The 132815-nt window shown below is 43.5% G+C and overlaps 1 protein-coding gene and 1 long non-coding RNA gene across 11 annotated transcripts; one reads left to right on the top strand and one right to left on the bottom strand.

The window, feature by feature from the left end:
* Positions 1-3548: 3548 nt before the first annotated feature.
* LOC127582015 (retinoic acid receptor RXR-alpha-A) lies at positions 3549-108149 on the bottom strand. Of its 10 annotated transcripts, XM_052036931.1 has the most exons (13): positions 108066-108147; positions 94615-94780; positions 57619-57701; positions 49535-49616; positions 47524-47789; positions 25082-25232; positions 23516-23716; positions 14937-15106; positions 13158-13287; positions 10029-10161; positions 9584-9675; positions 7154-7259; positions 3549-6474 (listed from the first exon to the last, which is right to left on the bottom strand). In XM_052036931.1, the coding sequence occupies exons 5-13, from the start codon at positions 47761-47763 to the stop codon at positions 6327-6329; spliced, it is 1371 nt and encodes a 456-aa protein (XP_051892891.1). In that variant the 5' UTR covers positions 47764-47789; positions 49535-49616; positions 57619-57701; positions 94615-94780; positions 108066-108147; the 3' UTR covers positions 3549-6326. The 10 variants fall into 10 exon arrangements, with proteins under 10 accessions (XP_051892891.1, XP_051892899.1, XP_051892896.1 ...); XM_052036939.1 differs by lacking the exon at positions 57619-57701 and having other exon boundaries at positions 23537-23716; positions 108066-108149; XM_052036936.1 differs by lacking the exon at positions 57619-57701 and having other exon boundaries at positions 108066-108149.
* LOC127582016 (uncharacterized) lies at positions 78065-80214 on the top strand. The gene is made up of 2 exons (XR_007958049.1): positions 78065-78139; positions 79977-80214. It is a non-coding gene; the product is annotated as an uncharacterized LOC127582016 (long non-coding RNA).
* Positions 108150-132815: the final 24666 nt, after the last annotated feature.

Here is a 132815-nt window from a genome sequence, read left to right on the forward strand (position 1 = left end):
CATGCCAGCGGCTCTACTTTGTTAGGAGTTTGAGGAGATTTGGTATGTCACCAAAGACTCTTACAAATTTCTATAGATGTACGGTGGAGAGCATTCTGACTGGTCGCATCACAGCCTGGTACGGAGGTTCCAATGCACAGGATCGCAAGAGGCTGCAGAGGGTCATAGACTCAGCCAGCTCCATCACGGGCACAACCCTCCCTACCATCGAGGACATCTTCAAGAGGCGGTGCCTCAAGACAACAACATCCATCACTAAGGACCCTCACCATCCAGGACATGCCCTTTTCTCGTTACTATCACCGGGGAGGAGGTTCAGGACCCTGAAGACCCACACTCAATGTTTCAGGAACAGCTTCTTCCCCTCCACCATCAGATTTTTGAATGGTCCAAGAACTCAAATACTATCTCGTTTTTCCTTTTTGTTTGCACTAATTATGTATTTATGTAATTTATAGTAATTCTTATGTCTTTGCACTGTACTGCTGCTGCAAAACAATACATTTCATGTCATAAGTCAGTGATAATAAATCTGATTCTGATTACATAACGGTTAAAGCACAGAAGTCCACTTGGCACATTGAGTTCATACAGGCTTTATACAAGAGCTTGTCCCAATCCCCATATCCCTGGAAAATCTTTCCTTTCAGACACATTTTGGATGCTATGATGGAATTTGCAATAATTCCCCTGACAGTGCACTCCAAACCCTAACCACTTACTGTGAGAAGTTCTTACCTCGTATTAATTTTGCTCATTTTACCACTCATCATCACTCTGTGCCCCCTCATTCTTGGCCCTTCCACCAAAGAAAGTTTCTCTGTCTAATACATTTCATAATTTTAAATATCCCTATCAGATTTCATCACAGCTCTGCTCAAAGAACAATTCCATCTTCTCTAGTCTATTCCTGTAAACCTCTGCAGCACCCACTCCAGAGCCTTTATATCTTTCTTAAAGTATTTTCACCCAGAACTGGGCACCCTGCTCAATTGTGGCAAAACTAGTGTTTTTACAAAGGTTCACTACGACTTCCCTGCTCTTGTACTTTTTTTTATTTACAGCATGGTAACAGGCCCCTTCCGGCCCAACAAGTCCACGCCGCCCATTTTAAACACATATTAACCTACCCGTACATCTTTGGAATTTCTGTACTTCTATAAATAAAGTGCGCAATCCTGTATATTTTTATTTTAAACTTTGATCTCCCTGCTGCTTGCAATACATATACGTATACCCCCAGAACGCTGGAGTTGACCATTTTAGAATTGTGCCCTTTAATCCATATTGAACCTCCTCATTTTTCAATCCAAAATGTTACATTTCCGGTCTCTCAGTGTTAAATTCCATCTGCCACCTATCTGCCTACACCATAAGCCTGTCTACACCTCTTCAAAGTCTATTACTATAGCCTGCACAGTTTACTGTGACTCTATGCTTTATGACATCTACAGGTGTAGAAATTGTACCCTGTACTCCCAAGTGCAAGTCACTGACATATATTCGGTCAAGCTCCACTGTATAGTTGCCTCTGGTCTTAAAAAATACCTTTCACTCTATTTTCTGCTACTTAGCTAATTTCCCGCTACTTAGCTAATTTCCTGCTACTTAGCTAATTTCCTATCAGTGTTGCTTCAGCCCCTTTTATTACATGCCTTTCTATCTTCATCTCAAGCTGTTATGTCGCACCTAATCAAATGCCCTTTGGAATCCTATTTATATAACATCAACTACATTTCCCTCATCGACCCTCAGTATCCTCTGGCATTTTCCAGTTCTTACTTCAGATTTCCAGCATCTGTAATGTTTTTTGCTTTTCTCTTATCAATCCTGTTACTTCAAAACAAAGCTATAAAGTTTGTTTAGACTCAATTTGCCTTTACAGATCAACACTAGCTTTCTCAATCAATCCACAAGGTAATTGTAAGTCTTCTCCATGTGGTCCATGTCTTGCACACATGGAGACAGCCTTTTTCGTTATTTGGGGAGCTGCTGAGGGACAGAACACAATGAAATCTCAAGCAAAAATCAATAGTTCCAACCCACAATGGAGGATTATTGAATCAGCTGTCGGTGGTTGATTCTAGGACACGGCCCCAAGGCTCCTGCAACACTGTCCAGGGGACTTGACCAAACACAACCGTCTTCCTTTGCACTGACACATCTCCAGCCAATGGGGGTTCCTGATTGCCGCTGAAAGGAGTTTTACTGCAGCTTCCTGGTGCTGTGGTCAAATGCTACTTTCATGTTGCTGAACGTCGGAGAATGTCACGTCCACTCTGGAATTCGGATTGTTTGCTCTGTGCGACCTGGAGTCAAGTGGTCCTGGTGGAACCCAGAATGAGTGCCAGTCGGCAGGCTCTGGGTGACTGAAGATCGATGGCATCGGCTCCTTTGCCCCATGGATGGAACTGGAATTGTCCCGCTTTTCGACATAAGACATGCCAGGGCAATTCCAGGCAAGAGAAAGGATCTCAAAGAAAATGGGAGCGAAAGCAGGTGGCGGAGTATCTGAGTGAGAGGGTTATCTGTAAATGAGGGCTTGGACATTTTTAGTGAAAGGGAGGCAGGGAGGAGAGATGGTTCAAGGAATGATGCCCAGGGTGGAACAAGCTGTCGACTGGCACCTTGTGCTCAGTGAAGTCAACCACCTCACCCCCTGACCACCAAGGTAACGAGCTGAATTTCACTAAAGGACGCAGCTTTGAAAACAAAACTGGGCCAAGTATTCCTTGTGAGAGGGCCACAGATGTCAACCACTGGCCAATAACTCACCCAATCCTTACCAAATCTACTATGTTAAACCACAGAAGCACACAGCATAGGAGGCCACTCAGTCCACTTTGCCTGTGCTAGCTCTTTGGTAAAGCTGCTGAATTAATTCAGTTCCCCTTGTCTTTACTGGTAGTCCTGCAGATCTTATTCCTTCAATGATTTACCAATTTCTACTTGAAAGCTGCCACTGAATCTAGTTTTACCACTCTCACAAAACAGAAGGAGCGGCAGCCAACAGCCCCTCCAGCCCACTCTAACATTTTATAAGATCACATCTGACTCCTTGGTTCAAGATCACTACCTCACCCGATTCCCATATCCCCAATTCTGTAAGCAGCTAAAAGTCTATCTCACCTTTGAACATGCTCAACATCTGGGCAGCCCAAGGTAGAGTTCAAAGATCTTCATTCTCAGCTCCAAATGGTCAAACCTTCACTCTGAGATGACAACCCCTCATTCTGGACCCTACAACTGGAGGGGACAGACTGTTGGCATCTACCCTGTCAATTCCTCCCAGAGTCTTGTGTGTGTCAATGAGAGTACCCCTTGTCCTTCAGAACTCCAGTATATTCAGCCAGACCCAAACCAGTGGTTATTGTTATTGTTTTTACCTGTACTACATCAATGCACTCTGTACTGACTCAATGTAACTGCACCGTGTAATGAATTGACCTGTACGATCGGTTTGTAAGACAAGCTTTTCACTGTACCTCGGTACAAGTGACAATAATAAACCAATACCAATAAAAACATGACAAAAGCTGAACACAGGGTAGGGTACAGGGAACATTTTATTACATTGAACACAGAAACAAATTTAAATTGAAATGGTTGCAATCACAGGGCGCCCTGATCTGAGTGAGGGCCTGAGAGACCCTGCCCCATAAACTGCTGTCTGTCTGGATCAGGACAGGATATTACCTGCACTGTTTACACCGACACCTCCAGGGACCAATCTGAAAACCCCCAGAGTTTCTCCTCTCAGCAACAAAAGCCCAGCAGCTCAGAGCAGAAACTCCTGGGAAATCAGACATGAGTCAGTAACCAGAGTGAATTATATTGTGGTAGAATGCGAAGACTGGCATTCGGACAATACTGGAACACGATGGATATTCAGATGCCACTGATTGAAAATTAAAAGCAAATCTGTCAAATTACACAGGGAACAATTCAGCTCAAAGTCCCGAATGGTCCCAGGAACACTTGCTTCCACCCTGCAGACTATTAAAGTATTAACATTTACATTAATTCAGTGAAATTCAATCTAACAAAAGGGATAAAGTTTCATTTATACAAAAATAGATTTCTGTAGACATTTTTCTTCTCTTTTTTTTGTTTTTCAGCAAGTGTTCGTAGTGTCAACACAGACTGATCACCATCACATCTCAAAACTGACTGACCACAAGAATGGGCACACCCATCAGTACAGCTCTGATCACCAGGGAGGGGAGAAGGCTGAGAGGACAAGTGAGACCAAGACTCGTATTGTGGGGGTGAAGAGAGATGAACAAACATACAGATGGATAGAGACTAGGAGAAAAATGGTGAAGGAAAGATACTTACACACAGAAGCAAAAAGTGTGCAACACGCGCGCGCGCACACACACATATAAAGGGACTGAAAAACGAACAAGAGAGAAAGGCAGATAGAAAGATAAAGGGAGACAATGAGAGATGGGGAGAACTGTAAAGATGACTATAAACTTTGATATGATTGACAAAATGAGATTAAACAAAGTGATACACAGTACGGATGACGAAATGAGGAAAGGGAAGAGATGAGCTGAAGAGAATGTCTGTATCCTGAGTAAATTCTCCAGGAACAGAGACTCCTGGCAAGCTCCCCTTCCACTGTGCTCCTGCCCTGTGGCTGTGTTTCGAGAGTGGTCTGGTGTGAGCGCCTCCATTTATTGCATAACTTTCTGTGCTTGCAACAGTTTAAAATGCAATTTTTAACTTTTTTTTACAAAATTGCTGTACTTAAAATATTTATATTTCAGGTTAAAATTCAGATTTGAAGTAAAATAAAGAACACAAAGACCAAATCAGGACAGCACTGGAGAGAACCCGTGTACAAAGATGAATACCACAACCCACAAGGAACGTGGGCAGAACGGAGGAGAGTGAGGAGCTGAAGACAGGGATATAGTTAAATGAGGTTTAAACTCCAGTTATCCATGGTTTGGAAAAATAGTCAGGAGCTGATCAAGGCCAATCCGCGTGAACCTCTGATAGGTAAAACTCTTCTCCGACCCCTAGACTCTGAGGAGAAAGGAAGGGGAGGGCTGGAGAGTACAAAGCAGGGAGGAGAGGGAGGTGAGGAATAGAGAGGTGAGAAAGAGGGCAGCGAGGAAGGGGGGGAACGGAGGAGGAGAGGGAGGATTAGTATTAGTGTGGAGGACAAGAGGCATGTGCTTGGGAAGAGTGGCACTGATCAGTTTAAGTGCAGATTGAACATTTGAGCTCCTTAATTTTTAAAACCAAACTCCTTTTACCCGGTCACGTTGTATTCAGGCTTGACCTTTACTCATTATTTGAATGTTTTCCTTAGCAGCAAAGAATCTTCAGGATGCAAAAGCCCCAAACCCACCCAATATTCACAGACTGGACTGGGTAGAATGGGCAACAAGACATCCCGAATGCACCAATCCATTCTTGGCAGCTCAGGAGGAGGGTGCTGATGAGGCCGTGTAACTCAATCATGCATTGTAGACGATTATTTCACTGATGTCATAACCGGCTTGAAGCACGGAGTTTTGTGCTGAATATCCGCCTGCCATACGGCCGAGATCATATTGGAGCAAGGTTGTTTTGTTCTGATTAATCCAAAAATTAACAAAGGCCATAAAGTATTCCATGAGACATTCAGTCGGCAGACCAAGTGCGAGATTGAGAACTGCTCTGGGTTCTACACGGATATGGAACGTGTAAACATGCTCTGTTTATTAGCCACATCGCTCCAGCCAGCTCAGTGAGAAAGCAGAGACGGAAACAATCAGTGTGCAGCTTGCGAGAGCCCAGTTGGGAGAATTTGCAACTAAACTAGTGAGAGGGCAGATTCAGAGGAGGCCAAATTCCATCTTGCTTCACACCTTCACCAGAGAACTTCATATTGGGAATGGAGGCCACCCAGAGTTCTTCGAAGTCCAACTTCCAGCGCTGACAAATCCGTGTAGATGTCGACAAGACCAATCCCTTGAGACTACCTCACATGCCAACACAAACCAGGAACGAGATCCAAGTTAAATGAAGCCTCTGCTGCACTTAGGGAAGAGTCAGGGTGCGTGCGGACACATGTACACACAGATACCGTAGATCATCTCAACAAGCAATTCGTCACAGACCCAGAGATTGATGCAGAGTGTATATAAAAAGAAAATTATTCCTTTCTCATCTCATTAATGAGGAATTACAGTTGAGGGTGGGATGCAAGGGATGGGGGCGGGGGCTGTAAATGCAGAGGGGAGGCCAAGGATTTTTGCACCGAGCCTGTACAAAAAGGATGGCAAATCTGTTCCTGGGCTGCAGTTTTCTGTCTGCCCACAGCCCACTTAGGTCATCTGATGAGGAGCTTCCAGCATCTCCATGAGGAAAGTGTCAATGGGCGTGTCGCCAATCAGCTTGAAGAAGAAAAGGTGCTCCAGGCATTTCAGTCCGATAGAACGGAGAGCCGGTAACCGCAGAAGGAGCTTGGCAAACCTGTCCGGCAACAAAGGATGGTTTCAGAATTGGTGCAGAGGCATGGCAAGCACTAGCACACAAAACACAGTGCAGAGCTGGTGATGCCGGCTCAGCTGTGCCTCAGTTCCTCAGCGTTGAAGCGTCCGAGCAACAGAACTGCATAGAACATAGTGGCCCCAGTGCCAACTCCAGTTTAAGACCATGTAATTCAGGCCCCCCCCCCCCCACCTCCCAACACCAACCCCCCCCTCACCAGAATGGCAAGAAATGGCTAATGTTGGCCTCAGTGTCAGTACACAGGGGTTGGGTGGTGGTGGGGGGGCGGGGGTTACAACTGTAGCCATGGTCCCAGTTCCCAATCAGCAGCAAATAAGTCAAATGAGGTGAACCAATGATTGATCACAGTGGTACTATCCTCCATGAAACAACAGTAGAGGAACAAAGTCCAGCAATGGACAGAGAAGCCCATACTCTAGGGAAATTGAGCAGACATGGTATCTACACCCCAGTGTGTGTGGGACCCGTCCCCCAGGGAGGGCCGGCGTGTGTGGGACCCGTCCCCCAGGGAGGGCATGAATTCTCAAAAACTGTAGTAATATGATCAGAACCAATGTAAATAAAAGGTAAGACCACACACAGTATCAGGATTTGACACAAACCATTTCAGCAGTACTGTACAGTGCTCCACACAAATTACCTGCCAGGCTGTTCTGGGTATTTCTGTTTGCAGTATCCTTCCAGGGATGCATACACTTTCTCACGGAGGGCCTCCACTTCCCCAGGATTGGACAGGCCTTTGGCATCTGCAAGAAATGGAGGGTCACATAATTACCCCCAAGTGCTTTTTCATTGCAGCTTGTGGGAACTGAAATGGGCGACAAGCAGTTCTGTGCCATCAGAAGGTCCGGAGAGAGATACAGACACCTGTCATCACTGTGAATGCACAAGTCTAAACAACTGCAACGTCATGCTGTGTGCACTTGGTGCCCAGTTACACCCAACTTTATTGAATTCATATTGCTGGCTGAACATTGTATATGTGAATAATTTTTAAGTGACTCTAACAACTACTTAATTGATTGGAAAGGCAGCAATAGCTGGGGCCAAAGTGTGGAAAAGTCTTAAGAAAGTTTTCAAGTTTATTTCTCAGGTCAGCACATTTTCAGTGCGAGAGCAATTCATTTAGTTCTGGGAAACAAATGCGGCAAAGGCCTTGTGAGAGAATAGATGAGTGAAGAAATATTCACCACAGTACAGTGGGACTCAACATGTGAAGATAAAAGGATAGCAACATTAACTGCTCATTAAGGCAAAATTGTGTGAAATAATCAGGGATTTAGGAAAATTCATGGGCTCAGATGTTAGCAAGCAGTCCAGCATTGAAATCCTTCCCTATAAGCCAGGGAGAAATAAATAGGAAAAGGAATGTATGAACAAATGTGCATAAATAAGAAGAATCGTGCACTAACATTTAATGAGAGACTTGCAATCAAGTTAGAGCCAAAAAAAACTTGAAAATCAGAATGAGAGTGATCCAACAAGAAGCACCATTTGTTTCATCATGCTCATGTCGGCTTTTGACACAGCTATCCAATTAATCAGATTTACCTCCTGTTCTTTACCCCTAATTCTAAAAACAAGTCCCCTTTGAGCATATTGTCAAAAGTTACTATTGATTCTGCTTCTGTTCCCCTTAAGCAACATACTCTAGGTTACAACAATTCAGTGTTTTTTCCCCCTTAATTTCCCACTTGATTCTTTTGCAAACACTGTTAATTCTGTGTCCTTTGATATAATTCATCATTAGTCAACCAAAGATGCAGGAGAGAGGTGAGAAGTTAGAGAAGGAAATGGAAAAAAATCTGGTAAGGAAATAGATGGGGCTTTTATAAATATAAAAAGGTAGTATTAAGTCACAGGAATGAAGGAGAAATTAGAGTAAATAGACAAAAGAGAGCCTAGATGAATATTTTTACAAATGGCAGTGTTAATGACAATATCAATGAACAAGGGAGGAAGAACAATTTAAGAGGTTAATCAGAGTAAAGGAATTGGTTTGGATAATGTTAGTCGAACAGTCAGAATGGGCAGACCCATGGCAGATACAATTCATTGCAACAAATTGAATTCAACAATATTAGATGATCAGTCATTTTAACCGTGTACCTTACATTTTGACATTCAGTTTCTCTCCCTTCAGCTCCTGAGGTATTTCAGAACTTCAGATTTGTTTTATCTCTCTCCATTTAGATCTCCACCAAAACACTGTTGTTCACTAACCTTTACCACCCACCTTCAACTGACAAGACCACAATATGTCATCCAACATTCTCTTGGTTTCCACTCTGAGACAGACCTGTCATTGTGTTCTCTCCACCATGCTTCCCTTTGTCTGCACCTTAAAACACTTATTATTTTTAAACTTTCTTGTTTTAATGCAATGTCACTGAAATGTTTATTCCACTTCTCTTTATATAGATGCTGCATCACATGCTTCATCAGCCCATCTGATTCATCAGTCCCATTCCCGTTCCTGTTCCTTCTATAGCCCTGCAACTTATTCTCCCTCATGTTTATCAAACACCCCTCCTTGGTTCTTTTGCCATTTAGCTACACTAAGGAGTAACTTACAATGGCAAATCCTACCACACCACCTTTGGGATGAAATCAGCAGAAACCCACATAGTCACAGGGAAATGTGTAAACTCCACACAGCCAGCACACAAGGTCAGCCTGAATAACTCTAGCAAATTTATTTTTATTTCAATATTCTCTCAGTACTTTACTGCAGAATTTCAGTCTGGATTAGGTTCACCCTGGGGATGGGCTTAAATCTGCAGCCTTCTGACTCAGAGGCAAGAGCCATAGCTGAGTATTCATGGAAAGATAGAGTGCAACTAACACAGCCATAAGGGGTTCAAATTCACATTTCTCTGAAAGTACAAGTTAAAGTATTTAATTTTTGTTTTACTATTTTAGAATATAGTAAAGTAATAATAATGTCAATAAAATAAAGACTAGGCTACAAGGTTGTTCAGGCAGCCCCTTGTAGAAGGGAGGTTAAATCCAGAGTGCAGACACCCCAGGAGAAGAGCAACAACGGGACTTGTATATTGTTGACCCTTACCTGGGTTGAAGAGCACGATAGCTCGCAGACAGCCCAGCTCTGTCTTGTCCATTTGCATATCTCGCATTTTAGAAACAAGCTCTGTCAGAACCCTGGAAAAAAAAGGCATTACAGGTTGGATAAAAGACAGAGATGGCTTCATCCAGTCATTTCAACACCAGCCTGAGGAATCCAATTGCTCAATAACTCCACTTTGAGACTCTCCAAAACAGAATAAATAACTTTCAAATTGCACATCTCAATATTACAGACACATTCTGCTTCTTCGCTTCCAGTCCTCTCCCTACATCCTCCTCCGGCCCAATTTCCACTCTCCAATCTCCTACCCTACCAACTGCAGATAATTTTAAAAGCCCTTTCCCTATGTTCATACTAAGGGCCACCTCTGACCCTGCAAGACTGCAACAGCCACCACCCTCCCAGGTCAGGTGACTGAAGTGCTCACCTGTCAAAGATGGCTCCCACTCCCGCACTGTGTGCACTGTTCCGATGGACATGGAGACCAGTCGCCAGCAGGATCCCATCTTTCACGGCGATGGAACGATGAGAGAATGAAGCGATGAGCAGCTCATTCCAGCCTGCAGGCATAATAGCAGGAATCCATTAAATAATGAAGGTAGATTGCAGACCTTCCGCACTGCAGGCAGCTTTTCACAAAAACTCCTACAGATAAGAGAAGCTAAAGGCTGGATATCCTGAAGTGACTCCCAAAGCTTTCCATCATTTCCAAGGCACAAGAACACAATGGAATAGTCCCCACCTTTCTGAACGAGTGCTGCTCCAACAACAGTCTGGGATCTCAACGCCATCCAGGACAAAGCTGCCTACGTGACACCCCATTCAGCATCATCCACCACTGTCACCATGGTTGCGTTGCCTACTCGTAGTTAGTGCCATAGCCTACTTTGACTGCACTACTCAAAACTAGCAAACTCTACCAGTGAGTAGGGAGTTCCAGGGTATAGGTTCGATGACAGTGAAGGACCGGTGATGTACTTCCAAATTGGGATAGTATGCTACTCAAAGGAGAATCTACAGGCAATGCTGTTCCCATGCACCTGCTGCCCTTGGCCTTTTTACCAAGAGCACTATGGGAGTACCTCCACCAGAAGGACTGCAGCAGTTCAAGGTTTAAACTCACCATCTCCCTTTCAAGGGGAATTAGGGACAGACCAGAGAAGGGCAGTAAGTACCACCCACATCCCGAAAAATGAATAAATACTGAAAAGGATCCTCACCTCTGTTACTCAACTTGTTTAGTCTGCACAATACAAAGCCCCTGAATGACTACCTGCTGATATCTTATCACATCATTTTTAGCATTCTAGGTGTCCACCTACTCAGCCTTGGGGGTCCGACTGCACCAATCCCAGATGCTGTCCCGCTTCCCCACCGAGGCTGGCTCACCTCAAAAGAGACAGTTTAAGTCTTTTCCTTCAACAAATAGCATTGAACTTAGAGGTACTGGTAATATAAAACAGAGTCACAATTTACTCCGATCTTGGGTCACAGGACAGAGTCCTTGCACTGTGAGCAAGTGAATGGAGGGAAAGAGGGTCCCATTCTGGTCTTTGAACATTTCCTACCCATACAATGAAGTGCAGTTAAACTTCCTCATTGAATCATATCCAAAATATTGGTCTTCAAGTAAGACCAATACCTGGAATGGGCAGATTGTTTTATGAAGAAAGGATGGATAAGCTTGGCTTGTAACCATTGGAGTCTGGAAGACTGGGGGGGACTTGACCAAAACATACAAGCTCCTGGCAAGGTGGATATGAAGGAGATCTTGCCTCTTATGGGAGAATCTAGAACTAGGAAGTCACTGTTTAAAAATAAGAGATTACCCTTTTAAGACAGAAAAGGTGATTTTATTTTTGCTCTCAGAGGGTGGCGAGTCTTTGGAATCCTCTTCCAAAAAGGCCAGTAGAAGCATACTCATTACATATTTTTAAGGCAGGAGGAAGGAGGTATTTGATAGGGGAGTGAAAGGTAACTATAGGCCAATGGGAATGCAAATTTGAGCTTACTGCCAGATTAGCCACGATGTTATTAAATGGCAACACAGGCTTACTCATGCTACCGATTCATAGATTTGTATTCATATGGCACTTTCAATCTTGCTGGAAGGTATGAAATTCCCCAATGAATCTCATCTCCTCCATAAGGCATCTTATAACACACCTCTACAAAAAAGCTTTCAGTCATCTGTCCTAATATTTCCTAATGTCACTCAGTATCAAATGTTGTCAATTATTTGTACAGCATTATTAAAGTCATAAGATACCTCAGGACAACTTACAGAAGAATTAACAAACAACTGAGAGAAATCTGGAGGCAAGAATGAGAACTTTAAAATTGGGAAGCCAGATAACACTTCTGCAAAGTGCCCCAAGGATGTTTTAATCACTTAAAGGGTGCTACATTAATGCAAGTTGATATCTTCTTTTACATTAAGTATAATTCAGACTTTAATCTTTCATTTAGAAACATAGAGAAATTACTCTCCAACTCCCGTAATCAACACAAACTCCAGGGGGAAATTATTTGAATTCAACAAGGAGCAGCCTAGCTTTCTGCTCTCATTTGTTTAATCAAGATCCATGCTGAGAACAATGATGACCCAACCAAGATCTTTTAAAATTATATAACCCTTCATATATAGAGTGGCTATAGAGAGGATGCTTCAACTTGTAGGGAACAATCTAATCAGATGTCACTGCTATAAGATAGCCACCAAGAAATCCAAAAGGGAATACAGATGAAAATTCTTTTGCTTAAGGACTGGAACTTGCTTTCCAAAAGGAACTGAATAGTATAGGTACATTTAAGAGAATGGACAATCATTTAAGAGAAAAGGGAGAAGAGATTTAGGTGAGGAAACACAGGAAGTGGCTCACGTGGAGCATGGACTGGCTGGACTGAAAGTGTATGCGGTATAGAAACAGCCCTGTGTAAGCAATGAACAATATTTCAAGCAGGAGAAGAGCTATTCAGCACAATACATGTGAAAAAGAGTTGCAAGTTTTGCAGCAATATCTGGTTACTGTGATAATCAATGAACAAAAGATAATGGGTGGGGCTCTTAAGGATTCATTTCTTAGACTATGGATTCTATGACCGTGAAACACATTATCCTCCAGCAGTATCCTCTGGTCACATGCATTCTTCAAAACATGATAATGATAGTCCAGGCCATGAGTAACAAGCCAGGAAAGATGCTTGGTCTTTCAATGAATGTGACAGCACAGCAACAGTACTAGACAGCTGGACAGCACAACACGTGCTGGTACACTCAATGGTATAACATAGAATGAATCTGTACATTAGTGATACATGGTGTGTGTGTGCGTGTTGGGGGGGGGGGGGGGGGGGGGCGGCGGTGGTGGTAATATGGTACACTTGAAGGAGTAATATGGTGGGGATGTGACTTGGGCTCATGTGCTCAGGGTAATAGATTCCAGAGAATGGGTTGGTGGTTATTATGTTTATCGAGTTACAGGATTGGTGAGCTAGGGTGGATTGGTACAATCAATGGGATAACAGCACTGGACAAAGAAGAAATGCTCATTACCTGCCCTCAAAAGGATAACCTGGTCGTCCAATGGGAGCTCCGAGAAGTGTGGAATCCGTTTGGCCCACTCGACCAGCGTGAAAAGCTGCTTGTCTGCTGCTTGACAGATGTTGGTAACTGGGTCATTCGGCTGGCCAGGAAAGAGAAAAGAAGATCATGATAACACACAAGCTTTGGTTGGAATGCCTGAAAGTGCAGGACCAAGAGCACTCAAAATAAATGATAAAGAAAAAAAAAGTTGTACTTTTGTAATTGCCTTTCACTTTCCAGGGAGGAACAGAAAAAGACCATTCATCCTCTCCGGCCTTTTCTGACTTTCAACCAATACATGGCAAAGCTACTCAATTTGGTCTTCAATAACAAAACAGAAGTTGGCTGGAAATATTCAGTAAATCAAGCAGTTTTGGTGAAAAGAGAAACAGAGGCAATTTTTCAGGTCGAGGACCCTTGCTATTGATCACTGATTGCGTGCAGTATACAGGGCAGAAACCGGTCCATGTCGGCATTCATACAGCAATGGATGAAGGGTTTTCCATTAATTCTCTTTCCACTGATGCTACATGACCCACTGAGTGTCTATCAGGCATTGTCTGTTTGTTATTTCATATTTCCAGCATTTGCAGATTTTTTGATTTTCATTTACCATCTAGGTGGCCCATTTGATTGGCACTTTATTCACCAACTTAAGCATTTGTTCTCACCACAACCAATGCACCATGCAGGGCAATGAAAGAAATACTGGGAGGGAAAGTATCTAATCTAAGGTTTTGAATACCTTGACTAGATCACCTCTCAACTTCCTTGTTCTCTATTGTATGAAGGAACCACATAACCACTTTATGTGCAGTCAGGTTCTATAAATAGCAATGACCAGCAATAATCCATTTTAGCAATGCTGATTGAGGAATATGTATTTGCCTGGAAGAACATCCTTGCTCTTCTTGGAACAATGCATGGTATGTTTAACTTCCTCCTGAGAGGGCAGATGGGGCTCTGATTTAATGCTCCATCTGGTACAATACAATATCACAAAATCACTGGCATCATTGACAGAGTGTTGTTTAGTAATGGGGTAGATATGGTGCAGAAACTGGGATTTATTGTAATGCAAGTGCAGGGATTTGCTAGCATCCCATGTCAGTGGTGAGGGACCAGTATTTGTTTACTTGCAGCCTAAGCACTGAAGTTTATCCTGCAATGTAGACACAGAAATTAATTGCTTTGTCATGTAAAGTGGAAAGTGGAATTTATTACCATAGTGTTCTACCCACTAGGGACTAGAACTTGAAGCAAAAAAAACAAATTGCTGGAGGAACTCAGCGGGTTGAGCAGCATACATGGGGAAAAGGGAACTGTCGGTGTTTTGGATCAAGACCCGCTGCTCCTCCAGCAGTTTGTTTGTTGCTCCAGATCCCAGCATCTGCGGTCTCTTGTGTCTCCAGGAACTAGAACTTATTGCTGTGTTGCTGCGACACTGGAATTTATTTCCTTTAGATGCAGTCACTGGAATTTATTAGCACACCTCCCCTGTAGTGGGATTACTGTTGCTGTGTGTAGACCCTAGAATTTATTCTGACATCATAGCAGCGCAATAGTGCAGGAGGAGACCATCGAGTCTATGCCATTGCCACATCACACAGGCTCTGGTTTTGAAATTTATTAAATTCTCATTCAGTACTGGAATTTTTTTTTTGCTGCTGTGCCTATAGGACCCAGGATTTACTGGGGTGCAGTATGATGCGGGGACTATGATATGTGCTGTGCAATGCGTGTACTCACTGAGCTGCTGCCCATTCCAAGGTTGGAATCGATGTAAGTCTCAGTCTTGGGCTCTACAGCCAGTTCCGCCTCCACTATCTTCTCCACTGGCATGTCCTCATTGGCACTGCTCGTTGATTCCACCTCATTCTCATTCCTGTCCTTACCCCGCTGTCTCTCCTCTTGTACAGCTGCAGGCAGAAGGGGGATAACTGTTGAGGGTCCCACTCAACATCACTCAACAGAACTCCTCTTGACTGCGAAAACAACTTACATATAGAAATGACATTTCAGAAACCCCACCCTCGGTCACCTGCCTTACACCCCAGGCTGTTGTTTTGTTTCTGTCAAAGCAGTTTTCCTTTTATCTTGCCATATTCTCCCCCTTGCAGGAACTGCCTGGTGCTGAGCTATGGGTTCCACATTTGCCAGGCAGCCTTCAGTGAGCATATTCAACTCACGAAAGTGAGGTAGAATCACCCAGCCCAATTTTGCCCTCAACCCCCAGGTCTATTAACAGGAGTTACTGGACAGCGATCAGGGTGAGGAACCCAGACCACTTCTCACTTCCCTCACCCAGGGGAAGTAACAACAAGCAGGCACTGAGGGTTGAATTTTAGAGGTGAGATAAGAGCGACTGCCCTTAATATCAGGGCAGCATTTGACCAAGTGTAGCATCAAGGTGCCTTGGTAAAAACAAGTGAGTGTTGAATGGGACAGTTGGCAATGTTCTGAGAGCCAACATAGACTCAATAGACCAAATGGCCTCCGTCTATGTTATAAGGAAATATGAGACATATGGTCATAAGTGGGGATGTTTGCAGATGAATGAACAATGTTCAATTCCATTCACAACTTCTCAGAAATGAAACAACCCATATGAGGCAAGCCTGCACAACATCCACAACACAGGGCAATGACCATCTCCTACAAGACAGAGTCTAACCACCTACCCTTGACATTCAAAAGCAATACCATTGCCAAGTTTCCCACCATCCACGTCCTGGAGGTCACCAATACCAGGAACTCAGCTGCACCTGCCACATAAATACTGTGGCTATATGAGCAGGTCTGAAGCTCGGTATTCTGTGGCCAAGTGACTCACCCCCTGGCATGCCAAGGCCTTTCCACCAGCAACATACAAGGCACAAGCTAGGAACGTGATGGAACACTCTCCCCTTGCCTGAATTTGTGCAGTGCCAACAGCTCTCAAGAAGCCTGGCACTATCCAGGACAAAGCAACCCACTTGATCAGTACCCATCTATCACCCTGAACTTTCATCCCCTCTACCAGTGCACAGTGGCTACCGTGTGTACCATCTACAAAAGGCACTGAGTAAAAGGCACTCTAATCTACCACAATCGCATCACCCAAACCCACAGCCTCTACTGCCAAGGACGAGGAAACACCACCACCTACAGGTTCCACTCCAAGTCACATAGATCCCAACCTGGAAATACATGGTCAGCCCTTCATCATCCCGGGATCTACATTCTGGTACTCCCCATTCAACAGCACAGTGGGAATACATTCACCAGAAGAACTGCAGCAGTTCAAGGTGGCAGCTCTCCACAATCGTCTCAAAAGCACGCAAGGATGGTCAACATTTGTTGGCCTTGCCAGCAAATCCCAGAACTCAAAAATGAAAATAATAATAAAAAATGTAGTGCTCCTCTCACTATCCCTGTTGAAGGCTTTAATCAAATGGATCTGACCCTTATCTAACCCTCAGTATGCACTGCAAGGAAAAACCACTGCATTCTCTGTTGGCAGGAAATGTAATGTTAACAATGCACATTTCTGCAATGGCAGCCATTCCAGTTAGATAATTCAATTTTAAAAAGGGGTGCAAAAAAAAACAGAACCCTGGAAGCAAACACTCAAAATTCAGAATCTGTTAAGAAGGTGAAGGATCCTTAAACTCTAGACAGAGACAAGATAGAAAAGCAAAAAATGCTTTAGATCCTCATTTGTTCTGGTCAGGCCTCCACTGAAGTATATTATCTGATTCTAAATACCACAATTTGGGAAGGATATCAAGGCCTTGGAAACTGCACAGAAGATTTGCTACAACACAACCAGGGATCAGGGATTTCAAATATGTGTGGAAACTGGAGACATCAGGATTGCTTTCCTTACAGCAGAGAAGGTCATGGGGAAATTTAACAGAGTGGTCCAACTGATCACAGTTTAGAATCTGTAAATAAGTTACTGCTTCCACTGGCAAGAGGAACTGCAACCAGAGGACAAAGATTTAGCATCATTGATAAAAGAGGTTGAGGGGAGATGAAGAGTTGTTTTGAGAGCAGTGAGTTATGATTTGGAATGCACTGCTTAAAATGGCAGTGCAAGCAGATTCAGTGGCAATTTTCAAAATGGAATTGGAAAAATACTTCTAAGAAAAGATGTGAAGGGCTAGCGCAAAAGAGCAGGGAAGTAGAGCTAATTACTCTTTCCAAGATCTGGCACAACAGATCACATGGCCTCCTTCTGTGCAATAAGATCCAAAAGCAGAATCAAGGAGGAAGTCTGCAAATTTATGCAAAGCAGACAGATTCCAAACACAAATTCCAAGTAGATTTATAAGCAACAGCTGTGGGATATAAGGGTTCCACTGGTGGGATCTCGTATCTTTTTTAGTGTGCAAGGACCAAAACATCACAGCATGGGTCACACTTTAATCACTACTGTACTAGATGAGATATTCAGGTTACCTCAACAGAGATGACTATTCACCATTTAATTCCAAAGCTACCTCTGCCCTTTTTTTGTGCCAAACTGTGTAGGCAGTATGTCTAGTGTGGAAAGGTGCACCTCTACCCAATTCATTGCCAGAACACCACCCAAAACAAGTGCCAAGACTGGATCCTCAGTCTTATGCAGTTTTCAATCTGTAACTACCAGTACTGCACTCCAATGTTATTTAGTACTAGATCCACACCCAGTATTACAATTCATCATTGTTATACAATGACGGTTAGGTCCCCATCAGGATTTACCTACCAGAAATCTGCCTCAATTTCATACAGCCAGACTTGTACGCACCAGTAATGAAATAAATGCTATTCCTTTCCTTAATGTTGTCCGTAGGTTTGTGTGAAAAGCAATAAGAAGCAATGATTGGAATAACATTGACGTAAATCCTCTTCATGTTGAACATCTTTTGACACACATTTAGGTAAAGTTCCAGACAACAGGAGAAAACTGTGAAACTGCAACATGGTGAAGATCTGTTCCTGCAGAACTTGCTCAAACAGCAACATCTTATAAAAAGGGGAGTGAAGAATAAATTAAGGGAGTGAAGCTCAGAGCTTGAAACCGAGGCAGATGATGGCACCAATGGTAGAGCAACAAGAGTCAAGAAAAGGCAAGCGTTCAGAAACAAAGAATGTAGAAATCTCAGAGAATTGCAGAGGTGAAGAAGATTACAGAAAAGGAAGATATGAAGCCTTGCATAATTTGAGTACAAAGATGAAAATTTTAAAATTAAAATGAAAACTCCCGAGAGAATTGAATACATGTTTGAAACGAAGATATTTGTGGGGAAAAGATCAAGGGATTGGTTTTAATTGGATAGCCCTTACTAAAGGTCAGTATAGGTACGATAGGCTGAATAGCTTTCATGTGGTTTAAGATTCAATGCATAGCCTGATTTCCCTAGTCGACTATATTAAACTTCACTTCGAATGAGACTATGGTATTTGGTAAAGGATGTATGGGGCCCACGAAGAATTCAACAGAGATTTGAAATTTGAAAAGTAGTGTGCAAGACGATTAGCATGTACCAAAAACTGCCAGCACAGGTGTGGCAATAGGAAGTTCCTACGGGGCTCTACCGAGGAAGTAGACAAGTTCCTCTATCTAAATTGATCCCTGGTTATAAATAATATAAAGCTAAATACGAGTCTCCTGACCCATCCACAAAAGCCTAGCCACTCCCTTATCCTGATCTAATTTTTCACTCTCCATTACTCTGCATCAATCACCACTATGCCCTGGCAATTCGTTGATTACCACTTAAATTTATCACTCATTTAGTTATCACCCAGCACAGAGTGAAGCTGCTGTGATTGTATTCTCTCAATAGGGAGCAGCCAGGTTGCTCCAAATAAAGATTTTTAGCATATTTAAAGTTAAAAATTTGTACAAAGGGAGGTTACCAGACAAAATCTCTCACCAAACCAGATGAAAAGACTTGAGCTAGATGTCTAAAAGTTTAACCAAAGGTGGGTTGTGGTACAGCCTTAAAGCAGAAGGAATATAATGAAGGAATTTTAGCTTTGCTTCTAGGCAGCTGAAGGCACAACCACCATTAAGGAAGCAATTAAAACTGGGTTATTGGCAAGGGCCCGCAATTAAAGGAGTGCAAAGATCATAGTGGATTACAGGGCTGGAGGAGATTGCATGAGAGGCAAGGTCATGCATAGATTTGAAAACAAGAAAGAGAATTTACAATTCAAATGAAGCAGGACAGAGAAAAGATGAAGGCAACAAGCCAGATGGCCCATTTCTGTGCTTCCTGATTCTATGACATTGGTGTGATGGGTGAACGGAACCCTGTATAAATCAGGGGAGATGTGCTTTGAAAGAACTGAAGAGAACCTTGGAATTATCGAATCCTAGGTTATCATATTTAACATATATACAAAACCACCAAATAAAGATAATCATGAATAACACACTCATCTCCCATCACTGCCAGCATTCTCTCTACCCACGAATACCTCCCCATCACTGCCACCTTTCCCCCATCCCTGTGGTTACCGATACCTCTCCATTGCTGCCAGCTTTCTCCCTCCCAGCCAAAACCCTATGGCTGTCAGCTTTCTCTCTCCCCATCTATACATAGTATCCAGTTCCTACAACATTCCCAAAACATAAACAAACTGCCCAGTATCCTCCTTCCCATCCACACCACTATTCTCTCTGTTAATACACTTCTCTTCTCCCCACTCCCCGCATCCTCTTCCCAAACAATGCTGGGCTGCCAGAGGTCTTACTCTTCAATAAGGTCATAATCCTGAGCCTCTCCTCTCTGTTCCTGTAACTAAGAACAACATTATGCTGTTGGAACAGCCAGAGCGCGTTCTGGCCAATACACCACCCTGAAAGAACAACACAGGAATTGATTCAGTTATCTGTGCTTAAAATAGCTGCTGGATTTCATTGCCTCATTATTATTGTATAAATTAATTCTACATGAAGTATTTTGAAACATCACAAGACAAGATATATTTGCAAACATTGGCTGTCAGATGATCAGGAGTGACACAGCTGATGCCACATACAAAGCACTCCCACATTACAGGCCACTCACTATCCCTGTTTCTATCTTAGGGCTCTCTGCCAAAAGCCTCCCTCTGCAGCAGTATTTCTGGTCCCTCTGTTGGGAATTCCTCGGTGGCTCCCACTGCTCCCCTGCGCTAGCTGCCTTCTAGTTTCCTGTGTTGATTGCTGGTACGTGCTGGTTGGCACAAGGCAGTCTGATACAGGAAGCTGCTTCTGGCCCAGGCGTCAGCCGACTGCTCTTTCTCACCAGGCTGCCAGAAACTGGCAGCAACAAACGTCTCCACTGCAGCTTGCTGCTCCTTCATCAACATCTGACAAAATGTCATCCCACAAACTGTGAAACTAGCTGCAGCCTTCTAATAAGGCGATCCGGCCCACATGCCGGCCACACTGCCCCGCTCACTGGCCTTGCATTCTTGGCCCATGCCGTGGTTCCATTGCCTGGGTTCAAGTTCTGGCCCCCAATCCCACGCTCATCAACTGTGTAACTCGCTTCAGATTTTAGACCTTGGCCCCAAGCCAGCAAGTACTGACTTTCATTAAATAACAGACACAAATTGTTCTAATGAAACTCTGACCAACTTCCTGAGGCATGTCACAATTTGATTAGGAATGGCTGTTTTTTCCTCTATTTGGTTCCTTAATTAATCCATTCTGCCAATTAATCTCAATTATAAAATTCAAAGCATTTTCATCAGTTGCATACAGCCTCTATATCAATCTGTCCAAGTCTCATTCTCTCCCCGTTTTTCCTTCTGCATTGCTCAATGTTATCTGTTAATCCCAATCTGGGGTATTTGATGGAAAGTTTGTGAAATTCTCCCCATCATTGTACCACTTTCAGCACAATTTTCACTGCAAACTGGACATCTAAATGTGAGCCAATGAGAGTTGTCAGGCTGTTTAACCATGGAAGCCATCACATCTTCAAAGGGTCTGATGGATCTATCACACCAAAATATTAACCAATGCTATACTACTGAAGTAGCGTGTAATAGTGTAAGGTGGTGCTAACAAGGAATTATTGTTAAATCTTTACAAACCACCAGTGAGGCCTCAATTCTGTGCACACACCTTAGGATGTCAAAGCATTGGAGAGGGTGCGGAGGAGGAGGAAGAGAAGAAATGTGGATGAGAATAATTGGCTACTTAATGCAATTGGAGATGCTGGAATTTTTTTTCTTCAAGCACAGAAAGTTAGTGGGAGACACATCAGAAGCATTCAAAATTACAAGAGCTTTAGGGAAAATTTGCTGTGTCTGGAGAATGAATCAGTCACCAAAGTCATGGATTTAAGAAATGCCGAACAACTAAAGGAGAAGATGAGAAGCTGTTTCTTCAACGGTTGTTATTAAAATCCAGAATGGACCACCTGAAAGGATGATAGAATCAGATCCAAGAAGAACCTTCAAAAACATCTGCATATGTACATGTATTCAAAGAGAGCTCATCTGCAGGAATATGAAGAAAAACTAAAAGGACAACAGCTCCTTTAAAACACCAACATAGCCACAATAGGCCAAACAGTCCTCCACTGTGCTGTATCACTGCAGAACTCTAAACTGTTTCACCGGAAGGAGGATCAGTAACCAAAGTGTAAAAATTGTATCAATTGATCAAGTGTCAAGATGAAGAAAATTAATTTCTTTATAATATATATTTTAGGAGCTGGAATCAACTGTCTGAAAGGGTAATGGAAGATTTATTAGCAATTTTCAGAAGGGATTTGGATAAATGCTTGAAAATTTCAGGACCTTGAGCAAATAGCCTGGGAATAGATCTACATGGAAGGCTCTTCAAAGAGCCAGCACAGGCATGCTGGGCCAAATGACCTCCTCTCATGCTTTAAAATTCAATTCATCACATATTTGATTGATTAAGTGACTTTTCAGTGACCTAACATTACAAGGTTCATTGCTAGAACAACATGTGCTCTCCACTGGCAGGTCATGAAGCAGTAAGGTCATGCTGTCACTGAAAGCTTTCCCCTTACAGCCAGGTTGTCACGCTTTGCATATCCAGCAGTGGGAGGCAAGTACAGAAAATGAAATTTCTGCGCCTCTGGAATGGACCAGCAGCCAATGTGAAACCTGCAAATCTTTGTTGTAAGCATGTTACCAGACATTGAAGGGTTAACAATCAATTAAATCAGGCCTCTAAGGCACAAGCTGTGAAAGTCAATAACTTCACCCACTGAAAGAGAGCTATGATTAGAGTCTCAATATTCACCTTTGACAGTGACATCTCCATAACTTGGTACCGGAGCCTGTCCTGTGCATCAGCAATGGGAACAGCAGCTGGATTACCGAATGTATTCACTGTCAGTAAACCACACAAGGGGCACCAACAGAGTGCCAGTGATACCTCCCTTCTCAGCCCAGACTCCAAACAGTGACAGATTTTGCACTTATCTTCTGACTATTTAGCATTATTAGACTTATGATATTTGAGGATTTTTTTTAAATCATAGAATTCAGAATCACTTCTGCATTGATTAAAGGCGGAGTTTAGAGATAATACTTGGGAGTCATTCTCCATTACTTGTGCATGCATATTGCCCAAGGAGGAGACCCCCATTCTGGAGTTGGAAGTCAAGGAAAACCCCTCAAATGGCAAAGAGCTGGAGGCCAGAAATGATTAGATGGAACAAAGGATAAGACAAATCCTCAGATTAGTCAGAATTCGGGCCAGGGCCCTTTTCCAACAGCAGGAAGAAAATAATTTAAGAGAACAAAGAAAGCAAATAAATAACTAACTGGGTAAATGTAGAGAACGAGCCCTACATCACACAGAAAGGTATCATTCTTGACCAATGAGGATTTGGCTGATCTCAGTCAAGGCGATATCGGTAATGCTCTTTGCCTGAGAATGAGTGGAAATGTCAACCAGAGTTTCTGCTCTTGATCACCGGCTTTTAATCCCCAGGCCCGAGAGTGGGAAATCAGCCGGGGTTCCAGCCGCTGATCACAATCCTGTGATTCCTGCTGAAATTTGGGTGAAGTCAAGATCAAGCTAAGTTTTGATATCAACATCCCACCCATGTTCTGATTTTATTGCAGACCCTTACTGACATCAAGACATCATTGGTCTTGTTTCTATTCTTTAAATCACATCCTACCCCCAGGATAACCCAGAGCAAGGGTCTCGTAGTGGGCATAGAGGAGAATGAAAGAACAAAACTACACACCAGGTGGCACCTTGGAGCTGCATAAGTGGTTTCAGTGTTGATTATTCTGCAATAAAGCTGCACGTCACCAAGAGCCTCCGCAGAACGAGCCCTGCACACATCCCTTAGCCTAACTAGACACACCTCTGAAGTCTGCGCCCATACCTTCCCGCTTCATCCCCATGGCAAGACATTTCTGGTAACGGCAGTACTGGCACCGGTTACGCTGACGCTTGTCAATTATACAGTCCTTGTTATCACGGCAATTGTAGGTAAGGTCTTTGCGCACTGTGCGTTTGAAGAAACCTTTGCAACCTTCACAACTGTAAACGCCGTAATGTTTGCCTGAAAGAATGAGAGGGAATATTGTTAAAATTGTGTACGAAATTATGTAACATAAATGCAACATGATCAACTCAACCTACAGAGAGAGATGCTTAGTACAAACAGGTGATCAGTAACTTTGGGAGCACTTTACTCTGTTCACTTTTTAACCAAGATCAAGAAATCCCACAGCACACTGATCATACTTTTCCACACTAGAAAATGGATAAATACTTGAATGGAAATATTTGTAGGTTTAAGACAAAAAAAAAATCAGGCAAGTAGGGCTAATTAGTTAGCTCTTTCAAAGATAATACAGGCTCAACAAGTCAATTGGCCTCCTATGCACTGTATTGTTCTATTATTTTACAGGGATTCTACTATCTGCTTTTTATAACATGCTGAAGCAAATTAAGGTTTACCAGAGGCTGTCCCTGATTCCATGATGAGTGCTTCTCTTGCAAGATAGCATTATGAACATGTGTCTCCAGCTTCATACTTTACACAAGGTGTTCTAATCCAGCATTGGCACACAAGATAGACTGACAATCTAAATCCCTTGAGAACTACTCATGTAAAGAAAGAAATGGTGAACTTTGAGACAGTCTCCCCATTGTCAATTCTGGCTGCATTCCAGCAATGGAATCCTCATGGAATCCAGTGGCAGAGTGCCATCATTTGGCAGTTTCTTTGCAGTTACTCCATTCATTTTGACAGAGTGGAATGGCTCTGAGGGAAAGAGGTTGCACTTTCTGAACCATGTTACTTTAAATATATTTAATTGTCAAACATATTAAAAATGCAATCATTTCAAATGTTTGACTGTTGTTTTAATTACTTCTAATTTTTTTAATAAAACTAATATATTTTATTAAATAGCGTGATTGATTTTTTTTTAACAGTTTATGAGTATTTTTCAATGCGGTGAATGTGCAGATATTCAAAGCCTTTTGAAAGCTTGATCACCAGTAAGCCTGAGGGCAAGGCTTAATCAGCTGTCAAGGCACTTCTGTGGGATAGGTTGGCACTTCCAACAGGCCTATGGATCAAGAGCCAGCTTTGGAGACCAATTTGCCACAATGGCAAGGGCAGTAAAAAAGGTGGTGAACACAGTTCACCAGCCACTGGGGCAGACTGGACCCAACCATTCCACAGCCTGTCCATTGTGCATCACTAACTCAGGTATCAGCAGAACCTTTCCAACGCTAAGCATTGTATGATGTTGGACAAAAAGATAACTGGACAGAGAACTAACTCCAAGCTGAGCCCCTTTAAGAGGAAAATTTAAGATGAGAACAAGCAAATCTGTCGAGTGGTAATGACCGAACTAACGTGATATTGGTGCAGAGCAATTGAATGCCAGAGTGACTAGAAACATCCACACACCTGAAGACCTGTCCCCACAAATGGCACAGATGTGTTTGGTGAGCGAAACTGGACAGTTTGAGGAGTGAGATGGCATCTTAAGCACGCCATTGATTCCTAAAGGTGGTTTCACATCCTCTGTGCTGCTTACTGAATTCATAGGCGAGTTTACCTGCAACAGAAGAGTAAAATAAGAAATTGAACAGTTTCTTATATAGACTAAAAGGACCCCTTCTAACCACGTTATACAGGCTGAGTTATTCTGCTCTTCCCCAAGTGAAACAGATATATGTGGAAACCAGGTGATAAATACTAAGCATCAATAGCATCCTTTAATCAGTAGGCAAGGATAGAGATCAGCATTTTAGGACTACATTGATGTTCCTTTTTCATTCCAAAGAAATTCCATTTTTTTCATAATGCTACCACATAACATCAGATTCACTGCTCCTCCTGTTTACTCCTTAAGTACAGGACCTCAGGGAACCAACTCAAAAGGGGGCTCGTGAACTTGGGAGGCTGCCTCAAGTGGAGGTGTGAAGACCCTCGCACAGAGGATGGGACCTGGGGAATCTAATCATGCGGGCTGGAGGACCCATGAGAATCCTTTTCTTGGAAGCTCCGGACTCAGGGAGCTCCTCTCATGCAAACTGGGACCTAGGGAATCCATTTTAATGGGAAAGTGGGACCCAAGGAAATCCTGATGGCCGAGGGTGCAGGATCTAACCGAACTATTTTCATATGGGCATGGGACTTCAAGGTATTAACTATCTGCTAGCTTAGCAGAAAGCTGCTGAAATACAATTCTGCCATGCCCAGTTACACAGAGAAGCAGGGATTACTGGATAGCAATTAGGAGAAGGGTGCTTTGCTCCTGCTCCACTGTCTGTCTTATTTAGGGAAACTAAACTGGTGTCAATTCCCTATCAGCACAGTTCCCTTGAGCAAAAGGCCATTGCATACAGTTCTGGAATGTAGTGCACTCAGCAAAGACCAAGGAATGTAGCGGTTTTGTTTTGCTCTGTACAAAGCGCACAGCAAGCTTAACTAACAGCAATTAAAGCAAGTTCAAACGCTGAGGATCACAATATTAAAAAGAACCACAAACCATACACAGCACAAGCTTTCATCAGCACCTTTCCAAGGGACTATGTTATGTGCATCACTGACTGCTATATGTCAATGGCAGCTTGCCACACCAAACCATCTCATTACACAGTTGTGTACTTACAGCAAGTCCTTGAAAGTACTAAGGGCTTTAGAGAATGTTGTAATTAATTTGCGCTCCCTTGAACAAACAGTACTTTGCATACAATTCTGGAATGTTACCCAACCTACCTTGAATGGAAAAGCCAATGCAAGCTCAGTCTGTACACAACATTGCATCACCAATGTAATGAATCTCACCTCTGCATAAAAGGTAATTTCACAGATTCTGAGACATTCAAAGCGAAACTTAGAACATCCCACTCTGACAAACATCCTGTATGCATCTACAATGGCAGCATTTGATGACACAACATAAAGGGAGCTCTCCTCCATCTCCAATTCCTCTCGTAAACCCTCATCATCTCTTAAATCTCTTTTCTCATATCCAGCATTCTAGGGGTTTCCTTCTCACATCAGGTTAATGCTCCTGCAGTGGTACTGAAACATGCCCTAACAAAATGACACATTAAATTCTCTGTGACTATAGCCACTGGGCTTTTCTCCCTCTCATCTTCTCAGCAGATTTTGGTACTTGACATCACCAGTCAGTCCATATTAAATAATCTTAAATAACATACTTTTGCCTTGTTCCATTCTTACCTATTCAACACTCATCTGGGTATAATAAGATCTTTATTACTGTTAACAGTCCAAAAAACTTTGGATGCTGGAAATCTAATGAAGGATCTTCAACCTGAAACATTAATTCTGTTTCCCTTTCCACAGATGCCGCCTAACCTGTTGTTTCTGTTTTTGTTCCTTATTACTATGGATCCATACATGTTCTCTGATTTGACCCCACAACTTTTTGGGTGCCTATATATTCTTGATTGTGTTACATTAATTATTACAGCAATAACCCAGGGCGTTGTACACCCCTACACTATATTACAGCAAATGGCCTTCGTCTCCACTTCCCTTTTTATAAGATATCTTTATTGGTCACAAGTACATCAAAACACACACCAACATACATCTTTTGCATAGAATGTTCTGAGGGCAGCTCACAAGTGTTGACATGCTTCCAGCGCCAACATAGCATGCCCACAACTTCCTAACACATACGTCTTTGGAATGTGGGAGGAAACTGAAACACCCGGAGGAAACCCACGCAAACACAGGGAGAACGTACAAACTCCTTACAGACAGCGGCGGGAATGGAACCTGGATTGCTGCTGCTGTAATAGTGTTACGCTAACTGCTACACTACCGTGCCTGCCCTGAATTATGTACATGAAAAAGAACAAGTCTGTATACCTCTGGGTAATGTTACATCAATGACCTAGGGTGTATGCACACCCAGATTACATTAATCTCACATTTGGGGTCGCACAGTGACGCAGCTAGTAGAAGTGCTACCTTACAGCTTCAGTGACCCAGGTTCAATACAGATCTCTGGCACTGTCTGTGTGGAGTTTGCATGTTCTTCTTGTGACTGCATGGGTTTCCTCTGGATGTTCTAGCTTCTCTGCCCATGCCCCAAAAACATGCAGGTTGCAGTTGGCCACTGTAAATTGGTGTAAATAAGCAGTAGAATCTGTGGGGTGGTGGGGTAGTTGATGGGAATATAGGGAGAATCAAATGAGTTAGAGTAGGACTAGTGTAAATAAAAATGAGTGCTTGATGTTGGATTGGAATTGGTGGGCCAAAGGACCTGTTTTCTTGTGGGATTTCTCCACAACTCACTTCTGGAGGCACCAATCTGGTTAAGTGCAGTTCTGATCATCCATGTATTCTCATCCAGTTCTTAAATCTCTTCTCTCATAAGAGAACACGGTCATACCTCAACTAAGTGTTTTCATCAAATAAAAACAATTCAGTGAGAGTCTGTGCCCAGAAGTGACAAGACTGTTGTGAGCGGGATGAAATTTCTCACAGCAGAATTTAAATGCCCGAGTGATTCTTTAGAGTAATGACTGGTGCAGTCCTACCTTGAGGCTTTTCATTAAATCAAAATTAATCAAACTGAATTATCCCCCTACGCCTCCAATTAACACCACTGCCACAATGACCCTGAGAGACAGAACATAATCTCAGAATCAGGAGGGCAGATTTTGATGTTAGTAATTAGATTATTTTTATTCTATTTAAGTATTAACTATCTTGCCCATCTGGATAATTCTAAACCTTGAACATTCTGGACAGTTTGGTCAAACCCATAGTGAACATACACAAAGAAGTTAATGGAGATGTTGGAAAGCTGAAATAAGAGCAAAAGATGTTGGAACAACTCAGCACACCAGGCAGTATTTCAGTAGATATAAAAAAAAGTTAGCACTTCAGACTGATGACTTTTCTGATGACTTGAAACGTTAACTCTTTCCTCTCCAGTAACACTCCCTAACCTACTTTGCACTTCCAAGCATTTTGTTTTATTTCACATTTTCAGCCTTGCAATATTTTGCTTTAGGACCTGAAATATTGACTTTGTTTTTCTGTCCCTAAAAGTGCTGCCTGACATGTTGACATCAGGTCAACATCCTGATCCCTGCCCTTTGATCTGGTGAGACCCAAGAGGAAGCCAAGATGGACCATCCACTTGGCATTTTGGGTTGAAGATGGCTGAAAATGCTTCAGTTTGTTTTCTAAAGGAAGGAGTCACTGGGCAGTGATCAAGAGCAGGAATATCCCATCTCTAACCTGGGAAGGGAATAAATTCATTGGACAGTGATTAGGGGCAGAAACCTAATCCAACTTCTTTTCTCCATTTAGTGGGGAGTAACCAGGCAATCATCTGGAGTAGGAACCCCTGCAGGGATCGCTGGACATTAGCAGGAGAACTCATTTTTGTCTAACCCAGGGGATCACTATATAAGGTCAAGAGTAAGAACAATGGCTGCTTCCCATTCTGGTACAGGAGTAACCAGTCTTCATAAGCAAGGACCCTGACCATCCATTCTCTTGCTAAATTCTGGAAATGCCACAACTTCTACTACGTCTTTCCTGAAAGGTGGTCCCCAGACTTTCCAACATTTCATATTCACATATTCTCTTTCAGCAAAGGAGAAGGCCATTTAGCCCACCAAGTTTATGCTGACTCTCAGAGCAATCCCTTCAGTTCCATTCCCCCCCACTTATTTCCCTGTAACCGATGTCTCGTATGCACATTAACTCCGTCCTGATTCTCCTTCCACCTACCTACACCAAGGGTAATTTCTGGTAGACTATTAACCCACTAATAAGCACATCTTTGAGGGGAAACCAGAGCACCAGGGGAACCACACGATCCAGGACGAATGTGTAAACTCCATGTGGCACCGTTAAGTTAGGTTTGGACCGGGGTCACTGGAGCTGTGATGTAGCAGCACTAATCATTGAGCTACCATGCCACTCTCCACAATACTCCACTTAAGGCCTAGATAATCATTTATAAAGTTTGAACAAGATCTCTTTCATTTTAAGTTTCATGCCTTTATTTACACATGCAAGCCATGTGTTACTTTAACCACATTATCAATGTCCTGCCTCCAGCAAGGATTCATTTCCCCAAAGTTTATCTGCTCATCTACACTTTTCAAAATGGTGCCATTTTATAGTAAGATAAAAATGTAGAAGAATCTCAGAGCAAAACAAGGTGAAAACCAGGGTAACTTGGTTCTGTGCCCAGAAAAAGACTTACAACTCAAGCCAAAACGATCAAATTCCTGACGGAATTTAATGGCTCAGAAATGAATTCTTCACAATAACTAAATTGCAGCAATTGAAACCGTCAATTCAACAAAGAGCTTCAGTGATTTAGTATGAAGAAATCAATTTTTAGCAAGGACAGGAGGAGGATGAGCTAAAGCTGATGCAGGAGTGAGACAATCTAGATATGATAGGTGGGGAGAAGATGTGGGATGGGGGTGTGGCGGGGGGGTGGGGAGGCGAAAAAAGAAGATAGCCCTGGCAGGGAGGGGTTTGAGGGGAGTGTAGAGGGTAAGTAACACAAAGGAATGGAAGTGAAAAGGTAACAACCCAGGAAGAAATTGTCCAGGGAAGAAATCCCAGACAGGGTGACAGTGAGTCAGCAGAGAATAGGAGGCAGCCATGTGCATCTTCCTTAACTATTTGCAGTGCAGTACGATTTTAAGAGAGACAAACATGACGGGAGGAGAGATCATTCTGCTATGAATAATGGGAGTCATAAAATGTGATAGCGTTGGGATACAAGGAAGTCAAACTGAAATCAACCAGAGGGGGCAGTGGGGACACACGAATGTGATTCAGTTGGAAGACAGAGGGCCTGATCACCTCAGTAACGGATTGAATTAGCAGCTTGAAATTTCATTCACCCTATGCCAAAACTGAAAGCTGCTGAGAGATGCACAAACAAAAGACAGGATGCACCATTTCAGGTAATGCACAAACTTACAAACAAAGTTAAAATAAGCAGGCACAATAAGGGATGATTTAATTACAACTCTGCAACTGTCTGAGTACTCATGCCTAGGCTTGACCATATCCTGCTTAATCCTCTGTAACCCTGAAATAAAGACAAGGCAAGATGAGAAACAAAGGCCAAGCCTGCCTGTTAACTTCAGATATGCAATAAAGAAAATTGCTGTGCTGTTTGATACACACTGACCTGTTTCAAATATATAACATTTCATAGGTAACCTCTGCTAAACGCTAGCAAATTATCTGCAGCCCTAAATATTGCGTGCTGTTGGTGATCACAGCAGATGGGGTGGAGTTTAAAGGAGCTGAAGTTGTAATGGGTGGAAGGCAGAGGGAAAAAATGAGAGATTCTGCAGTGTGGAACAAAAACGAGTTCAGAGTTTTTGCTTGTCAACGAGATGAATGACTTTACAATTATATGAATTCATGAGACGATACTGACATAGAAGATCCACTAGACTCTTTAAACAGGACATGGAAGAAATGGAAAGGAGGTTGTTACAAGTCAGAAAGAAAGGTTTACAAAACATCACTGTCCTTGCCAGTTCACCTCAGCCAATTACTGGTACAGATGCAATGTAGAATACAAGATTGTCACCAATAAATTGAATGGGAATTTAAAAGGAACTTCTTTACCCAGAGAGTGTTGTGAACATGGAAATCACAAGCAAGTGGAGTGTTTGAAGCAAATAGCATAGATCCTTTTAAGGGGAAAACAAATATGGGACAAAGAACATGCTGTTGAGATAAAGATTTGAATGTGCAGAAATGTAAGGCTGCAGAGAGTAGTGGACTCTACCCAATACATCACAGGCACATCCCTCCCCACGAATAGTAATATCTACAGGAGGTGCTGCCTCAAGATGGCAACATCCATCATCAAAGATCCCCAGCACCTTTTCACAGCTACCACTGGGCAGGAGGTACAGAAGCCTGAAGTCCCACACCACCAGGTTCAATAACAGCTACTTCCCTTCAACCATTCAGTTCTTGAACCAACCTGAAAAACCTTAATCACTACAGTTTAGCAACACTATGACCACTTTGATCAATTTGCACTAAAATGGACTCTGTATTTTTTTTGTTCTAATTGTGTTCTTTCTTGTAAAAATTGTGTATAATTTATGTTTATATTTTTCTTGTGAATGCTGCTTATATGATGTTATGTGCAAGTAAGTTTTTCATTGCACTTATGTGTACATGTACTTGTGCATATGACAATAAACTCGACTTTGAAAACTTTGAAAGAGGGAAAGAAGCTCATGTAGATCACAAGCTCCAATATGCACCCATTAGGCAAAATGGCCTGCTTCTGAATTGTAAATTCTGTGTAAATAAACACAATATGTGATCTTCAAGACTTTACCACTGGCTTATGAAGAGCAACCACTGGAGCTCAGTCAGGAGATGAAGGCTTTCCCAGCTGGGGTTTATGTATTTCAGTTTATGTGGACAGTAACAATGACCACCTGAATTACAGGGAAAATGCTTCAGCTCACAATCTGTCTTCAAACTCTGCCTGTTCCTCATTGATATTTCCAGAGCAGCAAAATGCTGAGGAAAAATTTGTTCTGTGTCAGATATTGTATTAATAAGAGTCAGTTGAGTGAAAGAGGAATGAATTTGGGAAGTAGAAGGCAAGTAGTCTGGCAAGCCCTCCCCCAGGAGGATGATCGTCAAGGGTTTCTCCAACAGGCAGGTAATCTTCAACTTAACAGCATTTGTTTTTTGATGAAGGATGTCAATGGAACACTTCATAGCAGCATCCAACACTCCTGATCAGAATTACAGAGAAAAACTCACTATATACTGTAACCCTGATATGGTGAAGGACAAAGTACACTGATCCATCATTCATGCACAACACAGGAATAGCAGAAATTAGATGGAGACGACTACAGCATCTAAACTATCCCTCAAACAAACCCAGGGCAGATCAAACACAGTTCTGATGCAAATGACACTTCTAGCATTTCCCTCTGCATCACTTTGGGGAAAGAGAAGTAGATGCAAAATCAAAAATTTTACACTACCGATGGCTGTCTAGGAACACCTTGCATGGCCCTGATTGCGTGCACGTGTCCACACATGCACTTCAGCCAAGTCTCTGACTGGGTGATACAGGGTCACCTAATGGCCTAATCAATACTCAAAATTCACACATTATAAATGAGGAATGAGGTATCAAAAGACACCTAGTGCTTCAGAGCCCTCCACCAGGAAGTCACCACTCTTGTGCTCACTGACCTACAATGGTTCCCAATCCAGAAAATCATCACCCTGATTTTCAAATCCCTCACTCCTTACAATCTCTAATCTCCAGCCCCTCAAGTGAGATCTCTGCACTTCTCCACTCCTGATTTTCATTGTTCCATCATTGTCAGTCTTAATTCAGCTGCCTAGACCCTAAAACTCTCAAATTCCCTCCCTAAACTTATTTGTTTCTCTGCCTTTAAAATGAACCTAAAAGCCTATCGCTTAGACCAGGTTTATCACCTTATGCGATTCATTGTTACATTTTGTGTGATAATATTCCCGTAAATTCCTTCGAAAGTTTTGCTGTTTTAAAGGTACTCCACAAATGCAAGTTGCAACTGATCTAGCTAAGTGGGCAAGGAAACAGCAGATGGAATATGATGTGGAAAAATGACAGGTCATCTGCTTCAGTACACAAAACAGAAGAGCAGAGTATTTTTTTATATAACAGTGACAGACTGAAAAATATTGACATTCAAAGGAGACCAAGTCTCCCAGTCACTTAAAGCCAACACGTAGGTGTGGCAGGAAATTAGGAAGGCAAATGGTATGTTTAGCTTTATTACGAGAAGAGTTGAGTACAAAGAGCAAAGGTGAGACTTGGAGTTTTGCATACGGCTTTGATCTTCTTACCCAAAAAGGGTTCTTTGAGATTGGAGTGCAAGAAAGATTCATCAAACTGGTGCAACACACAAAATGCTGGGAGAATTCAGCGGGTCAGGCAGCACCTATGGCGTGAAATGGACAGTCGATGTTTCGGGTTGAGACCCTTCATCAGGACCAGAAAGAAAGAGGAGAGATAGCTAGTATAAAAAAGAGGGAGGAGGGGGTGGAGCAAGAGCTGGCAAGTGATAGGTGAATCCAGGTGAGAGGGAAATATTAGACAGGTGGAGGAGGGCGAGAGTGGGAATGATGCAAGAAGCTGGGAGGTGATGGGTGGAAGTAACAAAGGGCTGAAGAAGATGGAATCTGAGAGGGGAGGACAGTGAACCATAGAATAAAGGGAAGGTGAGGGGGGAAACCAGAGAGAGGATGTGTGGGTGATGGGCAGATCAAGAGGGAGGGGGAGGGGAAAGAGACAGGGCGATGGGGCCGGTGGGATAAGGGAAAACAAAGGTGGGGACAGAGGGGAATGGTTACTGAAAATTAAAGAAATCGATGTTGATGTCATCAGGTTGGATACTACCAAGGTAGAATATGAGGCGCTGTTCCTCTAATCTGGGTCTAGCCTCAACTTGGCAGTAGAGGAGGCCGTGGACAGACATGTCGGTGTGGGAAATGGGAAGTGGAATTAAAACGGGTTGCCACTGGGAGATCCTGGACAGAGTGAAGGTGCTCGACAAAGTGATCCCCCAATCTGTGTCGGGTCTCACCAATGTAGAAGAGACTGCACCGGGAGCACCAGATGCAATAAATGACACCAATGCATTCACACGTGAAGGACTGCCTCACTTGGAAGGACTGTTTAGGGCCCCGAATGGAGGCGAGGAAGGAGGTGTACAGGCAGGTGTAACACTTAGCACAGTTGCAGGGATAAGTGGGGAGGGATGAGTGGACAAGGAAGTCAGAGAGCGATCACTGCGGAAAGTGGAGAGGGGAGGGGAGGGGAAGATGTGCCTGGTGGTGGGATCCTGTTGGAGATGGCGTAAGTTGCAAAGAATGATATGTTGGATGCAGAAGCTTGTGGGATGGTAGGTGAGGACAAGGGGAACTCTATCCCTGTTACGTTTAGGGAAGGGATGGGGTGAGGGCAGACGTGCATGAAATAGAAGAGATGCAGGTGAGGGTTGCATCGATAGCAGTGGGGATAAACTCTGCTTTCTGAAATAAAAGAGGACATCTTGGATGTCCTGGAGTGGAAAGCCTCATCATGAGAACAGCTACTCCAGAGACAGAGGAACTGAGAGAACAGGATGGCATCCTTGCAAGTGACAGGGTGGGAAGAGGTGTAGTCAAGGTAACTGTAGATGTCGGTGGATAATCTGTCTCCTGAGATGGAGACAGAGGTCAATAAAGGGGAGAGAGGTGTCAGAGACGAACCAAATGAATTTGAGGACGGGTGGTGGGGGGGGGGGGAGTCGATAGTGAAGTCGATGAGACTGATGAGCTCCACACGGGTGCAGGAAGACACACCAACGCAGTCGTCAATGTAGTGGAGAAAGAGTTGGGGAGCGTTTGGAACATGGATTGCACCATAAAGCCAGCTGGTTCCTAGAATGGCTTTACAGGTAGAAATCAAGTAGGCTAAACACTCAAGAACAGAGGTCTAGATGAATGAGACCTGCTCATTGGTTTAATTTAAGGCTCAACCGGGTGACAACAAGGAGAATGATATCCCCCCCCCAGCTGATTATTCTGGAACCAGGGGTCACATTCTCAGAATGAGGAGTAGTCCATTTAGGACTGAAATGAAGAATAATTTCTTCACTCAGAGGGTGGTCAACCTCTGGAATTCTCTTTCCCGGAGATGTGAATTCTCAAAAATTAACATTTAAAAATCTATTTTAACTCAAAGGAATCAAGCGATATGGGGCAAGTGCAAGAAAATGATGCTGAGGTAGAAGACCAGTCATGTCCTTCATGAACTGCTGAGCAGGCTCGAAAGACCAGATGGCCTATTCCTACTCATAATTCTAATTATGTACGACCCAATTTTACTATAGTCCTATTAAATGCAAGTCAAAAAGATCTCTAGATGCATCCCATTTGGATGGACAGAATTTAGAAGTGCTTACAGTTCAGGGGAGGAGAAGCAGGGTTGGAAAATTTTATGTGGTGTATAACTTCACAAACTAGAGCGAAATCTCACGGATCACAATGAATGAAATAAAGCAGGAACAAATTATTGATGCCATTCAAGTTCTCAGATTATGCAATTAGTCAAGCATGTCTGAGAGGAGAGACTGGGGGAAAAAACAAGATAGTTAAAGCAGAAAACTACTGGACAATTTCCTGAAAGTCCTGCAAATCGTCTACTTTATTTAATGAGGATTGTGAGCACTCTGGAAATTCAGACACTAATAAAAGAGGGAGACAGCTGAGTGTGGGGGCTGAGATTATGAGCTAAGGAGCATGAGCAACACCTGCAGGCAATAAAACTCAGAGAGAAACAGGAAGCCCAGGCCAGGCCTGCCTGGGAGGAGGCGCTGGTGACGCCAGCCAATTCATCTTTCTGGTGATTAGTAGGAGGCCTTCGTTGGGACAGGCTCCTACCTCGCAGGCATACAGGAAGACAGCTAATGAAATCCATAAGGGAGCTGTCTGAATCAGCCGTGGAGAATGGTATTCTTGGCACAGGCACTGCTCTGTGTTTATCCTGCTGACCTCATGCAAGCTTCCATACACAGTCTCATGACTCTGTCATTTTGAATGTAACAGTTCAAGGGTGCCAGGGAATCGAGGCCACAACAGGGGTGGAGGAAGGACAAGATTCTTGGCAATTTTTACCCAGCCTGGAGTTACTCTCTGGCGTTATCAAAGGCTTTACTTGTGAACGAGCATTATTCAGTGCTGTTGTGGGGGTGGGTGCAGTCACAGAAAGAAGATCACCCCAAGAACCTACCTAAACACAATCTCACTTCTGCGCAACACCTCAGCTCAGCTGCCCAGGACAACCTTGGCAACACCTCAGCTCAGCTGCCCAGGACTCCATTCACTTCAGCTCAGAAACATGGCAGAGAGCCAAGGAAAAAATTCTAAATGTGGATCAGCTTATGAACTTGGCACATCACAGCTCAACTCAGGGTCAGGATGGTAACCCAGGCAGCTCCTCAGCCTGGGTCAGGAAAGGTTCAGACACAAGGAACCCACTTGCCTTGGATCATGGTAGAAACCAGGAGATATTGTAACGCAAACCAATTCAAAAAAAACACAGCATTTATTCCAGGAACCTTCCATCTCCAGCTCAAGTGAGGAACCAGGTGGCCCGTGTCCTTGGGTCACTACAGAAACCCAGGCAGTCCTCACCATAGCACAGGGACACTGCAGGAACATGCCCAAACACTCAATCCAACTCTCTAAAGAGACCCAGCAACTCTGTCACCCTGGGTCACTGTCGGATCCCAAGCACCCACCCAGCTCACTGCATGAACCCAGGCATCACTTGCCACAGCAAACCAGTCAGCCTTCGCTGCAGGTCAATGCACCAGTCCAGTCACCCCTCTCCCCAGCTCAATGCACCAACCCAGTCACCCCTCTCCCCAGCTCAATGCACCAACCCGGTCAAAACCTCTCCCCAGCTCAATGCACCAACCCAACTGCCCCTCTCCTCTCAGCTCACTGCTAAATCTGGGTATCCCTCTCCCCAATTCAAAGCAGGAACCCAGGCACCCGCCTTACCTTCAGCTCACAGCAGGAACACAGGTACCCCTCTCCCTAATTCAATGCAGGATTTCATGCAGCTTTCTCCTCAGCTCACTGCAGGAACCCAAGCACTCCAGTCTCCAGCTCACTGCATCAACTTGGGTACACGTCTGCCGAGATCAGTGGAGTTACCTAGGTAACCCTCTCTTTAGGTCACTGCAACAATCCAGCCATCGCTCTCGCACAACTCTTTGCAACAATCTGGGTACCCCTCTCCCCAGCTCACCACAGCATCCTAATCACCCCTCTCCCCAGATCACTATAGCCACATAAACACTCCTCTTCCTAGCTTAGCAAAGGGCTTCTCTAGGATGCAAAACTCAGGAATTTGGTGATTAAGGGAATTAGGCAGAGAAGGAAGAGAGGTGCTGCTTTGTGTTTCTAGTATACGGTGGTCTATAACAGCTTAAGGCAGGATGAATTTAAATTTTATCTGATGCTTATTGTGAATTATGATGTTTAAGCTAAATAATAAACACTGAAAAGGTTAGATTAGACTTTTAATGTCCGTTAGGTAACAAATCAAAAAATCAAGTAAATAGAAATTTAAGCTAATTACTTATATAAATCAAGACCTGATAGAGTTAGTGGAACAGGTTATAGCTGCAACATGTGGGAGTTAGTGGTCCCTGCAAACTGCAATTGAAGCAAATGTCTGTGGTTTGAGGAACTTCGCTGAGGTTTTTGAGTTGGAGTCTGAGTTGCAGACATTCTGCTGCATCAAGGAAGAGTTCCAAGGATGATTTTATAAAGGAGTTAATCACCCTCTTTTGTTTATGTAGAATCCTGATTATGGGCAGTGCTCAGGTCCAGAAGGAAGCATCTTCAAGTCAGGGGACCCAAAATGCTGTGCTGCAGAAGCCTCAACCTTTGACTTTGCCTATCAAGTACAGAGTACATACTCTCTGTTCAGACATGTGGGGAGGAGGAGTACAGAAGACCATTCAGAAGGAGATCACGAAAAAGAATGTGCCAGTTGTAGAGTGCAGTGTAGCCAGGGAGAAAGGATCTGTTCTTTGTAGCCATGATCATGAGAACCGAGGGTTGTGTTGTCTACCTGATGCCTGCATTAAGGACATATTCTTGGAGATTGGAAGGGAACTTGGAGCAGGAAGAAGAGGATCCATTTCTCATTGTTCACATAGCTCTATCAACGACATTGGTTCCTAAGGTTTCTGCAGAGAATGAAGAACAATAGGAACAGGAGTAGGCCATCTGGCAGTCAAGCCTGCCCTGCAGTTCAATATAATCACGGGTGATCTGTCCCAGACCTCAACTTCCCTCTGTGTCAGTTCCTCATAGCCCTCAATTCATAAAATTTATCTCCTCCAGTTTAAATATCTACAATGATCTAGCTTCTAAAACCCTCCACAGAAGAGGACTGCAGAGATTCACCACCATCTGCAAGAAATTCCTATGTACCTCAGTCTTTAAATGACTGCTCTGTTATCTTGTAACTGGATACCCTCATTCATGATCCTCCCATTAGTGGATGTAACCCTGTCATGCCCTCTTTGGATTTTTATATGGTTTAATAAGATTCTTCTCAACTCCAAAGAATGCAGATCCAACTTCTTTAACTGCTTATGATAGGTCAACCCTCTCATCCCTGGAATTAGCCTAGTGAATCTCTTCTCCTATCTAAGTGCACAGCCTCACACTTTCCCACATTAAACTTGATTTGCCAACTTTTTTACGCTCATTTACTCAACCTAACTATGTGCTGTTGCAGAGTCCAAGTAACCTCATCGCAACATGCCCTTCCACCTATTTTCATGTCCTCAGCAAACTTGGATATCTTGCATGCTGCCCAACCTCCAAGTCATTAATATAGATAGTAAATAATTGAGGACCAAGGACTGATCCTTGGGGATGACCATTATGAAATTGCTGCTCATTCACTGATCTATCCCTTAGCCCATATATTCAGTCCACTCTAGACAACTCCAGCTTCATAACCAGCTTTATTTAAGTTGAGGATACTGGTTTTGGACCTGGGATGTTCACCCTCAAACTGTATCTGGAATGATGTAGTCACCACTTCTTTGAGGATCCTTAACCACAAAATCTCTTATTAATCCTACCTCATTACACCAGACTATGCTTAAAGATAGGCTGTACATCCTGTACAAATTACTCCAAAAACAATCCTTGGCAAACTCCACAAATTCACTACCTTTCAATTCCTCTTTTGCACTATTTATTTTTGTAACTTATAGTAATTTTTAAGTCTTGTACTGCACTGCTGCCGCAAAACAACAAATTTCATGACGTATGTCAGTGATAATAAACATGATTCTGATCTTCCTTGATACTCTTGCCAGTTTAATCAGTCCAATCAATATACAGATTAAAATCACCCATAGTAATTGCAGTTTCCTTCTTAGATACATTTTCGTATTTATGCCTCGTCTTATCCAGAGGCAACATATTGGGCCCTATAGATTATTCCTTCCCATGTCTTCTTTCTTCTGCTATTCATTCTATCCAAACCAGTTCCACATCACTACCCAGTGCACCTACGTCACTAATCAACACCGTGCTCCCACCTTCTTTGATTAAAGCTGCCACCCCACCTTCTTTCCCTTTTTGCTTGTTTTTTTGGAACACTGAATAACCTGGAATATTAGTTTCTGATCTCAGTCACCTTACAACCACACCTCTAAAATACCTATCAGATCAAACTCATTTTTTCCCCACAATTTGAGCTGCTGGCTCACCTTGTTACAAATGCTACTTACATTCAGATAAAGAGCCTTAAGCATTATCTTTTCACAATTTTTAATTACTCCAGATTCACTGTCTGTCACACTTTTTTTTGCTAATATTTTCTGTTCCTTCCTGTCTTCCTTGGATTTTCATTCTTCCCCTCGTTATCCTCTCACACATTTTTTTTTATTTATTATACTTCCCCTCACTAGAATCTTCTCCCAATCTAATTAATTTAAAGAGGAGCTAGTATCAAAATTAATAAGTAGAATCACAAAAGGTAGCAAACATTGGATTACTGCCCGAGCACATGCATTGGCATAGGGTCCAGCAGACAGGCTCAGAAAGTTGGGTCAGGAAATTCATGGGGCGTTGACTCTCGAGAGAGGAATTTATTCTGTTGAAAAGAGCTTCGTTTGCATTGGACTGAATTGAAGACTAGCAGTAACTGGGAAAATAGAAAAGGTTTTAAACTATATAGTGGAATAGCAAAAAGGGCAAAGGAGATCTGAGGGGTATGTTTCTCACACAGAAGGCGGTGAATATTTGGAGTGAGGTGGTAGTGGAGGTAGATACTTCTACAACATTTAAAATGCATTTGGATAGGTACATGGTTAGGAAAGTAGAGGGAAATGGGCCTAATGCAGGCAAATGGGATTAATGTACATAGGCATCATGTTCAGCACGGTTGGGGTAGCCTGTAAGGGCCTGTTTCTGTACTGTAAGTTTCTATGATTCTATGAGGTCAGGTGAGGGAATTTAAAAAGCAAGCACAAGGTTATAGTACAGGGCATCAATATTGTTGATATACAAGCACGGAACAACAGCAAGGGACAGAGCATCAAGAAAGAATGCAATAACAAAAAGGATCAAATTTAGGAAAAATGGTAAGAAGTCAAAGTTATCCAAATGCATGAAAGATTTGTAACAAGATAGATGAATTGATGACACAAGTAGCGGTAACTGGATAGAATCTAATAGCCAGTACAGATGTAGTTGCAATGTAGTAAGGCTGGAAACTGAATATTGCAGGTTATTTTTATGGAAGTATAAGCAGAAAGGGGAAAAAAAGGTGAGGTCACTGATACTGAAGGAGGATGTTAGGATAGCAGTGAGAAATAAAGGACGTAGAATTTGTTTGTGTGGAGATGAATAATAACAAGGGAAAGAAATCACTGGTGACAGTAGTCTGTAGGCTAAACAATCAGAGACTCAATTATGAAATAAGGGGATTTGTAGGAAGGGTATTTCAATTAAGAATGGTGAATTTAATCTTCATGTGAGTTGAGCAAATTATATTGAAGACAAGGCACTTCACTGCATTCAAAACAGTTTCCTAGAACAGATTGTGCATCTAGTCAGAGAACAGACTATTTTGGATCTGGTCATGTGAAAAGGTATACTCTCAGTGATCTGAGAGTAAAGGATGCTCTGGGAAGACTGATCATAACATGACACAATTTCACATTCAGTTTGGTAATATCTTGTGTAGATGCAAGTTAAGGCTGTAAACTTAAATAAATACAATCACATAGGTTTGAAGGTAGAGCTGGAAGTGGTTTGGGATATTAGACTAAAAGCTACAAATGTTAGGTGAGCTATGGCAGCGTTTAAAACAAAATGTTTCATAATTTTCAAAAGCACAATATCCTTGGGGAATAAAAACTACAGCAAAGGAGATTCATCTATACCCAATAAAAGAAAAGAATTGTATTAGATTCAAAGAAAAAAACTTATGAAGACAATGAAGCGGTAGCAATACGATTGGGTAAAATTTTAGAAATCAGCAAATGAAGACTAAAATTAGTGAAGTATGAGAGTAAACGAGCAAGGAATATCAAACAGATTATCGGAGTTGCTACAAGTACATAATAAAGAGGGCAAAGTTAAACATTAACACCTAGAAGTCAAGACAAAAGAATTATCAAAGAGGGAGGGGAAAATAGGGAAATGGGAGAGACATTAAACAAATATTTTGCATGCATTATTATTACAGTTTATTACATTAAAAGTGTACAATGATAGAAAATAAAAGGCCAAAAAGGGAGAAATAAGCAGCCTGCTTATTATGACAAAGGAAGCAGCCACGGCAGCTCCCATTTGTCCCATTCCCACTTGCTTTATTCCTCTGTCACCCTGCAATATATTCTCCCTTACATGCACACCAACTACCCCTTTATTATTCTTTTGCCACTTACCACTAAGGGGCAATTTACAGCAGTCAATTTAGCCAACTGGTAAGAGTTTGGAATGTGGGAAGAAACCCACACAGTCACAGGGAGAACATGCAAACTCCACACAGGCAACATCAGATGTCAGAATCAAACCTGGGTTCCAGGAGTTGTGAGGGAGGAGTGCTAATTGCTGTGCCACCATGGCACCCCAGGTACACTAATGGACTAAAAGCTGACCCATTGCAATTCGCCTATCGCCGAAACAGGTCTACAGCGGATGCCATCTCCCTGGCCCTACACTCGGGTCTGGAGCATCTGGACAGTAAAGACACCTACGTTAGACTATTGTTTATTGACTACAGCTCTGCCTTCAATACAATAATCCCAAACAAGCTTGTCACCAAACTCCGAGACCTAGGACTCAACATCTCCCTCTGTAACTGGATCCTTGAGGATAGGCAGCAATACCTCCGGCACGATTATTCTCACACTGGTGCCCCACAAGGCTGCGTCCTCAGCTCTCCACTCTACTCCACTCCCTATACGCTCATGACTGTGTGGCCAGATTCTGCTCTAACTCCATCTACAAGTTTGCAGATGATACCACCGTTGTAGGCCATATCTCAAACAGCGATGAGTCGGAGTACAGGAAGGAGATAGAGAGCTTAGTGGAATGGTGTCATGACAACAACCTTGCCCTCAATGTCAACAAAACAAAAGAGCTGGTCATTGACTTCAGGAAAGGGGGTGGTGTACATGCAACTGTCTACATCAATGGTGCTGAGGTCGAGAGGGTTGAGAGCTTCAAGTTCCAGGGAGTGAACATCACCAACCGCCTGTCCTGGTCAAATCACGTAGCTTTATTGCCACGGCCAAGAAAGCTCACCAGTGCCTCTACTTCCTCAGGAGGCTAAAGAAATTTGGTTTGTCCCCTTTGACTCTCACCAACTTTTACCGATGCACCATAGAAAGCATCCTATCTGGATGTATCACAGCTTGGTACAGCAACTGCTCTGCCCAGGACCGCAAGAAACTGCAGAGAGTTGTGGACACAGCCTAGCGCATCACGGACACCAGCCTCCCTTCCTTGGACTCTATCTTTACCTCCTGTTGTCTTGGTGAAGCAGCCAGCATAATCAAAGACCCCACCGACCCGGGACATTCTCTCTTCTCTCCTCTTCCATCGGGTAGAAGATACAGGTGCCTGAGGGCATGTACCACCAGGCTTAAGGACAGCTTCTACCCCAGTGATAAGACTATTGAACAGTTCCTTTATCAATGAGAGGGACTATGACCTCACGATCTACCTTGTTGTGCCCTTGCACCTTATTGCACTGCACTTTCTCTGCAGCTGTGACACTTTACTCTGTACTGTTACTGTTTTTACCTGTACTACATCAATGCACTTTATACTAACTCAATGTAACTGCACTGTGTAAATGAATTGACCTGTACGATCGGTTTGTAAGACAAGCTTTTCACTGTACCTTGGTACAAGTCACAATAATAAACCAATACCTAATGGCCTGCATCCCAGGCTTCTAAACAAAATGGGACAGATATAGACCAAGCAATGGTTGTGATCTTTCGATATTCCCTATATGCTGGAAAGTTCCCAGTGAATTGGAACATTGCAAATGTGACACCATGATACAAGAAAGGAGGGAAAGAAAATGCAGAGAACAATGGGCCAGTTAGGTAAACATCTGTCACAAGGAAGATAACAATGGCATCCATTATTAAGAAAGCAATGACAAGACTCTTAGAAAATCACACTACAATTACAGAAAATAGTTTTATAAAAGGGAAATTACATTTGACTAACTTAATTGGAATTGTTTGAGGATGTAATAGCAGAGTAGATGAAGGGGAGCCAGTAGTTGTAGTGTATCTGAATTTCTAAAAGCTTTTGAAAAGCTGACATATAAAATGTTACTTAACAAGAGGAGACCTCATGGTACTGAAAGTATTGTACCAGCACATATAGAGGATGGTTTACCTGACAGACTAGGAACAAATGGGTCATTTTCAGGCTGGCAACCTGTACAGGACCTCCCCAGGTTACCAACCTCTGACTTATGCACAGCCCATTCATAGGAATGAGCATTCGGGAGACCGTTGGGATGGATTTGCCGGCTGCTGCAGAGCTGAAGGCATCTGGGTGGGACTGGGAATGGGGCATTTCCTTATGCTTTCTCTTAAAGTTTTGGTCTCCTTATTCAAGGAAGGATTATACTTGTCTTTGAGGCACGGAAAAGGCTCACCAGATTGACTCCCAAGATGAAAGAGTTGTCTTAATAAAAAAAGATCCTATGCCTTTTGCAGTTAAGAAGAAATGAAAGTGAAGCACACTTCTCCCAAGAGCAAAAAACAAAATGCTGGAGGAACTCAGTAGGTCAGACAGCATCCATGGAGGGAAATGGACAGTCAGCGTTTCAAGTCGAGACCCTGCATCACGTTGGCTGTCCATTTCCCTCCACGGATACTGCCCGAGTTGCTGAGTTCCTCCAGCATTTTGGTTTTTGCTCCGGATACCAGCATCTGCATTTTCTTACGTCTTCATTCTTTTCCCAAGACTTGTGAATCTTTGGAATTCTATACCCCAGAGAGCTTCATTATGTATATTCAAGGCAGAGGCAGACTTTTAGACTTCAGGAGAAACAATGACAATGGGAATCAGACAGGAAAGGGTTGAGATCAATGATCAGACCAGCCATGATGTGACTAAATGGCGCAGTAGAATTGAGGGGCCACATAGCCTCCTCCTGTTATGAATGTTACAATCTCAAAGCAGGAAGACGAGTACTCCTCGCCCCAACTTACTGCTGGAAGCTGGGTGTCCCTTACTCAGTGCCTTAAGTTGTATTTACAGAAGGATTAGAAAAATACCCTGAGCAATACACCACACATATATCAGTCCTGTTTAAACAAGTTAAGACACAAATTAATTATCTCACTGAAATGTTTGCTGTCTGAAACCATCCTGCTGAACTTTGCAGTTTGTTTTATGTTGAGTTTAATGCCCTTTCACCTCCCAAGCACAAGCTCATTTAAAAGCACAACTAAATGAAAGAGATTAATTAGTTTACAAGAATATGTAAAACAAAAGAATCTAGCAGCAAGGGGAATGTCAAATAGAGGGCAGCAAAATATTCACAGAAGAAGAGGAAATCAAAAAAATTGTCTAAAAATTGGGGTGTGTGAAGCTAAAAAAAAAACAACCACTGATTCTCATTCACCAAACACCAGTGAACAAGTGAAGAGGAATCATAAAATGATCCACAGACCTACAGAGGCCATTCAGCTCATTATGTCAGCTCTTTGAAATTTCCACTACCCTGCTACGTTCTCCAGAGTTCTGCATTTTCTTTCCTTTTCATTTATTTACTTAAATCCTCTTTGAATGCGAAAGATGGATCTCCCTCCACAACTCTTTCAGGCAACGTACTGCAGAACAATTCAAGTGAGCTATTAGCTCACTTTGTAGAAAAAGATTTTCTTCACAATGCTAGTACATCAATTAACCCAAATCCCTGGACCACCAACCCTTCTGGCAATGGAAAAGTAATATCCACTGATATTTCTTCAGTTTCCCCTCACTGACGTACGGTCAGACAGATGTACAGAAAGACCACTGCATTGTCAGAGGGAAAATACTGAAGTGCAATGTGCTGTCAGAGATGCCAGGAGACCTAAAACCCAGGAGGAAACACTAAACCTGGGCTGCAGCTACTCATTCAAAGTTGATGCACAAGATCGCACAGTGCTAAGGATGTAGAAAAGGAAAGTCTGGCTTCCTGGTCACTAGTTATCCCTCAACTAACATCACTTAAAAAGGCTACATGATCACTATCATATTGCTGATTGGAGGCAAGTTAGTTGCCAGATTTTCTACATTATAAAAATGAGTATAATTGATTGGCTCTAAAGCACCTTGGGATATGCAGAGGTCACAATTGTAACTATACCAATTCTACTGCTTCTTTCCCCCACATGGGACTAGATAGCTTCCCAAATGCTGCATAAATTTAGATTTCCATTGTTTATTTATGGAGACTATCTACTGCCATCCTGCTGGGACTCCAAGAAAATAATGGTACAATGAAAACGTAGGCTCCTGTGGAAGAGGCTGCCCATGCACACTGCATTAGCATGGCCTACAATAGATGCCATCCTTACATCATAAGCAAAGCAAGTACACATTAATACCCAAATGCCTTGCCAGTGCTATTCCCAGATGTTATAGAGACAAGCAACTACCCACCAGTATCAGCCCTCAGCATTATACAGTTCGGACATATTTTAGAAGGAATTAATCAAAATCTGTGCTTTATGCTCAGTTTGAAAAGACACAGTGAATGTTTGCCTCTTCTGTCACACTGCACTGAAATGCCAATCACAGGGCCAACAGGAAGAGGAAGTCAGGCCTACAACTAGGGAGGTGGATGCTCCCCAGACAGGAAGTGGCTCTTGCCAAGTATTTCCTGCATGTTCAGGAAGTACTGTTGCTCTAACGCCCCCTGCACCTTTGGGCCAGGAAATTACACACATAGCTAAACAGCGGGGGAATAGGTCAAAATAAGTGACAGTCTCATACTCAGGAAGCTCCTTCAACGAGAACACCCTGTTCACTGTTGTATTATTAGTTTGCAAGGCAGCTATAAAACCTGATAAGTTAATTTTCTCTTTGAAATTAGTTTCTTCATAAAAAGAGCACCCAACTCCCATTCAGTCACTGAAAGGCTGATTCAGAGAAACTGATGTACATGGGAATTAAAATTTAAAATTTCACCTTAAACAGTGGACAAATCTACACTGTGACTTGATCAGACCTGAGGCGAGGAGGAGAAGGAATTGCCCTCTCATGTTCTACAGATTAGGAATTTAAAAAGTTAGCTAAAATCCCTCCCCTGATTCATCTCATCTGGTCATTAACTAGAAGCTGTTCATGTGAAATGAAATTACTATGAAATGATTCACCCACTGCAGTTCCATGATCTATCTCCTGGTGGATGCATTGTACACTTGGAAGTGCATACAGGTTGAGGAACACTCTACCCTGGTGCTTGGATACCCCTAACCCCTAACCCCAGTACCCACACTCAATGGCTCTGATCATCTTGCCCTGTGCCCATAAATCCAACAGTCATATATCACTTTTCGATAAATTATTCAATTCCTTTCTGAAAGTTACTAATGAATCTGTTGCTGCCATCCTTTCAAGCAAGGTATTCTGGACTCCTGCAAATCACTGCAGTTCTCTGTCTTGGTTTTGTTGCTAGTATTTTTCAGTTTCCCAGAGTAAGTGTTTGTGGATTCATTACTCTCACATTACAAGTATCTCTACTGGTTGCTGCCTATTTATAGACATACCTGCGGACTGTGGCCTCCATACCCCATGCTGTGAGATGACGGGATGGATAGTGTGTGTGGACCCAATGGCGAGCTGATAACTGAGAAGGGAGAGCCCAGTCCATTCATTGGAGAGTTCAAAGTGCTAATAGGTGAATGAAGCTGCCCTGGGGAGCTGATCGAGGGGCTGACCCCAGACCCCATCATCTGAGGGTGAAGAGAAGGTGCATTCATGGCTGCTCCAGAGGAATCGCAATTCATGGACACATTCACTTGTGTTCGAGAGTCTGTAAGAAGATCAAATATTTTAAAATGCTGAAATAAAACATAACACTACCTTCATTATATAACTCAGCTACACATTCCTCAACATCCCATAACACATGACAGAAACACACAAAACAGGAATTAGTTACAGTGACACAAGTCTCAGCATTCCTTAATTCAAGAAGGTCATTTTGCTACTGAAGTGATTTGTCAGATTGAAGCAAGATTGCCAGAAACAGGATGATTGGTGTTCAATGTGCCACATGACCCAAAAGGAGCTGATCATCATATCCAGCCTACAAAAAGGACAAGTGAATTGTGTGCAAGCACAGAAACTGGTGTGGGTTATCTCAAACATTTTGCATTAATATAAATGGGACATCCTATACCAGGATATTCAATATAAAAGGCACATTTTGTGCACAGCACATTAAAGTTAACTCAAGTTAAAAAGTGAGGACGTCACCCAAAATTATAGTTGCTCCTGAAATATGTAGATACTCATGAAATTATCAACAGCAAACCTAAAGAGAGGGAGAGATTAATAAAGCAGGCACCAAGCCACAGCTCCAGACAGTAAACGGATGCCAGATAGCATAAGTCTACAGCGGAGTGAGAGAGAGCAAGCAATATACTAAATGGCAGGGATCAGGGAATCAAAGAATCAAAGACAGACAACTAGTTTGTTTTTTTGTGCTTCTTAAATTCCCTGGTCATCCCAAAGTGTTTCACAGGCAATTAACTTCTGCAATTATTATGTGACTATATGACACAAGTGCAATGAGATGCATATTTCTGGTACACAAGTTTATGGAGGAATATTGCCCAAGATGCCAAGAAAACTTCCCTGCTCTTCTTCGAATCATGCCTGTGGGATCGTTAAAATCCACCTAGACAAGCAGATAGTTCCTCAGTTTAATATCTTGTCTTAAAGATGGCACTCACTCAAGATTTCCCCTCCAACAATTCACCATTCCCTCAGTACTACCCATCTGACAATGTGCCAGTCCCACAATACTGCTTCACAATATTTATCCCTTTGATGACCATTAAATAGAACTGGTGATTATCTCGCTGGTGTTTGTGGGACTTACCCATATGTTAACTCATTGTGATACTTTAGACACCACAGCAGGGACAACATTTCAAAAGTACTAAATGTAGTACTCATGATATACCAGAGTTCTTTAGAGATTGGCTCTAAAGAACTCTGGTAGATAATGAGTTCTGACCAGTTATTTATCTATGTAGCTATCCAGTTGATTTCAGCAAGCCACGCTACAGCGGCACCAGATGCAAAGTGCCACCAGCATGCCACTTATTGTCATGCTGAATGCTCTTACCACCCCCAAAAATTGTGTTCTTTCGATCAGTGAGGAAGCTGTGATTGAGTGGTGCTACTAAAAAGTGAAAGGCAGACTCAGATCCCACAGCCAATGCAATGTAGTCAGGTTAGACTTCATATCCAAGAATACTGCACATTTATGCCAGACATCCAGCAAACAAGTAGGAAAAAAAGCATACATTTCAATATGCAGTCAACAACACCAGAGAATGCGTCACAGTTATTAATGAACATCTGCCCTATTCACTGATTTAATGCAAGTGAAAGTTAGTGTTGGTCAATACCAACACCAAACACTTCCAGAGCAGGTTAGAGAGCAAAATTCCCTCCATGCTGAAGTTGGAAACCCAACCAAAGAAAAGGGATGAAAAGAGTGCGCAGGTCAGACTACGACTGGAACAAGAACACCAGTGAACCTACCTGGTATGGACCTTTGGTTAGATCAGTTTCAATGAAGGGTCCACAGCTGAATTTCTCCACAGATGTTGTCTGACCCAAGTTTCTGTAACCACAGCAAAAGGTTTTAATTACTTCTCCTTGCCTGGTCCTTGCCATGACCTTCTCTGCACAACCCACCCGTGCCTAGCACCAGACCATTCGTGGAACATCATGCCAAATTCCTGCCTGTCCTGTGTCAGCAGCTTAAGGGCCATGTAAACCATATTCCTCTGTACTTCCTTTTTTTTCCCCAAACCATTTTTGTTCTCTCAAGATATTCTCCCACTCTCACTGCAATTTCCTGCATTCCCTTCTATAACCCATTTCATTTACTTACACAAAAACAAAATACTGTGGATGCTGATAAAAATAGATGTTGGGAGGTTAAGCAGCATCTGTTGAGACAGAAACTGAGTGATTTCTTCAGGTCAAAGAAGAAACATTACATTGTTTTCTCTCTACACAAATGGTCTATGACTTGCCAAATAGTTCCCACATCTCATTTTCCTTTTATCAATTGTGTATGATCATTGTGTTGCTATTCAGCCTTTTGGTTTGATTCACTTTGACTGCAATATTGCTGATTATTTAACCTGTTCAATAACTGACTAACATTACACTCATTCCAACAAACATGTTGTATTGTTTCATCAGTATAAAAACAAAGCTCACATGAATGTTTGTCCCTTCTTTCCATACAAGGCATAAAAATTTAAACCAACTAAATTATGTTTGCAGATTTTGATTTTGTGGCTCTGCAGTGAGATCGAGTGGGGAGTCAGAAATCATTAGTTCAATACACTATTGGGGGAGCGACGCATTTACAGGTACTATTCATCAAAGATTAAGCATCAGACAAAGAACTCTACCCAGGCACCATCAGAAAGAGAGAGGCAAATGTTCCCAGTTTTCTGTTCGAACTTTCTCATTAATTGCCCATTAACTCATTTATGGGATTTTGCAGGGTAGAAAATGGCTGTTGCATTTACTGAGAAAAAGCAAAAATTATTGAAATTAATTTATGAAGGGGAAGAGGAACGCCAACTCACTTTTTTTTTAATATGAAACAAGGGTTCAGGAGTGAGAGCTTCCACTGAAGGAACTGGACATCCCATCCAGAAGCCTGGCTGTACAAGAAATAAACTAGGAGGGGATTTTTAACATTACCTGTTGCCTGTAACCTGACTGGCCTGTGTCAAACAGGCAAGGAATTCCATATAATGTGGCCTGGGCCAGATTACCCAATGGAATTTTTCTAGCTATTTTTGAGGTACTCCACAGAACAATTCATCTGAAGAGATTATAGTCACCTCCAGCAGAGAGGCCAAGAATATCAGATTACATAGCTCCAGACAGGCTCCAAAACCGCCCACGCTGCCAGGCATCAGCACAGAAACAAGAGAGGAATTGTTGACATAAATTTGGCAGGACCGGCAACTCCAGGACCACTGAGAACTGTAGGGGGTTGTTTGGAGGGGGTGCTGAGGACTTCCAAGGCATTCAACTGTGAACGAACATTGCACCGCACCAACACGCAGAAAGCAGCCTCAGGATTTAAACAGAAAATCCCCATCCAATCCTAATCCTTCTCGGGGCAGAGAGACAAGAGGAGCTTTGTAAAATCAGTCTTCTGTGGCAACGCACGACTGCAGCTGACAGGTGACAAGAAGATTAAAGTGCTGAAGGCAGCCAACAATTCAGATTCTGATGAGTTTGATAGATTCTCAACAAGCCTACGGGGACCTCCTCAAACCCTGTTTTATCCAAGTAATCTTGGAACCCAGCTGGGACTGTTTTGCAAGGGAGCAGTCATGGAAACTGCAGAACTAATATTTAATAATTGACACAAGCTTTTGCGATTAGACTAACTGTTAATAAGCATCAAATCATAAGGGAGGGCAGGATACTGAGGGGTACCAGAATTGCAAGCAATGTGAGACAACATCAAAAAAAGGCAAATATGCTCATCTTAAATATGTCACTTAGTGGCATTGAGACTGCATTTATTTCGAAAAGGTCATGTGCAGATGGTGAATATAACCCTGCTCAGAGAACTTTCTGTACAAAACACTGAGTACAATCCCAACTTTTATGTCCTTATTTTCATCTCTCTGTTCTGAAATCACCCAATGATACAGGATACATGGCCACCAAGGTGCCTCACAGTGTGATCATTCACCAAGGTAGTCCCAAACAGTCCACAAATTGCTCTACTATAGCTTCCATAAGAACCAAACACAAAAGTCCATTAACACCCTGCATTTACATCACACCTTTAACACAGTGTAAAGTTAAAAGGTACTTCGTAGCAGCACGGTGTAACAAAAGACAAGGCAAATAAAAACTTAGTCAAAGAGGAAGCTTTAAGGAGGCATTCTGGGAACTTTAGGCTTTGTAGCTGAATGCACAACTAGCAATGCAAAGCAATGGAAATGGGCAATGTGTGGAGACCAGACCTGTGAAATATCTTGGGACAGTTTACATACAATGTTAATGCAAATCACTGCAATATGCACAAGGCTTCAGAATTTAAAAATCTGCTCCAGTGAGTCATCTCTGTATCATGTTCACTGGCCAAATTGAACACCCTTTTTTCCTGATGATAGTTAAACTGCAAGGCCAAGAGCTAAAGCTAGGTGGAAAATGCTACCCAGGCTGTCGCAGGCAAAGACCTTTCCTGAGGTTAAGTACTGAATTTGCTAATTCAGAAGCCTCCCCCAAGAGCTGCTTGCCCTCCTGTCAATTGTCAAACTGCAAATGGGGTGATCTCATCAAAATGAATTATATCTGTACTCCATGTCTGGGGCTTCATTAGGTCAACTCATTCAGAAGCTATCAATCTGAGTGTTTGAAAATCTCTTTAGACTTGCAACGAAGAATTGATAAAGAAATACATTTGATAAATATCATCACATCACCATTAAAAAGCTCAATGGAAAAATAATAGAGTAGCATTTTATTTTGAATATTTGTCCCTATTAATTTAGTTACAAAATTCAAGACTTTCTCCAACCTTCAGAGAAGAGAGAAATTATTTTATTTTTCCAAAAAAACAAGCCAATCCTTGAGAAGGTTCAGCAGCTGCCAACCACTCTGAACTTTCCATAAACAAAGGGCTTGTGAAAGCTCAGGCTCAGTGAACCTGAGATTCAAAGTAATGAAAGACGTCTGTGGAATCTGTCCCCTCTGGCAAAGCATAACAGCCAAAGGGCCCCTCTTCCCTTCCCTCTTCTTCCTTATGATCCTATTCTGATCTCAGAAACAGTATACATGACTACTAGGAAGTGCCCATATGCAACAGGAAGATATATATTGGAAAGTTCAAAAAAGCAGGGTATGAGGTAAGTGAGGAACAAAGAGTGAGAGAAAGAGGCCTGGAGATAAAGAAGGAAGTGGGGAGGAGAGAGAAAAAAATTACCACTTTAATGTATCCTGTAATATTTTAGTTAAGTAATACAGGTATTAATTGATATCTCAGTTTAATAACTCAGAAACGAATACTTTCAACAAATACTTCCTCAAAAGTGTTCTCCAAAACCACAAAGCTCCCTCAGTAGAGCATCCTATACCATTCCCACCATTCCCTCTTCCCTACCACTGTTTCCTTAGCACTGCTCCTGACAGTACACTACAAATGTCAGCCTTGATCACGAGCTCGGCATGTGGAGTAGCACTGTAACCCAAGACCTCCTGACTCAAAGATAAGTATTTTCACTACAAAACCTGAAACCTAGTCTTGAGTCCACATTTTCTGGTTCATCACCTGGCAGGTTTGCATTGTGAGCTCTGCTCCAGATCCCTGAAGATGCCATTATTGCCCTGGAAGAGCTGGTCTGTAAACAACTCGAATGCAGCTCCAACAACAATAGTAACATCTTGTGGATGCTGACTCCAGGAACATCACTCCCAACCACAACATATTATACAGCTCTATTGCCATATTCAAGGGGTCTAGGGCAGGAGGTCAAGACTCTCAAGTTCAGCAAACTGAGGTTTCCTGGTTCTCAAAGTCCCAGAGCACCACAGTGCAAAGCAGCCACTTTCAACTTACCAGACTGCAATCAGAAACAACTTCTACTTTCAAGCACCTTTCACCATCCCAAAGCACTTTACAGCCAGTGAAGTACATTTTGATGTCACAATTGAAACATAGGAAAACTGCAAGGACTAACAAAAAATGGTCTGAGTGCTTAGAAGTCCCCTGGTCTTCTTCAAATGGCATGAGGGGAATTTTGCTGCCCACCAAGATGACAGACAGATTCCAGCACCTGCAGTCTCTTTTGTCTTCTTTGTCTCAGGAGCATTATTCATTATTACTGGAAATAGTTAATAATTTAAACTATCAACAATACTTTATTCATCAAACCTATTAATGGATGACAATATTACATGAACCATTATTAACCACCATTATATACAAGACATATTGTACCTCTCTTAATATTTAATCCAAATAACTGTTCAGTCGCTATGCTTCACAAAGTCCTCAGGATACTCGATTCAATGGACCCTGGTCTCCTCATTCATTCTTGGCTAGTAAATACTTTGGTTCTGTTGAAGGGGTCCTGGGGCTGAAACCTTAGCTATTTCCCATTCCACAGATGCTGCTTGACCTGATGAGTCTTTCCAACTTTTTTTAGTTCAGATTTCCAGCAGTTGGCGTTTCTTGATTTTCAGATACTTTCTCTTGCTCAGTGGAGGTAACCATTCACTTCCAGATGTAAGGAGTAGACTTATTTCATGTCATTCTTTTGTAGTTTGGTAATAATTATCCTCAAGTGCCTAGTTCATCTCTCAAAGTTATGACTTAAGATTCACTCTCAGACTGTCTCTTTCTATACTTTCAAAATCTCTTGCTTCAGATATTGCATCATATCATCTTGTCTGGTAGCATCCTCAGTCTCCAACAACGGGTGTGAGATTGGAGTACATCTTGCCGTGTTGTCTCAGGGTCAATATCCTGGGCATTTTGTTTCCTGTGATAGTGTTGGCTTAGCATGTGGGCTACACTTGTGTCTTTGCCCAATCAATAATGAATCTTTACAGCTTAAGTGATTGCTTGCATTGAATCAATCTTCATGAGCCTGTCATGATATATCCTTATCAGACCCACCTCCTGTACTGCATGTCATCCAAGCATTGGTGTAACATCTTTCTGATGAAATCCATGATGAAATCAGCCCTCAATTCTTTCATTTACCGCCTTCAGGAAGAACTTCCCAAGCAGCTGCAGTATAGTCTCATTGTACATAGACAACACATCTTGCTGGTTTCAATTGATGATTTGCTTCAGAAGGACATTACATGTTGCTCCAGAGTCAAGTTGAAGTGTCATTGGCTTCCCTTCACCTCCTGGTAAAGATACATCTCAAAGGTGTCCCTTCCACAGAATTAATTAATGTCATTTGGCATCAAGTACATTGTTTTTAACTGGTTCCCTGAATCTGACCTGCATAACTCAGAAAGGCCTCGACATGGACCATATAGGTCCTTTTCATTGTGCATTGTGGAAATGATACTTAAATACAATATTTCAACATCTAAGCCAACTCAGCCTGACTTTCCCTGATCCACCTTCCCTGCATATCCTTTCTTCCATCAGCCACCCAATATTCCTTGTCCAGCTTTGGCTAGCCCCACAACTTCACATTACTTATATAAACTTGAAAGCCAACTGCATCTCACTTAGTAGCCGTCCACTCTAGCTGGACTTGTGGATTTCACAAATAACATAATCTCTGATGGACGAGTCCTTCAAATTTGCAAAACTGCAATTATCTGCTAAAGTATCAAAGGAGGCTTCCTCCTCTTGGATAAAATATATGTCAACTGTTTCATTGCAAGTGATGTATCCTTTAGTGGCTCACTTGAGAACTTTGTGACATAATATATTTCTCTCCCCTTGTTATCAATGAGGGTAGCATAGCAGCGCAGCAAGTAGAGGTAGCTTCAATCTTGACCTATTCAGTGTTGCCTGTGTGGAGTTTACACATTCTCCCGATGACCATGCATGTTTGCTCTGGATGCTTTGGTTTTCTCCCACATGCCAAAGATGTGTGGGTTGCTAGGTTAATTGCCCCCAATGTTGGTGGGTGGTAGAATCTGGAGGAACAATGATGGGATTGTGCAGAACATAGGTCACACAGAAAATCAGTAGGGGATTGGGACTACTCTGTGAATTGGCATGGACAATGAGCCAAATGTCTGCCTTCCATATTGTAAGGAAGTACAGGCCGTTCCCAGGTTACAAATGCCCAACTTATGAACACATGTAGATACAAAATGAGCTCCCATAATATTATTAAATTCAAAAGTCTAATGTACATACATGCAGTACATTTGTTCCTACGAACAGCAGAACTAGTTCCCTCTCTTTCTCTCTCCACTTTTAGTCATTGTCCTTTCTTATCAGTCTTATGTTTTTGATGCCATTCATTAGAGTACTGAGGAGGTATGGTTACCATAATGAGTGATTTTTGTGTATTTTCCAACTTTTGGACCTGTAGAAATGGATCCCCAAACTATTTTGGTTTATCTACCATAACCAGCTCAATATCAATTGTAAACCTTTCCACTCTCTCCATTCTTGGTGCAGATTATTAACCTGGAAATTCAGAAGCTTGGGGACTTTATTTATTCCATCAAGTATAAAGTCAATTGAATCAAGTAGCTTAGTGCCTCTCTACACAAATCCACGTTATCTCCATTGTGAGAAATCACACCTAGTTTTTGGTATTCCAGTTCATGTACTATGTCTAAATTTCATAATTCCATTAACCAGTACTTATGACATTTCTCTTCATTATTCATTCCCTAAGGTACTGAAAGCAGTTGGCAATTTAAACTGTCAAAAGTAGTTACATTATCAATCATCTGACCGAGAAGATTTTTCACAGTTGCTTTCTTTCAAATGGCCCCTTTCTGCAATTTGTCCCCAGACACTGTTGCAACACCAGTCTGCAGATAGATACACACTATAATCTTTTAAAGGGTGACATTAAAGGAACAATTACTGATGACAGATAGATATCACGTAAAGTATATGCTACAAACATGCCCTCAGTTCGATACATCATCAAGACGATGGTACCTCCAACAACACTGCACTCTGTCAGTACTGCTTCTCCAATAGCACAAAACTTACAGCTGTATTGGCAGTGTTGTCTTGGATCGTGGGTGAGAGACTTTGGGGCTCGAATCAACAACCCTCTAACTCAGGGGTGCACGAAAATTGCACAGTGCTAATGATGACTCTCATTTACAAATGCTGATTTTGTTGATCAACCTGGCTGATGTGTTGCAAAGATTCCTGACCAAATTCACCTGCCAAACCGCACAGCAAACAGAAAAATGTCTCCACACAAAAGGAAGCTGAACATCCAATCCTCTGCAAACTAATCTTTAGTCTCAAAATCCACTCTGTTGGAGGTGGAGTAAATTATCAGGAGGTGCATACCAATCTCAAATTCATTATATCAAAAAGAGCTGGCACCTTGATTGTCAGTCCTATTAAACAACAGATGGCATCTCAGATTACCTCAAAGCCGCCCTCACCCAAACTCCACACGCAAATATTTCTTCAGCAAACTCAAGATAGAAACCAGGGGCAGAAACTCCATTCCACATCCCCAACATGTGGGTGCTGGTGGTACACTGCAATAACTTGTTGCTGGCACTGGCTTACAGAGTCGTCAGAAAGACTGTAGATCTGTGGATTTTGCTTTTGCAGCACATGCAGTGCTCACTCCAAGAGAATGAATTTTATTTAGTAAGAGGCTGTCTACAAGTCTTCTAGTGAATTAAGTAGCCAGCTACAACTAGTTAACTGAAGTTACTATCAGCTGACTCAGAACTTGTGGTTGGTGGGAGTATATACCTCTGGGTTCTGCTAAAACACAATGGGTTTTAGCACAGCATGCAGTGCCCTCTGAGAGCAGCGTACAAGGAGAGTGGACTTTGGCTATTATTGCAGTGTACCACCAGCACCCACATGTTGGCTATTAGAGACATCAACAAGGCAAAAGTGTAACTTTATACTTAAAGACAAAACAATAGCATTAAGATACCTTGTGAGCAGGACCCTTAAAGATGCACAGTTGTATACTGTGGGGGTGTGGGAACCAGAGTGGCAGGGCAGCAAGTGGAGAGGCTGTGGGAAAAGTAGATGTTAAGACTACAGGCAAAGATGGAAACTGAAAAGTTGAGCATGGTGGAACTAATGTTCTAAGCTGTATCTATTTCAATGCAAGGAGCATTGTAGGCAAGGCAGATGAACTTGGAGTGTGGATCTGTATGTGGAATCATGATGATGTAGCCATTAGTGAGACTTGGTTGCAGGAGGAGCAGGGCTGACAGCTCAGTGTCCTGGGTTTTTGTTGTTTTAGACATGATAGAGGAAGAGGGGTGGCATTACTCATCGGGAAAGTGTCACAGCAGTGCCTAGAGGACATACTGGAGGGCTTGCCTACTGAGGCAATTTAGGTGGAACAGAGGAATAAAAAAAGGATGACTCTATGACCTTCTATTTTGATTCAGTAAATTAATCTGATGTAAAACCTGAAATAACTTGGCTATGAGATGATGGTTTTCTTTTCTCAATCAAACAGGTTTACTCTAAATTATAATCCACTGTGCACACATTTAACTAAAACATTGTCTTGAAACTAGATTAACAACTAAAGTTGTAATTAACCAGGATATATAGCTTGCTAATGAATTATTAACTAAATGCATTAAGTAAGACAGACATGGCAGCACAAGTGATGTGTTGCAGCTGCAAAATATAGAAGCTGATGGAAACTACCAACATCCATGGCAATCACATCTGCATGAAGTACCTGCAGCTTGACAAAATCTGGCTCAGAATTAATAATGTAGAATCCAAAATTCAGACACTACAATTAACTTGGAGGGAAAAGTTACCCGACCACACTATTGCGAAAGACAGACACTATCTAAATTAAGTACTGCAGAGGGACAGGAAAATATGACTAAAAGTGAGGCAGGGATGAGGATCCAGAGATAGTGGTGAAAGAGCCCAGCCCTTGCACTTATTCAACAGATATGAAACTCTTACAGCCCATATGGATGAGAGCAGAAAACAAAAGGAAGATGAGCAAACTAACCACAGCACCAATGGTGCGGGGGGCGGGGGGGGGGGGGGGGGTCATTCAAGCTGAGGGAGTGAAAAGGAATTCAGTACTGATGGGGAATAATACTGTTCTGTGCAGACCCAAGAGCAAGTTTTGATGGCTGTGTTGCCTGCCCAATACCAGGATCAAAAAGATCAGGGTGCTAAATGCATGGCTTAAGGATTGCTGTGGGGGAAAAAAAGATTTCAATTATTGGCACACTGCCATGAATTGGCAAAAGGCAGCTATTCCATTGAGATAGGCTTCATTCAAAATGAACTGGGACCAGTGTCTTAGCAATTCACATAACTATGGTTGTAAATAGGGCTTCAAACAAAAGCTGGGTGGAAGGGAGGTCTCAGGAGAGAGGAAATTAAGCAAAGTGAATAGAAAGGACAAGGCAGGATAGTAAAATGAACACTGATGACCAAAGTGTCAAAAGGATATGTCATACAAATAAGAGTATACTTTAAATTAGTCAAAACAGCATTAAAATGGTATGAAGACTTTGCATGTCAAGTGCATTCAGATAGAAAGGCATATAAGGCTGCAGAACAAGTGGTATTCATAGACTAACAGCAGAGAAACAAGCCCTTTGGCACACCAGGTTCATGCTGATCATCAAGTACCCATTTACACTCCTCCTAATTACCAGCACTTGGAGCTTAGCCTTCTATGCCTTCACGATTCAAGGGCTCACTTAGATACTACTAAAATGTTGAGGGAGTATGTGTCCACCACCCACTTAGGCAGTGCTTTCCAGATTCTAACCACCCTCTGGTTTTAAAAGAAAAGTTCTTCTTCAGATCCCCTACAAACCTTTTATTACTTAAACTCGTATCATCAAGCTTTGCTATGCTATGCAGAAGAATTTCCAACTATCTACCCTATGCCTGTCATAATTGTTTTAGCTTTTATCAGGTTCCCTCCTCAGACTTGTGTGTTCCAAAGAAAGCAAACCCAGCCTATCTAGTCTCTCAACCAAAACTATCCAACCCAGGCAAGATCTTGGTAAATATCTCCAGTGCAATCATGTTCTTCCTCTAGTGTGGAACCAGAATTGTACAGAGTATCCCAGCTGGGGCCTAACCAATGTTTCATAAAGTTGTACCATAATCTCCCTGCTTTTGTATTCCATACCCCAGCTAACGAAGGAACATATCCCATATGTACTCTTTACCATCTTATCTATTTGTGCTGCCACCTTGAAGGATACTTGGACTTGTACACTGGAGGTTGTTCTGTTCCTCTATACTCACTTGACTGCTACATTCACTGTATATGTGCTCATCTTGCACTTAGAGATTAAATTCTATCTCCCCATTTTACCAACCGATCAATATCACCCTGTAGCATAAGACTATCAACCTCACTATCAACAACACTAAGCACTTTCATATCATCTGCAAATTTACTAATTGTACTTCTACATTCATATCCAAATCATTGATGTATACAACATTAAGGGTAAACAGTGAGGGCTCAGGCACTGATCCCTGTGGGGAATCACAATTACAACGTAGCCCACTATTACCACCTTCTTCTCCTATTACCAAGCCAATTTTGAAACCAATCTGCCAACTTGCCATGGATCCCACAAACATTAACCTTTTGGAACAGTGTCCCTTAAAGTTTATCAAAGGCCTTACTGAAGTTCATGTGGACTACATTAACTATGTTGCTCTCATCAATACATACTGTTACTCTTTGAAAAATTCGATTAAATTGGTCAGATTGGATATTCCCCCTAACAAAACCATGCCAATTTATTTGATTAATCCCTGCATTTCCAAGTGCAGATTAATCCTGTCCCTCAGAATATTTCCAATAACTTCCCTGCCAATGAAATTAGGTTTGCAGGAAATGTAAGAGACTGCAGTTGCTGGAATCTGGAGCAACAATCAATCTGCTGGAGGAACTCAGCAGGTCAAGCAGCATCTGTGAGAAGAAAGGAATTGCTGATGTTTCAGGTTAAAATGCTGCATCAGGAAGTTAGACCTGCAGGCCTGAAATTCCCTGGCTTATCCTTGCCGCCCTCCTTGAATAAGGAGGGAATGAAGATTTTAAAATCTCAGGATCCCAGCAATTTCCTCAATTGCCTCCAAGAGCAGTCTGGGTTACATCTCATGAGGCCCTGGGGATTTATCCACTTTTAAGCCTACTGAGACATCCAATACCTCCTCCCTTTCAATGATATGTTCTAGAATTTCACCATCTTTCCACCCACCCCCTGAATTCTCCAATTACAACATCCTTCTCCTTAGTGAATACATATGAGAAGTATTCATTTAAGACCTTGTGTACGTCCTCTGGCCCCACAGATTGCCACTTTGGTCCCAAATGGGCACTATTCATTACTCTTACCCTTAATATACTTATAAAATGCTTCTGGGATTTTCCTTAATCTTGTCTGCCAGTGATACTTCATACCTGCTCCTCACTGTCCTAATTTGTTTCCCTGTTCATTATAATGTGGATGAATTGATGGTACAAATAGATGTTTATGTTCTGGTAGACATTACAGTGATGTGGTTGCAAAGCAAATTAAATATACCAGTACACTTAACATTTGAAAGAGATAAGCAAAATGAAAAGAGAAGGGGCAGTCATGATATTAAAGGTTGGGATAAAAGCAGTAGAATGACTCAGAAAACCAGAGAATCATTTTGGGTGGAGACAAGGAACAGCATGGGGCAGAAAATATTTGTGGAAATTGTCTAAAAACCCCTAAACAGTAGTGGTGACGCATGGTTATAAATCAGGAAATTAGTGGTCTGGGTAGCAAAGCTAACACAATAATCATGGGAGATATTAATTCACGTATAAACCGGACAAACCAAATTTGCAGTAATTGTGTGCAAGAATTCATGAAGTTGTCCTTCGTACAATTACTGCTAATTTGGTTTTCTAATTAGTGTTTAGGAACTAACAAAGAAATGATCCATCTTAGATCTAGTATCCCGCAAAGAGAAAGAATTAATTAATTAATCTAGCACCAAGGAGAAATGTGAAATTATCCATTTTGGCAAGAAAAATAAGGTGCATTATCTAAATGGTAATAGAGCTTTAAGATGCACAGGAATCTATGTGTCCAACTGCATGATTCCAGTTCCCAAAAGGCTGCTATGCAGGTATAGCAAGTAATTAAGAAAGCTACAGAACGTTATCATTTATTGCCATGGGAATACAAAAGTGGGGACGTTATACTTCAGTTATATACGGCATCAGCGAGACCAGTAAATACTGTTGGTCTTATTATTTAAGGAAGGATGGGACTGAGTGGGTTGCGTTTTGAGGAAAGATGTACTCCTGGAGTCTGGAAGCAGGAGATGGGACTTGATTGAAACATACAATATCCTGGGAGGTCTTGACCTGGTGAATGTGGAGAGGATGCTTCATCTTCTGGAAGAAACAAATCTTGCCATTTAAGAATAAGAGAGTGCCCTTTTAAGACCAAGACAAGGTACATTTTCTCAGAGAATCAGAAGTCCTTAATTCTACTCCTTGAAGGACAATGGAAGCAGTCTTAAGGCACAAGTAAAATTTTTTTTTAAATTTTACTTACAGCGTGGTAACAGGCCCTTCCGGCCCAACGAGTCCGCGCCGGCCATTTTAAACCCCCAAATTAACCTACCCGTACATCTTTAGAATGTGGGAAGAAACCGGAGCACCCGGAGGAAACCCACGCAGACACGGGAGAACGCACTAACTCCTTACAGACAGCGATGGGAATCGAACCCCGATTGCTGGCGCTGTAATAGCGTTGCGCTAACCACTACGCTACCGTGATAAACAAAGGGGTTAAAGGTTACCACAGGTAACTGGGAATACAAAATTGAGATTACAATCAGATCAGCCATGATAATGAAAGGCTGAACAGGCTTGGGTAAAGTGACCTACTCCTGCTCTTAATTCAGATATGCACATCATAGATTTTTACAACAAAATTGAAAGTAATTTAGTACATTCCAAAACAATAGTCTTGCATCTAAACCACAAAGGAAAAGGTGAGTTTGGCTTGGAATATTGGGAAATACATTAAGAAGGTACAACAATGGGCAAGCAATGGCTAACAGTTAATATATGAATAAGCAAATTCACATGAAGTGCAAAATCCCAATAGGAAAATTGATCCAACCATGGCTAACAAGACATGTTAAAGATAGTATTAGACTAAAAGAAAAGGCTTATGTTGCAAAAAAAAGTAGGAAGCCTCTGTAGTATGAACATTTCACAATGAAGCAAAGGAGGACTAAGACATTGACTAAAAAGGAAAGCAAAACACATTTAATTAGTAAGAAACATAAACGTACAGTAAAACACTTTGGAGGTGCATAAAAAGGAAAACATTGCCAAAAGTTAATGTTGATCCCTTGCAGACTAAGATGAGAGAAATTGTATTAGAAAATAAGGAAATATCAGAGAAACTAAACAAATTGTCTATCTTCATAGAAGACAACAATAAAAACCACCTGGGAATACAGAAGAACAACAGGCCTAAAGAATTTATGGGATTGAAAGAAATTAGCAATAGTAAGAAAGTGTGGAAAAAAATTAGTGGACCAAAAGTCGATAAATCCTCAGGAGCAATGAACTGAATCCAAAGTTTTCAAAGAGATGGTGATGGAGTCAGTGGATGTCATCTTTCAAATTCCATAGATTCTAGAATGGTTCTAGAATTATAACACCAAGATTCAAAAGGAGGGAGAAAAAGCTGGGAACTACAGACCTGATGGCATGACATCAGTAATAGGGAAATTGATAAAATCTGTTATGCACGCTTTGAAAGGGAGAATAACACTACACCTATGCAAATCCCCACAGCATCTGGCAACCCTGTGACCTCTGTCTTAGAGGCTGATGTCAGAACTTCCTTCAAGAGGGTGAACCCTCACAAGGTGTCAGGCTCTGATGGTGTATCTGGCAGGGTACTGACGATCTGTGCCAACCAACTGGCTAGAGTGTTCAAGGAAATCTTCAACCTCTGCTGCAGTCAGAGGTTCCCACCTGCTTCAAAAAGGCAGCAATCATACTGGTGCCCAAGAAGAGCAGGACGAGCTGCCTCAACAAGCATTGTCCGGTAGCACTCGTGTCTACTGTGATGAAGTACTTTGAGGGGTTGGTCATGGCTAGAATTAATTCCTGCCTGAGCAAGGACCTGGACCTACCTGCTGCAATTTGCCTACTGCCACAACAGGACTACAGCGGATACAATCTCACTAGTTCTTTACTCAGCTTTGGATCACCGAGATAACAGCAAAACATATGTCAGGCTACTGTTTATCAATTACAGCTCAGCGTTCAACACCATCCTCTCAGTACTCATCAACAAACTTCAAAACCTGGGCCTCTGTACCTCCCTCTGCGACTGGATCCTTGACTTCCTTATCGGGAGACGACAGTCAGTGCAGATTGGTAATAACATCTCCTTGCTGACAATCACAGGCGCACCTCAAGGATGCATGCTTAGCCCACTGCTCTACTCTCTACATGTGACTGTGTGGCTAGGTACAGCTCAAATGCCATCTATAAATTTGCCAATGACACCACTGTTGGCAGGATCTCAAGTGGCAATGAAGCGGTGTACAGGAGTGAGATCAGCAGGTTGAGTGGTGCCACAACAACAACCTTGCACTCAATGTCAGAAAGACCAAGGAATTGATTGTGGACTTCAGGAAGGGGAAGTCAGGAGAACACACACCAGTCTCATTGATGGGTCAGCAGTGGAAAGGGTGAGCAACTTCAAGTTCCTGGGCGTCAACATCTCAGAGGATCTATCCTGGGCCCAACACATTGTTGCAAACACAAGGAAGACATGCCAGTGGCTCTACTGCATTAGTAGTGTGAGGAAATTTGGTATGTCACCAAAGACTCTTTTGCAAATTTCTACAGATGTACAGTGGAGAGTATTCTGACTGGTTGCTTCACTGCCTGGTATGGAGGCAGGATTGAAAGAAGCTGCAGAGGGTCGTAGACTCGGCCAGCTCCATCATGGGCACAACCCTCTCCACCATTGAGGACATCTTCAAGAGGTGGTGCCTCAAGAGGGCCTTCACCATCCAGGACATGCCCTCTTATTACTACCATCAGAGAGGTGGTACAGGAGCCTGAAGATCCACACTCAATGTTTTAGGAACAGCTTCTTCCCCTTTGCCATCAGATTTCTGAACGGTCCATGAACCCTACCTCATTATTCCTCTTTTGCACTATTTATTTATTTTTTTGGTAACTTATGGTAATTTGTCTTGCACTGTGCTGCTGCCACAAAACAACAAATTTCACGACATATGTCAGTGACAATAAACCTGATTCTGTAGTGATAAAATGGCACTTATAAAATAATGGGGAGAGTCAACAAGGATTTATGAAGGGGAAATCATGTTTGACAAATGTTACAGTATGTTGGTGGTTTACCTGGATATTCTGAATGCCTTGGAAAAGGTAACACACAAAACTTATTCAACAAAATTGGGAACGTGGAACTAGGGATAACAGATGGGCATGGGCTGAAGATTGGTTAACAGAGAAAATAAAATGTTGGAATAACATTTTCAGGTTGGGAGGAGCCAACTAATGAGGTGCTGTAGGGAGCCTCTCTCAATCTGTCAATGACTGGATGAGGGGAATCGTGCAATATATCCAAGTTTGGAGATGATACAAAACTGGGTGGCAGAGAGAGGGGAATGAAGGGAAGCTTCAAGGGAACAAAGTCAGGTTAAGTGAATAGTGAGGGCATTGCAGATGATAGTGATAGGTGGTGTTCACAGGAACCTGGATGTTCTTCTACACTGAATGTTCATGTGCAGGCACATGAACAAATTAGGGGAACAAATATGTTGGCCTTAATTTCAAAATGATTTGAGTACAATAATAAGAAACTTCTTACTGAACTTATGTAGCACCCCGATGAGCCCACACCTAGAATATGGAGTATAGGTCTGATCTTCCCAAGGAAAGATGTGTTTGCAACAGAAGAAATCAATGACCACACACCAGTGGGAGATTATCCAATGAGAAGAGTTAAACAGACTGGGCCTAAACTTGCTTATTTAGCAAAATGAAACGTGATGAAAATCTGAAATAAAACCAGAAAATGCTGAAAAGCCTGTTTGGCAGCATCTGTGGAAAGCAAACCAGCGCTAATGTTTCAGATCAGCAATCTTTCATTTGCAGGTACACTTAAGCTATTCAGTGTTTCTCGAATCTCTCGTTGCACTGAGATCTATGCTTAATGCCAATGGCACATTCATACTCTTGCCTCCCTCTCCAACAACACCTACTCACAACCGCAAAGGCATTTTGGTCCACATTCTATTTAATCCTTCATCACACTTGGTGCTTCAGCAGGACTTTTAAGCATCAAAGATCACAAACTACAACAATCCTTGAATCCTAAAACTCCTTCGGATCTTTCTCCCACTTCACTTTCCTATGACTCCACCTCTGCCCCATCTTACCCCTTGCTGTGCTTTCACTATCCCATCTGATCCTGAATGATCAGCCCTCAGCAGAAGCCTTAAAACATTAAACTGGCTCTCTCCAGAGATGCTACTTGACCTGCTGGATAGTTCAAGCATTTTCTGCTTTTTTTCCTCAAAACAAGGGGACGCCCATTCAGGGGACAAATGAGATGAATTTACTTCACCCAGGTAGTGAATCTTTGGTATTCTCTACCCAAGAGTATTGTGGAAATTCAGTTGCTGTGTATATAATCAAATCTCATTAAAAGATGGTATTTTTCCTGGCTAAAATGTCTAAAATTAGGGAAGGTGGTTATTCTATTCAAGAAAAAGATCTATTGATTTTCTGATATTAGGGAAACCAAGAAATTTGGATTAGGAAATGGGGAAGTGGCATCAAATGGAACAGCAGGCACAAGCGACCAAATGCACTACATCTGCCTTTATTTCTTTTGTTCATATGTTAAATCCACAAGCTGGGAGGGAGGGCATCAGCCTTGGTTCAGTATCTCATTGGGCCACAATAGCATTTGGAAACACAAGCTTTTACTGTTCTTTTCTAGTTTGCTTGAACTGAGTGACTTGCTTTGCCTCTTCAGAGAGCAACTAACTCTTAACAATATTAATGTGGCTTGCTACTTAGTCCAAAATGGTTAAGGAGAGCAGAATTCCTTCCTTAAATTTAGCTCAACTTTTCTAAATAATCCAGAGCTTCACATTCATTTCTACTCAGCTTTTTTAAAAAAAATCCATAAATGTAAATAAAGTCCAAACTCATTCTTAAACTGTCTATTCCAAACTCTCATTCCCTGAATTATAGTCCAGGTGTCCAACAATGTGTTGGGTTCAGGTTAATTAAGATCTCAAAAAAAATGTGGTGTCCTCAAATTCAGGTTGAATCAACTGAGGCCCAGCACTTCATAAATAATCAGAATCAAAACCAGATTTATTATCACTGACTTATATGATATGAAATTTGTTTTTACAGCAGCAGTACAGTGCAAAGTAAATGCACCAACGCTCGGTACCATGGATCGTGATAGGGAAGACTACCCAGAAATTGCCAGAAGAGTGCAGACAACACAGGAAGCATTCTCAGTAAGATCCTACATAAGACAATTTAAAAAAATTAGAGCACACAGTATTGGGATCAATATACCGTGTGGATCAACAATATCTTAACTGGCAGAAAAGAGTAGAAATATATAGGTGATTTATGGGTTGGGAGACTGAGTGGGGGCCTAGCTGCTCACAGCCAAAATCAAATCCTTTAGATAAGGAGAATCAAGTGTAAATCACATGCAATCTATATAAATTTACTAATGACCATGAATTTATATAGATTACACTTGAATCTCCTCAAGCTGGCTAATAGTGTAGACTGTGAGAAGGCTGCAGACAGGCTTCATGAGGATGTCGACAGGCTATGTGAATGGGTGAAGACTTGGCAGATGTAATGTGGAAAATGTGAAGGTATACACTTTTGTAGAAAAAACAGTAACAGTATTTTTTTTAAATGGAGAGTGATTGAAAGGTTTCGGTGTTCAGAGGTACCCAGGTATCCTGCATACAAATTGTAAGTTAACAGACAGCAATTAGGAAAGTCCTTGCTGCAAGAGAATTTGGGTATAGAGTAAAGACATCTTACTGGAATTACATAGAGCCCTGGTGAGACCCAAAATATTGTGTACAGATCTGGTCTTAGTACCCAAGGAAAAATATAATTTTGATGGAGGGGGTGCAGTGAAGATTCACTATACGTGGTATGATTGGTTTGTCATATGAAGAGAGATTGAACACTCAATATTAGAAGAATGGGAGATGCTTAGAATATAGAACAGTACAGCACAGGAACAGGCCCTTCGGCCCACCATGTCTCTGCCAACCATGATGCCATTCTAAACTAATCCCATCTGCCTGTAAGTGGTCCGTCTCCCTCTATTTGCTGCCTGTTCATGTCTCTGTCTAAAAAGCCTCTTAAACACTGCTAATGTATCTACTTCTACCACCTTCCCTGGCAGTGAGTCCCAGGCACCTACCACCATCTGTATGGAAGAACTTGCCTTGCAAATCTCCTTTAAATTTTCCAGCTCTCACGTCAAAGCTATGCATTCCAGTATTTGACATTTCCACCCTGGGTAAAAGACTCCATCTACCCTGTCTATGCCTCTTATAATTTTATATACTTCTATGAGGTTGCCCCTCAGCCTCTGGTGCTCCTGAGAAAACAATCCAAGTTTGTCCAACCTCCCCTTGGAGCGAACACTCTCTAATCCTGTCAACACCCTGGTGAACCTCTTCTGCACCCTCTTGAAAACCTCCACATCCTCCCTATCATGACCAGAACTACACACATTACTCCAAATGTGGCCTAACTAAAGTTTTATAAAGCTGCAACATGACTTTGCAAACTTTGTATTCAATAATCCAACCAATGAAGGCAAGCATGCCGTACACCTTCTTTAGCACCCTATTCACTCGTGTTGCCACTTTCAGGGAGATAGGGCTTGTAAAAGAATAGACACTACTTGAAATTAGCAGAGGACTGGGTAATAGAGAGATGTGGGCCAAATGCGGGCAGATGGGACGAGCCAGCTGGCCAACACAGTCGGCATGGACGAGTTGGGCTGAAGGGCCTGTTTCCATGCTGTATGACTCCATATCAGAGCTTTTCCAAATGAACAACACTTCGAATTTATTTCTTAAGATGATTTAATTCTCCTGATATACAGAGGTAGGAGATGCTGGTGTGATATGCATTACGTGAAATAACTCAGACATTGTTCTCATTATAGATCCCAGCCTATCGTTATGCATCCACTTTAGTGATACAGCATCTGGCACAAGGGAGATCTTGTGCAGAGAACCTATTATGTTCTTTTTATTGGGTGGATATCACACTAATAACACCTACATGTTTGACAAGATAGATGTGTGGTGACTAGTTAAAGTGCATGAAACTAAGGTCAAGGGTCTAAAATAAAGGGTCTATGACAGAGCTCAGATTAGAGCTTTTGTTTTAGAAATCTGATGTCAGGCATGTGACTGATAGAAGCTGATACGGACACCACTACATGTGATTAAGGCAATAATGCTGGAGAAGTCAGCTTGCCTATCCTGCCAAAGGATTTGGAATATTTTGTGGAGACAGTTGGTTTCTTTCCAGTACCTTAAGGTGCTTGCCATAGGTAGTCCAAATCTGAAGCATGTGTGCAGCAAATCAAGAGATTTGAGATCTTGATCTTCAGATACTCATTTCCTCATATGGAAAAGGCTATGCTGTCACAGAAAAGCCATCATCAATGTCTACCTTTGTTGGTGAGTGGCTCCAGAGATATGGGAAGTGATCCATGATCTCCAGGCTTCATGGCACAGCTGGGTTAACCAACCTGACCATACTCATCAGGTTCAGCCTGGTCAAGTCTCAGAATAATTGCTAAAACCTATGAAGTGCTGAATGGAAAGTTTAGCACAGTGTACGTCAACCACATGCTGCCAGTTAAAATTTCAAAACAAAACAAGCCACACAGATCACATCAAAATGGTGGCCTTCACCAAGATAGCTACCCTCCTCCATCCTGTCGTACTGTTTACCAGCAATATCATAGTTGAATTGGCTCTCTGCCACATGGCAAAAAATTAAAAGCTACCCCACTTTAGAATCCATTTCCAGCATAGGAGCAGCTACTAGGACTGCTCCCACTTTCTTCTCTTTATTGAAGCAAAGTCTGTTTTCAATTAGGTAAATATAATTGCATTTATAATTGTGTTGGAATACTGCAGCCTAGATCTCCCTGGAGAGGGGGGCAGGGTGGGCACTTCCCCAAAGCAGAGCCCAGATCATCATTCAACTACTTGAATGTTGAATGGCGGGGAAGGTGGTAGATACAAGGGATGTGGTGAAGGTCGGAGGTGTCAAGCTAAGTGGGTGAAGGGAGGGGGCCCTGATAGAGGGAGGACAAAGAGCAGTTTGGGATATCCTCCAACTACAATTAATAGCTGTTTCCTGATGCAGATCTAAGAATTCAGAGAGACATTCCCTTCATGTGGCACCCCATGCCTCTTTCCAGTCCAAATTTCCCTAGCAATGAAAGCAGCGTAACAAGCAAAGCAGCCTCCTGCACGCAAGAAAATACCCAAATCGCTGGCACCAGTGATCCAGCAGCTGAACAAGGCTCAGTTCAGAGGCAGAATCTGCTATTCACATTTTGGACGAGGCTGATTTCTGCAGTATAGCACGTGATCCACTGTCTGAACAATGCAGCACGCTGCAAAAAAACTTGCAATCTACACTTTGCCTCTCAAATTCACCAGGATGTCCCAAGGCTGATAGTTATTCCCCAAGCAACATGAAGAAAAATAACCTGGTCATTTATAAATTGTTGTTCTAGGATCGTATGCATAAATTGATTACCATGCTTCCTGCACTTCAATGGTTACTATTTCAAAAGGTACTCCATTGGAACATCCAAGGTCTTAAAAGACATTATAGAAAGTGCAAGCCTCTCTTTAAATTTCCTCTTCAGCAGCAATCCAGACACAAACATAGATGAAAAATATGACGTGGATCCAAGCAATTAGATTCATTGTCCAATTGGGTGCAGTCAGTCACCAGTGAAGCCTCAGAGTGCACTTTCATTCACCCAGATCAGGCTATGTCTCTGAACTCAAGTTTTGCTGCACCAGCTTTCCCTCCATGCCAACAGGAAACAGAGGTCACACATCCTGTGCTCAGAGTCTGCCACTGTCAGCATGTGTAATTTGAGACGCAAATGAGCAAAACACATCTACTTGCACAGACGCAACATGCAAACAGCTGATTGAAAAATTCAAAACCAGCTCTTATTACACAAGGCTATTATGGAGCGAAGGCAGATAGATGGAGTCAAGTTACATATAACCCACGATTAAATAGCAGTAAAGGATAAAGAAATTGACTTGCTTCCTACTGTTCCTGTGTAACATGCTCAACTGGTCTCCTCCTATTAAAAACAAATGAATTAGGATGAATATGCTACTCAGCCGTTCAATATGATCATGGTTGATCTGCGCGTAATTCAACACTCCATTCCCATCTACATTCGTAACCTTTCACCTCCTTGTTTATGAAGAATATATCAAACTCTGCCTTGTTCATGAAGAATATATCAAACTCTGCCTTGTTCATGACGCTTTGAGAAAGCGTTCCAAAGACCTGCAAGTTATAAAAGAATTTGCCTTACTTCTGGCTAAAGTGGATGACTCCTAAACAGTGACAATCCCACAAACAGAAACACCCTCTCCACATTCACCCTGTCTAGATCTCTCAGGATCTTATATATATGTTTCTTATCTAATGCCGTCAGGAAATCCAAGTTCAAAAGGCAGATTAGGTCATGTGCTTGAAAGACCAAATGGCTTCTTTCTCCCCTACAACATACGAGAGTCTGAATGGCCTCCTACAGTTCCTATGCTCCCTCAGATCACAGCATGGATTTCTCCACTGGTTTAGCTGCAGAACTTATCATCCCAGATGTAGGAAGCAATGGCCATGAGGGCTACAACTGGCAAACCATGATGAAAACTTCAACAAAATCCAGTTCCCTAAAGCCAAGTGACTTCCAACCCCTACGTCTTGCAGTTAGAGTAGCTCCTCACACCATCAGTCCAGCCTCAGCTTGAAATTAGATCCCAAGACAAAAAGCAAGTGCAGCTCAACTCAGAAACCACCTCTGCCACAACCAAACACCACTTCTAATCACTGAAAATGTGAACTATCCACTGGCTGGAGTCCACATTTGAAACTAAAGGAAGATGGTTATGGATGTTGCAATCAGTCATCTTAGCTGCAGGAGTTCCATCCACAAGGCACTGATGAGGCCTAAACACCTTCAGCTGTCTTATCAATGAGATGCCTTGTCATGAAGTCAGAAGTGACATGTTTACTGAGGACACCACATTGCTCAGCTTCAAATGTGAAGCAGCCCAGCAACATTCAGACACATTATAATAGATAACAAGCAGTATTTCTGCCACACAAGTGCCAAGTGTTAAACATCAGCAACAGAACACATCAGCAAACCCTCAATGTTCAATGGCATTATAATCATCATACTCTCCTATGTCCACATAATGAGGATCACCATTGACCAGAAATTTAACTGAACAAGCTACATAACTACAATTGTAGGCAAGACCCTGAATGCTGTGTGACAAAAAACTTAGTACAAAATTCTCCAAAGCATTTCTATCTTTTACAAGACACAAATCAGGAGTGTGATGGAACACCACTCCCTTCCATGGACAAGTGAAACTCCAGTGACACTTAAGAAGCTCGACAACATCTAGGATACTGCAGCCTAATCCTCCATCCAAAACATCCACTCTCTCCTCTACAAAGAATTGCCAAGACTTCCCACAACTCTCCAACCTGGAGTAACAGATACATGAGAATGCCACTGCCTGCAAGTTCCCCTCCAAATCAAACATTATCGTGACTTGTAAATATAACCGCAGCTCCTTCATCACCTCTGTATGTAAATCCAAAAACTCACTACCCAGCAACAACATCAGCAATTCATGAAGCTAGCTCACCAACACCTTGTCATTTTGGGGTACCAGCAGACATAACAGGTTGAATGGCCTCCCTCTCTAAACTTTCTGTGATTCTGCAATTGAGTCAATACCCTACCAGCAACACAAACACAGCCCCTAACTGAATAATAAAAGATGAAATTCTGCTTATTGGGTCAGTGCCATTCTATGAAATAACTGTCCAACTTCTGCCCCATTACGCAGCTTTTCCCCTTTTAACCCTGCAAACTACCACACTTAAAGTAAATGTTCAATTACCTTTTGAAAATTTCCAGGCAGTCTGATTGCACCAGCTTTCCAGGTAGGTGTGTTACAGATCTTAACAACTCTCTATCTCAAGTAATAGCTCCATGGTTCTTTTACCAGTTTAAATCTGCGACTGCTGATTACAGACAAATTTGCCACAGGAAATAGTCTCTCCCTACTTGTTCTATCAAAACCTCAGATTCAAGGGCTCTTCCTAACCTCCCATTGAGCGGTTGCTGCAGAATACACAGCATCACAGGCAGCTGCAGCATGGCACAGTGGCAGGTTAGAAGGCTCAATCTTACATCTAATGGAGTTCAATATATGAACCAAAAGGCATGCAGACTGAAAGCGAGGGCGAGGGCGATTCTGATTCTCAGGGGCAGCAAGCACAAGGAACCGATTACCTCAAGCCCACATGAATGAAAGCAGACATTTGGCAGGAGCACAGACCTGCTCTGTGGTCCCAATGAAAGCTGCTGCTCCGACAAAAAGTTCTTTCTGAAGCTCCTGGCTCAACAACCAATAGCCCTGACGTGATCTTCCATATGGCAGCACCCAGCAATATCAATCATAGGTAACCAGAGTGAGATGCAGCATGAGACAGAGAAACGTTCTGAAAGCAGAGAATGAGCAGGGAAAAGGGTAGGCGTGACTAACATCAAGAATGTGAGGGCAGGCCACGGCAAAAGTGAGCAATGGCATATGTGGATAAGCAGGCACGCGATGGTAGGGAAGGATGTGCAAGAACAAGGGGTGGGGCAAGCATGGTCGAGAATGGCAGTGAGAGTGGGGGAGGAGGTGGTGAGTCAACCAGGAACAAGACTGAGGGCATTGCTTCTTCATCCGTTGATATAAAACATGCTGCATCAGAATTGGAATCAAATCGAAAAACATACATATGACTAATTACCCATAGTAACAGAGGTTTACAAGATCTGAGGAGTCAACAACCACAGGATAGTGATCAGTAAACAGACATTGAGCCACATATGAAATAATTGGTACATCTTACCCAAAACCCAACCAAGAATGGGGATTTTTAAAGAGTAAAATTCTAACTTACACCAGGTGAATACCTGCTCTCAGCCTCCGCTTGAGGAGGAGAGAGGGGCAAGGTTTAGGGACTGATTTCCAGAGCTTTGGACCTAATCAGCTAAAAGCATTGCCCACAATGGTGGGATGTCCAATAGACTTGAATTGGAGGGGAAGGCATATTGATCTAAGGAGGATACTGAACTAGGGTACGGTAGGATCAGATGGGCATTTGAAAATAATGAGAATTTAAATTAAGGTATTGATGGACCAAAGTCAAGTGAGTCAGTGAGCACAAAGCAGGAAGATGCAAATTGTGGCACTGGCAACAGAGTTTTGGATAAATTAGAGAGTTCGTGGTGGGAGACTGGCCAGGAGTGCTTTGGAATAATAGTATTGGGGGTGACAATAGTATGAGAAAAAGAAAATTAACACAGGTGGACAGACAGACACATAGGCTGCGGGTACGGACAGAACCCCAATGTAGCTCTAATTCCAGCTGATCACCTGCTCTCTGCCACTGGTTCACAATAAAAAACATTCGGCTTGCCTTGGTTTAAATCTCTGAGGTGGAAATCTCCAGTGAATGTGAACAGCCTGGACTAATCATAATCAGTGTCTGAAACACTGGATAAAAATAGCACAATCACTTATAGCTGCTTATGTATGGTGGCTCAGATTCTCAAAAGGGATTTCCTGTGTATGTGTGTAGTAGGACATTGAAGCTCTCCCACAGGATGTATGTTCTCTATAAACGCAACCTCAATGATGCAGACTTTCACCAAAATCGGAGAAACAGATTTGTCAACAGACTCCAGGCCACAAACACCCACTCACAACACATTACCAGAAACAGCCATCACCTGACTCCGGGGGGGGGGGGGGGGGGGGGGGGGGGGGGGGGGGGGGAAGAAGAGAAGAGAGCGAGAGAGAAAAAAAGGGCATTATGCAAGGTGAAGTAACATATCTTTCAGCTTCAGAGACTCCATCATTGTTCAGCGATCCAACCACATGCCAGGGCACTCTCTCAGAGCTGGGAAACACCACAGCAGAACTACCCACAGTAACAACAAAACCAAGCACGGAATACTGGTTCAGTTACCACTCAGTTCAGTCCCATTCCCTAAAGAAACAAATCACCTGCCTTGGTTGATTTGCTAGATGTTTTCCTGAAATCTGTACACCAAAAGTACAAACTTCTACAATGGTAGCCAAGTTTTCCATCAAGTAGTGGATATTATAATTAACAATCAGAACCAATAGTCCTGGGTGCTATGTTACTCCTTTCAGGACATCTGACAAATTATATTACATAATCCAGGCACTCCATTCCATCTTCAATTCAACATGAAAAAAAAGATGCCTCCTGACCTAAATTACGCAAGTCTTCATTGCCCTTCTAACCCACTCCAGAACTCAACTTTCCACTGGATGCACAAGTTTCCTGAACTCCCTCCTCATCCTCTCATCTCTGGCTCAAACTGCATCCCATTTAACCCTTGGATTAGTTTTATGGATCATCTTCAGAATCTTGCAAACTTCAATTTTAGCTTTAGATCCTTTCTTTGAAAATAAAGCAAACACAAGCTTGTATCCTAACCTTACATCACTGAGTCCCAGATTCATTTAATCTAAGAGCCAAGACCTCATCAACGGATGCACACAATACAGTAACTTAAATTAAAAATCAGATTACTCTGGCTTCAGTTTTATAGACATACAAAAAATATGAACTAGGAGCTGGCTTAGACCACTTGGCTCCTCAAGTCTGCTCCACCTTTCAATAAAATCATGGCTGATCCAATTCTAACCTCAGTTCTGCATTCCCATCTTTCACCTCCTTGTTTATCAAGAATCTACCTATTTCTGCCTTAAAATATTCAAAGTACCTTTGGGAAAGAGGTCGAGAGACTCTCAACCCTCAGAGAAAAAGAAGTTTCACCTCACTTTATTTTAAATGGGTGAACCCCCCCCCCCCCCGCCCCCAGGTCTAGATTCTCCCACAAGATGAAACATACTTCCAAATCCACCTTGTCAAGACTCCTCAGCATTTTACACATTTTATGTTTATGTCTTAATCAAGTCCCTTCTCTCATTTCTAAACTCCAGTAGACAAAAGCCAGACTGCAACCTTTCTTCATAAGGCAACCTGCCCATTCCATTAAACCTTCTCCAAACTGTTTCCAACACATTAACATCCTTCTCTAAATAAGGAGACTAATACTGTACCCTCACCAATGCCCAAAATAATTGAAGCAAAACCTTCTTATTTTTGTATTCAATTCTTCTAGCAATACATAATAGCACTCTGTTAGCTGTCCAAATGACATGGAGCTTCAAGTTCCTAGGAGTGAACATCACCAATAGCTTGTCCTGGTCCAACCACATAGATGCCATGGCCAAGAAAGCTTACCAGTCTCTGCTTCCTCAGGAGACCAAACAGATTTGGCATGTTCCCTTTGATCTTCACCTACTTTTATTGATACACCATAGAAAACATCCTATCCAGATGCATCACAGCTTGGTATGGCAACTGCTCTGCCCACAACCGCAAGAAACCGCAGAGGGTTGCAGACACAGCTCAGCACATCACGGACCAGTCCTCCCCTCCATGGACTCTGTCAACACTTCTCGCTGCCTCGGTAAAGCAAGCCAACATAATCAAATACCCCACCCACCCAGGACATTCTCCCTTCTCCCCCTCCCATCAGGCAGCAGATACAAAAGCCTGAAAACACATACCACCAGTGTCAAAGACAATTTCTATCCTCCTATTATAAGACGACCAAATGGTCCCCTAGTAATGATAAGACGGACTTTTGACCTCACAATCTCTTGTTATGTGACCTTGCACCTTATTGTCTATCTGCACTGCACTTCATAGCTTTGACACTTTATTCTGCATTCTGATTTTACCATGTACTACCTAATTGCACTATTGTGATGAATTGATCTGTATGAACAGTATGCAAGTAAAGTTTTTCCCCTGTACCTGGGTACACATGACAATAATAAACCAATTTACCAATGCCAAGCCTTTTACAATTCATGCACTAGGACACCCAGATCCATCTGTAATCCGCCACTCTAGATATGCTGCTTATACTTTTCCTGCCAAAACGCACAATTTGACATTTTCCTCGATCGGGCATAGAATGTCTCATTGACAGATCTCCCCCCTAAAACCAAAGCTCATTTGACTCTGGAATAGGCTTAAGCCAATGTTCATCAATTCATCAGAAACAGAGACACAGACAACTCATGAAATACACAGATAGAGATGCAGAGATACTGAAAAAAAGTAATTCTAAAGCACCTTTCAAAGTCCCATACTTGACATGCCAGAAAGTTTTATAGTAGTGGCTGTGCTTAATATGTTACTTTTACTGTAATCATTAAGCACATATTAAGCACAACCACTGCTGTAATGTAGAAAATAAGGCAATGGATTATACAAAGCAAGCTCCAACAGAAAATGTGATCATTACCATACAGTAACATGAACTGAGGCATCAGTATTGGCCAAAATAATAGGACACTTATCCAAAAAAGTCGTGGTGGTGCTGGAGGAACGGGGGTGGTGGGGAGCGAGAAAGAGAGAGACAGAGACAGAGCCAGAGCCAGAGAGACGGGGGCGGAAAGAGAGGGGACAGGCAGAAAGCTGAGAGGAGGAACAGTGAGGGGGGAAAGGGGGGGAGGGGGGAAAGGGGGGAGGGGGAAAGGGGGGAAAGGGGGGGAGGGGGGAAAGGGGGGGAGGGGGGAAAGGGGGGAAAGGGGGGGAGGGGGGAAAGGGGGGGAAGGGGGGGAGGGGGGAAAGGGGGGGAGGGGGGGAGGGGGGAAAGGGGGGGAGGGGGGAAAGGGGGGGAGAAGAGGGGGAGAGGAAAATGGGGGAGGGGGAAAGATGGGGAAGAGGAGAGGGTAAGGCAAAGAAGGGGAAGGACAGGACAGAAAGAAAGAAAGAAGATGGATGGGGGTCAGACAGAGGCCGAGACATTGGAGTGGAGGCGGATGGGGGGGGGGGGGGGGGGAGAGACAGGAGTGACGGTCAGAGGGGGAGGAAGGGAAGAGACCGACGGACGTAGTTGAACCCAGCGGAGCGGTTCAGCCCCTCGCGGTTTTAGTCTATTGACGGGGCGATCGGAGTAAGTCCTCACCCCGGTGGAATCGGCCGAGACCGAGGGGCGAGGGAAAGGAAAGGCGGGGTGGAGGAGCGCAGGCCTGTGGCCGCGGCTCCCGGCCGATGTCCGGGCCGGTGCCCAGGCGGAGGCCGATCGGTGCGGCCGGCCAATTGACCGGCAGTCGGAGCCGCGGCAGGTGACGACAGCTCCCCGCACTCACCATCTGCCAGCGGGGCGGCCAATGCGCTCCATGTCGAGCCGTGTCTCTCACCCAGGATCCGGGAAGCGCAGCAGGCACAGGCCGAGGCCGCACCGCAGACTAGGCCAGGCCTCGGCCCCCCACCCCCCCCCTCCCCCACCGACGGTGCCCTCGACACTGGCTCCGCCCCTTGACCAACCGCCCCCCACCGCAGCCCCGCCCCCGGGCAAACCCCATCTTCCGCCCAGGCGGGCTCCGGGCACAGACCCCACCCCCTGGCCCTGCCCCTCCACCAATCAGGGCCGCCTCACGTGACCCCGCCCACAGCGGTCCCGCCCACCACGCCTCTGCACACCCCACCACCGCACACCCCACCACCACCCACCCCCAAAATAGTCAGGGTCAGGCAGGTGGGACCCTTTCCCAGTCAGGGTCTCTTGGTTATGTGACAGAGGTCGGATAGTTCATTTAACCATCGCCCATCGTGCGCAGGTTTTCCCCCAGTTAACAGTTTGGGAGAGGTAAAGCCCCTGCCTCACATACCCCTGACATAGCTGCACACCGCTCACATACCCAATTAAACACCCACATGCATCCAAACGTACCCTGAGGCACAGGATACAAGTGCCATCAATACGCTGGTCACCCGGATCCTGTGCCAGTGGTCATTCTGCACTTGCTCATTGTTTCCAATTCATCAGCCAGCTCGTATGCAGGGATATAGATATAATCTGCTTTCTAGCACTAAACCCAGCAAAATATAAAACATTTGGGACAAAGATGAGCATTTACCCTGCACCTCAAATTTCTCCCCACCCCAAGTTTCTGTTGCTCGAACAAGATCACTAACCACTAAGAGATTGATCAGGAACATTCAGAGGCAGAAATCTGATCTCCCACAGGGGTTTGGTCATTTATAGACTAACTGCTCTGTCTGTTCCACTTAACCTTATCTCACACACGAAATGCAATCCTACAGCTCCCTCAGTGAGCACCCTGCATGGACCCAGGAGCAATCCTAATCCCTCAGTCATCTCTCCTGAAAGGGAGCAGCTGGTTGACTTCTGCTTAAACCACTCAGTGTTGTAGTGATTACATTTTTACAATGGTTGCATCACATTACTTGTCTGTGGAATGGTTCGACTGCTGGAATGCCTTGGGCAGAATGTGACCAGTCAGGATTACATGATGTAAATTCCCTTGGAGCACTTAAATCTTCCTCATTCTCTGTGTACAAATTCAAGCTTCATTCTGTGTGATAACCCAACTTCCATTACCAAACTATCACACAGATTGTAACTCTGCCTGAAAACATGTCTTTGAAAATTTATTACAAACATGTTATCTGGCAGTTTGGGTGTTGCATGTACAAAATTTGGAAAGTAGTGAGTCCCAAGGTTCTGTCCTGTTACAACATATAATGATGACTTGGAGTTTGGTCGAGGAGCAAAATTCTAGAAATTTGCCAATGATATAAAAGCAAATGGCTTCACAAATACTGCAAAAGACTTCAGGAAGATATTAGCAAGTTACAGGATGGGGAGGCAGGAAGCAGATGCAATTTCATGTGGTCAGATGCAAAGACATATATATGTAGGTTTTCTTTATTGGAAACTTCTAAAGTGAGCGTAAATATATGAAGGCTGGAACACTATTTTACAGGACCTCGTGATCTGCCAAGAGGACCCGGAGTTCAGAAGATTCCCGCCAAACACAAATTCAATGCTTTTGAATGCATTTTGCAAAACAAAGACTGTACTTAGAATTCAAAATGATGACGATATCTCCAGAAAGAAGATGAACAAAAGGTGTGAACATTGATGATGGGTTATCACTGTCCCATTGAATTATGTTTGATCAGATTTAAGAATTAAAGAACATTTGATGCTTCTTTCTAAAATGAAGTGTACTTTTTTGTCTCTCTTGGGAGGCTCAAGTTAGGGCAGCTTTGAAGCTACTCTTTGGCTGAATAGCATTTGTTCTGTACACTGATTGGGCTCTTCCACCCTTCCTGTCTGTTTATTCATACACATTGTGGCATATTGAAGCCCCCAATTTCCATTCACTTAGTATCAGCAAGACCAGGTTCACAGCACCTGAATCCTAGCAGCATCTTTTCTGTAACTTACGAAAACCTGGGCCCAGATCTCATCAGAAGGCAGTTTTGAATTGCAAACATGCAAAATACTGGAAATACCTCAGCTGATTTGGCAGAATCCATGGACAGAGAAAGAGTTTCTCGGCAACACCTCTATATAATCTGCCCACATGACACCATCTCTACTCTGACCTCTTTTATCCCAGCCTCCTGCACTATTTGAATGAACTTCAGAGAACACCACCTCACTCCTTAGTTAGGAATTTGATAGATTCTGGATTAATGATTGCCTTCAGCCATTTCAGATGGTGATTTTCCTAGTCCCATTTACACCTCCTCCGTGGCCAAATAAAAGCAAATCATTGAGAGAGCTCAATTACAAACAGAAAATGCTGGCAATATTCACCAAGTTGGACAGTATCTGCGGAGGCTGGAATTTAGAGTTAACACTTCACGTCAATGGCCTTTCATCAGAACTGTGAGCAGGTATAGATAAAGAGGTTTTAAAATGTATAGAAAGTGGGAATGAAGGACAGAACATAAATCTATGTTCTGTGATATAGTGCAAGGCAGGGGAGATTATATAATGAAAAGGGTGACCATCAAGTTAATAAAAGCCTAGGGATAGAAACGTTGAACAATAATCTGAAATTACCTAAAAGTTTGTGGTAGGAATTCTGCAAATTTGGAATAAGAAATGCTGATTGTTCAAAATTGTGTTTCCTTGTTGAGTCCAGAAGGTTTTAATGTGCCTGGTCAAAAGTTGAGGTACCTACTTTGAATTTCATTGGAGTGATGCAGGAGGTCAAAGACAGGTCAGAGGAATGAGAAATTAATGCTCCATCTCATATTTTCTCATGAGATGAGGCTGACATTTGGTCCATCAAGTCTACGCTAGCTCCCAGAACATTCCCTTTGGTTCCATTCCCCCACCTCATTTGAGCTGCTACTTGCTTGTCACTTTAATTCTATACCCTGTTCTGACATGTCCATTGAAGCTCAACTGAAGGAGCAGCACTTCATCTTCTGACATTGAATTCAATACATTCAAGCATTCAACTACATCCAGCATTCAGTTTTTATTTCTTCAATTTTTTTCAGGCAATTTCAAATTTCATTTCTCTCTTCCTGTTTACACTTCCCTCCAGACATCCTTTGTAATTCCCTTGCCTTCACCACAATCTTTCAGGTGGCACCACCACCACTTGCTCCTTGTCTCCACCCTATCAGACTTTCACTTCGATTCTCTCTGCCCTCCCCACTTTTATTTTGCAACTGAAAACTTGTTTCATTTCCAGCTTTTCCCAGTTCTAATGAAAGGTCATTGACCTGAAATGTTAAATCAGTTCTTTCCCCTCCACAGATGAGTCCAAACACCACGTCACCCCCTCAGTGTGTCACAGAACCCCTCCCTTATCCGTTTCTCCAGTACATTGATGACTTCATCAAAGCCACTTCCTCTTTTTGCCACTGCTACTTTCTGCCCCGATCTCATCTGCCCATCTCTTTCTTCCTTGATCTCCCTACCTTCATCTCAGAGGATAGTTTAGCAACCAGTGTCCATGAAAAGCCTTTGACTCCCCCCTACTTCCCCCAAACCTGCAACTCCATTTCATTCTTCCAGTTTCTTCCAAATACTTTTGGTGATTTCAAATAATCATTCTGTATTTTCAGCTCAATGCTTGCACGATCTGTCCTTTGTAGCAGTTGTTTTCTTCTGTTTTCTATCCTATCACAGACCTTTCCTTCTGTTAGCTTTCTTCTTCGCCCTTTCTCTGCACTTTAAAACTAGTTTATTCCCTGTTCCGAAGCCCCGTTCTTTCCACTGAGTGACGATGAATATTTCCAGCAGCTTTAATCCTCTTTGCCAATTTAATCTTTCTTGTGCTTAACTACCAGCACCTATTTTGCATTTATGCACTTGTGCCTTCCACCATATCACAGATTTTCATTCTTTCCTCCCTCCTCATCAGCACCTGCAAATTAAAGCTTGTTTTTATCTCCAACTTTCTGTTGAAAGTTTATCAACCCAAAATGATAATTTTTCTATAACTGCTGTCCAACTTATGAATTTCCAGCTTTATCTGGGTCTATTTCAGATTTCCAGCATCCACGGTGGTTTGCTTTTATCTATACTCACCACCAACTAGATTAACAGACCCAATGTGCAAGGATTATCTACTGACCCTTTAACATGGTAAGAAACCTTAAAGTTCTTCCCACACTGACATCTGAACAGAACCGATACTCCACTCATCAATTCTTAATTTGCATTTTACCAGAGCCAAGTAGTTCCAGACTTCATCACAGCCTGAGCTGCGATATTGACGCAGGAGCTGAATGCATGAAAAGCTAAGAAAGTACGCTTGACGTCAACACAATATAAAACCAAGGATCCCCAGAGTAACTGAGATCGCTGGGAATCAGAGTTACATCTGATACGTGGCTGTGGTCGTCAGAGGCCAATCAGCAAACACCCGGCACATCATCAGGAAGTTCTTAAAGATAGTATCCTTGATCCAAGTATTTTCAGCTGCTTCATGTTTAACTTTCTTTCCACTAAGGTTGGGAAAGAAAATGTTCACTAATAATTCCTCAGTTTTAACTCCGTTACATTTAAAACCCAAGCCGCATCACAAAAATAGATGATCTAGTCATGAATAGTGCTGGTTGTGGATCCTGTTGTCTGACCTGCTTTGTTTTCTTCACCACAACAGTACTATACTTCAAAAATACTTAACTGGCGGTAAAGTACTTTGGGATGTTTCAAATCATGGAAGGTGCCACATCAATGCAAATCCATTCTTTTACTCATTGCTCTTCCAGTAATGACATATTCCATGCAAACCAATATGTCCTGGATAATATTTGGGCTTTGCCAAGCTTGTGGCAAGTGATGTCCATTCTCAGATTTACCACTTGAAGACAGGTTAATGCCCTGGCTAAGATTGAATGCAGATTCAATTTTTAGTGATCAATCCCCTTTTTGCTCAGTGGATCAGCAGTGTCAGGACCCCTATCATCAACTTCTTGGAACTGGTAACCATTAACTAGAAGCACAACTGGCCTAATGTGTATAATCTTCATGATGCACTGCAGCAACTTGGTTATTTCAACAGAACCTCCCTCCCTGGTGATCACCATGGAGGATCAGTATAGCTATGCTCTGGAACCATCCAAGTCACACTTCATTCTGATTTGAAAAAATGTCACCAACATATATACTCCATTCCTTTATCAATGCTTGGTCAAAATAATGGAATCTCCTCCCTTTCAACACTGTGAATCTACTCAGACACATGGACTGGAACCAGGCAAGAGGAAGCATTCTCACCATCATCTCAGGGAAACCAAGGACCCCATCAGCAATGCCTCCATTCCATGACAGCAGACAGGAGAGAAAAACAAAAGTGTTGGCCAAAGTGAAGTAAAGAAAGTAAAAATGTTAAAGGAGGAAGAAGTGCAAGGACAGAAAAGGAGAGGGCATCTGTGGATAAAGCAACAACATGGATGGAATGATTGAAGGCCAATTGCTAGTGGTGGTACAGTACTTAACAGCACAGGCAGTAATGCAAGGTACAAAGATCAAGCACGGTCAAAGCAATGAGGAGGTGGGTAGGGACAAAGGGGATGATTTTAAAACCGTGGCAATGAGCAGGCACATGGGTTGGGGCAGTATGCAGAATAGTGGAAGTGCTACGGCAAAGCTATGGACAAGTTGCACATTGTGTTGACAGGAGGTCCAAGGATGATAAAAATATTGGAAAAGTCATGCAAGGAGGGAGAATATTGACCAGGTGTTGAAACTGAGATTACTGGACAGTGAACTGCTTCATTTCCCCATGTCTAACACAGGAACAGGCAGCTGCACAATTTCCCCATCTATTTCCTCCTGCACTTTATTGCAGGATCAATTAATATGCATAAATGTTACACAACTTTAATAATAGATCAGCTTTTTTTCTCTTCATGTTTGCTGCCTGACCTCTGAGTATTTCAGCATTCTCTTTTATTCCAGAAATTATGAATCCCATAATTCTAGCATTGCTCTTTTTCCCTTCTTTCCTCAATAGTCTTCTGTTTATACCTCCTTCAGGAAGATCGGCTTTGATTAAAAAGCTTTCACTACCCTCCCTCTGCCAGCACCACCACCATTTGTGTCATTCAATCTCTCTTGGTCTCTACCCTATCGTTGGTTCTCTACATCCATCTTCCCTCTCTGCAACTTACAATATGCTTCATTCTCATAGTTCTGATGAAAGGTCAACCGCCTGAAATACTAACTCTCTTAGTCTTTCCACAGATGTTGGTTGACCATTGAGTATTTCCAGAATTTTCTATTTTTATTTCAGATTGGCAACTTGTGTCTTTTTTTTGCTCTTTGGTTATGAGCCTGCCATCCAGAATAGAAGTCTTGACCTTGCCCCCCAATCCACACCCCCCCCTTCCCTGTTTCCTCTATTCTCCACCCGAGTCACTGGATTGTGGCTCAGTTCTCAGCAATTGACCCTGGGCTGACTGCACCAATGCAGATGCCAGTGCAGTGCTGCAAGACTATTGCAGGAGAGCCACTTGAGGACAGTGTCAAGTAGGCTTCACTCAATGACAGGGGCATTAAAATGTTGCATTCATGCCCCCAGTTAATAACTGCCCCACGCCCACTCCCCCAGCCTTCCCCTCTGAACCCCAATTTGTTCAAATAATGTGGCTTTAGAAGTTACGGCCAGACCCTCCAACACCCCTTCCACATTGACAATACCCTCAGATTCAGGGGATACAAACGTGGAAGCCAGTCGAGCTAATCACAAATGTCACCCATAACGGGTTGGGCTGAGCTCTATACAAGCATCAGTGCAGAACTAATGAGATGAGCGAGGTGCTGCGTGCAGTACACCTGGGGGCTCCAACTCTTCTTTTCTGCTTCAATTCCAGGTCATTAAAGACGAAAAGAATCCAATTAAGTTGCGGGTGAAGCTGTTAACTCACACAATTAACAAGCTGAGAGAAGCAAGCTTCTGCAACTGGGTCTGATATAAACACTGCCCAATGATGGGCAAACTCATTCTCCTCTCTCACTCCGCAGGTACTGAACTAGGAATTTCACTGGGAAGATCAGATATTGTGAGCTAATCAAACTACTCTATTTGTAGAAATCAAAAAATTACCAAAATAAGTCAGCTTCTACTGAAGGTCTAATTACACATGTTGTGTAACAAATAATGATATAAAAACAAAAAAAAATGTGGATGCTGGAGATCTGAAAGAAAAACAGAAACTGGTAGAAATATTTAGCAGGTCATGTAGCATCAGCAGAGGAAAACACACTTAACCTTTCCAGTGCACAACCTTTCATCACAATCTAGAGATGGTGGAAGCCAGAGCAAGGTGTTCATGCAGACCGTCAGTTCTGAAGATAAGAGAAAAGATGCACTGTGTGGGTGAAAATTCCTGGCCAAACAAGTTGCCGTGGAGACGAAGGCAGTGGAAGAGGAACTCCACACTAGGCCAGATCTCACTGACTAATGCTGATAGTTTTGAACAGAACCAACAACATTTGGCAGTTGAAGCAGCAGCAAGTACAAGACATCTATGAATATACTATCAAACACAAAAAAGTCCTGGCCTTACTGGCAGATTTGGAGACTGGAGCCCAGTCTTGGTGAGATGCCTTAGTATTACACTCTGGGATTCTAAACCACGTTAGTTCTTGCACAGAATCTGTGAAAACAATGATTTCATTGCGATTGTATGCTACTAATTAGGAAGCAAAGGAAAATGCAAATTATATATATTTTTTAAAAATTGATTTATTATTATTTTAATTATTTTAATTAAAATTATTTAAATGTTTTAGATTTTTTTGGTTCACCTTATTTTTTCTTGTAATCTGTTGCAGCTTTTACAATCAACATACCTGGAGCAGAGTTTGCTAACTGCTGGAGCTTTCTGTGGCATTTCATGGTCAGGACTTCCTCAGCGCACCGTTAAAGGCCCTGACACCACTAGCACCATACCGCTGGATCACTCCAGGCCAGGGAGATTGGTCCTCTGCATGCCAATCATGCAACTACAGGCACAGGGAAACTGCAGGTGATGCGGTGCTGCTTGGTGGGAGGGGACCTGCTCTTGCTCAAAATTTACTGAGTTGGGAATGTGAGAAGATGAAGCCAAGATGTCTGCTGAGGATCTTGGTAAGGTCACCAACATTAAAGGCTGACTCATTTCCACTGTCCATAGATGACCTCTGACATTGTGCGGTTCTCTATTTTGTTTTTTTAATCAAATGGTGAACAAGATGCAGCAGAACTTATAGGGACTAGAAGGTTCCACTGAAACATTGATTACTTCCCCAGTTGCAGCCATCTGATAGGGCCAGGAGATCTAGTCAAGGTGAGACAGTCTGGGTTGTGAGCAGAGTCTGGCATGGGGACAGAGACAGAGCCAGAGCCAAGTCTAGAGCTACAGGCAGTGAGCAGGGATTAAGGGCAGGGGCAGGATCCAGCAGCAGGGGTAGGGATAAACCATCTAGTTGTAGAACAGGCTCTGTGCTAAATTCTATGCTTAATTTTCAATCAATTCTTTCCTTCATCCTGTAAATCAGTGTTCCCAACACCCACACCTCTCAGTGCAGAAGTATCTGGTGATCATTTCAGGTCAGAGAGCAAGGGGTGGAGCGGATCTGCACAACACCCACAGCCCAGTGTTTAACACATTCTTGAGCCTAGTTATTCTACCTGTTCCCATGAATCCTCCATTAGTTCCTTGGGTGTAGCTCTTTGGTATCTATTTGAGGCTTTTTCATTTTTGATGTGAAGCCAGTGGTTGCTGCAAACAGTGAAGGCTGAAATAGCTGGACTCTTTTTGATGCTGGTGAGTAATTACTTGTTTAGTGCCCTTCATTCCTGTTCCGCATTCAGTTTCGAGTCACGGTGTGGTCTGGGCGGGAGCAGAACTAACCCACAGAAATGAACCTGAGAAATGGACTGATCGTCCATCCCAGGCACACTGGGGGCAGACAAGTGAGAGAGGCAAGCTCTTCTTCCTGGTATGACTGCCAAATTCTACCATGTCCACTGAATCTTCCCTCCACCCAAGAGATCAGGGCGATCCCCTGACACTTCCCTCTCAGGGAGACAAGTTGTCTGTGAGATATTTCAGCAAGAAGTTCCAGCCCAGCCTTGTGACTGCTCTCATGCTGCTTTGGCAAGCCAAATCTTTGAAAAGGAGAAGTCAGAAAGCAGGCACCAGATCAAGGAATGGCAAGGAGTTCACAGGGAGGTCAGAAGCACACAGCTAAAGTATCCTCAGCGCAGCCTTTTGCCTCCACTTAATAAGGAACATTCCGGATGGAGAGCCTTGTAATAAACAGCGTGCTTCACTCCCATGTACATTTGAAACTGCAAATCATGATCCTTCAAGGTTTCCACACACTGAACTTAAAGAACTCACAATCTAGTATAAAATAGTGATGGACAAATTTGCCCATCTACCAACCCACATACCACAACTCCCCATTAAGTACTTCACCCACACCAGACAAATCATCCCATCCACTGAATTGGAGCTCGTGTTGGAAAAGAGTTAGTGTTGAGACTCTGCTCCAAGATTATCTCCAATCCCTCAGTCTGAACTGACATCACCGATATTAAAATACAGGGAATGTACTCAATGAGCACATAAACACAGAAGTACTATGCTAATGTGTAGAGGCTTTTTACTATAAAACACTGGGCTGAATTATACAGGTCTGAGGAGCAACGTGCAGTCAATCCTGCCTAAGGTTTGAGAAGGATGACACAGGATTACCTTTCTCACAATCACATACGTCATAATGAATTTGATAGCCGTTTTGGTTCCATTGCAGGGCAGTGAACAGATAAAACTGGGACTCAGTCTTGGTGGGTACAGGCCTGTCGCCGAGTAATGGCAGGGTATGGATCTCTTACTGTACTGGAATGGAGTTCAGAATTGACACTATATAACACTGGGCCACTGTACAAGTGGGCTACAGACTGAAAAAAAGAAACTGCAATTACCAGATTAGTTGTGCCATTGATTCTCTCACTCTCAGCCAGATATAAAGGGGAGAACATTTTATCAAGAAAAGGGTAAATTTTTGTAAGTATGTTCTTCCAGAAAAATCTTCTTCATGCATTTACATTGTGGCCCAAATGTCAAAGTTAACACAGATACTGACTTCTAGGAATGGAGAAAGGATCTTAATTAATGTTTAAATCCGAGTAACCACCAATCCAGCCTTAAGCCCTAGAGAAAGCCATTTGCTACTCTGACATTCACAAGGCTAAGGATTTGGAGCCAAGAGGCTGATCCGCTGGGTGTTCACTAAACCAATCAATGCTCAAGATGCCCATTAGGCACAGCAAATAAAAAGGACGTTGCCAATTACCAAGTAAGACGTGATCTGTGGTGAGAGAAACAGAGCTAATGTCTCAGCTCAATGAGCTAATGAAAGATTATCAACCCGAAACGCTAACCTTGTTTGTCTCTGATCTGCTGAGTGCTTGATGTCTCTGATTGAACATACCAGCAGAAATGTGTCAGGTCAGCATCAAACACAAGCACACGCCCTACCAGACACTGCAAGGCTGCACACCTGATTTCACTCTCTGGTTTTAGATTCAACTAGAAACCCTGCTGACTTCTTGGTAAGATTCCAGAAATCTCAAACAGGTTTCAGTTCAAGAACTTGAAAATCTTCAGCAGGAAATTGGCTTGTACTTCTACAGCACTTAATTGGGTCTTTCTGAATGATAGAAAACAAAACACCTTACACACTCTGAAGATCATTGCCTATTGTCATGTGAACCAACAGGGTAGCTGCATGGAATTCAGAAACAGGAATAAGGCGAATGGCTAGTTAAACCAAGTGAAATTGGTTGACGGGAAAAAGTTGGGATCAGAATAGGGAATATTCCCTTTTCTTCTTCACCTGAGAGAGTAAATCGCAGCCCAGTTAAACATTTTACCCAGCAGGTGACACCTTCAATAATGATCCAGTGTGCCCTCAGGACTGGCCCAGCAACTTTACAGCATTCATTCAGTACAGTCTTTCCAACAGCCCAGTGTTCCTTCAGTACTCCTTCTCTAACATGGTAGTGCCCTTTCACGCACCGTTCCAAGAGTACAGCACTCCCTCCGCACCCAAGATTCCATCAGCACTGCCTGCCTGGAAATCCATCGGTATTTTACTTAGTGTGAACCTATTAGATCTTGGACTCAGGATCTGTAGCAAGAATTAAATCTTCAGAAGTGCGCACTAGCAACTAAGCCAAAATATTGAATTATAGTTTGACTAGTTTCCATAGGGAGTATCAGAATAAACATGGAAATTAAAAAAATGGGAAAATGAACAGAAATTGCATGCAGATGTTAATTTTTTTTTAAAATACATTTCTGTGATATATGAATATCATATATAATTCATCAGATGTAATATGGTCGTGGTCCAAAATATTTTTTAAACAAAAGACAGAGAAGCTAATTACTTAAAGATGAGTACTTTTGACCTGGAAACTGAATCCACAAATTCTTTTTGCAAATCTGAATCATGCCCTGCTGCAGAAGTTGAGAAGTGATTGAGCCAGGTGTCTGTTCCATTCTCAGATGTGCCTTTTGCAGCCTTAATGGGAGAACTGTTCTCAGCTGCAGAAGAACATGACATGAAATACCATTCCCGCCAACTGGTGGTGAGCTTTCCACTTGTCATACAATGAGAGGCAAGAAGAAATCGGTGTACATTACTACATTTGTTGTGTTACCTGAAAATTTGTACTTGTGCTAACACAGACAAAATAATCTGGCCCAGCAATTATTCCTTGTGGTATAAAGGGAGCTGTGAATATATATAGTGCAATACTTCACTCACACAAAATATATAGTACATAACAATAATGGCAACTGTAACAAAACAAAATTCTGTGCAAAATTTATACTTAAGAGATGAAAAGGGGTAGGTTCAGGGACAGAACTACTGAGAATAAGAAATTAAAACTGAGGAGATCGTTGGAGCACAGCTTTCAGTGGCTTGTAGGGCTGGAGCAGGTTACAGAAATAGTGAGGGGTGACGCCACAAAGCATTAGAAAAACAAAGACGTGAGTTTTAAATAGAACGTGTTTCCTGACTGGGATCCAACCTAGGTCAGTGAACACAGAGGTGATGGGGATATGGGTTATGTTGGGAATTAGGACACAGGCAGAATAGCTTTGGATGAGCTAGTTAACAAAGTATGGAAAATGGCCAGGACAACATGATGGTCAAGGTGACTGTTCCACTAGCTGGGGCAGAGTAGAGATAGGCAGTGTTCCAGGTAGAATTTGACAGCTTTGGTAATGACGTGGATGTGTGTGGCTGGAAGCTCACCTCAGGGTCAAGCAGAATGCCAAGGTTGTGATGACATAGTCTAAGGTGGCTGTGAAGGGAAAGGATTCAGTGGCTAGTGTAATGAGCTTGCTTCGTCCTTACAAAGCAGAATGACACAACCCAAGAGGGGAGCTTAAGGTCCAAAAATCACAGTAAATCCAGATCCTTAGCATTTGATTTGGTTGGAAACTTTCTGATAAAGCGGCAGTGGACATGTTTAATGTGAATAGCTTTCCAAACATCATAGAATTTAAAGAGTTAAACCTGGGCAAGTAGCAAAGGGATAAAACACAAATAGATTTCACCAATGGATCTTACAAAAGCTCTTGCAGATTCTCTGGAGGAAGCACATCCCATGATTATGCAGTAAGTAAAAATCTGGGTCAGCCAGTCAGCACCATGTGACAGTGCAGGCGTGGCTACACATCTCACTGTACATTTATTGAAAACAAGACCAGGCTGCTGTGACGTGGTTTTACGCCTGCTGCCAAGTTTTTATTCAGCTTTGCATCTACTCCCATCACCATGTGCTTCATACATTTTCCACTCCATTATTTCACCATTGCTCTCTGCTCAAGGTGCCGACTCCTTCCAGGCACCAAGTTTCACTGGCTGACACCCACCCGGGTTCGGGTGACACAGGCACCAATGCCCACCCGGGTTCGGGTGACACAGGCACACTGTGGGCCTCCCTCACTAGAAGACCTGCAGCAATTCAAGATGGCAGCTCACCACCACCTGGAAACTTTCTAACAAAGTGGCAGTGGACATGTTTATTGTGAATGGCCTTGCAAACATCATAGAATTTAAACACTCAAACCCGGGAGAGTGGGAAGGGGACAAAATGCAGTTAGATTTCACCAATGAATCCTACAAAAGCTTTTCCAAATTCTCTGAAGGAAGCACATCCCATGATTATGTAGTAAGTGAAAATATGGTGATGGGTAGATCCCACCTATTAATAAATGATGCTTTACAATTCCCAATGGGGCACAGATTCCACAGGCACTGATTCTCACTAAGTTATGGGCTTCAAGGACAGTTACTCTCCCTGGTGCATTGGTGCAAGCTTCCACTGTACACTTGTCCAATTTGAAACTCAATGAAAGAAGTTATGGAGAGGTGCAGAAGGGGCAACTGGTTTGATATTGCTTACTTTATCACAAAATGACACCCTGTGAGGACAGACCCAAACCTGACCGTGACACCACAGAACTCACTAACTGGGATCACGGATGGACAATGTTTATTTGGGATCATCTGTGCCCAAAGATACTCACTAATGGTCTGCTGATTCACAAGTGACAACAATCAACAACAGCAAATGGCACATATGCAACATTTATACTCCCAAGATGCCTCGCAAGGGCATTAAAAAACAACTGACTTTGTCCCACATTAACAGATGTTAGAGATAGGCAAAAAGGATCTAAAGGAAATTACTGGAAACATTCAGCAGGTCAGCAAGCATCTGGGGAAAGAGAAGAAAAGTTAATTGTTTTTGACTGATCTTGGTTCTTGGTTGATGACCTTTAATCTAATTCTGTAGAAAAATCATCAACCTGAAACACAAACTCTGTTCCTCTCTCTGCACGGCCTACCTAAGTACTTTGATTTTGTTTCTGATTTTCTGTTTTCTGTTTTTGTACCAGTTTTGCAATATCAGCAGTGTATTTTCCTGCTTTGAGATAGGTCAAAGAAGTAGGTTTTAAAGTTGAAGCAATCTTAAAGAATTATTTGATGGCTGAAATGGTGGCCACAAGAGGACGTAGGTTTAAGGTGCTGGGGAGTAGGTATAGAGGAGATGTCAGGGGTAAGTTTTTTACTCAGAGAGTGGTGAGTGCATGGAATGGGCTGCCGGCAACAGTGGTGGAGGCAGATACGATAGGGTCTTTTAAGAGACTTTTGGATAGATACATGGAGCTGAGAAAAATAGAGGGCTATGGGTAAGCCTAGTAATTTCTAAGGTAGGGACATGTTCGGCACAGCTTTGTGGGCCGAAGGGCCTGAATTGTGCTGTAGGTTTTCTATGTTTCTATGTGAGTTAGTACATGGGCACCAGAAGCCAGCAGCAACTTAACCATGGACACAGTACAGGACACTTGGTCAGGTGGTCATTCATTGTGAAGTCACACTAATAGAAAAAATCCAGCACTGTCACCACCAGCAGACCAGGCGGAGATCTGTACAAGGTGCACACACATGCTTTCAAATGAAAACCCCAATTGTGACTTAAACCACACCAAATTTTCTCATTGAACAGGTCTTTATAGGATGGATCTGGAGAGGACGCTTCTTCTTGTGGGAGAATCTAGAACCAGAAGTCACTGTTTGAGAATATGGGGTTGCCCAATTGAGACAAGTGACGTGATTTTTTTCCCTCTGAGGATTACCAGTACTCTGAATTCTCTTCCTCAGAGGGTAGTGGAAATAAAGTCTTTGAATATTTCTTTAAAGTGGGAAGGCGATAAATTCTTGACAAGTAAGGAGGCGAAAGGTTATCAGAAGTAGACAGGAATGCGAAGGTGAGGTTACAATCAGATCAGATGTTATTACATGGCAGAGCAGGACTACACTCTATTCTGCATTCTGTTTTTCTTTTTACTACCTCTCCTTATGTATGGCGTGATCTCACTTGATGGCGTCTAAACAGAAGCTTTTCACTGTATCTCGGTACAATAATAAAACCAATACCAAGCTCAAAGGGCCGAGTGGCCTGCTCCTTACTCGTGTGGCTGCAAAGTAAATCTTGGAGAGGGTATAAAACAGGCGTCCTAATGGAACATTTCGAATTCACCCCCTCGGTTTGTGTTAAACTCAGGCCTTGCAGCGTTCAGACGGATGTTAAAGATCCAACGGAAGATAAGCAAAGTTCCCTGTATCCTCCTCCCTCAGCCAACAGCACCAGAAATAGCAGATGGATTGTTCATTGGTGTGGATTCATACTCTGTATTAAACTCCCACTGTCAGTCACTGCATGGACAACTTGGGAGTGAAGCGCTGTGTGTTATTTCTGTTGCCCATGCAGACCAGATACTTGACCAAATCTACTTTACGTTTGCAAGCGATGGAAAAACCCACTACAAGCTCATGTCTCCACTCAACAATGCTGTCAGCAATGTGACAAGCTGAAATCTTCACGCTGTCAGTTTCAGAACTGCAGAAACTCCCCCCTCCCCAAAAAAAACTGTTCAACCTAATTCTCAAACCAGCCGTACATAGGCGACCTAATACGGGACAAATCTCAGGCTGTACACAAAGAGTTAAAAATCTACAGGATGGCGCTCTCTCGTTTCAAAGATCTCTCTATACCTCGTCCACAAGTGTAAAATCGTTCAAACAAACGGAGAAACCTTTCCCTTTTGGGGGGAAAAAAACTGGACTTGGAGATCAAGAGCTATTTTTATATCCATTAATTCAGGAGTGCGACAACACAAAAGGGCTTTCTTTGAATACGTGTTGGAAGACGAAAAGTTCAGGCGGTGTGTGTGGTGTGGAGCGCTGAAGCTGGGAGGAACCCATCCCCCTCCCTCCAGTACGGCAAACAGCAGTTGGAGCTTTTGCTTGCTCAGCCTTTCACGTAAAGGTCTCGATTGAGCAATCGTTACAAACAGTGTGACCAAACAAAACTTATAGAACATTCAGTGTTGCAAGAGAGGACAAATAAAACAAACACACCGCCCAGCCTAACAAACAGGGGGGAGCAGAGGCACCGAGGGGAAAATTGCCCCTACCGAAGCAGCCGAGACTTCCCTGAAAAACATTACACTCAACTCCAGAGAACCGCACTCCTCTTCCCGCCTCGCAGAAAGCAGCCTTACCTGAGAATTCATTCTGTCATCTTTGTCTCTGCTGTGGAACTCTTGGACGTGTCCCAGCCAGCGCGGTCTCCTGTCGCTCGGCTCCCACACACTCCCCGAGGCTGCAGCGAACAGTCACAGCGACGGGAGAAAAATCCCAATAGGCATCAGCAGTCACTGTGATTGACTGGAATGAGAGGAGTTGCTTAACTCGCAGAGCGCAAGGAGAGAGCGTGTGCTTTTGTCGATTATGTGCAACTCTTTCTCCCACCCAAGAGTGTTTGCTTCTAAAACAGAAGGCAGCGGAACACACCTCCAACCCTCCCAATACAGGCACCAGCAGAACACCCCTCCAACCTTCCCGATACAGGCACCAGCAGAACGCACCTCCAACCCTCCCAAAACAGGCACCAGCAGAACGCACCTCAAACCCTCCCAAAACAGGCACAGCAGAACGCACCTCAAACCCTCCCAAAACAGGCACAGCAGAACGCACCTCCAACCTTCCCAATACAGGCACCAGCAGAACACCCCTCCAACCCTCCCAAAACAGGCACCAGCAGAACACCCCTCGAACCCTCCCAATACATTGACCAGCAGAACACACCTCAAAACCTCCCAGCACAGACACCAGCAGAACACACCTCAAACCCTCCCGATCCAGGCATGAGCCAAACACAGATCAAACCTTCCCAATACAGAGACCAGCAGAACACACCACAAACCCTCCCAATACATTGACCAGCAAAACACTCCTCAAACCCTCCCAATATAGGTGCAGCAGAGCACACCTCAATCCTTCCAGTACAGACACCGGCAGAACATACCTCAAACCCTCCCAACACAGGGACCCTGTAAGAATTCTACGAGACTCAATGACAACGTCTCTCATTTTTCTGAAACCTAAAGAAAACTCGCCTAATCTGTTCAATCTCTCCTTGCATCCAGGAACATCATGCTCCTAATGGCAGGATTGGTTTTAGGGAATGACACCAAAACTATACACAATATTCCAGGTACCATCTCACCAAGGGCCTACATAATTACAATAAGTCATATTTACTCCTGTTCTCACATTCTCTCACAATAAAAGCCAACATGCCAATTACCTTCCTAAATCCAGGCTGCACCTGCTTTTAACTTTCAATAATTTATCTACAAGAACAACAAGATTCCTTTGAACAGCAACTTTTCCCAATTTGTCACCTTTTTAAAGATACTCTACTTTTCTGTTTTGTGCAATAAAGTGGATGATTTCATGTTTTCCTCATTATGTTCCCACTCACTTATTTGGCTTGTCTATATCCTCTTAAGGACTCTCTACGTTCTTCTCACCATTCACAATCCTGCATAGTTATGTATCATCAGCAGATTTGGGAATATGACACTTGATCCCCTCAGCCAAATCATTGTTATAGTACTGTGGATTATTTGGGACCCAAGCATCAATATCTGTGGTTCTCCATTAGTCACGGCCTACAGCCTGAGAAAGATCCATTTATTCCCTCAATATATCTTCTGTATGTTAACCAGTTCTCAGTCTATGCCAGTATATTACCTGCGATCTCGTGTGCTTGTTGATCAATATCCTGTGTAGGACTTTATCAAAACCTTCTGAAAATGTAAACACTCCTCACCTACTGCTCCCCCTTATCCATTTTACCAGTTATATCCTCAAAGAACTCCAACAGATTATTCAAACATGATTTCCCTTAAATAAGTACATCCTAATTTTGCTTAATTTTAATATCCTTTTCAAGGTGTTCTGTTATTACAGCCTTCAGTATGGACTGCAGCATTGTCCCTACTATCGTTCCTGGCTAACATAAGACCATGAGACCATAAGATATAAGTGCAGAATTAAATTGCAGAAGACTGCTCTGCCCTTAATCATGGCTGATTTTTTTGTTCTTCCCTCCTTCTCCCCTTAATCCCTTACCAATCAAGAACCTATCAATCTCTGCCTTAAATACATCCAATGACTTGGCCTCCACAGTCATCTGTGGCAACAAATTCCACAGATTCACCACCCTCTGGCTGAAGAAATTCCTCCTTATCTCAAGTTTTAAAGGGTCTTCCCTTTATTCTGAGGCTGCGCCCTCGGATCTTAGACTCTCCTACTGATGGAAACATCCTCTCTGCGTCCAGTCTATCCAGGCCTTTCAGTATCCGGTTGGTTTCAATGACATCTCCTCTCATCCTTCTGAACTCCATTGAGTTAGAATCCATCGACATCAGTCACTTCCCAGGCTCCAGAATCCAGGTCCTAATTCACAGGCCCCAGGTCCCTCTTCCCATTTGCCAGATCCCTGAATCTAGATCCCAGACTTATTCCAGTATCCAGGCCCAGCCCAGATAATTTCTGCTAAATGAGTCAAGGGAGGACATTGATGGGGCTCTGACTCAGATGTTAAGAACTTTGCTGGCCATAGGTCAGGTGCTCATGTTGTACTTTTATTCAAGGAGGGCAGTAGGGACAAGCCAGGTAATTACAGGCCAGTGAGTCTAATGTCAGTGATAGGGAAATTATTGGAAAAAATTCCAAGGGACAGGATTAATCTGCACTTGGAAAGGCAGGGATTGATTAGGGATGGCATGGATATTTTAGTGGGAGAACCTGCGTGTTAACTTAATTGAGTTTCTTGAAGAGTTGACTAAATATATTGATGAGTGTAGTGTACTTGATGGGGTTTACATGGACCAGTAAGACCTTTGACAAGTTCCCATATGGAAGTTTGGTCCAAAAGATGACAGCCCATGGGATCCAAGGCATGTTGACAAATTGAATCCAAAATTGGCTTGGTAAAAGGACACAGGGTGTGATGGTGCTGCTTTTGTGATCAAAAGCCTGTGACCAGCAGTGTACCACAGGGACTGGTGCTGGGACCTTTAGTCTTTATTATATATATTAACTACTTAGATGTGAATGTAGGAGGTATGATTAGTAAATTTGTAGATAATGTGAAAATTGATGGTGTTGTTTATAATGAGGAGGGTAGTCTTAGGATACAGAATGATATTGATCAGCTGATAAATTGGGCACAGCAATGGCAGATGGAATTTAATCCTGACAAGAGTGAGGTAATATATTTTGTGAGGTCAAATAAGGGTAAGATGGACACCTTGAATGGTTCAGGCCATAAGGAGTATTGAGGAACAAAGCGGCCTTGGTGTAAAAATCCTTCATAGGGTGGTGAAGATGACATAGGGGATGTTTACTTTCATTAGCCAGGGCATAGAATATAAGAGTAGGGAGGCTATGGTACAACTTTATAGAACATTGGTTAGGCCACAGCTGGAGTACTGTGCACAGTTCTGATTGCCACTCTATAGGAAGTCATTGATTACACTGGAGAAGCCGCAGAGGAGATTCACCAGGGTGTTGCCTGGGACAGGGTGTTTCTGTTACAAGGAGAGATTGGATAGGCTGGGTTCGTTTTCCTTGGAGCAAAGGAGAGTGAACAGGGTCCTGATAGAGGCATATAACATTATGAGAGGTATAGATAGAACAGATGATAATAAACTCTTCCCCAGGGCAGAGGTGTCAAAGACCAGAGGGTGTAGGTTTTAGACAAGGAATAAGAGTTTCAAGGGGATCTAAATCTATGTCCTCGAGTTCTAGTCTCACCCAACGGGGGAAAAGCCTGCATGCATTCACTCTACCTATACCACTCATAATTTTGTATACCTCTACAAGACCTCCCCTCATTCTCCTGCACTCCAGAGAATAAAGTCTTAATCTATTCAATTTATCCTCAGGTCCTCAAGTCTGACAACATCCCTGTAAATTTTCTCTGCACTCATTCAAGCTTATTGACATCTTTCCTATAGGTAGGTGACCAGAACTGCACACAATACTCTAAGTTCGGCCTCACCAACGTCTTATACAATTTCAACATAACATCCCAACTCAATGCCCTGAGTTATGAAGGCCAAAGTGCCAAAAGCTCTCTTTACGACTCTATCTACCTGTGACGCCACTTTCAAGGAATTATGGATCCGTATTCCCAGGTCTATTTGTTCTACCGCACACCTCAGTGTCCTACCATTCACTGTGCAAGTCTTACCCTGGTTTGTCCTCCCAAAGTGCATCACCTCACACTTGTCTGCATTAAATTCCATCTGCCATTTTTCAACCCATTTACATAGCTGGTCAAGATCACACTGCAAGCTTTGATAGCCTTCCTCGCTGTCCACTATGCTCCACACCGCATTCTTGATGAGGATGGTTGAAGAGAAGGCGGTGGATGCAGCTACTCTCACAAAACGTAATAAGCATCTGGTCAAGCATTTGAATTGCCAAAGTGTAGTAGGCTACGGACCAAGTGCAGGTAAATGGGGTTAGTATAAATAGATACTTGATGGTTGGCATGGAGATGGTGTGCTGAATGACTCCATGGCTAAGCTTCATCCATGGGTGGGATTAGGCAACAAGAGGAACTACACTTGGACTCATTGCCCCTGGGGAAGGGAGAAAGAATAAAACAGCTTTGTTTCTCTAGATACTATCCAGTAACACTCGATATGTGCTTCCATGAGGTGAGGACTGGATCACATTCTGCTTAAGTAAATCCTTTGGCAGAATCCCAGCAAACTCATTGAAATATATGATTCTGAGAGGTTTGACAGGGTAGATGGTGGATGGCTGTTTCCTCAATGTGGAGAGTCAATAATTGGGGCACAGTCTCAGGAGGATGGGTCAAACACTTAACACCAAATGGAGGAGAAATATCTATCCCTGCAAGGTTGCATATCTTTGGAATTTTCTATTCCAGGACACTGTGAATACTCAGTAATTATATATTTAAGAGTGAGGTTGATATAATTATAGCTACCAAGGAAATCAAGGGTAAGGGTTAGGGTATCAGACAGGAGAGTGGACCCAAGGTGGAAGATCATCCATAACATTAAATGGAGGAGCAGACGCGAGGGGCTATATGGCTATGAAATGGGACCACTCTATTTTTTTTAACGTTCTTTCTTTCTCGTTGCAGACTCAGACACCCACAGTCAGCCTTTGGGGAGGTACCAAGAGTCAATCAACCCAGGAAACCCATACATTCGCACTAGGGAAATGCAATACAACCTTGGGAAACCTGTATTCCAGTTCCAGGTGTTCCCTGCTGTAGGGAATCTGCAGCTCAGCTGAATACGGAGTGTTAAAGGAAATACAGGATAAAGCAAGTTTGTGAATGGCTGGGAATGTCTTGGGTTCTGGGCTTCACATCAGATATCCATCCATGGTTCCAGGATGGGTCTCAGGCTCTGTCAGTTCCAGGTCGGGAATTAGCTTCATGGTTCTTAGGTCATTAGCCATGCCTGAAGGTTGTTTCCAGGGTCAGGCTTCGGTTTGTAGTTTCTAGGTCATTATCCATGTCTGAGGGTAGTTCCAAGGTTGGGCAATAAGTCCCAGAGCAAGGGGTCATTCCCGGGATCAGTGCCTGTGATCTAAGGCTCAGTTCTGGGAACTGGCTTCTCTCAGTATTCCTACACGGGCCCATAGATCAGGCCTATCTCACAGACCAGACTAACACAGGCCCCAAGCCCAGCCCTACAATTCTGCCACTGCCTCAGACCCCAGCCTTGACCTGCTGCCTATCCTAGACTCTGGGCCCTGTTCAGTTTCTCAGGATTGCCGTTCAGTGTTTTTTTCAAGCTGACTATCACACTGTCCACTATCTGGGCTTGAACCCAACCACCATACCACCGATCTCCCCCACCCACACCCAATGGTGACTCAGCTCTGAAACGTTAAACTCTAATCTCAGCACAATGATTTATGGCTATGGATCCCCACTTCTACCTTGTTAACCCCTTTAATAATTTTAAACACCTCCTTAAACTTCTAAACTCAAGTGAATACAAGTTCATTCAGTATCCTCAAAATTTAACCCTTTTGGCCCTGGTATTGTTCTGGTGAATCTGCATTATTCTCCCAGGCCAATGGGTTCTTCCTGACATGTGGTTAGCAGAATGGAAAGCAGGATTCCAAATGTGGTCTAACCAGAGCAGTGCAGAACCGTAACCAAACTTCTGTCCCAATGTAAGAAAGCTCATGTGACTTTGCGAATCCAGTTCTCCTCCCCTCACCTTTATCCCAATTCTGCACCAGTCTGAAACCTTCTCATCGTTCAAAAGGCATTTGGACAAGTACTTGGTTAGGAAAGGTGAAGAGGGCTAAGTGCCTAATGTGGGCAAATGGGATTAAAATGTAGGTGGGCATTATGGATGGCATGGAAGAGGTGGGCTGAAGGGGCCCATTTCTCTGCCATACGATTCTGTGATCCTGAGCCAGACATGAATGGGGTCTAAACACAGGCTGCCATCAATGCCATCAGAGAGTGAAGACAGTGGGAATGAGAGTCAGGAAAAGAATGAGGCAGAGTGTGATGCAGTAGAGAATAAAGAGAACCAGGCAGAATATGAGGTAGAGAGGGAGGGAGGGAGGGAGCGAGAGAGAGAGAGAGAGAGAGAGAGAGAGAGAGAGAGAGAGACTGTGTGTGTGTGTGTGTGTGTGTGTGTGGGGCAGGGAGATAGTGAAGAGTTTGAGATAGAGAGTGAGACAGAGACAAGGTAGGGTGTGAGGCAGAGAGAGAGAGAAAAGAGAGAGAGAGAAAGAGACGGGGGGGCAGGGGAAGCCTGTGAGGTTGGAATCTCAAATAGCCTGACCAGGAACTGAGCAGTCGCTGTCACAAAGTTTGTTTACGACTTAATCAGTATGGTCAAAAATTCTGCATCAAAGTATTAGACAGTTAGAAGTTATCCTGTTAGTGATTCCAGACTCTGCAAAAACCTCAGCATTTCAAAATCTCTGCTGATTTTGTCTTAACTTGTACCAAGTCCTTTTCACCATCAACCTTTGCCTGCTGGCCTACAGTGGTCTTGCAACACTTTCATTTTGAAATTTTTACGGGCGGCACAGTAGCATAGCAGTTAGCGCGACGCTATTACAACGCCAGCAATCGGGGTTTGATTCCCATCGCTGTCTGTAAGGAGTTTGTATGTTCTCCTGTGTCTGTGTGGGTTTCCTCCGGGTGCTCCGGTTTCCTCCCACATTAATTTGGGTTTAAAATGGGCGGCGTGGACTTGTTGGGCCGGAAGGGCCTGTTACCACGCTGTAAATAAAATTTAAAAGAAATTTTTTTAAAATTCTCCATCCCTCTATGATCTCGGTCAACCTTACATCTACAACCTCCTCCAACCCTGCAGCCCTGTGAAGTCTCTGCGCACCTCCACTTCTGGCCCAATGGCCACCCCCAATTTCCATTACTCCTCCTTTGCCTGCCATGCTACTTGCTGCCTGACTCCTTTGACAAAATGACTGCAGTGACTGGTTATCAGAAAGCTGGTTCAAGCCCCACACCGGAGTCTGGGCTGTTGCTCCCAGTGCAGTACTGAAGGAGTGCTGTACTATTCGAGGTGCTGTTCTGGGACGGAATGTTAGCTGAAGAGCTACCTTCACTCTCAGGAAGACAGTAGTGCAGCTAGTAGGACTGTCGTCTCACTGTGTCAGAGATTCGGGTTCAATCCTGACCTCAGGTTCTGTATGTGTGGAGCTTGTACCTTCTCCCTGTGACTGCGATAGTTTCCCCTTGGTGCCCTGGCTTCTATGCGGGTTGGAGGGTTAATCAGCTGCTGTAAATTGCCACTAGTGTGTAGGTGAGAGGTAGAATCTGGGGGGAGTTGATGACAGTGTAGGGAGAATTTTGCAAAATGGGATAAATGTAGGATGAGTGAAAATGGTGTTTGATGGCTGGTGCCACCTCGGTGGTCTGAAGAGCTCGTTTCCATGCTGTACCTCTCGATGACTCTATAATTCTATAATAGATCCCATCACAATATTTTAATGAAAAGCCTGGCAGCTGCCCCAGTGTCTGGTCAATACAGTGGTGAAGCTGTCTCAAAGCTCCAGCAAACGAGCTTTGATTCTGACCTCTGGTGCTGTCTTTGTGGAGTTTGCATGTTCCCCCAGGTGCTCCGGTTTCTTACCGCATCTTAATGATAAATTGGCTGTTAGGTTACTCGGCCACTATAAATTCACCCTAGCGTGGATGCTGGTGGAAGAATTGGGTGTATGAATGGGTGTGTGAGAGAGAATAAGTTACAGGGAAATAAATGGGGGGGGCAGGTTGGGATAGCTCTGTCAGTCGACATAGACTTGATGGGCTGAATGGCCTCTATATAAAATTAGCCCTCAACCAAAATCAGAAAAGTAGATCATCTTGTCATTCTCATAATAATGCTTGTGAGAACTTGCTGCACACAAGTTGGCTCCTGTCTCCTATATCATAAAAACAGTACCCACATTCCTGAAGTATTGCATTGGCAGTAAACTGCTTTGGTACATCCTGAGGTCATGAAAAGCAATTTATATACGTAGGCCTTTCATTCCAAGCTTGGAGTCATCTCCCTTAACATTTCTTTAAGTGGGTCGATGTCCAATGTTGTATCTTGATGGTTCTGTGAAACCACATGGGATGTTCCACAATGTTGATGGTTTGTATGAATGCAAGCTGGTGCTACAGAAACCACCAGTGGCAGATCAGCTGACTGTGGAATAAAACCCTGGCAGAGGTTTCGGTCAGTGTTCGAATGTTTGTTCTGAGCAAAAGCTGAGGTGTTTGTTTGAGATGTGGGTTGAATTCCATTCAGTGGCTCCCTGCTGCTCCCCCATCTCCTTTTAACAAGGGCTAAGTGACCCATTAATCTCCTCACTGACCCAAGGGACCGACACACTGACGAACAAACAATCCCTCAACTCAAAATAAAATCCTTCCAGTTTTGTTTTTAATTTCACATATATTGAGAAACAATGGGAGGTTTTGTATTGCGAAGTTTATCATTGACTTGTTTTCCTTTTCATCCTCTGACAAACGGTGTTTAAGGATTTCAAACCAATTCCCACTTTGTGCAGCATTTCACTGTATCATTAATATTCATGATTTCATCTCCCTACAACCCTCCTCACATTCTGCTCACTGACAGGTTGCTGACCTGACATAGACAGTACTTTATTTCCCTGATTTACTGCTAACCTATCCAGGCACAGAAAGTGAATCTGATTCTCACTGGCCAACTGGCCAGGACTCTTCCCCTGATGTTTGATTGACTGTGTTGCCCAGTGTGCTACTGCAGTCCGCTTGAGCTCTGGGCTTCATAATGTTCCTCAATGCTGCATCACAGGGAGACTGTTTCTGGGGGTCATGGCTCAATGAGCAACACTGTCACCTCAGAGTCAGAAGGTCATAGGTTCACATTGTACGTCAGAGATATGGAGAATCCAGACAGACTCCCCCAGTACAGCACTGAGGGAGTGCTGGGCAGTCAGAGGGTCATTACTGTGGGAGTGAATCACTGTCAGTGAAGCAGTGCTGAAAGAATATGCACTTTTGGAGTAATGATACTGAGGGATAACAGAGCTCAGAGGGTCAGTACTGAAGGAGGATTGTGTTGTGGGGGGCAAGCAAGGAAATGTTGCACTGCCAGTGAAGGAATTCTGAGGGAGTGCTGCACTGTCAGAGGGGCAGTGCTGAGGGAGTGCTGCACTGTCAGAGGGGCAGTGCTGAGGGAGTGCTGCACTGTCAGAGGGGCAGTGCTGAGGGAGTGCTGCACTGTCAGAGGGGCAGTGCTGAGGGAGTGCTGCACTGTCAGAGGGGCAGTGCTGAGGGAGTGCTGCACTGTCAGGGGGCAGTGCTGAGGGAGTGCTGCACTGTCGGAGGGGCAGTACTGAGTGCTGCACTGTCAGGGGGCAGTACTGAGGGAGTGCTGCACTGTCGGAGGGGCAGTACTGAGGGAGTGCTGCACTGTCAGGGGGCAGTACTGAGGGAGTGCTGCACTGTCAGGGGGCAGTACTGAGGGAGTGCTGCACTGTCAGGGGGCAGTACTGAGGGAGTGCTGCACTGTCAGGGGGCAGTACTGAGGGAGTGCTGCACTGTCAGAGGGGCAGTGCTGAGGGAGTGCTGCACTGTCAGAGGGGCAGTGCTGAGGGAGTGCTGCACTGTCAGGGGGCAGTGCTGAGGGAGTGCTGCATGTTTGGAGGGGCAGCACAAAAGGAGAATTGGGGCTGTTGGAGGGGCAATCAAGGAGTCCAGAACTGGGAGAGGACAGCATTGTTGAAGAGCCAGAACCAAGGAAGGTCCAGTCCTAATCATTTGTCCAGGGACCTCTGGGTTAATGAGAAAGAAACTCAGCCAGGGATCCTGCAGCTAATTACTGTTCAGTACTGGGCTCTGGGAAAGTGTGTGTGTGGATGCAAGTTCAGATCCAGTGATGAAACCTCCCCTGGATAACATATAAGAAGATTTTGAACCTATGGGATTCAGGGCAAGTTGGACTGAAAACTGGCTTGGTAATATGAGGCAGAGGGTGATAGTGGAGGGCTGTTCTTGTAATTAGAAGCCTGTGACCAGCAGTGTATCACAGGGATCGGTGTTGGGATCTTTACTCCTTGTTATATACATTAATGATTTGGATACAGAGTCATGGAGTCACAGAGATGTACAACACAGTAAGGGGCCCTTCGGCGCACCTTGTCTATGCAGACCATGATGCCTATCTATCTAGTCCCATTTGCCCGCTTTAGGCCTGTATTCCTCTTCTCCTTTCCTATCCAAGTATCTTTCCAAATGCCTTTCAAACGTTGCAATGAAATCTGCCTCCATCACCTCCTCTAGCAGCTTGTTCCAGAGAACCACCACCCTCTATGTGCAAAAAACTTGCCCCTCAGATCTCCTTTAAATTTCTTCCACACACCTTAAACCTATGCCCTCTAGTTTTAAATTCCCCCACCCTAGGAAAAGAATTCTGACTATGCCCCTCATAATTTTATAGACGTCTATAAGGTCACCCCTCTGTTTCCTACATTCCAGAGAGAATAAACACAGCCTATCGAATCTCTCCTGATAAGTAAAGCCCTCCTGGTGAATCTTTTCTGGACTTGTTCTAATGCTACCACATCCTTCCTGCAGTGTGGTGACCAGAACTGTACACAGTGCTCCAAGTGCTGCCTGACAATGATTTCTATAGCTGCAATGTGACATCCCAACTCTTACACTCAGTGCCTTGGCTGATGAAGGCAAACATGCTGAATGCCTTTTTCATTACCTATCCACCTGTGTTGCCACTTCCAGGGTGCAATAAATTTGCAACCCAAGGTCCCTCTGTACATCAACGGTCCTGAAATTCCTGCCATTTACTGTATATTTCTGTTAGTATTTGTAATCCCAAAATACATTACCTCATATTTGTCTGCCACTGTTCCATCCAACTTTCCAACTGATCCATGTTACTCTGTATTCTTTCACAACTTTCTCTGTTATCTATTGCTCCAGCAAACTTATTAATCACCTATATTCTCACCCATATGACAAACAACAGTGGTTTCAGCACCAATCCCTGCAGTACTCCACTGGTTACAGACATCCGGTCAGAAATACGCCCCTTGACCTTGACCAAGAGATTCTGCAGATGCTGGAATCTGGAGCAACACACACAAAATGCTGGAGGGACTCAGCAGGTCAGGCAGCATCTATGGAGGGAAATAAACAGTCGATGTTTCGGGTTGAGACCCTTCATCAGGACTGGAAAGGAAGAGGGCAGAAGCCAGAATAAGAAGGTCAGGAGGAGGGGGAGGAGCACACGCAGGCAGGTGTGCTGGGGAATGGTAAGCAGGTGGTGGAGAGGGGAGATGGGGGACCTTTGACCACTACCCTGTGCCTCCTATCACCAAGCAAGTATTGGATCCAGTTTGCCAACACACCTTACATCTCAGTGCCCCAACCTCCTGGACCAGTTCACCATGCAGGACTTTGTCAAAATCCTTGAGAAGTCCATGTAAACCACGTCCACTGCCCTGCGTTCATCAGTTTTCTTAGTTATCATCTTAAAAAACCTGATCAGATCTGTGAGACGGGATTTCCCATGTACAAACCATGTTGACTCTTTGTAATCAGTCCCTGCCTTCCAAGTGATCATAAGTCCTGCCTCTTAGAATTTGTTCCAATAATTTTCCTACTATTGATGTAGGGACTCACTGGCCTGTAGCTTCCCGGTTTATCCCTGCTGCCCTTTTTGAATGCAAAAATCTCCGATAGAGCCCCAGCAATCTCCTCCCTTGCTTCCCGTAGCATCCTGGATAAATCCCTGTGGATTTATTCACCTTAACGTGTGCCAATGACTCTAACACTTCCTTCCTGACATAGACATGTTGTGGAAAATCAGCATACCCCTCCCCTAACTCTCCATCCTTCACATCCTTCTCCCTGGTGAATACCGATGAGAAGTATTCATTTAGGATTCAGCTCACACATAGATTTCCCTTTTGGTCCCTGAGGGGTCCTATCCTATTTCTAGCTATTCTCTTGCTTCAAATATATTTAGAAAATGTTCTGGGATTCTCTTTAATCCTGCTTTCCAAGGCAATTTCATATCCTCATTTTGCCTTCCTAATTTCTTCCTAAATTCTCTCCTACGTCTGTTAAAAACCTTGAAGGACTCACTTGACACCAGATGCCTATAACTGACGTGTGCTTCCTTCTTATTTCTGATCAAATTTTCAATTTCCTTTGTTAACCAAGGTTCTCTAATCTCACCATCTTTGTTTCTTACCCTTGCAGGGATATTGCTGACTCTGAGCTCTTACTATCTTGGCCTTTAAATGCTTCCACTTATCAGATGTTTTTTTTCCCCTTGAACAGCCTTGAATTGACTGTAGGAGGTACGATTTAGTCAGTTGGTAGATGACACAAAAAATTGGTAATGTTGTTGATAATGAGAATAGTCATAGTTTACTAGACGATACTATTTAGTTGGTAAAATCAAAAACCACTGGAAATACTCAGTAGGTCAGGCAGCATCTGTGGGAAATGAAACAGGTTAATTAGCCCAGTAATTTCTAGGGTAGGGACATGTTCGGCACAGCTTTGTGGGCCGAAGGGCCTGAATTGTGCTGTAGTTTTTCTATGTTTCTAGGTCAAAGACCCTTCCTTCTGACAAAACGTTGAGGTAGGTAATTGGTCACCTAAATCAAATGTCTCCCAAATTCTGAATGGACAGTGAACCTACAGTATGTGTGTATTCAATATCCCATGTCAGGACAACGATGTCCTTTTAAAGTTGTAATGTAGGTAACCCAGCAACCAATTTGTGCTCACCAAGACCCACAAACAAGAATGTAACATTGACCAAGTAATCTGTTTCTCGTGATAATATTGATGGATAAATATTGCTTACGACACAGGGTGAACCCCTTTACCCCTTTTTGAAGTAACAAATGAGGTATTTTACATACAAGTGTAATGCCCACTTGAAGGATGGCACCTACAACAATGCAGCAGACCTTCAGTATTGCATTTGGGCAAGTCAGCCAGGGATATGGCATCTAACTCTGGAGTATGGCTTGAACTCAGAACCTCTGACTCTGAGACTAGACTTCTGCCTCCCATGCTGGGGTTAACACCATCACCCCTACTCACTCTTTCAGTTGTTCATTTCCGCACCACAAACATGGAGATTCGATTCCGACCCCACATCCAACAGCGATCTGATTCACACAATGAGACTGATCACCACGATCTTTTCTCTTTCAGTGAACTTCCCTTTCTTGTGGTGTTAGAAGATTGTTCAGAGAGCTGTAGACAGGAAACACTTAATAGGAAACTGGCAGCAATGACTTTTTCCGTTCAGTGAATTTCTCAATGTGTCCACGTGTACTCAGCTGGTAGACAATGGCACAGGTCTTATGCCAGCACAGGCTCAGAGCCTCAGGGCAGAATCAGAATCACTCACCAGTGGAAACTACACAACCGAGCAGAACCAGTTGAAAGGGTTGATTCACCACCATATGGTTCTATGTGGTTCCTGTGTATCCCAGTGTCAGTTCTGCTACTCGTGCAGTGTAAAGTGGATGAAAGAGACACAACGCAAAGAAATGATAATTCTTAACGATTTTCCGTTATGTTGGAAGCAGCTTCTTTCCTCATGGGACAAACTGTAATTATATACCCACTTCAGTATAAACGAAGTCTCCTGAGGCCCTTCACAAGGGTATAACCATACAAAATTTACCAACAAGCTGTGTGAGGAGTTATTAAGCCAGCCTATCAAAAGCTTGGTCAAAAAGACAGGTTTTGAAGGAGCAGAGAGAAATAGCAAGGCCAAAAGGTTAAGGGGAGGAAGCTTGAGAGCTGGGACCTTGAAACTGAAGGCACAGCCGCTAATGATGTGGTAATGAAAATTAGGGGCCAGTATTGGAAGAGCTCAGTGATCTCAGGGGGCTGAAGGTCACAGAGATATGGAGAGGTTATGTCACAAAAGAACCGAACAGCAGGATGAGAATTTTAAAATCCAGGCATTGCCAGGTTGATTTTGGAATCACAGGCACTCTCCCACACCTGAGACCTTTTGCTTTGTCTTTAACAAAGTCAGATATTCAATTAAAGACATTTCCCTCCCCAACTAATGATCTGCCATTTCTGTCACTGTATAAAGTCACAGAGCGGGAGGGTCACAGCCGGTCAAAGCTCCAAAAGGTCCTCTCCCTTTGTGCAGAGAACTCTTGTGTTGTGGGCACTGAGGGCAGCTCTTTTAACTGGCCTGCATTTCCCATACTCACCATGTCATCGCGTGTTGACTAATGGACTGTCCCTGACAAGGACGGATGGCTGTCTTTACACCGACCTCTCCCCCTCTCTCCTTCCCCAGGGTTAATAATCACAGCCTCCCTCTTCCCATAAAGTGTTTCCAGGGTCTGGCAGAGTCAAGCAGCAAAGGCCCCATCCATCTTAAACTCCCCTTACACAGGAGGGAACCCCCCTCAACACTAGGTGGGCTTTGTGCCGTCTGCCCCGCGTGACAGACAGAAACAAAGGGCGAGACAGGGTAGCGGCAAAAGATGGGAACTAAACATTAATACCAAGAGCTGCACCTGCTCAGGGTCCAGGGGCCGTGACAAGAATATCTGTCAGCTCAGTCCCTCCCCAATCTACACAGTCGGTGAAGCTGTGACTGTAAGAATCACCAATGAGTAGCAGAGAATTGAAAGGATGGAGTTATCTCATATGAACCAACATGGAATTCACAGGGCAGGATTACAGGATCCATAGTACACAATAATTCAGCCCAGCTAGTCTATGCCCCACACAAACATCCTTGACCCTAATTCATCTCAGCCCATTAACAGCACCTTCATTTCTTTCTCCTTCTGAATTTGTCTAACGCCTGCTTAAGGGCATGTTGGATGGAGTTCCACGTGCTTGTCATTCTGTGTAAGAATGTTTATCTCGAATTTCCTATTAGGTTTATTAATGATAATTTTACATTTATGGATCTTAATTCTGGAGTTCCCCCATAAGGGCAAACTATATCAAATCTTTTTATTATCTTAAAGACTCTGACCAGGTCTTCTGGCAGGCTTTTCTTTTCCAGAGTAAATTTTCCTGATAGTTATAACTTTTTCGTTCTGTTACCATTCCCGTGAATCATTAGTGCATTGTCTGTGGTGCCTTGACAGGATTTTTATAAAATGAAGCACTGAACTGTTTAACATGTTCTGCATCTAGTGCAAAGCAATGCTTGGAGCAAGTTTAGCATAACTTCTCTGATTATCAGGCTCATGAACTTTTTTGTAGATGACTGTTTTAAGGGAACTTGATCCTGCCGTTACCTCCCAAGGGACAGTGACTGTCTCCTGTCTCCGACTGTGGCCGCTCCAAGTGAAACTCTGCAATACTCCAGGGAAAAGGCAGTGCAAGTTGGCCGACCCAAGGAATTTTTTAAACAATATCAAAACAAAAACCAGGAACACAAGAATCTGATATAAAAACAAACATGTTCCAGAAAGAAGTCTCAGGTTGGTCAGAGGCTGAGAGACAAGATCGTGTGTGATCAGACTTATGCAACCATCTGCCATTCCTTCTTCACAAACCACTGCATAGTTTCAGCATTTCAACATTTGCCACCTGCTTCACCAACCTCCAACAATGCCCGGGTCTTTACAAGCTGATTGGCTTGCCTTCCAGATGGGTCTGGGGAAGGAACAGTCAGTTAAAAGGTCTGGATTTGATCAGCCTAAAGTGATCTTTAATCTTTAAGAGAAACTGCCCTGTGTGTGTATTCAGCCAACAGAGACCAAGCCAATATCCCATCACCTGCCAACCTGATTAAAAAATAGATTCTCACTTTCTGTCTCTGGCTTCCAGTCTCGCTCTATCTAGCCTTTCGCCTTCCCACTCTGTCTCATTTCCTTTGTTTTTCCTTTTTATAAACTCCCTTTATCCATTTTGCTATGCCTGACCCCCCCCTCCTCTTTTTGTATCTCTTTCTCTTTCTCACACACACACACACACACACACTCTCCCTCATTGCTTCTCAATCTCCCTTTCATTTAATTTTCTCTCTGCTTCATGCTCTCTCACTCTCACTGTTTCCGTCTGTTTCTCAGACCCTCTATCTGACCACCTCTCTTTTTTTCTCGTACATGTTTTCTTTCTCACATTCTGATTGTTTCTCTTTTTCTCTTCTTGGCTCTGTCTGCCTCAGTATCAATTCTCTCCATTTCTCTCCATCTCTCTTTCTGTCCCTCTCTCTTTCTTTGTCTCATTGCTTCTAAATGTCTCTCTCATGGTCTCTCTCTGTCCAGCTGCCTTTGTATACTGTGTGCCTCAGTCTGTCTGAACTAACTTCATCTCTTCTCTTTCACGGTCCCTGTCTTTGTTTCTTTCTCTCACTCACCATATTTTGTGCAGTGTGGACTTGTAGATGCAGACCTCAAGGCCGGGACTTTCGTCCCAAGGACTTAGATGTGATCATTGAAGTATAATTACCTCAAACAAATTGCTATGGTTTGTGAATGCATCTTCAATGGCACATCCTACCAATGACATTACCAGCCTTAAACATGGCTCAGTTCAACACACCCCATCAACAATCTCTATCAATACCCACACCTATAATTCATGTTCAACACTTAGCACTGTTGCAAGCCTCAAATCCACACCTTAAAGCTTACACATCAACATCACATAGATAGCATCTTCTAACAAAGATTCTTCGCCTGTAAAAAGTTAACTCTGTTTCTCTTTCCATAGATGTTGGCTGACACGCTGAGTGTTTGCAGCATTTTCTGTTTTTAATTTGGATTTCTGCAGCTTATTTTGTTTACTGAGATGATGTTGTTAGAAGGGCTATTGCCATAGCCAGCAGTGAGAGTGAAAGCATTATGGATGAGGATATATTTCTCTGTCTCCATCCCACTTCTCCCTAACTTCCTTCTGACTTAGACACTGCAAATGGTGAAAGTATTCTGCATCCTCCTTGATTTCATTGGAAGTGGAACAAGTGAAGACAAAGGGACACTGGCACTCAATTTCATGGTTGCAGGTCGGACATGACATGTAGGTCATTTGAGGAGAGTCGGGATTTGTCCCTGGTGAGGAACTGAATCTGTGTTGCCTGCTGCTGGAACTGGGTGTTACCAGCTCACTGCAGGGTATTCAGAGTGCCTCCTCTCGAAACTTGTCTTGCTCTCTCTGGGTCCTGCTCATTTTGCCAGCCATATTCTTTGCCAAGTGGAAGTCTTACCAGGCCACCCATGTTTGAAAGCAAGTGTTTGTGCACAAGCTTTTAAGTCACCAAAGAAGTATTTCAACATTAGCCAGGTCCCTCCCTGCAGACTACTCAAACTTGTAACAAGTACGGAAATGAATCCAAAACACACAGGATGGCAGTAACAGCCAGAAGACATAAACGAGCAAATAACCTTTACATAGAGAAAAATTTGCATTTCTGGAGCACCTTTCACCACATTCCAAAGTACTTTATGATTGCTTTGTAATGTAGGAAACAGAGCAGCCAATTTGTGCATGGTAGTTATTAGTTAATCTGTTTCAAAAATGTTGACTGAAGGATAAATATTGACCAGGACCCTAAGAATAACTCTCCTGCTCTTCTTCACATGAGTGAGCATTCAATCTCTCAGCTTAATGTCCCTCCTGAAAGGCAGCTCTCCAGCAGTCCTACACTGAAGTGCCAGCCCGAACATTTGAGCTCATCAATGGAGTGAGGTCTAAACCGATAGCCTTCTAACTCAGAGAGAGCTGAGTCACAGCTGACATTGTAACTCTTCATCTCTTTAGAATATCATCAATGGGGGTTCCTGCAAGATATATAGTGCATTTGGAGCTGAGTGAGGTTAAAAACAGGTTGGGCAAAGGTGTGGAACTCCAAAGTGGCAGCACTGACGTCAGGTAACGTGTGAAGTTGTAACCTACCTACTCTGAATGCCATTGCCGGTTGTTACGTACCCACGCACAAACCCCTTTACAAATATGGTGTCTGCTGTCCTCTACATTGGAAGTGTGCATCAGTGCATCACAAGTGTCATGTTAGTAGTTGAAGAGGCCTCCCAGCAGAGCTCAATGTCACCTGCTCAATGCCCTGAATAGAGGAGGGAGAAAGTAAAGCAGCAGGAGAGCTGGGCTGTGGTGTGAAATTGACAGATTGGTCTGTAACAGCAGCAGATTGTGACAATGGCAGCTTTTCTCCCAGATCAGTGATGTCAGCCAACGCCTGCCTTTGATGAGGCGAGTGCTGACAGTCTTTAGCGTGGGTCTGGGCTACATTCAAGCATTCCTTATCACCATCACTCACAGCTCCTGTTGAGGCCTTGAGGTGTCCAGGAGCTGCAACACTATACACCCTCAGCCGCATTAACTCAATGCTGACAGATTCTCTCTTACAGCGGCAACATAGAAAAAACATAAATGCCTGGGGACAACATTTTTCTTCCAGAGATCCCATTTCATTATGGCTTGCCTTCCCAAAGCTCTGCCATGAGAGGGATTCCTGGTATTGGCAAGGGAGGAAGGGTTACCAAACCTCTGGGATTGCCTGGAGTCTCCAGGTACTGAACAATAATCTCTGAGTGCTTTCATGAGAACATTGAGAGGGATGGGGATGAGAAATGGTCTTAAATGAAGAGGTGTGGTGCTGGGTAAGGAGTTCTGCTCCTCCTTGGCCCATCTAGTGCCAGAAAGGAACTCACCTGTTGACTCCATCCCTCTTCAGTCCCCCACCAGTCCAGCTGTAGAGCCTTGGGAAACTCAGCCCACATCCAGTAACTATCCAGCTGCCTCAAAGTCTGAGGCACACAGCTTCACTAGCCCATTGAAAGGACCAACCACCCTCTAGAGGATAACTTCTCCAACAAAACCTCTTCTCCCAAAGCTACATTTTTGGAAACGTGTTGAAGCATGTTAATTTTTGGAAATATTATTTTTTCAGGCTTATTCATTTTTCAGGATCTTGGCATCACTGGCAAGACAGCATTTACTGCCCATCTCTAACTGTCATGGTGGCATACTGCCAACTTGATTCGCTACAGTCCTTCTGGTGAAGGTGCTACCACATTGTTGTCACGTTAGAATTTCCAGGATTTGGACCCAGTAACAATGAAGAACCAGAGATATATTTCCCAATCAAGATGGTGTGTGACTTGGAGGAGAACCTGCCGGTGTTCCCAAATACCTGCTGCCCTTATCCTTCTTGGTGGTAGAAGTTACATATTTGCACAGTGCCTGCATGAGTAATTGCACTGCCGTTCGTAGATGGTACAAACTGCATTCACTGTGAGCCACTGGTGTGGGGAATGAATGGTTATGATGGTGGACAGGATACCAATTAAGTTGTTAGCTTTGTCCTGGATGGTGTTGTGATTCTTAAGAGTTGTTGGAGTAGCAAGTGGAGGGTATTTTCTCTTATTTTTGACTCATGCCTTCTGGTGTTAGATCAGTCACTTGTCACAGGTATCTAGCCTCTGACCTGCTCTTGAAGCCATGTAGCTGCTGCACTTGAGTTTCTGGTCAATAGCAACCCTCAGGATATTGATGGTGAGAGACTCAGCAATGGTAATGCCATTGAATGTCAAGGTGATTAGATTCTTGCTTGCTGATAATGGTCATTGCCTGGGACTTCTGTGGTGCAAATTTTACTTGCCACTTGTCATCCCAATCCTGAATGTGGTCCCGGTCTTGCTGTATGCAGCTATAGACTGGATCATTTGCTGGGGACTTATGAATGGAATTGAAGATTGTGTGATTGTCAGTGAATATCCCTACTTCTGACCTGATGTTAGAAGGAAGGTCACTGATAAAGCAGCTGAAGATGGTTGGGTTCAGAGATTGTCTGAAGAACTCCTGCAGTGACATCCTGGGGCTGGGATGACTGACCTCTGACAACCACAACCATTTTCCTTCGTGTGAGGTAAGACTCCAATTACTGGGATGTTTTCCCCTCTTTGCCCTGACTTTTACCAGGACTCCTTGATGCCGCACTTGGTCAAAAGCCATCAAGGGCAATCATTCCACCTCTAGAATTTACTTTTTCACCTTTGTTTGGACCAAGGTTGTGTTGAATTCTCGAGCCACGTGGTCTTGGTGACACCCAAAATGGGCATAGGTGAGCAGGTTTTTAGTGGGCAAGTGCTGCTTGATAGTGCTTTCAATGACAGCTTCCATCACTCAGCTGATAATTGAGAGGAGACTGATCGGGTGGACGGGATACCAATCAAGTTGTTTGCTTTGTGCTGGATGGTGTTATGATTTTTAAGAATTGTTGGAGTGGAAAGTGAAGAGTATTCTCTCCTGCTTTTGACTCATGCCTCCTGGTGTTAGGATGAACTGGATGTTCTACTCTTTGGGACAGGATATATATCTGGGAAATTTTCCACATTGCCAGGTAGAAGCCATTGTTGGAACTGTATGAACATCTTGGCTGGAGGTGGAACTAGTTCTGGAGCACAGGTTTTCAGTTGTCTGATCCCACAGTCTTTGCTGTATCTCGTATTCTCAGCTGTTGCTTGATTGGAGTGAATCAAATTGGCTTAAAATTTTCTTCTCTGATATTCGGGATCTTAAGAGGAAACTGAGATCAATCAGCTAATCAGCATTTCTGTCTGATGATGGTTTTTAATGCTTCAACCTTACCTTCAGCACTCATATGTTGGGCCCCTCTACCATTGATAATGGGGATGCTGAAGGGTCTTCAACCTGAAACACTGACTCTGCCTCTCCTCCCACAGATCAGGGCTGGCCCGCTGAGTGTTTTCAGCATTTTCCATTCTTATTGGACATGTTCTGGGCATCTCTTCCCCAAATTATTTGTTTAATTGTCCACCACAATTCACAATGAGATATGATAGGACTGCAGAGCTTATCAGTTGGTCATGGGATCACTTCCCTCTGTCTATTGCAAGCTGTTTAGCACGCATGTGGTCCAGTGTGGCTACCTCACCAATTTTAGGTACGCCTGCTGCTGTTCCCGGCATTCCCTACCATACTCCTGATTGAACCTGGGTTGATCCCATGGCTTGACTGTAATGGTAGAGTGAGGGATATGTTGGACCATGGGACTTCATGGGGTCTGGAATCAACGTTGAGGACTCCAAGGTCTACTCCCTCCTTCCTGTATACCACTGCCCTGCTGGGTGTATCTGCTGGTGGGACAGAATATATTCAGGCACCATAATGAAGGAGTCAGGGTGTGGTTCTGTGAGTACGGCCATGTCAGACAACTGCTGGGATAACTCTTGCCGATTTAGCCACCAGCTTCCAAATGTTTCTGAGGAGGACTTTGCAAGGTCGACTGGACTGGGTGTGACTTTGAATTCGGTGCCTAGGTCAATGCTAGGTTGTCTTATTCTTTCTCTTTTGAACATAGTGGTGGTTACTACAGAGTGACCTGCTAGGCCATTTGAGAGTCCACCATATGGTGTGGGTCTGGAGTTACGTACGGGTCAGATTTCCTCCTCGTGAAAGGCAACAGTGAACCAAATGGGTTTCCACAACATTCCAGTAGTTTTTGCGTTCATCATTACTAAACTGGTTGTTGGTACTTTTCCAAATTCCAGATTATTAATCTGAATTTAACTTCCACAGTTCTCAGACTGAGGGTTGAACTCAGCCCTCTGGGTTGCTCCTCTCCTGCACCACCACAATATCTGTTTTATTTCCCTCTCCTTTCCTCCCCCACCCAAAGTCTCAGAAGTTCAATACTCACCTCCCTCCCTCGCCTATCCACAGAGTCTACTTGTGTTTCAATTGGCCTTTGGAGGTGTGACATCACTGGTCACCCAACATATCCGTCCCTATAGTGGGTATGTGGGTCGATGGACAAGGAAAGAGCAGAGGAGTGAGTCTAATTAGAAGCTCTTGCAAAGAGCCAGCACAGGCTGAGTGGCTTCTTTGGGCTGTGACATCCTTTGATTCTATTATCTGTAGTAAATATTGCTCTTTCACATTTGACTTTGGCCAGTGTGAGCCCTGGTCCAAGTGTTCCACCTCAACAAGTCTGCTTCAGCAAGCGGCAGCTCTGCCGAGGCAGTCAGGGCTCAACTGGTGAACATCGGCCCCATCCACCTCTCTCGCTCCTGGGCCCTGACTCAGACCTCCTGGTATGGGGTCTGGGTGCTAGGATATGACAGACTGTGCTACATGGACAAGGGAGGCTTCAAGTGATGTTGCTTGTTGTAGGGAATTAAGTTTATGCCCCAGGGTTAGGGAATAGGAAAACTGGACAAGGTTCTTGGTCTTGGTTACTTCCACCTTGTCTGTGTGTGTGTGTGTGTGTGTGTGTGTGTGTGTGTGTGTCTGTCTGTCTGTCTGTCTGTGTGTATGCGTGTGTGTGCATTCATGTGTATATGTGTGTGTACACGCATATGCGTGAGTGTATGCATGTGTGTGTGTATGTGCATGTGCATGCATGAGTATGTGTGTGTGCATGTGTGCGTGCAAGTGTATGCGTGCCTGCACGTGTGTGTGTGTGTGTGTGTGTACAGATACAGATACAGATACAGCACAAGGTGGGATAGCTGAACGATTTGTTTTTGTGCTGTAAGATTAAGTAATACTGGGAACTCAAAACCCTCTCCATCAGCATAAGTAACCACATATGGCAGTCTTGAATTACTACACAGCAGTTTCTCTGCAAGCTTTCGTAAACTTTTACCTTTCATTATTCAACAACCTGGGCCCCACTCAGTTTAGGAACAATTTCAAATTCATTTTTATCCAGTTCAGAGTTTGGCTGAGAGCAATAATCTTGGGGGAAGAGTTCAAAGTTTAAAGGAGAGTTCAAAGGGCAAAAGGAGGCCCCATTTCAACCTCTAACCCTGTTGCCTGCAGGAAACTCAGAGCAGCAGTTCAGGCAGGGGGATGTAGAGTGCTGTTGTCACTCTGTTCCAGAACAATTCAACATCACATTCATCAAACTCCACAGCTTGATGAGAGCTTTATCAAAACATTAGTTGTTCTCCACGTACAAAACAGGAGAGAGGGACCCTGGGGAGGCGGACACTCTCTCATAGCTAACGACACAAGCAAACCTACAACGAACTTTAGAGCAGTAAGTTCCCATGGGACCAATAGATTTTTGTTTTATCACATTGAGGAAAAATGCAAGTAAACATCTTTTTAAATTATTGCTTTGTGGCCATTTCTCACACAGCAAGATCTCTCAAAGGCAAGTGGATTATTGCTTGATTAAAGAGAGACACAAGAGACTGCAGATGTTGGAATCTGGAGCGAGAAACAAACTGCTGGAGGAACTCAGCAGGTCGGGCAGCATCTGTGGAGGCAGAGGGATGGTTGACATTTTGGGTCAAGCACCCTGCAGTCCTGACACAGGGCTTCCACCATCCCTTTGCTCCCACTGACACTGCCTGACCCAATTAATCTGTGCAATTTTTGACTTACTTGGTTGAGAAGCAATGTTGGTCCCAGAAATCTAGTCCACATCCCATGTTTTTCGATAGGGACTTTTATATCATCGTGAAGAAGATGTTGGGTCTCCATTTACCCTTACCTCCAACAGTGCAGCATTTCCCCACACTGAGCTGCTGACAACTGAGTATTCCCTCCAATGGTAAAGCAATCCTCAGGACTGCCCATTCCACAGTACAATGCTCCCTCAGTTCTGTCCCACCGGTAATGCAATGCCTCCTCACAACTGTCTCTGTGATAGTGCCACACTCCCTCAGTCCTGACACACTGACTGCACAGTGCTGCCTGAATACTATCATTCCAACAGTGAGGCGTTCCTTCAGTATTATCCCTCCAAAACATCAGCACTCCCTCAGTTCTGTTCCATTAACAGTACCGCTCTTCCTCAATACTATTCCACTGACAGTGCAGCACTCCCTCAGAGCTGCCCCTCTGACAGGGCAGCACTCCCTCAGTACTGCCTCTCTGACAGTGCAGCATTCCTTCTCCATTGCCCCTCCAGCACTGTCTCACCACCCACTGAGTCACAATTGACGCCGATTGTACTCCGATATATTAGCTCTTTATTCTTGTCCAGTTTAGACAGAATTCTGTTAGCACTGTAATATTGGCACAATATCCTTTATTAATCTCAGCTTGTGCCATATTTTAAAGGTTGTAAAGAATGTGGATTGTTTCCACGTATCCCCTGCAGTATCAGGGCTTCGAGTCTTGACCAGAGTCCCCCTGGGCTCTTGGTGAAGTGAAATGTGGCACAGACTGGGTTCTGCATTGACAGAGTGTTCTTCCTCTTTCTCCCTCGGTTCTGGCGCCATTTCAAAACCACCGGAATGCACCACATATGCTGACACGAATCCTCCAAGGGAAGGAGCAGAGTCTGATGCAACACAGTTAGCCATCGTGTCCCATCGCGGAACAGCCCATACAGATGGGCAAAGATCAGGGACTTGCAAGGGTGAGAAGCTGAACTTTAAAAACAAGATCTCCAGCATTCCAAATGAGGTAAGCTGAAGCTCAGGTGCAACCCACACAGCTGAATATCCCGTCTGAGCTCATAAACAGAGTGCGGGTGAAGCAGGGTGGTTTGTTCAGCTTCCATTGAGGACCGGTAAAACTCCTGGGGACAATCAAACTCGGAGAAGCCAATAAGTCACAGAATTGCTTCAAAACTGCCTGAGTTAATAAATCAAAGGGAATTGACTAAGGTAAGGTTGGCAGCCCACGAATGAGGAAGTGAGAGCTCCCAGTCCCTGTACATCACTCCCTTGCTGTCTGATTTAGGAAGAGGAACCTCAACAGGAGACAAGGTGACTAGGCTGTGACTCACTGGCTGTTTAAGAGACATCAGGAGTTGCGTGGAGTCAGCAGAAACACACTCTCTGCCACCACTGCCCCCCACTGCCCCCCCCAAACCACATGTTAACATGTTGCCCTGAACCCTTCCTATAAAGACTGTGTTCTGGTACCACACAGGCACTATTTACACTGACTTGGCTCTGTTGGGTGGGCCACGTCATTCACATGCCTGACACCAGTCTTGTGAAATAGATGCTCTGTTCTGGGCTCTGTCACAGTCTGGGATTACTGGCTAGGGAGCAGAAAAGCTGTTCCCAAAACCTCCTCAGAAAAAGTGCAACATTCCCACCAACTTGTGGGAATTCTTGGCCATTGACTGCTCGTAGTGGAGAGGGAGCATTCAGGAGGGCACTGAAAGGCTCAGTACCATGTGCCAGGAGCACACAGTTAACAGCATTAACAACAGATGGAGCACTCCTTCTCACAAGCTACTAACCTGCCTGCCCCAGCAAATACTCCTGCCCCATATTCGTAGGTCCCACATTGATCTCATCAGTCACCTTAAAACCCACAGAACTGTAGTGGAAGCAAGTCACCCTCCACCCTGAGGGACTGTTTAAGAGAGGAGACAGAAAAGAGGTGTGTGTGTGTGTGTGTGTGTGTGTGTGTGTGTGTGTGTGTGTGTGTGTGTGTGTGTGTGTGTGTGTGTGTGCACACAGGCATAGAAATGCATGCACACTCTATCAGATACATACACACACAGAAATGCAAACACACAAACAGAGAAACATGTGCAAACAGACCACAGAATAATACAGCACAGAGGGAGGGCTTTCATCTTGTGAAGCTTGTGCTGATGCTTTGAAACTTGTATCCAATTTGTTCAACTCCCCTGCATGTCCAAGTAATTTTTTTCCTTTATGCATGTATCCAATTCTCTTCTTAAGAAATGAAATCTGCTTCCCTATTCCTTCAGTTAGCATATTCCAGACCAAACAACTCATGTGAAATAGAAGTTTCCCTGTCACCCCTTTCATACTTTGTTCAATTATCTTAAATATGCTCATCCTCTGGTTTAACAAGCCTCCTGCCAATGGAAAGTTTCTCCTTATTGACTCTGCTCAAACTGCTCATGATTTTGAAAAACTTGAACAAATCTCTCCTTAATCTCTGCTCAAAGGAGAATGATCCCAGTTTCCCAGTCTTCCCACATGACTCAAGTCCCTCACAGAGTCATACAGCATGGAAAAAGGCCCTTCAGCCCAACTGGTCCATGCCAACCAAGATACCCCATCCAAGCTAGTCCCATTTGCCAGCATTTGACCCATAATCTTCTAAACCTTTCCAATCCATGTACCTGTCCAGCTGCCTTTTAAAAGTTGTTATTGTACCTGCCTCAACTACTTCCTCTGGCAGCTCATTCCACATAGATACCACCCTTTGTGTAAAAAAGTTGCCCCTCAAGTTCCTATTAACTCTTTCCCCTCTCACCTTAAACCTATGCCCTTGAGTTCTTGATTCCCCAACCCTGAGAAAAAGACTGAGTGCATTCACCCTATCTATGCCCCTCATGATTTTATACACCTCTACAAGATCACCTCTCAGTCTCCTACGCTCTAAGAAATAAAGTCCTAGCCTGTCCAGCCTCTCCCTATAACTCAGTCCCTCAAGTCCTGGCAACATCCTTATAAATCTTTTCTGCACTCTTTTCAGTTTAACCACATCCTTCCTATAGCAGAGCGACCAAATCTGAACACAGTACTCCAAGTGTGGCCTCACCAGCGTCCTGTACAACCGCACCATGACTTCCCAATTTTTATACTCAATGCCCTGACTTATGAAGGCCAGCGTGTAAAAAGCTTTCTTCACCACCCTGTCTACATGTGACTTCACTTTCAGTGAACCATATATTTGCACTCCAAGGTCCCTCTGTTCTACAACACTCCCCAGGGTCCTGCCGTTCGCTGTGAAAGTCCTACCTGGATTTGACTTTCCAAAATGCAACACACCGCACTTATCCGAATTAAACTCCATTTGCCATTTCTCGGCCCACTTACTCAGCTGATCAAGATCCCCCTGTAATTTTGCCCACGTTTCCTCATCCCCATCCTGATGAAGCTCCTCGTCACCCACTCCAAGGTCTTGACATGCTTCCTTAAGTCTGGTGCCCAGAAATGAACACATTGGTATTATCCATCCTCTTTAATGGAACTTTACTTAGCACCCTCACTTACTTGTTTTGCCACCTTCAATGATCCATTTAAGTACACCGACGGGCTTCATGGTTCCTGCATCCCCTTTAAAGCTCTTGTTGCCCCTCTCATCCTCCCTGTCAAAATATTTCAATTCACACTTCTCTGTGTTAGGTTTCATCTGACAGGTATCTGCTCTTTTCACACAGCTCCTCCTGTAACAGACACACGCACAGTGCCAGTTGCATGTAAGCACGCACAGCCCTTGAAGTGTTCCCCTTTCCACAGAAGCCGAGTGTTTCCAGCACTTGCTGTTTCTTACAGCTCCTAATGTGCCCCTTTGTTCATCAACACTGGGCCACTGCAGATTGGTCAGATGAAAGACTAGTCAGATCCAGCAGTTGCTGAGCCTCATATCAACAGGAGGCCAACTCGCAATCTGCTGCCTCCCATCACAAGACGAAGCACGGCAGACAGTGCTGCGAAAATCCAGGACGGCTGGATAATCACAACATTTAAAGGACACCCGGACAGGTACATGGATGGGGAATTTTTGAAGGATATGGGTCAAATGTGGACAAGTGGGACTAGCTGAGGTGAGCATCTTGGTCAGCATGGACCGGTTGGGCCAAAGGGCCTGTTTCCGTGCTGTATGACTCTGTGACTCTATGACATGGACAGGGTGGAGAAAGAGCAGAAATGTGGCATTCAGTGCCCAGAAGATTAAATTGATGCACTTTCTAAGAACTAATAATGGAAAGACAATCAAAATTTGAGCAGAGGGACCACACAAATCTTTAATGGTGGAAAGGTGGTTAACAAAGCATTTGGGTTTTTTGGGTTTTCTATATGGAGACAAGATATTGTGCTAAACTTACTAGATAACTAAATAGACCTCTGCTTGATTACTGTGCCTTACTCCAACGACTTGAACTGACTATGCCTTGCTGAGCGAGTGCTGCATTGTCAGAGAAGCAGTATTGAGGTAGCACTGCACTACAGGAGATGCAGTGCAGAAACAGTGCTGTTCTATCCACAAGTGCTGTTACCTTAGGACTCTGATATGAAAGGCACCATGCTTGTGCTTGCAGATGAATAGGGGAGCTCTGAAATAAAAACATAAACTGTTGGAGATACTCAGCGGGTCAGGCAGCATCTGTGGAGAAAGAATCGGTGTGAATGTTTCAGATCGACAACTTTTCATTACAAAGGAGAGCTCTCCCCAGTTCTCTGGAACAGTTTTTATCCATCGTCATCGCCATTTCAATGTCACCAAAACAGTGTCAAGAATGCTCTCACATTAACGAATTTACTATCTGCAAATTGGCATTTTCTACATACAACAATAATTAGAAGGGTTTCATTGGTTGATAAACATCTTTGAATGGTGTGGTGCTGTGAAGGGTGCAGTATAACTGAACGAATAGTCTGCTTTCAGCGGAACTGCCTCAATTAGAGCAGAGCGTCAGGGGGTTGTGTTTGTCCTGCTTTCTTTGGTGGAACTTCAAGCAGCGATTTCACAAGCGATAGGTAAACAGCAGCTTACAAGTGTAATTTTGATGACCCAACACTGCATCAAAAAAGATCCGCACGTTAAACACAGGTGGAACATGAAGTTTTGAAGATTGTTTCACAATCTGGTTTATCAAAAGCTAATCCACTGTTAAAGAGTTGCATCCATTCTAGTTCCCATTTGCCCATCTGGTCAAAGATTCAGATGGTCCCTGCCAGAGGTGGAAATACAGGAACAAAGGCCAACACTACAAACCATTTCAACAAATCAGGTCCCCCGGAAGCAGCCAAAACCAGCAGATGAAGGTGGAAGAAATGGGTACCAGGAACAGAGCGGGGTACAGGAGTCAGGCTGTGGAGAAGGAAGGTCACTGGAGAACAGAGAGCCTGGCGAAAGAAGATCACAGAAGGCAGCAAGAAAGATGCAATGGATAGCACATCACAAAGGGACAGCAGGGCTCCACAGAGAAGGGTGCGGAGGGAGGTGGAAGGTTTGGTGGGTAGGTTAAACAGGGGAACAAGATTAATGAGGGAAGCCCAGAAAGGGAAAGAGTAAATGTGGAGAAAATGAGGGAATTAAAAGCAGTAGGAACACACGGGAAAGTTGGGGAGAGCACTGTATGGTTCAGGGTCAAAGCTCCAAGGCTCCAAGGCAGTGTGGACTCCAGATTTTCTGGTGTGACTACATAGAGTTACAAAAGATCAAAAGTGTAAATACACAACCAATCGATTCCATTTCTTATCTCCACACCCTGTTTACTGTCAATGTCAACGAAGCAGAAAGCAGCAAAATGAGAACCTGAACATACACCAAATATCTCTGGAACCCGTCCCCGTGACGGTCAGTGTGTGTGGGACCCGTCCCCCAGTGAGGGTCAGTGTGTGTGGTAGAAGAGTTAAAATGCTGAATTAGGAAGCAGCCTGAATGAGTTGCACTGCATGGTTAAAATCAGTTCAATCCTGAGATTTGCAGGTATTTCTTTGCACTTCATACATTCCACCCTCACACCCCGTCCTCCACCAGTACTGCCTTCGATTTCCATCAGTTCCTTACCAGAAAAGGAATATCTGCTGGTCTCACTCACTGGAAGGCAGGGATCAGACTGGGGTCAAAGTTCACGGAGGTCAGAAGTTCTTCACCTAGTTGAGTCCTTGATCAGTGAACTGACTGCCACCTGGTGTTGCACCCTTGTACTGCAACCTGCCCATCCCACCGTTCAGTTCAAACTTCTCCGAAAAGTCGAGTTCATTGTTATGTGCACACATGCAATGAAAAACTTGCTTGCAGCAACATCACAGGTACATGGCATCATATGAGCAGCATTCACACGAAAAACATAAACTAAACATATTATTCACAAATTTTACAAGATAGAACACAAAGAAAGTCTATTTTAGTGCAAAGTGATCATAGTGTTGCTAAACTGTTTATCCCATTGGTTCAAGAAGCGAATGGTTGAAGGGAAGTCACTGTTATTGAACCTGGTGGTGTGGGACTTCAGGCTTCTGTACCTCCTGCCCAATGATAGCTGCGAAAAGATGGCATGGCCAGGATGGTGGGGATCTTTTATGATAAATGTTGCCTTCTTGAAGCAGCACCTCATGTAGATACCACCGATGGTGGGGAGGGATGTTCCCATGATGTATTGGGCTGAGTCCACCACTCTCTGCAGCTTCTTACATTCCTGTGCATTGGAATTGTCATACCAGACCATGATGCAACCAGTCAGGATACTTTCAACAGTACATCTGTAGAAGTTTGTTAGAGTGTTTGGTGACAATTTGAACCTCCTTAACCTCCTAAGAAAGTAAAGACACTGGCACGCTTTCCTTGTGACTGCCTCCATGTGCTGGGTCCAGGGCAGGTCATCCGATATGTTAACACCCAGGAATTTAAAGCTGCTGACTCGCCACTGCCGATCCCCCAATGTAGACTGGCACGTGTTTGCCCTCCTTCCCCTTCCTGAAGTCCACTATCAGCTCTTTAGTTTTGCCAAAGCTGAGCGAGAAGTTGTTGTTGTGACACCACTCAACCAGGTGACCTATCTCACTCTGGTAAGCTGACTCATCGCCACCCGTGATTGCCTATGGATATGGTGAGAATCTGCTCGGGTTTCTGGGCCAAGGAAAGGAATACGAACAGGAAGGGAAAAGACTAGGGCAGGACATGGTGCCTCAAATTTGAGATTGGAATCTTGCTGATGGATTTGAGCATTAGAGCAAACCATTCAGTAATGGGCAGAGAGAGACTGATCAGTGCCACATAGGGAGTGACAGTTCACCAATGGACTGAGAGTGACCGTTCAGTGACAGTCATAGAGAAACCATTCTGAGATAGATAGAAAGTGACCATTCAGTGGTGGACAGAGTGACTATCTGGTGACAGACTGTGAGCAACCACTCTCTAGTCAGCCGAAGCCTCAAGGGTCCTTCTATATGGATCATCCCCCTTTCTGTGCCTCAATTCTTTGCCACTTTTGCCTGATCCCTTACCCCTTGCCAAGGAAAGGGACTGGGACCTCATCGACTTCCACCAGAGGGTAGTTATCCAATCTCATCTACCCTTGGTTATGGAGGAGAATCCAGGCAAGGTTTATGCTCCAAATTGCCTTTGAAGTCAATTCTGTAGGAGCAAGTCATGTGAGAGTTCATCATAGAGCATGGCTGGGCTTTGCTGTGATACTGCACACCACACATAGGAGAATTCAGGGCCAGTGAGTCCACAGGAAGGACAACAAATCCAAGGAGCCCTGGATGTCAAGGGATATTGAGGGCTGGATAACAAAAGGGAGTTATGGCAGGTACTGAACACATGGGAGGTCCTTCAGGAGTACACAAAGTGTAGGGGGTAACTTAAAAAGGAATTAGGAAGGCATGAAATATCACTGGCAGACTAGATTAAGGAAAATCCCAATACATTTTATAAGTATGTTAGGAGCAAGAGGGTAACCAGGCAAAGAATAGGGCCCAATAGGGACCAAAAGGGCAAAATCGTTACGAGAAAAAAAATCTGAGGGACAGGATTAATAGTCACATAGAGACATAGGGATTAATCAAAGATAGTTAGCATAGTTTTGTTATGGGGAGGTCCTGTCTGACCATCTTCAATAAGACAACAAAATGTATTGCTAAGGGCAATGTAGTTGATGTAGTCTACACGGATCTTTGACAAGATTTCACCTGGGATGTTAGAGCCCATGGGATTCAAGGCAAGCTGGCAAACTATATCCAAAACTGGCTTTGTAATAGGAGGCAGAAGGTGATGGCAGAGGGTTATTTTTGTAATTCAGAGGCTCAGACCATCGGTGCACCACAGGGTCAGTGCTGGGACCCTTAACGTTTGGTAAATACATTCGTAATTTGGATCTAAGAGGTACGATTAGTAAGCTTGCAGATTACACAAACATTGGTGGTATTATTGAATGTGAGGAGGATAGTCTAAGGCTACAGGGTGATATTGGTTCATTGGTAAGATGGGCAGAGCAATGTCAGATGAAATTTAAGTGCGAAGTGATGGGCTTTGGGAGGACTAATTAGGGTAGAAAATACACAATGAATGGTAGGGCCCCAGAAAGTACTGAGGAACAGACTGGCCTTGGTGGACAAGTCCAGGGATCCCAGAAGCTGGCAGCACAGTAGATAAAGTGGTGAAGAAGGCATATGGAATATTTATCTCCATTAGCCAGATTACACTGGAGTGGGTGCAGAGGAGAGTCACTGGGATGCTGCCCGGATGAAGCAGTTCAGTTATGAGAAGAGACTGGACAGGGTGAGTTTGCTTTCCTTGGAGCCAAGGAAGGCTGAGAGGAATCTGATAGAGGTCTACAAAATTAAGAGGGGCATAAGTAGCATAGAGAGCAGAGGTGTCCAAAACTGGAGGGTGTAGGTTTAGGGCAAAAGTTAAGAGCTTTGGATGGGATTTGAGGAAGAATTTTTTCACTCAGAGGATGCTTGGAATGTGGAACGCACTGTCTGAGGGGGAGGTGGAGGCAGGTACTCTCACGTTTAGGAAGTATCTAGTCAAATACATGACTCACCGAGGCATAGAAGGCTTGGCACTAAGTACTGGTAAGTGGGATTAGTTTAGGTAGATACTTGTTTGGCACAGGCATGGTGGGCCAAAGGGCATGTTTCTGTGCCGATGACTATGATTCTATGGCTTGGAATTATCATCAGTATGGGTCTCGGAAAAATGGGGACCACAGTGAGGTTCAAATGAACAAGGCTCTGTGTACCTGATCCCAGATCATCACTGCGATCCAATGTGAAAAGAACTGGAGTGATGGGTTAAATGGACATTTCTTTTGGTGCTTATTTCAATGAATGTAGAGTCTGCTTCAGCAGCTGAAGGAACTCAAGTGTGCTGGCTTTGGTCTGAGACACGGAGTGTGTACCGAGAAACAGTAGAACCACTTGAGGTAATGTAATGGAAAAAGTGAGAGATGGGAAGAAGGTTTGTCATCGATTCGTGAACATAGGATGGAAAGAGGAGAACCAGCCATTACCTCATGTCCTGATCTTTTATTTTCTGGAAAGTCTGGAGAGGCAGGAATTATAGTTCATTACAGAGACTGTCAGTGACCCATCAGATGATATAGTAGCTGACACACACGGAGCAGGAGGGTAGTGGTGGGTAGGGCAAGGGTTCCAGAGTTGGGAAGTATGTCTGTGTATGGGTGTTTGTATGTGGTATGTACAGGTGCAACCTCTGTCTAGGTGCATGGGTATATTTGTCTTAGATGTATCCACAAGCAGATATGTGCGTGTTTGTGCCTGCAGGGAATTGTGAGCATAGAAAGGGTTGTGTGTACATGTTAGTATGTGAATGTTCATGGGTGGGACAGATTGTGTACATGTCTCTTTGTGTGTGTGTGTGTGTGTGTGTGTGTGTGTGTGTGTGTGTGTGTGCGTGTGTGTGCGCGTGCATATATGTATGTCTGTGTGCTTATCTGTCTCTTTGTGTGTGTCTGTGCATATGTGTACCTGTCTCTGTGTCTCTGTCAGTGTCAGTATCTCTGTCTGTGTGTCCACGTTTCTGTGTGTGTGTGCCTGTATCTGTGTATCTGTGTGTGTGTGTGTGTGTGTGTGTCTGTGTCTGTGTGTCCGTGTGGGTGTCTGTGTCTGTCTGTGTCTGTGTGTGTTTGTACACGGCTGTAGGTATTAGTCTGCTCCTTCCCTTTTTACACCTTGCTTCCCAAACGCTTGGCCTCAGCCCATCTCTGACACTCTGAAAAATAACTCCTCTTCCACAGCTTTCATGAACTGGAAGGAGATAGAAGAGTGAGCCATTATCTTCATTTTATTGACTGAATCTTACAATTGGGGATTCTGCAAGTTTTGAGAGACATCATCAGGAGTAACCATGAGCCACTGGCAAATCATCGAGGCCTTTGACATTGACTTCATGTAGTCCAGATATTCTCAGGGCTCTAGAGTTCGGTGGCAGATCTGTAAAACACAACACAGGCACTGCATATACCTGTCACTGCACTCACTCTTGGTCAATGTATCATGGTCAGATTCACTAACAGCCAGAGCAGGTGAAACAAATGGGGCAAATAAGCTGATTGATCCATTTCATTAGTAATCAGGAATTTTCCTGTCAGAGTTTGATTGCAGAGTAAAAGTTCCATTATGATTCTCCATTAAATGAGAGCAGGTACCTTCGTTTGAAGTTCTGGTTCAGTGGGGAGCAGTGGTCTTTTTCAAGGGTTGTGGGTTCAAGGCCCACACTGGGGACTGGAACCCGGGGCCCAGGGTGATGGCCCCAGTACAGTACTGAGCAGGTATCGCACCTACACAGGTGTGGTGTTGTACGGTCTTTTGAGCTGAGGAATTACACTAAAGCCATGTCTACCCTCAACCAACATCATAAAATTTCTGGTCACACTCACAGTGTTATTGCTGGGAGCTTCGTGTGTGTAAATTGACCACCTCATGTCCCACAAGGCAACAGTGACCACATTTCAAAAACTACTTCATTGGCTATAAAGCCTTTTGGAATGTCATGAGGCCATGAAAGGTGCCATATAAATACAGGATCCTTCTTTCTTTCATGACTGGAGCAACTCCCTGAATATTGGGGACTTCCATTGGATGTGTTACTCAGGACGGCCTGGGATGGACACTCACCCCTAGCCGATGGGATCCTCGGGAGTTACACTGGAGCGTGTGCTGTGCTGATGCTGATGAAGAGGCAGACGGTGAGTGGGAGAGTGAGCCGAGCATTCACAGAGTGGTTACACAAGTCAGAGGTACAGCACTGGATACGGACACCTGGTAACTCCTCCTGTTGACAGTGACGTGCTGTGGCACAGCCACTTGCCAAGATCGTCCCCAGCACCACTGAGAAAAGGAGACACATCACTCAATAAATGCAGGTCCATGGCAGCCAGTGAGTTAAACAACATCACAAACTTCTCAAATATCAGAAGAATCAGTTGTGAGCACTGGAGAAACAGGTAACAGAGTTGTGGCTGAGTCCTGGGTGTCTTCAACTGGGCCTCACATTCCACAGACACCCCTAGTGGTATGGATTCCATGGGCACTGGATCTGACTAGAGTATGGGTTCCATGGGAATTGGATCCCACTGGAGTATGGGTTCCATGTGCACCGGATCCCATTGGGAATTAGATTCCGTGGGCACTGCTGCCACTGTAGTGTGGATTTTGTGAGCACTGATTCCCAGTGAAGTATAAATTCCATGGACACTGGTTCCCACTGGATTCCATGGGCACTGGTTCCCATTGGACTAGGGGTTCCATGGGTACTCGTTCCCACTGGGAAATGGATTCCTTGGACACTGATTCTCATTGGGAGAGATGAAAAACAATATGATGCTGGAGGAACTCAGCAGGCCAGGCAGCATCCGTGGAGAAAAGCAGGCGGTCAATGTTTCGGGTCAGGACCCTTCCTGAAGAAGCATCAGCGTGTTTTTCATCTAGATTCTAGCATCTGCAGTCCTTTGTCTCTCTTGTCTCATTGGGAGAGATGCCAGAATCTAGAAACCTTCACCATGATTGTTCTTTGCAACCAAGAATGGGTTCTGCTCTTCTCATGAAAAGTCCAAGGCTGGGCATGCACTGGGTTTAAATGTTTGATCTTTGATTCTTATTACCTGATGGAATACTCACCGCTTTCAATCCTGATGCAGAATCTGTGCTTGAAGCCTCGGTGAGAGGGGGAACAGGTCATAGGTTCAGGATTGGAACAGCCAACATCCATCTCCTGGGAACCCGCCTTCAGGTTACAGCCGTAGCACTGGAGACCGCCCACTGAAACAAACGTGGCAGCACAGCAGACAAGAATCTCCATGTGAGTAACTCTACCCTTGTAAACCCCTCTGAATAACCATATCCCTGAATAAAACCTCAAATAAATCTCAAACCCAAATTAAATCCCACAAATAGTCCTCTTGTATAAACACATCACATAAACTCCCATCTAAATCCCCTATTCTAACTCCTCCAAACAAGCCGTTTGATAATACCTCCATAACCCCCTCAGAACCCAAATAGTAGTTCCTCTGTGAATGCACAGTGAATAAAAGCTAAAACAATCCCCAGATCAAATCTTATGAATATGTCTCCCCTGATTAACAATCCCCAATTAAATCCATTCAAAAACCACTTCATATAATCCCTCAGATAATGCCCTTATTGAGTGCTCAAAATAACCTTCACAAAACCCCATAAATAAATCTCATCTCAATAAACCCATTGAAAATTAATCCCCATCCCACTCAATATTTCAGAAAAGGGCAGAGTTAGAAGGAAAGAATTCTCCTGCTTTTCTTGAACCATTGCCATTACATTTATCTAAAAGGACAGACTCTTTAAATCTCATCTGAAAGACAGCCCTTCCAACAGTGCAGCTCTCCCTCAGTGCTGCTCCTGTCAGTACAGCACTTGCTCATGAATATCTCTCTCATAGTGCAACATTCCACTGGCAGTGGGAGGCTTGAACCAACAAACTTTTTACTTGTTGTGAGAGAACTACAGACTGAGTCGTGGCTGGTATCCTTCAGAAGCACAAGAGGGACTGTCTGAGAAATAGATCTGGTGGATAATGGAGTGGAGACTGAGATAGCCTGGAAGTTCAAATACACCCAGTGGTCCAATCACTCAGCACCAACGAAGGAGATAAAGAGAGAAAGTGTGCATGAGTGAGATTGTGTGTGAATGAGAGACTGTGTGTGAGAGTGAGTGAGATAGAGAAGAGGGAGTTAGAGTGAGATAGAGAGAGAGAGTGAGAGTGATATAGAGAGATATGGAACAAGAGAGTGTGAGATAGAGTGAGGTAGAAGAAAGAGAGAGTGAGAGAGACAGAGTGGTATAGACAAATATAGAGAGAGCGTGAGATAGAAGCTAGAGAGAGTGAGTGTGTGTGTGAGAGAGAGAGAGAGTGAAAGAGAAAAAGGGGAGAAGAGGAGAGGAAACAGTGGAGTCCTTACCCCTGGGACACCAGACCACTATAATCAGCAAGAGCACAGAGCCATGTAGCAGAGTCTGTTGATTGACCATTGATACCACTTGAGGCAATTCTGGTCCCGAGTACCTGAGCGAGATTCACATCCAGAGTTTAGGGGATTTTCCTGCACAAATCAGCTCTTGACAACTTCGAGTTTGTCCCACTTACTGTGAACGTATCTGTTTTGACGTTAAACAGAGGGTCCAGCTTTAATGACTGCAGGCAAAACTTTCTGTGGTCAACAAGCCTCAAATTTCAGAAAGTCGGACAATGTCAATGGTCCATTACACACATGACACCAGCCCTAGGGTTTCAGGTGGTGTGGTCTTCGAGCTCCATCTTCTGGGCAATGTCCAAGTGTCCACAGGGTAACAGGGATGTGGACTGAGCTCAGTCCTCCGGCCAATGTTTGAGTGTCCGTGGTGTGTCAGGGATGTGGATTGAGCTATGTTCTCCAGCCAATGTCCGAGTGTCCAACAACTGCCTGAATGACTCTGTTGTTGGATAGGACCATCTGATCTCACTTTAATCCAAAGACTAAATCCCTGAATTTGTAATTCTCCAGATTAAGCAGATCTTGTCACCTTAGCTCACAGAGCAGGACTAAGCATGGAGGAAGTCAGAATGTTCCAGCAATCACACCGAGAAAGGTTTTCAAACAAGGTTGTTCACAAGGCAAAATTGCATGGAATCAAATTTTCCCCGAGGCTGATCCATGCGGTGCAAGCCAGGATAAGGTTCTGATACTCCTGCTCCATGTAGCCCAGTAAGGAGCCTGAGACTTTCTGCTTGATACAGCCCTGGCCAGAGATTGGAGAGAATACTGTTTAATATAACCCAGTACTACACAGAGATTGGCCTCTCCTGCCTGTGTGGCCCAGTCACTTGCTCCTCTTACCAATGAAGCACTGAAGATTCAACTTCAGTCAAGCTGCGATGGAGAGATATGGGAGAATTTGTTCTGGATTTACTCCCCTTTAT

Source organism: Pristis pectinata, chromosome 23, assembly GCF_009764475.1.
Source record: "Pristis pectinata isolate sPriPec2 chromosome 23, sPriPec2.1.pri, whole genome shotgun sequence".
Taxonomy (NCBI): domain Eukaryota; kingdom Metazoa; phylum Chordata; class Chondrichthyes; order Rhinopristiformes; family Pristidae; genus Pristis; species Pristis pectinata.

Excerpts from the sequence above, each read along its gene's own strand:
- LOC127582015 (XM_052036937.1), bottom strand. The coding sequence starts at position 47,763 with ATGAATTGCGATTCCTCTGGAGCAGCCATGAATGCACCTTCTCTTCAC. Across the intron at positions 23,717-25,081 it reads TTGTGGGGACAGGTCTTCAG|GCAAACATTACGGCGTTTAC; the intron begins GTGTGTGGATGT and ends TCATTCTTTCAG. Across the intron at positions 7,260-9,583 it reads TATCGTGCTCTTCAACCCAG|ATGCCAAAGGCCTGTCCAAT; the intron begins GTAAGGGTCAAC and ends CATTTCTTGCAG.